Source organism: Mixophyes fleayi, chromosome 4, assembly GCF_038048845.1.
Source record: "Mixophyes fleayi isolate aMixFle1 chromosome 4, aMixFle1.hap1, whole genome shotgun sequence".
NCBI classification, from domain to species: Eukaryota; Metazoa; Chordata; class Amphibia; order Anura; family Limnodynastidae; genus Mixophyes; species Mixophyes fleayi.
Window position 1 is genome coordinate 297,175,018 of NC_134405.1, and position 116,933 is coordinate 297,291,950.

Genomic DNA, 116,933 nt, shown 5'->3' on the forward strand with positions numbered 1-116,933 from the left:
TTTAAGAAGTGTAGCAGCAACCGCTCTTCTGGTAAATAAGAGCAAGGACGTAGTATTAGGACATGATTCAACTGTCTATACACCACATGCGCTATCTGCTCTGTTGAATTCACCAAACATGTCTGTTCAGCAAGGTTCACAATGTGGGAACTAGATCAGATGGCACCTGCAAACATCATCATAAAACAGTTCAATACTTTAAATCCAGCTACATACCTACCACATGTGCCTCGAGATGCACAAAGCGTGGAAGGAGAAGAGACTCTGGTTGGGGGTCAGTTTTGCAGGTATCCTGATATACCTCACTGTATGAAATATCTGAACCAGACTTTTACTGCGAGACCGGACATACATGACACACCCATAGAAAATGAAGATTTTACGTTTTACACAGATAGGAGTTGTCATAGACAGACAGACACAGGAGAACTATGCACTGGTTATGCTGTTGTAGATGACGAGGATGTTATAGAAGCTGAACCCCTTGGCCCACCTCACTCAACCCAAGTGGCCAAACTAGTGGCACTAAGGAGAGCGTGTGAGTTAGCAGAGGGTAAATCAGCTAATATATACACTGACTCTAGGTACACCTTCGGAGAAGTACATGATCTCTGGGCCATTTAGAACTTAGGAACTTTATGACAGCATCAGGCACACCAGTAGTAGATTCACATCACATAAAAGGACTCTTGACAGCGATACAGTTACCTAAGGCAGTAGCCATCATCAAATGCAAAGCCCACAAATATGAAGAAGACCCGGTGTCAGTGGGCAATAGCAGGGCAGATGACGCTGCCAAATGGGTAGCAGGGTTACCTGTAAATGTATCAACTGACAAAATTATGCTTTTTTTGTTCCCTACAGGAAAAGGCGATCTGGAAGGTGAAGGGATGTGGTCAAGAGTCCTCTCGACTCTGGAGAGATGGACAAGGTAGGCCTGTGGCTCCCAGGACATATTACCCAGGCCTGGCTGAGGCCGCACATGGTCTGACTCATCTGGGTATAGAAGGTATGTGTAGGCTGGTTAGAGCATACTGGTGTGCACCAGGCTTTTCTTCTCAAGCCGGTAAGAAGGCAATGTCTTGTCTTACTTGTTTGAGGAAATAAGTCGGGAAGACAATACCAACTGAGCCATCCCATATCCCTCCTACAGATGGACCTTTTCAGGTAATACAAATTGACTACATCCAATTACCACCTTGCAGGAACCTCAAATATGTCTTAGTTTGTACTGATGTGTTTTTCTAATTGGGTAGAGGCATTTCCAGCTGCCACTAATACTGCTATTTTTACTGCCAAGAAAATTGTTCAGGAATTTGTATGCAGGTATCATGCAGGTATCCCTAGAATCATAGAAAGTGATAGGGGTACTCATTTTATTGGTGATATCTTTCAGAACATATGTAAACTTATGGGAATCAATAGCAGACTTCATACTCCTTACCAACCACAAGCCAGTGGTAAGGTGGAAAGGTTAAACGGTACCATTAAGAACAAACGGAGTACGATAATGGCTGAATCTGGGTTGTCATGGCCAGAAGCTTTGCCACTAGTCCTCCATAGCATCAGAACCATTCCCAGACCTCTTAATCTGTCCCCCTTTGAGATAACTTTTTGGCAGATAACCTCATTTGATAGGTCCACGGGACGATTTGAAATGCAATAATGAAGTGACTGTGCAATATCTCATAAAAATGAGCGAACAGCTAAAACAACAGCAACAGAAACAGAAAATGCTGTCACCTGGTATGCCATAAACAAACTGTCATGATGTTGAAGCGGGGGAATATGTTATGATCTGCAATTTCTTACGCTCAGGTTGTTTAACAGACCGTTGGGAAGGCCCGTACCAAGTGTTGATGACCAGTTCCACATCTCTGAAGGTAGCAGAAAGACGCACTTGGGTCCATTCTACTCACTGCAGGAAAGTCAACAACCCGGAAAAGGTACAAGACAAAGCTGAGACTGACGACACAGATTTTTCATTTGTGAACCTGTTTCGGGAGACCTAAAGACTGCAGCTAAGACACCTGAGCCAAGGACATTGCACAGACTATTTTTCCCAGCAATGGTGTGGCGGTTTTTGCATTTTTTCTGTTCCAGGATTTTTCTCATTTTTATTCTTTTTAGGACATCCTATTTTTGTAATGGAGGACAGATGACAAAGAAAAGATCTGGTAGTGATATTGATGAAGTGGAGTTGGAGGAAAGGTTGATAGGACAATCAGTACAGCCTATTGTCAAACTTGGTTCAGGGGTCATGAAAAGATCTGCTAGCTCTGGAACTCTGGAGATAGTGTGAGGGGCTATTGTCTAAGGAATATTGTATCTAAGTACTGTGACTCCCTAGTTGAAGAGAAGTGCATCCAGCGATGCCAGTCCAATAGTAATCTGGATTTGGGTGGGCATCCCCTGGAGGATTATCACTCTCTAGTGGGTATGGTCTTAAACCAAACCGAGTGCTGGGTGTGCTCTTATGTGCCTCAAGGACAGCATAATACAGGACTAGTACCATTCCCATTAAACTTCTCTGAGGTCCTCGACTTACGGGGAGGGATGTCCATAGACTATAATATCACTAGGTACCAAAGGCTATAGCTTCGGTCTTTGTTGTGTCTAAATATCTCACATGCAAAGAGACTGAAGAATTGGGACGCTGACCTACCTGATCAGACAATGGCTCGCCACACCAGGATTGAGGGGAGACTCTCAAGATCACCAATAACCAGGAATAGTGAGGGACATCATAGACTAGGACACATTAACAAAGGAGAGTATTCATTGGGAAAGTTCCTCTAGGTTTTCAAAATGTTACCCATGCCGAAACTTGTCTTGAACAGATGGAGACAATAGGCATGGGTTGTTTCATCAAAACTTTATGTAATAGTATCAATGATCGTACTGTACCTTATGTCCTCGCAGATGATGTGTATTATATATGTGGAAAAAAACCTTATTCCTGGTTAACTCCGAGTTCCAAGGGTTTGTTTTCTAGGTAAATTGGTTCCCGAACTTATGACCATTACGCATAACGAAATGATTGATATCCATAAAACTACATCACCTCCATACATACACATACAATATGAACATCGTGGCCAAAAAAATATGATCCCTGGTGAAGAACATGTAGCTAAAAAGTTAATTAGTGAAACTACTGGTTTCCAAGTTATGGTTGCATTAGATCCCACCAGGATTGCTTGGGGAACTTTAAATTTTAGGTATATTCAAGACCCGGCTAAATTGATAGACAATATCACCGAGATGTATGATGACACTTTCAGGTATACGGGTAAGGAGCTACAGGCTTATAAAAAGAAGTTCGTGCAACATAGACTAATGTTAAATTATCTTACTTCTATTACTGGTGGATATTATTTGACTTTGGCCACCCAATTTGGTGTCAAATGTTGCAGGTACATCACCAATAATACTGATGACCCCAAAGAAGTTATTGACCAGAATAAGGACAAATTTCTACAACTAAAATGGTAATTTCGAAAGAACCATAATTCTTCACTGTACAAGACAGGAGAAAAGGTAGCAGGATGGTTCTCAGGTCTAGGGGGATGGGTACAGGAAATGGTTGCTAGTATAGATAAGCTCCTTATTCTTATATTTGGTGTCATCTTAGTAATTGGCTTGTGTGTCAGATGTGTTCATCATTATCATCTATTTATTTATATTCCACCACTAATTCCACAGCACTGTACAGAGAACTCACTCACAACAGTCCCTGCCCCCATTGGAGCTTACAATCTAAATCCCGTAACATACACACACACACACACACAGACCAAGAGAGAATAAGGGCAATTTAATAGCAGCCAATTAACCTATCAGTATGTTTTTGGAGTGTGGGAGGAAACAGGAGCACCCGGAGGAAACCCACGCATACACAAGGAGAACATACAAACTCCACACAGATAAGGCCATGGTCTGGAATCGAACGCCTGACTTCAGTGCTGTGATGCAGAAGTGCTAACCACTAAGCCACTGTGCTGCCCACACGTGTCCTATTGTGTTGAAGTGTGAAAAACGTTCTACTGAGGTAAACATTGAAAATGATACTGTAACGGTGATGAGAAGTACAGGTATCAAGGAAGAACTGCATTATAATCCTGAAATAGAAAGCATAATTAGGTGATTGATAGTGTACAAAACTAAGGGTGGAGCTGTCAGTCAAATAATTGGATGTAGTCATTTCAAATTAATATCCATCAATCTGTTTGCCTTTGAAAATATGCGAACAGCACGCTACGGCGTATTTAACCACAACACGTACGAACACTTCAACACACATTTACACTTACACACTCACTTGTAAATAGTTCACCTTAAAATAGTTCCAACATAGTCATTTATAAATCACTTGTAATAGAGTTTTTATAGTTAAATATCATAATGTTATATGCAATGTTATATTGAGATCTAAGGTTCAGGATACAGGAAACATATTTAGTATCATTGTTTAGTATCATTCTAATCCCCTAATTATCCTCAGAGATCTGGTCCTATCGACTAAAAGATATGGATAATAGGGAAGTAATGATCAGAATGGCATTTTATGTGTAAGGCAAATAGACCAGTTTGAACCAGCTTTTCAGCGGGAAGATACAATGCTGCTGTTGGAGAGCTGACCCCCACCATTGGAGGGCATCGTTTGAACTGACCAATGACCTGCATTATACCAGACTGTCCGGAAGCCTGAAGCAATGGAAACATGCCAAATCATCTGTATTGTTTTCAATGTAACACCAACTGTATATAAACAGGAGCTCTGGGACCAACAGACAGTCTTCTCGACCACAGACTTCAGGATTGAATGACTGTATGCAGGATCCAGAGCACCTGCGTATGTAATCGGCTGTACTTATTTTATTGGATTGTTACTCTGTTACCTTTTGCTATTAAATTGCATTGTGAGTTGGAACCACACTATTCGAAGTGGACAATTTGCATTAAACAACAACTAGACGAACATAACAGTACCATTGGTCCCGGGAACATCAGAAGATGGCCCTCCCCACCATTGCACTTCTGGAAGGAGGGGGCGTGTCGTCATGTAGGTTGTTGGTTTTGGGTGCCACCCTATCCAAGCCTGTCTACCTCACTTTGCCACTCCCCAAGCTACTGAGGAATGACCTCTGGTGGGGGTGCCTCTGGATCTGCCTGCAAAATGAAAGGAGCGAAAATGCCTACCTTTTGTTTTGGGAGCAGCCACTGGAAGAAACACACTTCGTCCCCCAGTGGCCTGAGAGATTAATTTTTCTAAGGGTGGACCGAATAATGCTGAGCCATCATAGGGTAATGCCTCCAAAGCATTTTTGGATTTTGCCTCTGCCTCCCACAATTTCAACCAGTGTGCGTCTAGCCGCCACTGCCAGGGAGGTCTTCGATAATCCCTAACCTGCGTCAAGTACTGCATCTCCCAAATATTTGGTCGCCTCCTTAATGTGGTCAAGGATGACAGTTCAACTCTAGGAACTCCCGACTGAAGGCCATCACTCAGGGAAGAAGCCCACTTTTTCATCGCTTTAATCACACATGCTGCCGCCATCATAGGACGGAGGGAAACCCCTGAAGCCAAATATATGGATTCAGGATGCCCTCACATTTTCTATCACTGACATCTTTTAAATTAGAAGCACTGGGTAGTGGAATAATGGTGGATTTTGCTAAATGCGCAATAGAAGCATCCACACTGGGGTGATTTTCCTGTGACAACACTTCTGGTCTGGAGTCTGGAAACAGATAGTTGAGGCTAAACTTTCTGGGAATCAGATTTCATTCTGGTCTCTTACCAATTGTGGGAAGGATGGAAAATAAATTGTTTGTTCCTTTGTTTAAACATGGATACCCGAGAGGTCACCTGTTCTTCCTCAGAAATGTCTAGCACCTGTCTTACTGCTAGAATGAGGTCCTCCACTCCTTGCTGTTGGGGGAATCATCCTACCAGACAGATAACTCCTCAATGTCTGCATCTTCAACAAGTTCACCATCCTCCATGAGAGAGGGGTCAGTGTCTGAGTCTCGCAGCTCTTGGGATTGAACTTGGTGTTTGCGCTGCCTACCTGAGGAAGACGACTAATATTTTTTTCAGGGATGAAGACACTCTGACCAAGTCTTGTACAAATTTTTCCAGGTCTTGCATCTAGGAAGGTGCAATGGCCATCGCTGACATCTCCTGAGTTGCTGCGACACCTGTCCCCAGGGAAGTTCGGCCGCAGACTGAGTCCCTAGGACAAGAGAGTTCGAATTGTCAACACCCACCGTCCTAGACCGTATGGTGTCTCTCTTTAGCTCCGCAATAGAGATTGCCAGTTCCGGAAGCCTCCCCAGATGAGCGCTGGCCCAGATCCTCAGCCTCGCAAGTTGAGCATTAGGCATCCAAGTCTGAGCGCCCACAAGGAAATTTTGTTTGGCGCTTTGAACAAGAAAAATATGATACCAAAGTGGTACCAGCAGCCTTGGACTTGGAACTAGTCCCTCTTTCTAACATGATGACACCGCACCTGAGAGCACTAAAACTAAACTGAATATCCTTCCTATGGGAGGGGTATAGCATGGGTGGAATTACTCACAGATTTAACTACTTAAGTGCCTGGACTCCTGTTTCCACCTACTATACCCCTATGTATCGCAGTGTCCCCCAATTGGACATATGATAAATTGAAATAAGTGTATAGAGCTGCAGAGCAGCCCTAAAAACAGCAAAATTTGCCGGGCTCTAAACTGAAACTGGGCCAACAGGAAGTTGGTTATAAAGATGGAGGCGCTAGGTCTTGCTAACAAAGTTATTAAAGTATCCATCGTCTATTCCAAGCACTCTATACCCCAATGTCCCCCAAAGGAGAATAGAGAAACCAGGTTTGGTAAGAACTCTGTAATATTCATTTAGAGTACATAACACCTAAGATATCCAGCAATTATGGTTTGATTTTATTGATTAGAACTTCAGTTTATACATGAGTATTCTGTATGTTTGTATGATTTTACTCAAAGGGTTGGAAATCCCCCCATGCCCAAAGAGGGCATTGAACTTTCACACAGTGCAAAGACAGCCCTCTATTTATTCTTATTGCTCAATTAGGTAAACTGCATACCGTGTCTTGCCAGAAGCAGAATATGAAATATATATATATATATATATATATATATATATATATATATATATATATATATATATAAAATCTATCAAGGTATAGGAGATCCTGGGGCTATGTGGACTGGGCATGGACATTCTCCACTGTATTGGTCCCTAAATAGGATAATGCGGTTTGGTATAGACTACCACCTGTTGTACGATGTGACCATATCTGATGCCTTTCCCTTGCTCCATACTGATTTATTAGAGGAGTTGGTCGAAGCAAAGCTTTTTTTCTACTTATCTTGAGCAAAGGACACTTGCAGATATTAATGCCCAGAGACTCAAGACCAGTCATCACCCTAATCAGCCAGAGTTTTGGGATGTAGAATGCACTGGTCACCCTCCACTGCCTGGTCACTGTCCTGCTGGAAGGGTTTGAAGTCTTTGCTCAGTGTACTTGGATGACATTACCATTTTCAGTAAGACCTGGGAAGATGTTTCAGAGCAGATCTGATAAACAAGGCAGACAAATGCCAGAAGCGTAGTACCTGGGACATTGTTTGGGAGGTATATGGTTTAGGCTAGAGCTAGAACCAGGAGAAGTATTGACAATCCAAGACTGGCCCAAGCTCATACCCAGATAGGGGTATGGTTTTACCTTGACCACTGCAATTTTTGGAATGCCCAGTGGAGAGTCTTCCTAAGAACATTTGAGGCAGGATCCCTAGGTATTTTTGTGTAATGCTGTGACACTGGCTATTGATCTTAGCACAGGCAGAGGGATGGTGTTACCTTGACCACCGACATTTGATTAAGTGCATGGTGGGGAGTAAGTTTCAGACATGACTATTAGTGGATACTGTCTCTATCGTACAGGTATTAGGGAATCACAGATTACTGTAAATTGTGTTTACATCCCAATTTCCAGACACAAAAGAGGCCCCCTGGGTACAACTGTATTCAATGCAGACAGCAGAGCAGTCGTATCATAGCACAGCGAAAATAACCAACTGAAACCAATAAGAAAAATACATAAATAGCACAGGAAAACAGAAAGACATTGACATATGTTCAGTAGAAGGTGCAGTATATAAGGTTATGTACAAATCAAATAAAGTAATTTAAAAATGTGGAGAAACCGTTTAATAACTGTAACCTCAAGCAATGACAGAACAAACTTGGGAGGAAAACAGACTGGGGAATACACATGACAGAATAGGTGGGTGTCTCAATCTAGTCAGCCACTCTTTATGAACACTTGCATGCTGACCGAAAGTAGAAACTCGGGCTCAGCCTTAAGATTTATATCTGTCCCAAGCAACAGGCATATTTGCCAGTGTTCGATTTGCAGGTATATTTTAACAAGTCATACAAGGTACACTCCTGATCATGTCTAGTAGCCACGTTATGTAAGAATACCATTGTATTTACTCATCTTTAATATGGGATAAGAATAAAAACAATTACAACAGCTTTAGAAAAGTTATTCAGAAATACAATTCCATTATATATCAGCAATTACACTTTTTAAATACAAAAGTATTTGCACCCAGTGTTAGGTGTTGTATCCGGTCTTCAAAACTGTAGCTTTGGAATTCCATTACATAATTTGCTGATGTACTGTAGATCCACATGCAGTGTAGTTGATGGTATGGAGTATTAGCTATTCAATCTGCCACATGAACTTTTTTTTTATACAATCTGTCCCTTACAAATTATCCCTCTTTTAATTCTGATGTGTAGGAGTAAGAAACAATAGTAGCTTACTCCGCCAGACAGACCACAAAGCTCTGATTTGCATGATTTAGTAAGCTGTGCTGTATGACAACTTTGTGCAATAAAATCTACTGTGGAGTGTGTATGTGCAAGAACACACAAAAAGTGTGTCTTTTTAGAACAAGTTTTAAACAGAACCTGTCTAAAAAAATATATAATAAAAATGAATAATTCAAAGTAGTGACGAACAGAAACTTGTTGGGCAAAAATGAAATTCTAGTTACTGAACTAGGTGACAATAACCACTGAAAGCTCTGTATCGGCATCTTAAAGTACCTATGTAGAGCACATGGCCTACTAGGGAGATAAGAGTGCTGCCTAGCCAATAAGCTAGAAGATTTTGCTTGCTACTTATGAAAAGGGCATTTTTGTTTTTTTGACAAGTTTCAATCAGTCTCTACTTGGAAAAACACACTTCTGTCCTGGTGGAAGGTCATTTTTTAGTGTCCCTGTATGGCCATTCAATAAGTTGTGAAGTATGCCAGATTTTGAATGTGGGGGGGCAAAGATTAGTTCAAAAGTTGGAAAGGCCCCTTACAATTTCCTATGCTACAGTGAAGCACAACTGTCACAAGTACATACAACTTAGTCTTTCAGGGAGATGGTAAGGTTAATGTGCATATTGCCTTTGTGTCTGGCATTACTCAAGCCATGACTTATGTACTATATCATACAACATGTGCTTGTAAATACACACACTCAGCAATTAGCCCCAAATTCCTATACCCACAATAACCAGCAAATACAAACAATATCTGAATCATAATTTGTTAAAACTGTTGGAATATTTTATCACAGTCCATCCCCAATAAAACAATGGGATTCAGGCAGGGACCAATCTCCTATGCTGAGGGCACTTAAAAAATGCTCACAGCCTGGAGACCTGGTTACACAGAGGAGGAATGAGTGCAATTTTTGCTTGAAAATCACCCTGCTTCCTAGTGGTGAGATTTATTGCAGAGGACAGTTGCTGATGGGGTTACGGGGAAATCTTCAGAATTACCACAGAGAAAAAAACAGCCTAACTACAAATATCACAGTAAGAAAACATCTACAAATTTTTGTAAAAAAAAAAAAACCCCAGAGGAAAAAAAACATTTTAGTTCACTTTCTGAGAGAAAGTTATGTGACGTTAAATACTTTCGTGTCAAACAAGACAAAAGAATTATAGGAGCGATATCTTTAATGGCTGACCAAAAAAAAATATTACATTTGCTAGCTTTCAGAGCACAGAGGCCCCTTCATCAGGCACGTTTTCAAATGAATGAGAAAAAGGCACAACATTTAAGAGCCGTTACATCAAGAAATTTGTACAGGGGGGTGGGGGGGTTGGGGGTTCATCATCAAGATAAGCAAAAGTAATAAAAAGCAGTTTTTCGCTACGGACGAAAGAGTAAAAGTCCTAGGAGTTCAGAGGTCTGCACTTTGCTGTGTTGTGTGAAGTCCTTTTAGTCAATGAATGGAATGTTCTTATCATATGGGAATTCAAGCGAATAAGAACATTCCATTCATTGACTAAAGGACTCAATCTAACACCTGGATTTATGACCCACTACATGGACACACTTCACACCCCACAGCAAAGTTCAGACCTCTGAACTCCTAGGACTTTTACTCTTCCATCCATAACAAAAAACTCCTTTTTATTACTTTTGCTTATTTACAAATTTCTTGATGTAACAGCTCTTAAATGTTGTGCCTTTTTCTCATTCATTTGAAAACGTGCCTGTCGAAGGGGCCTCTGTGCTCTGAAAGCTAGCAAATGTAATATTTTTTTTTGGTCAGCCAATAAAGGTATCACTCCTATAATACTTTTGTCTTTTTTGACACTAAAGTATTTAACATCACATAGACTTTTCTGACTAACATGGTACTGCAATAATAATAATAAAAAAATATTTTTTGCTACACATTTCGAGAGAAAGTTAAAAACAATTTTATTTTAGACGCTGGAATTTATACAAACTTTCCTTCTGCATTATGCATTTTCTTTAAAAAAGGAAAAAAAAAAGTTTAATTTTGGATTTCACTTCTTCCCTTATTTTAGCAGATTTAATTTAAAATGGAGGCAAAATTTAAAAATAAAAAAGTGCATCATTTACAACACAAGATGAAAACGGCAATGGACCAAAAGTGGAGACATGTCAGACATTTGCCCAGTTCTAAAGCACTTTGTATCTTCCTTTATTTGTTGGTTGGTATGAATTTTGCTGAAAGAAGAAAAAAAAAAAAAAAAGTAAAAAAATTAGGTATTAAGTCAGAAAACAAATGAGTATAGTCGATAAAAGTAAGTGTGCGCTGCAATAATTTGCCTTCTTTCTGCATATCAGGAGGTCAGAGGCGTCAGAACTCTGCTTTAATGTTATGCAGAAAAATTGTGTATATAGGGTTTTATATTTACAGGTATGGGATCGATTAATTGTAATGTTTGGGACTTTATTAATCAGATAAAGTTTTTCCTAAATTTCGAGCACCACATCTAAAATATAATAAACTACATTTAAAAATAAACCCCAGCGACTCCACAAGCTGACCATAGCATTGCTTTTTCTCTGTAAATTGTTTAGCAGTGCTCCCTACAGTGACGTCTGTTTTCTGAAACATGTCAATAAATGGTTTCTAGATAAAAGATCTCGTACTTAAATTCATGTGTGTATATTTTGAAACTATAATTAAAAAAATGGTATATAAACATATTAACCACACCTATTCAAAGGCATCAACATTTTTTTTTTTCATTTTTTTTTCTTTTTATTAGTCCATCCCCAAGCAAAGCTGTATCAAATGAGCAAACTAGATGTCTTCTGCGCTCTGTTGCTAGGCAGAAACAGATTTCATGTAAAACCAGACCTGTCTTTATTGTAATAACCACAGAGATGGGTATGTATGCATTTATGGTCAGCATTGCGACAACCCCCTTGTAAAAGAGGTAAAGCTTCAAACGATCATGTTGCTGGGCATATGCTGACGTGTGATATTGATAGTATTATGAGAAGTAGTAAACGTCAGTTCCTTGTTATGTCGCAAGCTGTCTGAATTACATACAAGTAGCGATGGTTGGATAAGGAGATTGTCATGCAGTCACACAATCTATATTTAAGCCCAGTAGAAAACACATGCAGTTGGCTTTTTTGAAACCGCCCTCTAGTAGTATGTTAACAGTGTTTCCGAATTAACAAAAGCAACGCACTAGTTAAGCAATAAAAGGGAATTTAACTTTAATATGTAATTTCTAACTAAATTTAAAAAATCATTTCACAAAATATTATTGTATCCTGCATGTTAAGAACAATGAACTGAAAATGTAAGACAAAAACAACCCTTATTTTCCGGTTATTATTTCTGTCCCTCACACTTACCAGTCTGATGAGTTCTTCCTTGATAAGTCGGGTAATTTCCGCCTTCGCTTTCTGCACAGCCAACTCACTGGCACCTAGACAAAGTATATTCACTGTTATAATGGTGACATTTACCTTATTTCTGTTGTGCTATATATATATTGCAGCAGCCTGTATGTGGCATGGATAATGTAAATGTCATAACTAGTACACTATATCAAACATTATTTAGAAACACTAACCAACATGTGCAAAAATAAAAAACAGTGAAATTGTCATATCATCTGCCCAGGTTTCCTGGTAAGGGCTTTGTTGCACTTTTCATGTGTTTATAAATACAATTTCATCATATATTTGGAAGATATTTTTTACACTCTCTCAATATGTAACACACACGTCAGGTAAACTCGCCTTCTCCTCTGGCCTCTACTACCTGATATTTTACCAAAGGCAAAATGCAGGTTAGCAGGAAATCTTATGGGTGTGTAACGTATGTGATATTTCCAATGGAAGCTTGCGTGTAAACTGAAGTTTGTGCTCCAACATTCCTAGTTTCCAATTACAAAAGGCTTCTGCCATAAGATGTTCACACTCAGTTGGTTCCAAAAATACAGATGTAAAACTATATAAAATGGTTGCCAAATGTACATGATATGTGCTTATTTATGCTCTTGTGTTGGTGTCGTGTACGTAACAAGTTCACTGTGTATCATACAGCACTACTGTTCCGGCACTTGAAGTCCAACCATTAGAAAGCTTTTGTGGCAATGCAGGACACAAATTGGATATACATACTCTCTATGGCCAAATAAATCTTCCTCTCTCCTTCCTTGGGGTCTTTGCCAGGTGGGAAATAAGTACCCCTAATGGTAATAGCAGCCTCCGAATATTCACTGATCCTCTGGAGTGCTTCTTTTGAGGTTACTTTCCACCTCGCAGTCTGAAATATAGTAAATAAAATTATATATACTATAATCATGAAATATACAAATACTCGGAAGAATACATGAAATAAAAACACTGGGGAAAGGCCCATAGAAATATAATAAAATTACTTTAAATATGCATGGCTAAATCAAGCCAGATCCTTTAGACAAGAAACATTGTACCACACAGTTATATGTATTTGTATTAATTCTCCTCAGACAACTTATGTAATCACTGTAAAACTGGACTTTCATTCATCGATAAAGCTATTTTTCCAAAGCCTAGATTAAATGTGTCACTCATAGCTTTGGGAGATTGTCTAATTTCTAATTACTAGCTTATTTACATTTTATTATTTTACTGTAGTATTATTATCATTTATTTGTTAGGCGGCACAAGGTATCCGCAGCGCCGCACACAGTGCTAACAGTAGACTATACAGGGTGAAACCATACAGAACAATGAACAAAAAGTACCAATACTTCAGAAACTCCGGCTAGTCATATGCAGTAAAGACGGAGCGGAAGAACAGGTATGGAGACAGGAGGGGAGGGGGCCCTGCTCATACGAGCTTACATCCTAAGGGAGGGTAAACAGACCAGGCACAAGAGGAGCCAGTTGAGGCAAGAGGATAGAAGGGAGGACGAGCAAAGGGAGGAGATGGGGGTTAAGTAGATGGTTGGTAGGCTTTGAGGAAGAGGTGAGTTTTGAGTGCACGTTTGAAGGAGCACAGAGTAGGAGAGAGACGGATGGAACGAGGGAGGTCGTTCCAGAGAAGGGGGGCTGCACGGGAAAAGTCTTGGATTCCTGAGTGGGAAGAGGTGATAAGGGTGGAGGAGAAGCAGCAGTCATTGGCCGAGCGCAGGGAGCGAGCAGGAGTGTGAATGGAGAGGAGGTTAGAGATATAAGAGGTAGTAGAGTTGGAGAGAGCCTTGTAAGTGGCGGTGAGGAGTTTGAAAAGGATTCTGTAGGGGAAGAGGAGCCAGTGTAAGGCGAGGCAGAGAGGGGAGGCAGAGGAGGAGCGGCGTGAGAGGAAGATGAGTCTTGCGGCCGCATTGAGTATAGAGCGGAGGGGGGAGAGACGGGAGTGGGGGAGGCCAGTGAGGAGGAGGTTACAATAATCAAGGCGGGAGATGATGAGTGCGTGGATGATAGTTTTGGTGGCACCCTGAGAGAGAAAAGAACGGATGCGGACGAGCCCGCAGTAAGCCAAGTGTGCTCAGGGAGGGTATGGAATGTCTACCATGTCCAGATCATCATTTTTATTTGTTAGGTGGCACAAAACACTGCAGTGCCAGTCAGTTACAAATCATACAAAATACAACTGCACATAAAAACAGAACAAGTACAGACGAGGTTGACAAAGGAGGTGCATAAATGAGAACGGGTAGAGATGGAAGTGAAAGTTTGCATAATACAGGGCTGGATATAATTTGTTCACCATATTGGCTAAAAAATGTACTCTGTCAACTGGAGAATGTTCTTTTGTGCATCTCTACTCTCTAGGCCCCCATCACAAATGGACAGTGGATGACTGCTCTGTCCCCAGAGTATCCGACAGCAATCATTAAAACCAGTTCTCAGGATCTAACATTAGACAGCGCTATAGTCCTAAAAATAGCTGCACTTCACCAATCACTAGAAAGCTTGATGATGTCATGACTGTAAAGCTCTGTAAAGTGTTTTTATGTGCAATTTGTAACTGACCACTTTGGCTCTGCAGAGTCTTATGGTGCCTTACAGATAAACAATGATAACTACGTCGGCCACAGTAATAGCATGGCATAGGCACAAGCTTAATGTGAAGGCTCTAAATAGCAAGCACTGGTTCTAGCAATATGGCCTGAAAAGGGCTGGATACTTTTGGGGGTGGGGGGAATTCAATTCAATGGAATACCCAGTTTAAAAGGAGACCTGTTTCATTCATTTTCCTGATAAGTATGACACAGCCCAATATCTCATACCAAAGCTGGAGATGCAACTGCAGATTTGTAGACAATACAATAGTCTCTACTTTAGTTAACTAATCTTCATACAACAGATTTAAGTGTGTTCATAAATTGCACTCTAGATGGCCAATTAGATTGATTTAGACCAGATCAGTGTGTACAGGCACAAAATGACCACTGATCTACATCTGATTGGCAGCCAGCAGCTGTCACGTGATGATCACACGTAAATGCAAATATCTTTACTGTCTAACTGCACTAATGGAGCAAAAACAATGAACATCCAGATCTGGCCATGCACATACTGCTCCGCCTTCAATGGACAAGCCACTGCTAAAACAATGTGGAATACTAAAAGCTTCATGATCCCCAATGGTAAATTCCAGTAATCTCCACGGATGGTCAATTTTATGATATACATCATTGGGTTTATTGAGCATACCTGTGGGAAGTCATTAATCTCCAACTCCTCTTCATATCTCTTGAAGGATTCATTTGGACCTGCATCCTGCTTCTCCTCCTCCAGTTTCTCAACTGGGACATAGTTGAGTTTGGCATTTATCTTTTCTGCCAACTGTTCTGCAATAGTTTTTGCAGATACTGTAGGGGCCACTATTGTGCCTCCCCTGAGGACAGCATGAGTGGCCTGCTGCATTACATCCTAAAGTTACAGAAAGAACACAAATACATATGGACAAATTTACTCACATTCTTACCAGATGAAAAAACACCAAATATTTTTCTGTAGTTTGAAATACATTTAAAATGTCCAGTGCCTTCTCATGAAATCACTATGGAGTGTGCTTCAAAGTGACTTTCAGAGGAGATTCTTGATGATCATACATGCTTGTATATAGGTTATTACCTCCAAATAGCAGCAACTTAACAATTTCCCTTTAAGTTTATAACAACTTTCTGGATAAGAGGTTTAACAGAATAGATCTCATACCTAAGCTCCAAAAAATGTCACAAACAATGTGCATAAAATATTGCATTTATATTTGAAAGCCTATATTTGTATATTGTATATTTTTAGTAAGAGTTGAGGTATTCCGTATACAGACATTGGAGCACAATGTGACCTGCGGCAACCACAGGGTCATTGATGCCTGGTGCTGCATATTGCTTAACGTGAGTGGTAGCACTGAACCATGGCTTGAAATGTCACTTATGAACAGCTGAATTATGCAGGAAATCAATAATCCTGATGTCTGACCAATTATCCAAGTTGTTTGACTAAAGACTTGGTAATGCAACACTTCAGACAGATCATAATAATCAAACATTAAATACATATAGCTTATTAACTTTGGACATTTTACATTTGCTTTGCAAGTGTTTGATCCACATATAGTCAACTTAGTGCTACATTTACCATTTGTGCTAAGACATGCATAAATTAATGAAGGCAACTGAGAATCTTACTTGTATCACTTTTGAGCAAATAAGTGGCACATACCTGTGCTTCTGCACCTAGGTTTTTGTTAACACTGAGCTTCTTGGCCAAGCGTTTTGCAATCTCTAACTTCTCTGCATTTCCAGCTGTTGGGGTAGGTGCATTAGCTACAGAAGACGCTCCTCCGGTACCCCCTGCAGCTCCAGAAGCACCTGTTGCTCCCCCGGGTACACCAGGTCCAGCCATGTCCTTCACTCTCTTCTTAGAATTGAACATGCTCTCGATCTGCTCATCAATCTGAAATCGCAAAACATCAGTCAGCACTATCACCAGGCCCGGTTCATGGAAGAACTACATATTGCGCGAACGCCAACTTGTTTAATATAATTATTGCCCTCTTTAGTTGTCTGAGCTAACACTCATGTCTCACGGGGAAGCTACTTGAGTACATCCCAAACACACTGGGGGAGGACAATGTTTTTGGCAAGTGGGAAAGTGAAACTAAAGGAATAACACTACCAAGCACACATTCAGTAAAATCTCTGCTTGCCGAGTAAACACTGAAATGTGAAAAGTTTGGGATTGTATTGATGAATCTTGGTCTTTTCTTTACATACAATGCACAGGACATCTGAGCCTCTAGAATGCAACAAATTATCTACGGATTGCAATGTTCTATTGCACAAGCTTGGTATGCATGTAGATAAGGACTGCCTTATAGGGGGCACATGTATTTCTACAGAAAGGTAACCAAAATGTAAAAAGGTGTTTCTAGTAAACAAAGTTAACTTGGCTTCAAGCCATTCATTCTGTTGTCAATTCTCAAAAAAATGTATTGTGTTTCACTAGGAATGGTTAATGTTAGAGTGACAACTGTATTACCATTGTACACAATACTCACATCAAGAGCGGTGTCTTCATCATCTGAATCCTGAAGTCCAAGCGCTGCTTTTTGCAGCTTTTTCCTTTCATTGGCCAATGCTTGCTCTGTTTCATCAAACTTAAATCCTTTACCGGAGAACCCACTGGTCTTCTTAATGATTTTGCCTTCCTAATAGATATAATAAGGTAGTAAAGAATAATTATGCACAAACAACAAAAAAAACCAACAAATTATGTGATAATATATTTTAAGACCCCCTGGGAAGGATGCCACCATGCTTACTGATCTAAACTCTTAATAAATAAAACTCCTTCTTGAAAAAGAAGGGTTAACACTGCAAATATTGACTCTTTGGGGGGTATTCAATTGTTAGCGAGATCCCCGGAAAAACGAGCGCTCAAAATATATTAGCGTTAATACGGTAATATGCGCGTAAATACTGTTAATACGGTAGTTTACTCGCTGAATTTCATCTCCCAGCTCAGGGAGCTGAGAGATGAAATTCAGCGAGTAATTACTGTATTAACGCTAATATTTTTAGAGCGCTCGTTTTCCGGGGATCTCGCTAACAATTGAATACCCCCCTTTGCATAAACTTAATGTAATAGTAAATAAAAGCCTTTGACACTTATGCAATGCTTGTAATTTTATTTCAGTATACCATAGCAACATCTGACAAAAAGGTCTAAAAACACTGAAGCAGCAAACTTTGTGAAAACCAATACTTGTGTCATTTTCAAAACATTTGGCCATGACTGTACACTCAAGTAAGTTAAATTATTGAAAAAAAGTATATAGAAAACGTACAGCTTTTTGCTGGTCCTTAAACTCAGCCCACAGTTTCTCCAGCTCAGGAGGTACTGCATTAGCCGACAGCTCCAATGCCTTAATGATGTCTCCAGCATGGCGAGCTTGATCCTCTGTGATGAATGTAAAGGCATACCCCTGGAAAACAAAATATATTTCTTGATTAACAGTAGCGTAATTTGACAAACAATTTACAGATAACACCAGCCATGATGCTGGTGATTTAACATCAAGTGGGGCCATCAGCATTGCCTGACAGCTGTTCATTTTCCTTCTACACTGAACTCTTATTGCCTGTCAGAATTTAGTACAGGACAAGAACAGCACTATCTGACAAACTGTTGTTGGAAGGACCAAATTGTAGAAGTCAAATAATTGGATGAAGTTGGCTAAATTAACTAATTATGGTTTCCTGTGTGATTGCGATCAGTACGCCACGTGTAATGACGCAATTGCACGGATTAATAACACACACTTACATTTTTACTTGTAAATAGCACACATTTTTTAAAAGTTCCAATTCAGTCGATCATTTAATAAATTAAGGGTTATTTATAAAGATATTATAGTAAAGGTATTTATGGTTCAGGTCCTCTAAAAGGTAAAGACTTTAGTCTCATATTAAAGCTTATTTCCCCAGCATTAACTCTGTTTCGACAGAGCAGCAATCACATCTAGCGGTCGCAAGTTATGAGCAATATGAGATGAATACTCAAAAGCAATCTTCTTATGGGTTAGTTTAAACCGGTTCTTCAGCAGAAAGACAGGTAGGTAACAGATGGAGTGAGTTGCCCCCTCCTTTTGGAGAAGATCAAATGAACTGACCTATGACCAGCAGTCTACTGGAACATCATTAACCCTGAACCAATGAAGACCTCTCAGTGTTATCTGTGCATATTTTGTGACATCAGTATTTTTTTTTCCAAACTTAACATAAAAACAGCTTCTGATTTAGGAACAGCCTCACTCTTTGCCAACAGACATCAGGATTGACGGACTGTTTCTGTATCTAGGGCTGCGCAATATATGTATTGGCTGCACTTTGTAATATCATTGTGTTATACTTAATTTTGCTATTACAACTCTTGTGCTTTGGAACCACATTAATTGCATTGGACAATATTTATCGATAGCGACAATATGAACAATACAAAAGGGTAGCAGATTATAAATGAGCGAACCCTCTCTCCAGTGATGGCATCATACAACTGAAATCAATACCTAGCGGTTGAAATAATGTGAAGTTCAGTACATAACATTCGCAGTTAGCAAAATGTGATCTTGGAAAATTGCAAAACGGTAGTGAAGGACTAAACGAGTGGACCTGATGGAGAAGATGACAGATTGAATTCTTTCCTTTCTCCTACCAAAGTACTGATCTATTTTGCTTGCCTACTAGGTGCTTATATCAGGAGGGTGCCCAGCTGTAGCAGATGGTATGACGGATCCTAATATCACTGCAAGGCACACCAAATCGCAGGACCTGGAAGCAGATGAAGACCTGTACCTCACAAGATCCCCATCTTACTTTGTGAAGAGGTGGACATCATAACATCGCATCAAAGAGGACACCAAACTACAGACTGGCTCTAGGACTCTGGATTCAAGTGTTGCAAGAAATTTAGGATAACCTAGGAGGAATAGGCACTTGCCTCACAGAGTTTTTTCCTGTTGTCTGTCAAAAAGGCTTTTTTCATCTTGGGAAAACCCTTTTATTAGGGGCATATTTAATTAAGAAAACAGTTTGTACGGTACAGCAACATTGAGGAGTTCCCTTCGCAGCAAGTACATGTTGAGCTAACACGCTTACACAGACACACAATACTTACACACAGTCATGAGACGGAGATCTGTGATACCCCCCTTATATACTGCAGCCTCAACCCGGGTTTTTGCCGGGAGGCTGCAGTATAAATGAATCCAGGTCTAATTCCCAGACCGGCTGACCCGGGACATTTGGTGGGGTAATTCCTGGGTCCGACCCAGGTTTTTCAGCCCGGGTCTCAGACATATGTTAAAGTTTGGATAAAAAAAAAAAAACAAAAAAAAACAAAAAACAAAAAACAAAAAAACATCGCAAGAGGAGCCAATCAGAGCTCCTCTTGTGATGTTACCATGGAGACCCGGATATAGACCAGTGTTCAGTTTTAACAAGGTTTTACCTGGGAATTTGACAGGTAAGCGCCCTTGCCGCCCCGGCAATATCCCAGGTTCATATACCCGGGATATTGCCGGGTGTGGCAGTATGAAAGCGGTATAAATTACCTACAGTGTATCACGAAAGTTGAATGGTTATAGGTTCGGTGTATAAGATTATGATATTGACGATATGTTGTGACATTGCTGTACAAGTAAATAATATTTTATACTTCTATGTTTGCATTGCATGGGTTTTATGCCTTGACATAGTAAATACTGTATAAAGAGCTCTGAGGGCTGTATGTTCTATAATGTGGTGATGAGTAGGAGTGACATATGGAAAACTGAGAAAAGCATGTATGTAATGAGACAATTTAGGAACAGTTTACAGAAATAGCGGGGGTGTAACATTTAATACATCTTAACCTCCATTAACACAGATGATATGCCCAAATAGGGAAAAAGCAGGAGAGGTCAGAGCAGTGTATAAGTATATTAAACTTGGCACTAGATAGGGCTGTGCACACACATTGACCCGGTAAGCAGGCTTACCATCACATTCAGTAAGTTTGCTTTATAAAAAACATACTAGTTCATTCAGAATAGGAGTATAATCTTCTGGTATTTATGAGAAATAAACCTAGACATTCTCCCAGTAGTAGATATGAAGTAGCTATTGACATTCATAATAGTGTGAATTAATTCAGTCACTTTTCACTTTCTGACCTTATTGCCAGCTCTTCCTGTCCGTCCCGCTCTGTGCACATAATCTTCATAATGATTTGGACATGAATAGTTAATCACTAAAATTAGGTGCTTTACATCCAGTCCACGAGCTGCCACAGAGGTGGCCACCAGCAACTTGCACACACCATTTTTAAAGTCATTGATGATGCTGTCCCTGTCATATTGATCAATGCCTGAAAAACATTACAGAAAACAAAAAGCACTTCAGGAAGGAAAAAAAAAAAATAATAATAAAAAAAATAAAAAAAAAAAAAATCGCAAAAGAATAAAAATAAGAAACTAAAAAGTCAAGTTCCATGTGTGTTAAAAAGCTTCTGCTGTAAAACACAATATGCGGGGGAACATTCATGAAAACTAGTGAATGGTATAGGTTTTAAAAGATACATTGTTTAAAAATAAACAAATGTCTCTAACATATTTGCAGTTTAAACATCTCCATTAATTATTTTTGCATAGCAAAATGCACAACACTGCAATTAAGCCCAGTATAGAAAAAACAAAATCAAGATTTTTGTACTTATGTCAAATCCTTTTCTCTGAATTCCTTGTGGGACACGAACGATAAAGCATAGAGTATCCAGGCAGGAGTTTGTCTCTAAGTTTTCTTCATGTCACGTCTGAAATGGCTCCCTGTTTTATATATCCTTCCTACAGGGAACTCAATTTTTTTAATTCTATTCTAACCAAGCCAAACAGTAAAGAATAAAGGAAAGGAACGAAGGGGGAGAGAGAAACAACATTCCTCAAAAGCAAACCTTTTTACAGGAGAACAAGGGCGTAAAGGGTGGGTGCACAGCGTCCCCCAATGTATTCAGAGAAAAGGATTTAGTGCAAGCACAAGAATCTTTTTTTCTCTATGGGAGACACAGACCATGGAGGACTTCCCAAAGCTGCTTTTATGGATGGGAACGCTCAAAAACGAAAAAAATTTATGCAAAAACCTTTAACTTATAAAACTTAGTGAACATACTAATTGAAGACCTAGTAACTGTCCGACACAGCTGTAACGAAGGTGCTCACAGAAGTAGTAAAATGTGTCTTTAAACTTAAATCTTCAGAGTCCTAACAACATCAAAAGGGTGAAGGGATTCCTCTACCTCTGAATATTGATCTTGGCACAATGCTAAGAATATCTCTAGGAGGAATGTATAGAGGTTGTAAGTGCACAAACCCCTTGCAAGAAGGTCTGCACTTATTGTAAAGTGTCACCCTCTTCTGAAATTTCCCCCCAGAGATGTGGACTTCTTAAGCCACTATCTAACCCGATCAGAAAATCGGCCTTCTTTTCCACACTTGGACTGACCACAGCTGACAATACTGGAACATTTAGTTCCTTCCAACACACAATGTTGTTTTTTGCAACCGTAAGGGAGCATTTGGATCTTCCCTGATGGCTGATGTATGCCACTACTGTGGAAATGTCTGAGCAAATCTTTATGGCCTTTTCCAAAAACAGAAGCTGACCACAGTTTAGAACCGCTCTTGGTTGTATCACATCTATTGGAAAAAATATTTTTACTCACCGTAAAATCGATTTCTCTTACTCCATTGGTGGACACTGCGAGACATTGGGGTATAGTAGGTGGGACTAGGAGTCCATTATCAAAACTTGTTTGTTCCTCTCACTCCTCCCCTACTAGGCCAGTCCTCTCCAGCTCAGACCTCAGTTTTGTATAACCAAGTCAGGAAGAGAGGAGAAACAATTCAGAAAATAACACCAAGGACAGCACTACTTTCAGAGCAAAGAAAAGTGTGCAGTGTCCCCCAATGGAGAAATCGATTTTACGGCGAGTAAAAATCTTCTTTTCTCTTTCCTACCATTGGGTGACACTGCGAGACATTGGGGACATACCAAATCTGCCTCTAAGGGAGGAAATGCTCTGGAACGGCTGCACGCAGTATTTTGTGGCCAAAACTCGCATCAGCGGATGGAAAGCTATGCAACCAAGAAACTCTGCAGAAGATGTAGATGTTGCCACAACTAAACCAATGAAGCACCCTGTCGTGTCGTCCAAGAAGCTACAACCCTCCTGGAGAGTGTGCTCTAAAAGTCACCTGAACAGAATGGTGGAAGTGATGTAGCGGCAAGAGACTGTTTGGACACTGGGCCACCCCGCTATTTAGTGTTAGAAAGGACGAAGAGGACATTGGTCTCATGGACGGAGACTGTGCAGACAAGAGCACGAACCACCTCCATTTGGAGAAGTGCTACATAAAAAGAGGAAGAAGAATGCTTGACCACAAGTCCCTGCTTAAAGGGAGCTCCCATACCATGAGATAACAATTTAACCAACTCAGTGGGTTAAAGGTGGCCAAAGAAGGACTCAGATGATGAGATCTAGATTCCATGGCTTCACCCGACCAACCAAAGGTAGGCTGAGCCTGAAGAAACCCCCTGATGGGAGACAACCTCCCACTGAGCTAGATGAAGAGCACCGGGAGCTGCACTTTGAGGGAACCAAGGTGGAGACCCATATCGGAGACAGCGCACGAAAGAAAATAATTTAGAGATCCATCACAGGGACGTGTGAAAATCCTGGGATTTACACAAAATGGTGTATTGTTTCTAGCCCAGTGAGAACGGCTGAGGAAGATGCCCTATGGGCTGTATTCAAGGTACCAACAAGCTTCCTGAGAAGACCTTCTGGACGCAAGATCTGGCTGCCCTGGTGGGCGGAAGGGAGGCGTCGCCACCAGGCGCCGACCGTAAGATAACCATGCTCTGAGAGCGAAATGGGTGGCCACTAGGCTAGCTGTAAGCCGCCCCCTTTTAGAAACTCTTTAGCACCCACGAGAACACGGGACGTGGAAGTGACAGGTACACCAATCCTACATTCCAGGGAGACCTTCTGGCCTTGGAAAATTCCAGACCTTTTGTGGAAAATCTCCTTCTGGAGATGTGGGAGATTTTGGGAGTGGTGTGTGCAAATGTTACTAGCTAGAACCTTGGTACCCTAGTTTGCAGAAACCTCATGCAACTGAGAAGAGAATTTCCTTATTTTATTTTTTTGCGCTAGCAGCATCCTGGTACTGTGCTGAAGTGAGAGGACTCTGTCCTCCGGTAGGAAAACTTTGTGGGTCACAGTATAGAAGATGAGGCATAAAAAAAAAGCATCTGCTGTGGTAGAATGAGTGAGGACCTGGGTAGGTTCTGAACTTAGTTGTGCGCTTCCAGGAACTGGATGGAGATCTGCATCTGAGAGAGCCAGATGATGAAGCCTTCAGAAAGAGGTCATGTAGACAGGGTAATATCGTGACTCACCAGGCGTGCAGTAACCCTGCCATGACCGGCATTACCTAGGAAACCCCTGAGGCACAGTGCCAAGATAATGACGGGCAGGGACCGGAGCCGGAACTGAAATTTCTGTGCAGCCAAAGTGGGAGACAGCGTTGCCCTTTTCAGAATGGTACATGAAGGAAGACCTCTCCGATGTCTATTGAGGCCAGGAACTGTCTATGTTCACTGCCTGCAATGACAATCCGAAGGGACTACATCCGAACAAGATAATGCAGGCTCGCTTGTTGAGAGACTGCAAGTGTAAATGGGACGGAATAACCAGTCTAACTGTAAGCCAGGAGTAAGTTGGAATAAATTACTTCAACCTCCGGGGGATGTCCCCAGGCCTATAGTTTTTTTTACTTAACTGCAACTGTGCATGTACTATTATGTTCCTTTGGAAGGCAAGGAGTGACTACGCAAATTGGCACTCTGATCTCAGAGAAAAAAAGGGAATGAAAGTATTGAGACAGTCATTGACATGGCCTGGTGGGGCTGACAGAAAAGAGAGCTACACATACCTCCAGTGGCCCCTGGATACTAGTCTGTAATTCTGCAAAAGTGAGTTTCGTTATTGGAACGTCACCCTGGATGCCTCTAGCTAACTGCTCTGACCATAGCTGGATGGCTTTATGAAAACCAGCTATGACCCTGTTGGGTGTAAACAAACTGCCTGGTGTCCCTTAATCTGAGTAAAGGCCAGGATACACTTGTTGTCAGAGAGACCCCTAGATAAAAGTTTTCTATGGGCACCTGCCTTGCGTAGGGATAGCAGAATAAGAGAACAGAAAAGCAACAGTGTTGTCAACTCCAGGGGTTCCTTCCCATCTATTTTCTCTGCTGGGAGAAATTCTGTCAAGCTTATTAATTGTTTATTTGGCTTTTGCCAAAGGCGAGACATCATCCCCATCTATGGGGAGATGATCTCCTAAATAGGGCGAGTGTGGATGGAACCACAGACTCGCATTCCGCAAAGGCAAAAATGTGTCTAATGCTTAAGCAGAGATTATCCACCTTGTGAGTGGATGTGTGATCTACAGAGATATAAATGTTTTTGTCTGTAAATCAAGATACAACTAGTCATCCTCTGCCGAGGAATGAACCCTATCCTGGTCCTGACTGTGAACAACTGTGAAAAAACAAAATTATGTTTATTCCCGAGATAGTGAGCAAATGCGTCTGTCTGGGTAGACCAAAACGGAGATAGAGGCATGCCGCTTCCGTCTCGGAAGATGTGACTGCAACAGATCTCATCTGTGTGGACTGAGCGTGTGTAGAGGCGGGAGAAAAAAAGGGATACTCATGTACCTTTCCGGACCCCATCACCACCTTAGTGAGTTCGGCCATCAATGCTGCCAGTGATTTAGGCCAGACTGTGTGTGTAATAGATATCTCTCTATTTCTACGAAGCCCAGAATATGTCACAGGAGAATAGGAAATTACCAAGTTTGTATACTACCAGAACACTTAAAAACAGTAGCCATGACTGTGTAAATGCCCTAAACAGCCTGACAATCGTTTAAATATAATAAAAACGATGCAAAAATAGCACGTGAGGAGAGGCAGAGTAGGGAAACAGCGTGCACTCAATGCGTCTGTGTTCCAGAGTCCAAAGATGGCCACCATCCGCACCAGGAAGCTGATGGGTAGAGGAGGAAGTGTTCCCTCCAGATCCTCCCCTAATATGGCCGCCTGTGAGTAAATGTCAACTGCATTACCTCCTAATGAGTGCGATTGTTGTCTGTCTCCCCGCAGCTCGTTGTCTAGGGGTGGGGGGAACCTGCCAGCATGTCGGGCGGGCGGGGAGGAGAAGCTGGTACAGCTTCACTCCCGGCCGCCCTTTCATAATGTGGACGCGGCCGACTATATGGCCGATATGCTATAAATATCTGGTGCCCAAATAAGTGCTGCCTAATGGCAGACTTAAGAATTATGGCCCCTTTGCTCGTTTCTAGGGGAAGACTGCCAGCAGTCTGCTGCTTACCTGCGCAGGGACCCAGAGAGAACAGAGCTGCAGTGCTATTTCACTGCTCTGGGTCTTTGAATCGAGTCCCGCGCTGCAGCTAAAAGGAATTTAAATAAAAACTTGAAAAATAAACTAAACCAAGTATAGACAGGAGACTATACCCATGTGACTTAACTGTTAGGCACTGAGGTCTGAGGAGAGGAGGGGCATGGTAGGGTAGGAGTGAGGGGAACAAACAAATTTGATAAGTGCCTAGACTCATAGTCCCACCTACTATACCCCAAAGACTCGCAGTGTCCCCCAATGGTAGGATTGACAAACCTGGCTTCCTGCTGGGGACCAAAATCCCTGAAACAGACATTACAGAATTACAGTGCCCAGCCTGGCATTTGTGGTCATGATTGTCCAATTCCAAATGACAAAAGGTACTGCTGTTATTGAGGTTGTCTACTCTAAGCCAAAGGGACAGATGACATGTCTTTGGAGACTGTTTAATGAATTAGTGAATTGGCTTGGTCAAGTGAGTGTGAGGCTTGCTCCATTTCAATATAAGCTTGATCTGTAAGTCTCTTTAATAGAACCAAGCATATTGCACTGCCTCAGAAGTCTAGGTCAACTTCCCCAGGAATTTATTGCAGAAATGAACAGAGATCCATTTGCAAGCTAATAGAGTTAGTTTGTGCAGCAAGTATCTTGTTTTGAGACAAGAATACCCACTGCTGTTGGATGTCAACAGCACAACCAGAAAGACAAGTCACTGCGTTGATTGTCCACACATGGAATTCTAACGTGTGTGCTGTCTCTTAAAATTAACCTAAAGTTAGGCTCGGGAGATATCTAATGATCAAGGTTAAGCAATGATAATCATCCTTCTGGTTCTCAGAAAAACAGCCATGCCTGCCATGATCTCTGAACACCTGCAGAGCAGTCAAGCTGAAAGGCAAACCCAAGATTGGCAATGGTGAGACCAAACTGCAAATCTGAGAAAGCATTGATGACCTTCCCAGATTGAAAAACGCAAAAAACAAAACAAAAACCTATCCTTCACATGCATGAGTTCCATGATCTTCTCCTGTACCATGTTGGATAGAACAGATCTCAGACATTCTATTTTAAAACTGCCCTCTCAAACCTGGATATTCAGATACTTGAGGTTCAAATTGGGCTGTAGGATCTATCTAGCTTTTGGTCTAAGATGATTTCAAATAGAACACCATTCTATTCTGGTCTTTTGGCACCGAGATGACTACCCCTGTCATAATTAATGTTCAAATAGCTAGCTGTAGAGTCTTACATCTTACTAGCACTCCAGGAAGGCACGTGGTGAACAAACGACTGAGTGGAAATCCCAGGAGATCTATGATCTATTATGCCTCTCACCCAGAAATCTGAAGTGGAACTGAACCACTGGTCCATGTAGAGAAGCATACTGCTCCACAGGTGCTCCCAGGTAGGCGGACTGCACACCATGGTGATTGAGGGCTTGGAAACTCAAGCCTGCATTTGTCACTGTTGTCCCCAAGGGGTAGAGGAAAGTAACCTTCAGATCTGGCCCCTTGCTTTACCTGCAGTGTGAAAATACCAAAACCTGGAAACACGCACCTTAGATGTATTCACTGGCAGTAAACTACATTTTTTTCTGTCCATTGCCTCGTTCGTGATCTTATCCAGTTCGGAACTAAATTAGACATTTCCTGAAAAGGGCAGTGACTAGAGAGTATTCTTAGGTTCTGTGTCAGCCTCCCAAGCCATAAGCCAAAGGGTACGGTGAAAAGAAGTTCTAGCTCCAAAATTCTAGATATAATGAGCCCAAGCTTCACGAGCTGCATCCCCAATATTCGACTGCCTCTCGAACGTTTTCAACCAAGGTTTATAATTCAGACCTGGAGCTACCAGATTGCAATGCCTCAAAATAGCTGGAATGTAGAATCCTCTCTAAAGAGGAGGAAACAAGACTCTGGACTGACCTAGCTATGCTTTGGGTCCGAACTGGCCCATCAGGTGGAGCCCTCACTGGGCCAAAATTTCTGGCTGAGATGCCTCGGATAAAATAAGTCGCACACTGAGGTTTCAGCAGAGCAGACAGAAGGGAGGTTTCTCTTCGTGTACCTCACACAGCAACGTGCATTGAGCTGTGTGCACGTTTTGTAATAAACTCAAAGATTAGCCCAGATCCATTTGTCTCGGACAATTTTGACGGGCTTTCCTCTGTGAGGAAAGCTGCCAATGGGGATGCGTGAGGCACCTTCCTAAAGGGCCGAGCACTAAAAATGGCTACTGTAGAGAGGATGGACTACATTTGGCCAGACTGTGCCTAATGAGGAGCTGCCATATACTGCAGTCTCCACCAGACATGCTGTTTACCTAACACCAGAGGCACTGCAATTCCATACAGGCCCACAGCTGTTGGTCGCAACTGTAAATTCCCCTCTCCTAGTTCACTTACCTGAAGCTACGTCTCCAGTGCACGATATGGTCACTACTCTCGGAGGCAGTGTCCGTGACCACCCAGCGAGAGGCAGGCCCTCTTAGGGAGCAGCTCTTGGCAATAGGAGACACCAAAGTAAACCTCAGCCGACTCCTGGGGGCATCCTGCTGTCCACACCATCGTTGAAGAGGATTAAATTAATATAAAATAAAATCCTTTACTGAAATGAAAAGCACCCAAGTTCTGTAGGCACTCTGGAAAAAATGGTGTTCCCTACAGGGAAGGCTAATAGAAGTGGTGGGGGGGTGGGATTAAAGGTTATATTAATATGCTACATAGCATTAAAAGCAATGTGTTTATTACCTCCATGGAGTGATAGGCAGGGATATGACGCTCTCATTAAGTCCTTCAGTAATCCATCTGCATGCTCTTGTTTATCAACAAAAATAATGACTGACCCAGATTCCTGATAATGTCCCAAAAGCTCCAACAATTTAAGAAACTTCTTATCTTCATCTATTACAATCTAAAAAATTGAAAGAAAATAATTTACTGCATTACTTAAATAACAAATTCCTTAACAGACAGTTATTGTATATATGCTGTGCTCAGTACCGGCCTTTATTTTAGCTGTTGCCATGAATATAGTGATAATTTAGCATCATTGCATCAATAATCTTACATTGCTCCATCATAGATGGTCTAAAATTTTAATGATGTGGCCAGAAAATATCTGAAGCTTATACTGGAGTGACAGCAACAGAAAAAATTTCCGTAGCACCTGGGCCAAATATATCAAGACCATAATTAATATTTTTAAATCCAACAGTCCTTGAGATGGTTTTTGTATTTACACTTAACCTAATGATTAAAATCATATTGCCTCATGGTCTTTGTCTGTTGTAGGTTTCATTTATATATTTTTTTTTAATCTTCTTATAGATGATAATAATGCATAAAAGAGGGTAGAAAAGTTTGAACCACCACCATTAAATTATTACTAACACCTCAATGATCTCCACAGTGCAATCTCAGATTACTCACCACATGCTGTTCCACATCAGAACACACAACACTTCTGCCTCCAACTTGGACCTCTATGGGCTTGTTCAAGATTCTCCGTGCTAAAGCTTCCATTGCTCTTGGAAATGTGGCCGAGAACATAACAGTTTGTCGATCTGGTCGAACGTTATCTATAATTCTCATGACCTGTTGCAAATAGAATTTAACATTAGTTTGTATAACACATACCAATGATTAATAACTAATGGATGCATTTATATTCTGCAAAGACCTGCTCGTTTTAGTTAGGAGGCACTCATTAAAGGCAGTTTTGAATATAGAAGCTTGCCAAGAGTGGCATCACGTGGACGGTTTGAATGTTAGCATTTTTTTAGCAAAAGAGCACAGAAAATGTTTCATGCATCATCTTAAGTTGTTCCATGCTCCTATGTGACAGGGCAGGAAGAACTGTTCAGTTCAACCTGTCACCATGGGAATGAATGCTAGGCTGTTCTAGCTGGAAAAGTTGTAGCGTATAAAGTGTCCATGTGATGCCACCTTAAAGAGATGGGTGCATTGTTCTAATTTTAATAGTTATATAATAGAGCTGAAGACTGAGAAAATAATTGCTCTGATGAAACAGTTCAGTTTTAAACATAACCAGTTTAACAAAGATAAATCCATGGAACAGCCTCTTCTAAGAAATGGGGCAAATATATACTACATTTTTCATTTTATACAGTACCATATAGAAAATGTACAATTCTACTGCCATTTAGCTTTTAATTACAAGAAACACTCTTTGAATTTCTAATTTTTGCCTCTTGGCAATCAAAATCTAAAGGCAAAGCTGCAAAAACCGTGGTTACCAGCAAGTGCATTAAAATCAGCTACATCTTATATGATTTAAGTAGTCTAGTCAAAACCATAACATTAGCTCCTTGGGTTTGTTTTTAAGCATATGTTAAATATATTTATATAGAATATTATAGACAAGATATACATCTACCCACACAAGAACTATGAAGGGAAGAATATATTTCCCTGGCACAGGGGAGTAAAACAGCTGTGCGAATGAGGCATGTGTGGCAGATGGGCATTTTAGAACATGTGTGAACCAACCGGTTTTTCCTCTCAACAGCAAATAATGAGTTAGAAGAAGGAACGTGAGAAGATACATGTATTCTGGACAAACAGGTGTGGATTGCTAAGGTTGGACATTTGACAAATGACACAGACTAGTATACGATTATACATTTGTAAACTCAAAACGATGGTTTCTGCCACATAAAATCAAGGTCTGATGTGCGTGGTCATCCACTGACCAGAATGAATTGGCCCCTCGCCATGTGTGTGCCTCGCCATGTGTGTGTGGTCAAACTGGACCTAGATCTGGTCATCTGGAGCAAACCAATGGGACACCACCAGTAGTGTAGCTAATTAAAACGTAATATCAGCCTCTTTATGATGAACTGTAGTGCTTTTTGTTAACCCCTTCACTTCCTTTTTGGGTTGGTCACATTCCAACATCAATATTAGTAATTTAATTTGTGTGGTACCCACACATACCTGGTTTCTCTTTTTACCCAGAAGAAAACGGGATTTATACTTACGATAAATCTTTTTCTCTGAGTCCATCTGGAGGACACTCCTTAACCATGGGGTTGAGTCGGGGGGAGGAGTCTGGCACCCAAAGAGTTAACTTTTTTCAGCTGACAGCATATTATCCCCGCCAATTCCCACATACCTCAGTTTGATTACAAAAGCCATTAGGAAGCCAATCAACCAAGACACACCACTCAGAGGGGGAAGTGGAGACAAAACAACGAAAAGACTGGGGGGGATCGGAGTGTCCCCCAGATGGACTCAGAGAAAAAGATTTATCGTAAGTGTAAATCCCGTTTTCTCTTTCATCCATCTGGGGGACACTCCTTAACCATGGGGACTTATAAAGCAATCCCTCTGAAGGGTGGGACCGCTCTGATCTCCTTGCACACAGAACACTACGGCCAAAGGAGGCGTCCCCAGACGCAAATATATTAAATTGGTAGAATTTCGTAAAGGTATGGACCGAGGACCAGGTGGCTGCTGTACACAGCTGGTCCGCAGTGGCTCCACTACGAGCCGCCCAAGACGCCCCAACCGACCGGGTAGGATGGGCAACAAAACGTTTCGGCACAGGGAGATTAATACGGACATAAGCCTCCCTGATAGTCAGGGTAAGCCATCTGGCAATAGTTTGCTTAGATGCTGGCCATCCCCGTTTGGAAAAGTCAAACAACACAAATAGAGACCGTCTTACGTATCTTTGCAGATCTCTTAACATATATACGTAATGCCCTCACTACGTGCAAATATTTATTTGTCTTTGTTCCAGGAGTCTAAAGGTTCCTCTCTCTACGGGACCCTGTAGGGCAGGTTTTACCTGCAGCCCCAAGGCCTTGCTAGGACGTCCCTTACCAGTGGATCCCTTGTTCTTGCGCAGAACTCTGGGACTTCCCTGTCTTTTGTTCGGTTCTTGTCCAGCAACCACCAGCTGAGGACCTACCTCCTCCACTGGTACCTCGAACACGGGAATGCTCCTCTGGGGTGGGACCCTGCCCAGGGTAAGGTCGCGAAAGATGTCACCATCTTTCCCAGCAGCTTCAAAGACCTGGCTACTGACAGCCTCCTGTCTGACAGGATCCTGCCTGTCCACTCCATCTAGGACCTCAACTTGTCCTGTGAAGACAACCTTCTGCTGCGTACCAAGTCCCTCACTAGTCTCAAGAAACTCATTCTTAGACAAGGGATTCTCTGAACTTTTCAGACTCTAGAAGTTTGGTCATAGACTGAACAACTCGTCTAGCCTTAGCACAATGAATGGGTGTGACTAAAACCTTTTCCGTTACTGGAAATTCTAAGCCTGTATAGCTTCGTCTGAATGAAGCAAATAGACAGCCCTGAGCTCTTTCTGATTTGACAGAAGCTAGCGAGGTAATTTTTTTCAAAACCTGGAGGTGAGCTGGTCCCATGAATTCTATCACTATATTCTGGACCTACTCGTCTAACGAGGACCCTGTCTGCTGCCGGGCAAACCCAAGCAGCCGTCCTCCCACCCCACCCTCTGGAACCAGAGGTGGTTGGTAGTCATGCTGCTGGTCTATCCGGCAGCTTGGCGGAAGAAGCTCTCCGCGCCGCAGGGACAAAGGATGACCTTCCACCTACGGGACTGTCTCCTGGATTCCACGGCCCCTGGATTGGTAGTCTGGCCTCTGCCAGACCCGCCCCCATAAGGAGGCTGTCTGAAAGAACTAAACCTAGGCCTAGCCCTAGGTCTTGGAGTATTTACAGGCAAGGACGTCTTCTTGCCCCCTGAAGCCTGTAAAATCCAAGGGGGGTATTCAATTGTTAGCGTTAACCGGAAAAAACGAGCGCTCAAAAAATATTACCGTTATTACAGGTAATATTGCGCGAGAAAAGCTATAGCTGTAGCTGAAATAGACAAAGCTATGGAGGCCGAATTATGGGCCGCTTCATATACATAGCCTGCTGCCTCCCTTAGCTGCATGGCCAGAGGCAGTAAATCTGAATCCTGCAAGGCAGACTCTAACTGCCCTGCCCAGACTTCCATGGCCCTAGCTACCCAGGTAGAGGACAATGCTGGCCTGAGGCTAATACTGGCGGCCGAGAAGATCGACTTCAGCAGGGATTCTAATTTCTTGTCAGTCGCGTCCTGTAAGGTCGCTGACCCGGGTACAGGTAATGTAGTCTGACGAACCAATCTCGCCACAGGTGCATCCACCTTTGCCACCTGTTCCCAACGGGTCATATCCTCCTCCTGAAGGGGATACAATACGCCAAACTTCCTTGGCATAGAGAACCTTTAATCTGGATATTTCCAAGAGGCCTCTACAATATCCCTCAATTCAGCTGAGGGAGGGAACCTGACCACCTGCTTAGAAGCCTTCTTAAAGAGGGAGCGGTCCAAGGACTTTGTCTCCTCTACCCCCCCTGATCCAGCCATTCACTTGTTAATTTAACATTACATTTTGAACAGACACTATGTTTGGTACGTGTTGTTTTGCTTTTATATGCCATCACAAGATAAGATAAGAAAAACTAAATCACGTTTCAAAATTCACAAACACTTCTCCAAATTATCAGAAAATACAGATTAGGTTATATTACCATATCATAGTATTTCTTATTTAAAGAAGACAGGCTTGGAGAACTTTATAGTTTTCTCAAACAACAGTTCTCTCAACACATCATTGTCTTATAATATACATGTCTACACATGCACACACATGCACACAGAAGAAATAAAAGTGATACTCAGCGGGGACTTCTCTTCAAATGACTGCTGCAACTGTCATCCTTTTGAAGCTTGGCGCCAAAAAGGGATCTTCCACGTGCTCACTCAGCGGGGGAGGGGAAGAGGTGCTTCTCAACACATTCCCCTACCACTGGAATCTCCTTCTGTGTCTCTGCTAACAGCGATTTCCCCATTCTACTTAGGTGAAATCCTGTTGCTTTATCTTTCTCACATTTTGCTACCACACCGCAAAATACAGGTACATATTTATCTATGAACCATTTAAAAGATAGTATTTCTGTTCCTTTTCCTCTATATAGAGAGTATAAGGTATAATTAGTCAAGCTGAAAGGCTGCAGCAGGTTTTTCAGTAATGACTGCAATTAGCACAGAACACTTGGGCCCATTTAGCATTACATCTGGAACAGACAATATGTTTGGCACGCCCAAACACTTCCACAACCTTTATCAGAAAATACAGACTAGGTTATTTAACATATCATAGTAGTTCTGATTAAATAAGACAGGTTTGGAGAACTTTATAGTTTTCCTTAAACACAGTTCTCTCAACACCTCATAGTCTTATAATACACATGCATACACAGAAGAAACAAAGTGATACTTAGCGTGGAAGATATGTGTCAACAGTGCACTTCTCTCCAAATGACTGTTGGATCTGTCCTCCTTTTGAACTTTGGCGCCAAAAGGGATCTTCCACATGCTCACTCGGCGGGGGGGGGGGGGGGGGGGGGGGGGAGCGGTGTTCCTCAAACACATTCCCCTTCCACTGGCTCTCCTTCTGTGTCGTTTACTTTAACAGCGTTTTGCCCTTTCTCTTATATTAGGGGAAAACCTGTTAGAATGTGTTCCCCGCTAGCGCTATTCGAAGCGCGCCATCCTCAAAAATTCACTGCCATCCCCATGGGAGGAGGAACTTGGTATACTCCAGCTGGCTTCCGGGGAACCTCAGCAGTAAAGGCGCTCTCTGCCTAATGGCAGTGCCCGTCCTGCATCAGCGGGGAGAGTCTCTTGCCGACTGCTTCCCGATGTGAGAAGCGCTTCTTACCTCTCTATCAGCGGGGCCGCCCCCCCTCGACAGGCGCTTCTCCCACGAGTCAGCTCCGTTTACACGGAGCCTCTCGCCACTGTCAAAAGAAAAAAACTGCAAAAGAAAAGGAAAAAAACCTATAACCAGTGAACCCTGTTCACGGTCTCTCTTGGAGCTCTTCAGCTGCAACCTTCTTCCAAGGGCACCCAATTCGAACTGAGGTATGTGGGAATTGGTGGGGGTGATATGCTGTCAGCTGAAAAAAGTTAACTCTTTGGGTGCCAGACTCCTCCCCCTGACTCAACCCCATGGTTAAGGAGTGTCCCCCAGATGGATGAAAGAGAAAATATTAAATACTTATAGCTTCTGTCACCGCAACTAAAAAAAAAAAATCTACCCACAATAGCCAAAAAGTTTTTGTTTTTTTTAATAATTAAAAGAAAGTGAACTAAAAAACAAACAAAAAAACCCAACAACAAATGTGTATATTTTTTTGCTGCTGTAAACACCACCAAAAAATACTTTGTGGTTCCATCAATCAACCACCATCAAGGCATAGATGTAGGGGACATGCAAGTATAATTTTATCTTCTTTGAACCCCCTCTGTGCTAAGAATGAGTATTTTTTTTTTTTCAATGTGCAGGAGGATGAATCTATTAAATACGTGCGTGAGCAAGTTGGCTTTTAGACATTTGTTTCACTTCTTTTAATCGAAGTCGCATAACTTACCTGTGGCTCAAAGCCCATGTCAAACATTCTGTCTGCCTCATCAAGTACAACGTATGTCGCTCTTCGTAGGTTTGTTACTCGACCTGTACACAGAGATAGAATGGGAAAAATCGTTAAACTTGAATCTCAATTGCCTTGCGACAATAAAAAATTGTCTTCAAATTAATGAGTCAAATCAAATACTTAAAATGAACTTCATATTAATAATAAATCCCCATATAGCGCTATATTAGGCCCTGTTGTATCTGGTTGGGTAAGGCCTACTCTTGCGTACCATCTCATGGCTAGGAGGACCTGTAAAACTCAGCCCTCTCCAAGCACACATCTTAAAACTAAGACTGAGGTGGAGCCTGGAGCCACGTCAGGCATTATATGACAGCGGTCACCTAGGAAAGAACATATTAGAGATTACAGAGCATGTGTGGGAAGCAAAGAGCCCATATGAAGTGCTTCAGATAACAATCTTTGCCCGCTGCTTATTCAGGGGAACCAGTCATTCAGTTTTTATCTTTATCCCTGTTTGACCAATTTAGCATTCTATTTTGTTAAATAAATTGCAACTAATCACTGAGCTAAAATATATATCATAAAAATACGAAATAAAAAGAAAATGCTGTGAAAAAATTAATTTCAGGTTGATAAAGTGGTGTTACTGGTGCTCATATCCAATCTTTAAGAACTTTTAATTGAAGGATATTGCATGAAAAGCACTTGTGGCTCAATCAGTGGCTCAGACATTGAAGTCTATCTGAAGGTGAGTTATCTATAAAACCTTGAGAAGTACATATATTCACCACTCAAAGTTCTTGAAGTAAAGCTTGCACACTATGGGTCTGATTCATTAAGGAAAGGAAAACAAAAAAAGGAGTAACTTTGCATCTTGGCAAAACCATATTGCAATGCAAGGGGTGCAAATTAGTTTTTTATTTTGCACATAAGGAAAATACAGGCTGTTTTTTCATGTAGGACACAAATACTTGATAGCTTTATTTTTAAACTGACAATTAAAAGTTGATCTAGGACATGTCCTACCCCAACTATAAATCTGCCATCACATTTTAAATTTACCTCCCCTTCCAATGCAACATAGTTTTGCCAAGGTGTAAAGTTACTCCTTTTTTGCCTTACTTTCTTCCGTTATGAATCAGGCCCTATATTTCTATGTAATGATGATTTTAGTCAAAGAGTCAAGGTGCTAACAGGTCACATTTTAAGTTAGCTAAATCTCCACTCTTAACTCTTAAAACACCTCACCATACTTACAGCAGCTTAGTGCACTTTGAAACATTTCTTTGTGACAAAATGCAGAATAAACCTACCTTGAGAGAGAGCAGTCCTGGGAATCCAGTTCTATATATCTTGCAGGGATATATTTTTTCCACAGAAGTTAAACAATGTAACAGTTTAGTAAGGGTTTTATTCATGTTACAAAGTCATAAAAACAGACAAGTTCAGCATGCAAATCATAAGCTCATACACAATCCATAAAGCTGCTATTATTGGTAAAATGGGTTTTCAATTATTTAAAACAAGGTGTTGTCCACCCCAAAAAATATTTTACACTTTTGATAATGTACTGACATTTGTAACAGTACAATACATTATATTTTGCAATTTACTCTATTTTTTCAGCTGAGGTTATTCTCTCCAGATCATATGAAAATCTCTCCTATAGACTTAATCCCAGTGGCTCTAACATCATGCCTTGCCCAGGGAGCTAGAGCTTGAAAATGGGACAAAAGAAATCGTTGCCTGGAGGTCCAATTGGAACAACTACAATGCTGTCAGGATGCATTATATTTTAATTCCTTTATCTCCATGGACAAATATATTTTTATTTTTGGGTAGTTATCTGACTACAGCACATAGATTTCAAGGTATAAACTGACATGGAGAGGGATACAGGGCCCACAACTATGGACCACCACATAAAGCAGAACAGGACACTTTTTGCGGTTTGTTCTGCTTTTGAAATATATGAAATTTGGATGAAAGTTTTAAAGGAGACATGTTTATCTAAACCAGCTAAACAGGATAATATGTCAGCGTAGATCATGTTTTATTATTATTATTGCTTTATAAGTAAAACTTTTAGAAGGGAATTCAATTGGCCGCGTTACTTGAAAAAGTAACGCGGCCTGCGCACTATTACGGTACGGTAATAGTGTGCGTAAATACCGTTATTACGGTAGTTTTAACGCCGGCATTTTGCTCGGAACTCTGAGCTGCGAGCAGAAAGCCGGGCTAATATTACCGTAATAACGGTAATACGCTTAACACGGTGGTACTTCGGGGGAATTCAATTCCCCCTTAGTAAATTGTAGAATTTTTTTATCGCACATCAGTATTTAATATTCATTTGCATATCGATTTGGAAGAAAATGTAAATCTATTTTCTCCAAACAACTGTGTATTTTATGTTCTGTAAAATTATGAAGTGTTTGGGCTATTCCACATAGGCTTCAACATGAAGTGTGGCTAGTTTTTAAAATAACAGCTCTAAGGAAACCAAAACTTGCAATTATTAGAAAACACCCTTCAGCCCAATTATTAAGCAATAACACACAAAATAAACAATTCACACTCACCATTGTTTGCAGCTAACATATCAATCATGCGACCCGGTGTGCAAACTATTATCTCAGCACCTCTTTTTAGTTCAGCAATCTGCAAAAAAAGCAAAGACAGAGGTCAGGAAAGACTAGCTAACTGGACATTTAACCATCACCTCTGAAAAGTTACATAGAGCCTAAGTGAGAAGGTAGCATTACAATGAAAAAGGGATTGTTTTTGTACTTCCTCAAAGACTAAATCTGATGATACCCCATGATACACTGCCCAGGTTTATCAGTCTGTGATCCAAGAGACACTCTGTATTAGAAAGATCGATCCATAGACAGTGCACTACATCCAGAGAGTGAAACACCACCTACTTGATCTGTTTGAAGAGGAATATGGTGTGGGCGGTTTACCGAGAGATCAGCCAGTGCAAAAGCAGTGACCCTCCCAAGCTGACCTTCCTCAGAATTTATGAATAAATGGCTTCAGAACGGTCTGTGTATTGGTGATATGTGCTCCTGGGACCAAGCACTGTAAATGGATGCTTGTGTTTTGATGTCTACATAATGCCATACTCCCACCAAAAACACTGTGTGAAGGGTCTACGGGAACAGAAAAATAAAAAAAAAATAAAAAAAAAAAAATAGAGAGGATATCACCCACGTAGGAACACATGAGGGACACGCAGCGGGTGGTGGGGAGTCACTCAGTTCAAGCAAGGCTCATAAAATCAGCAATACACATGCAGATGAGTGCAAGTATACATCAAAACACATTAGCCTTTATTTTGACAGTCTGAAAATACTCCCAGCATGGTGGCAAGAGTGCCGGAGGGTGTAGTCTGTTCGTTGGGCAGGGGAAAATCTATGAGGGCCACTGGAGAGGGGAATGGTGGAAAGTCTGGGGTGTCTCTGGGTGCCCCAGGGCCATCAGACATATTCATGCCACCTAAACCATCTCATAATGGGAGCTTATGCAGAAGTGGAATAGTGTATGTCTTGCTACCATCTCAAAGCTGTACTGAATCATGGATATGATTCAGGTATTAGTAGTGGAGGCGGGGGACTTCCAGTTTTAGGCTATTGTCGCTCTAGGAGCTATCTATATGTGCCCCAAAAGATATCTGTCTTGTTTGGAACAGAGGTGGTTTTTAAAACAGTGGAGATCAGGGCAAATACCTTGCCCCAGAGTGGCTGAAGCACTGCACATGTTCAGAAGACGTGAAAGACATCAGCTACACAAGCACAGTGGTGCCAGAAAAATTTGTTTGATTGGTTTGGCCAGATCTTGTGTAGCCACTCTGGGGTAAGGTATAGCCGATTGAGTCTGACCTGCATCTCTGTGTGACTGATGCATTTTGACATGCGATGGGAACTTAGATTTTCTCCCATTGTTGAAGGGTGAAGCTTAAGCGCACATCTGTTTCCCACCGAAGTTGGGCTGAGGCTTTAGTGGAAGGGATCAAAGAGAGGAGGTATTGATACCAGAACGTTATTCCGCCTACATTGGCACCCTTTGTCAGCCTATCTAAAACAGGCGGTGGGGGCGAGGAGAGTAAGGGGTCTTAGAAACAGTTATCACCCAGTGTCTAACTTGCAAGTACTTATATGTTTCTGATGAGGGTAAGCTATAATGATCTTGGAGCAGAAAGAAGGGAAGAAAGAGCCTCTGGGCAAACAAATCTGATAGGAAGGCAATTGCCCTGTCTTTGAAGGCGGTGAGATTTAAATCTGGAATGAGTTTGCATACTGCTTGAAGGGAGAGATTGCAGGATGGAAGTCCCCAATGTCTCACAGTGTCCCCCAAAAGGTAGGAAAGAGAAAAGATTTTACTCACCGTAAAATCTATTTCTCTTACTCCATTGGGGGACACTGCGCACCCTCCCTTGCTCTGTAAATAGTTCTGTTGTGTAAAGAATTTTTCTCTCGAACGCTTGGTTAGACAAAACTGAGGCTACAGGAGAGGAGGGGCATTGTAGGGGATGAACAAACAAGTTGATAAGTGCCTAAACTCCTAGTCCTACCTACTATACCTTATGTCTCGCAGTGTCCCCCAATGGAGTAAGAGAAATCAGTTTCACGTTGTGTAAAAATCTTCTTTTCTCTTTCCTACCATTGGTGGACACTGCAAGACATTGGGGACATACCAAAGCTGCCTCTAAGGGAGGGAATGCTCTGGAACTGCTGTACGCAGTACTCTGCATCCCAAACGCACATCTGCTGATGCAAAGCCCTGCAGTCTGTAAAATTTTGCAAAAGTGAGGACAGATGACCATGTTGCGGCTCTGCATAGCAGCTCCGCGGAAGCCCCATGGCATGCCGCCCATGATACGCCAAAAGCTCTTGAAGAGTGGAAGGCTTGGTGCGAAGGACCGCTCTATCCTTGTGGAAAATTAAGAAAGGAGAATTGCAGCAGAGTGCAGCTAATTCCAAAGCTCTACGAGATAGCCAAAAGGAACACAGTCTTCCAAGTGAGATGGTGTAAATCAACTTACTCTAGAGGTTCAAATGGAGCATGGGTAATTGCATTGAGCACCAGCTTGAGATCTCAAGGCTCCACTTGGTGAACGAAGGGGGGCTGCACATGAAGAACCCCCTGTAAGAAGGTCTGAACATCCCTGAATGTCGCTAATTTGTGTTGAAAATAAATGGAAAGCGCAGAGACCTGCACCTTGAGGGACCCCAGCCGGAGCCCCTTATCGAAGCCGGCCTTCAGGAAAGACAGTAACAGAGGGAGGCTAAACCTGGATGTGTGAAGGCTGTGGGACTCACATAAAGAATGTATGCCTTCCAGACACGATGGTATATGGTCAAGGACGACACCTTCCTGATCCTAATCAGGGTAACCATGACCTCTTATGAAAAACCCCTGGCCTTGAGAATTTGGGTTTCAACAGCCACGCTGTCAAAGCTAGACAATCTAAAGAGTGGCAAAGAAGAGGACCCTGAGCGAGAACATCTGGTTGCATTGGCAGGTGGAAGGGGGGCGCAGTCGCCATTTTCAGAATGTCTGAAAAGCATGCCCTGCACGGCCAATGAGGGGCTACCAGAATGGAGGACAGCCCTTCTCTTTTTAACTTTTTTAGCACCCACGAGAGCATGGGTATCGACGGGAACAGGTACACTACCTGAAAGTGCCACAGGACTGTCTTGGCATCTACGAACTCTTGCTTGCGGATCCAGAGACTTTGTGATAAGTGCCTAAACTCCTAGTGCCACCTACTATACCCCAGTGTACCCCAATGGTAGGAAAGAGAAATCTCTAAGTAACCCAATTACCTTGTCCCACACCTGCATGGCATCTGAGATTGACAGTAGTCTATAGACAGCTATGGGGCGGGCGGGCTTGGGAATCCAGAGAAGATCTGATAGAGGATAGCTAGGGCACAGGGCCCTTTCAATGCCTACCCATGGGTTAGACGCTTGGGGGAGTTCCCAATCCCGCAGGTGGCTCAATATACAGGCTTCTTGGTATTGAGTTAAGTTGGGAAGCATCAGACCTCCACGCTACTTAGATAAAGCCATACGTTTGTGGGTGAGAAGGGGGCGTTTCTCTCTCCACACGTATGTCATCATTAGTGTATGGAAGCAGGTACAATATATGGTACAAGATGGAGAAATATCAGGGAGAAATTAATTTTAAATATAGTAGATAGGGTAGGGGGAATGTGTATACCCAGATGAGACAGAGTCCCTTACCCAAACAAAAGGAAATTGTTTTTACAGGGTCAATTGTAAGGATTGCGGTCTGTTGATAGGGAGGGTCTCAGATTTCAGATGTTCAATTTGCAAAAGGAGGCCGCACTATAACCGTCCAAGATGTGTTTCAAGACTGACAACGAGGTCTCCGGGCTGGTAACAAATAGGAATACATCGTCTGCGAACAGACACAGTTTGTGTGTATAGGAGTGAAGAGTAATAACCGGGAAGTTTGAGGCCTGTCTAATTGTATGTGCTAGAGGTTCTATGGCCAGAACAAACATTTCTCTTTGAAGAGGCGCATCTGGTTTTATAATTCTATAGTGGCTAGAGTGAACTCAAGAGTTCGTTGATGGAAAAGGTATTGCTTTTTTAAGAAAGCGCCTATTTGGATGGCTGAGCCTCGCAGAACTGCTTTCAGTGCACACCAATGAGTGAAAAGAGATGTATATACCTACCCAGGAGTGGTAGGTATAGTCTTGTACATTTGGAGACTGAAATATAGGTATTGCTCCGCTAATAGTTTACGAAAAGGGGTAGAAGGTACAAGGGTTGGGCCAGGTTCTGCCGATCTTAGTGGTCTGGACTTGTCTAATCTGGGGTCTAAGGTCAGGTTAAAGTCTCCAAGGAGGACTAAATGGCCTCTACGTACTTTCTGTACCTCCTTGCATATTGACTTGAGGAAAGGAATTTGACGGGAGTTAGGGGCATATAGAGAGACTAAAGTCATCGGTTTGTCTACTAAAAATCCAACCAGAATTATAAATCGTCCAGATTTGTCCTCTATTTTTAATTGCAGGCTGAAACAGACAAGGGCACTAGACACCGCTACGCCATTTCTTTTGAATGGGCCATTAGCGAAATATCCCAACGGATATCTTGGGTGCACGAGACGAAAAAGGTGTTCCTTGAATGGTTATAACATCTGCTCTGCGTCTGTGGAATGTAGTACTCGCCAAACGGCGTTTATTTGGCGAGTTACGTCCCTTAATATTCAGAGAGTAAAACCGTACCACGAGTTATGGAACGTGAATGGGGAGAGTTATTGCCAAGGAGCCTGTTCAGTTCTTGAGACATGTTGTTTGAGTGATCCAGGGCGGGGGTACTAGAGTGGAGAGGGGGTGGAATTAAATAAATCCCACCCATGTAGCACCCGGAAAAGGAAAAGGGGGACAGTAAACAATGTAGCAACAATAGAACATCAAATGATACATCTGATATATTGCAAGTAACCCCACCATGACACCCCAGGCCCCGCAATGCTATAAAACTACCCTTAAGCAAACCTATTATCACACATCATGACTTGTGTATCAAAAACACAGAACATAACATTTCAAACAGACATTAAACATTAGACAATAAAATTGCTAATAGTTATACTTATCGAGTCAGAGGTAGAAGCTGTAAGACTTCAGCAAAAACAGTAAAGTAGTCTTTAGAAACATGGTAAATTCTGGTTGAAGTGGAGGCTTGCTAGCAGCGGTTCTAGATGGAAGAGGCATGTGCCATTCCTCCAGAAGTTTAGTGCCAGCTTCAAGGGACGAGATGACATACGTGAAATCTTCATGTCGGACCAACAGCTTGACCGGGAAGCCCCATCGGTAAGAGATATTATTTGCTCGCATGATTGGATGAGGAGCTCTTCTTTAATTGATGGAAGCGAGTGAGAGCTTTGGAAAAGCTGCAGATCACTAAGCACCACTGCATTGCTCAGATCACGTGCCGCTCGGAGTATGGCCTTCTTGATATGGAAGAAATGGACCCGAATGAGAGAGTCCCTCGGGACATTCCCCAGCACAGATCGTGGACGTGGGAGGCAGTGTATACAGTCAATAAGAAGGTCCTTACCGTCCACAGAAGGTAGTAGTTTCTTGAACAGTGAAACGGCATAGTCCTGTAGATCTGTATTGGAGACAGATTCTGTAATACCTCTGATTTTGATGTTGTTTCTGCGGGATCGATCCTCTAGGTCCACAACTTTATCTTTCAGAAAGGCAACTTCCCTCTGAAAAGAGTGGTGTGAAGAAGTTATGGGATTCAACCAATAACTCCAGATGGTCTGTGCGATCTGCAATCTCAGAAATGTCAGTTTTCAGGTCTCCGATCACCGCCCTCATCTCAGAAGTCAGATCGGCCCGAAGGACAGTTAACATCTGATGTAAAGTAGAGTGCAAAATGTGCGCTGTTAATGGGGCGTCCAGTGCTCCGTCAGATCCCAAATTGGGGATGAGAGGGCGCGGAGTGGGGACCTCTGGTTACTGGGTCCGAATCGGTGGAAGAGAGCCTCTTGACGTAGAAAGTGAGCTTGATGCAGACTTGGGCTTTGGCTGTAATTTAATTGGAAGAGCCAGTACATTAGGCTTGATCTTTTCAGGAGACATGACCGACTTACCTTCAAAACCTGCAGGTCCTACATATTAGGTAGACGCCGACTAGCAATCTGTTGCTTAGGGTGCTACACTGGGTGGGTATTCTACATGTTAATTCAAAAGACTTAAATTAATATGCCTGTCACCACTGGAAATGTGCAGTGTTATGGCCCGCAGTGTGGTAGTGGGTGGGCCAATACGCTATTGTGCTGGATGTTTAGCTGTGGCTGTTGCAGTTACTGGGCAACTTCAATGCGGAACGGTGAGTAGTTGAGGGTTGCCAGGGGGTGTATGCGAACCAGTGGCAGAACAGTCCTGTGAGTGTCTCGTGGGTCCCCTGTTCGTATTTAGTTGGTAAACTGGGTCCCGGGAGGCACTTAACAAATGCTCGAAAGTGGGGGATTCACGAGTGGCAGGGAGCCAATAAAGTCAAAGGATGCGGTGTTATGAGACTGACAGATAATTTTTCACAGTGTGTCTTCCACATCAGACAGACAAATACAGAATGTATGAACAGATTCAACCACTAGATGGCAGTGGAATTGAACTCTGTGTTGCAATTAGGACAAAAGGCCACAAGATGACATCAGTGACTTCCAAATTTACAGTTTTGAAACAATGCTGTAAAAAAAAGTGTGCTGAAGACATCCAGCAAGTGAAAATGAAAATGTGCAGTGACAGGGGGTTGCCCAGTTATCACAATTTGTCTATGGGAATCCCAATGCTGGGTAACTGATGTGCTTTGACAGGTAAGCAGTACCGATCAGTAGATTGCAGCCCTGATGTTAAATTGAGTGCTGAGAGTGTAGCCTGTGTTAATTCCAATGGTGGTTAAATGTCTCATCTGTCAGGCAGCTCTAAAATAGTTTTCACGGTCTGTAAAGCAGGTCTGAGACAGCTTGTGTCGGCAGCCTCAGCAGCTGTGGCGTTAATAGGAGATAGCCTCACCCCCAGTCCAGCCGTCGGGTGAGCAGCCTTTGTCACCTGATTTTCAGCCAGACAGCTCAGCAGCACGGTAGGCAAGGTAAGAAATATGACGGATTGTCTGCTGACATAGGGCACATCAATCAGAACGGAGAGGGGAGAAGATGGTCTCTCCAGAGAGGGACAGAATCCACAGAACATTTTCACGCCAAAATGGTGCTCGAGTGAAGAGTGACAAAACACAGTATAAAAGTGCTTGTCTGACAGGCAATATGCTCCTGGATTAGGAGCTCTCCTGTTCCTGAATCACAGGCCAGTAGTTTAAGGAGATCTATTCTGTGATTTGTGCAGATGGATTCAGCTGAATATTCAGGCTGCACCGAGCTCTTAGATTTTGAGTGTGCTTGTCTATAAGTATGTTATGCAATGTTCCTTTCCTGACCGTGATCTATAGCAACTTCGCCAAGTCTCCTTAGTCTACATTTATTAACAAATTATGCACTTCTCACTCAGACAGCAATATATAGATTGTGTTTTATTAAATAACTAATACCATTTCTTCAGAGTTGTCACATTAAGCCTGTCTTTTCTTTAAAAGACATTTTTGTGCAACTGTTGGACAGTGATTTAAGATACCGCCAGCAAGAAAGATTTTCAACTCCAACTACTACTACACTAACAATCCTATAACTCCCAGGCTGTTTCCATCTGCATATTAAGACAAACAATTCATCTAAAAGAGAAGAGTCAAAACATATGCTATAAAAAAAAACCTGGACCAGACATGTCCCTTGTTACCTGTTCACTGATGCCAGTTCCTCCATAAACGCAGACGACTCTCAGTCCAAGCGTCTTTGAGAATTTCTTGCATTCTTTTGTTATTTGCAGAGCCAGCTCTCTAGTTGGAGTCATTATGACAGCTAAAAAGCAAAAATGGAAAACGGATTAAAGTTGGCTATAATAAAAAAGATTTCACCATAAAAATCGATTTCTCTTACTCCATTGGGGGACACTGCGAGACATTCGGGTATAGTAGGTGGGACTAGGAGTCTAAGCCCTTATCAAAACTTGTTTGTTCCCCTAACTCCTCCCCTACTAGGCCCTCCTTTCCAGCTCAGACCTCAGGTTTGTATAACCAAGTCAGGAAGAGAGGAGAAACTATTCAGAAAACAACACCAAGGACAGCGCTACTTTCAGAGCAAAGGAGGGTGCGCAGTGTCCCCCAATGAAATAAAACGATTTTTATGGCGAGTAAAAATCTTCTTTTCTCTTTCCTACCATTGGGTGACACTGCGCGACATTGGGGACATACCAAAGCTGTCTCTAAGGGAAGGAATGCTCTGGAACAGCTGCACGTAATATCTTGCTACCAAAGCTCGTGGATGCAAATCCAAGCAGCCAAGGAACTCTGCAGAAGATGTAGATGTTGCCACCCTGCACAAATGAAGCACCCTGATGTGCCGTCAAAGATAAATAATAAGCCAGCCTGATACGGCATCAATGAACGAGTGTCTTCATATTATAACTACACATATCACTTAATTAGCAGTCAGTGTTGGACACTTGAAATCTATTTAATGTCCTGAACATTTGGTATGAAACCTATACAGAATTGAAATCCATTATAGCACTAAGACTTATCTGAACTGTAGATACAATTGTAGCTTCATTTTTACTTTGAATATAGCGTCTGCAATTGTATCAGTTTGCATCTCCGTATTGAAGATTATTGTAGTGGGTTATGTATCAATATTCATTTATTTCTATGGCGTGAATAATTGTCTGTTTCCTATTTGCAGAGGGCTGCATATCCTTGTTCTTTTTTTATCAGTGTATTACTAGCTGCCTCCTAATTGCTCTGTTCTACTTCTGGACTTTTATGGAGCTGTGTGGAACCTTTCGCTATCTTTCTATCTCTGTTACCCCAGTATCTTTATATGCCTCTATATAGGACAACAAATTAAAATTAGTGTGGTCACACTATAGGGAGACAGCAGCTGATCCCTGTCGGGTCAAATGAGTAAAAAGTGTCCTTATGCTCTTTAGTGAATATCAAAATTTTTCTGATATATTATTCTCAGTTTTGGAACAGTAGAGTATGTACAGTTTCCAGAATGGAAATTATATGATAAATTTCATTTGAAACTGATATCCATTACAATTTTTATTTGGTCACAGTGAATTAAATACGTGTGATCGCTATAAGCTTTAGAAACAGCAAGATTTATTGCTGCGATAATGACGACATTACAAATCTTCGCTGAATCTACAACAGTTTGCCAAATAAGTACCACACTGTTATTCAGCGTGATATGTGGTCAAGTGAATATTGTGCCGCCATTCTCTAATCGACTAAACTGCTCTTAGACCAGATGAAGAGCACAGATCTGAAGGTAAATCATGTATGGTGTGTACACATGAATCGCCATGCTGATTGGGCCTTTTATTTTTTGCCTGTCGTTGGTAAATCGCTAGCATTGTCCAGCAGGGTGTACCTAGCATTATGCAGAGCTCTTGATATGGTTAATGGTGGTATGTTTACTCCAGTCACAGCTACTGGACTTAGTAGATTCTACGGAGTTGTGGTTGGCCTCTCTCTGGCTTTTTGCTTATGCAGAGAGTTTTGATGAAGGACGTTTTCTAGACAGTGTTTGTTTGGTTTATGTAGCTTTCACTTCATCATAATTGAACAAACAGTGCCCAGATAGACAGGCAAATACTGGGATATGTTTTTTTTTTACTATTTTCCTAATTCATGCATTTGTATTGGCTTCAACATTTTTATGACAACCTTTTTACAGTTTACTTCAGCTTAAAAACCTCAGTAGTGATCCCTAATAATGTGATGTTTTTATCAAGAAAACATGGCAGTTATTTTAAAAGATTCACTGGTGGATGCCAATTGTAAAGCAATTGTGCCCTTGTATTATGGAAGCTCTGAAGAAAAACAAGGATTCAAAATTTAAGCAAACCACATACTTACACATTTTTTTCTTCCGAAGAAGAATTTTTGCTACATAAATCAAATTGGACACATTTTGAATTTCCGTGCTTTAAATAAAAGATATCACACAAAATTTCATTGAGGGATTTGCTACTCGGTAAAGTAATTTGAGAATTGGTCTAGGGTATGACTACTTTTGGAAAACACTGATTACTCAACTATTAGAGGAAAATGAATACATACTTATTGGTCCTTCTCCTTCTTCCAGAGGTCTCTGGTCCATAATATGGCGAAACATGGGCAGGAGAAAGGCAATAGTCTTTCCACTTCCGGTTTTGGCAATGCCAATCAAGTCACGGCCAGACATGATTGCAGGAATGGCTTGAGTCTGGATTGGTGTTGGTTTTTCATATGAATGTCTGATGACAAAAAACAAGAACAATTTGTTGTTTATAAATATTTTTAACATCTACACAATTACACACAATTTTTAATGAGTGGATATTTGGGCCAATAGTTGCATAAGACCAATCTCCTGTGCAGGGCACTGGAAAAATAAAAAACTTGAGAGGAGCCTTCAGGAGGTGGAACATAACCTGTTGTTCTTTGCTTACTTTAGGGCAGAAATGTTTTTGCTTTTTAAATCATATCCCTTATGTGCCCGGTTTCTAATTTTTTCCCTTCTTGATGTGTATGATGAAGCAAGGTATTAATGTGAAATATTTCTCTATGTGTTTAGTTCTTTGCGTCTGTCGTGGACACAGTATTTTTTGTTTTAGATAATATTTGAGTGGAGTGGCACTCTCGTTGTCTACACTGTGGCTGCATTGTATAGGAAGCACTCATTAAAGGGAGAAATTTTTCTTTTCTAAAATATCACCTCAACCAGTCTGCACCTCGTTTCTCACAAAGTGTGGATTATAAAAATATATACTTTTTCTAGCCATCTGGTTCCCCATATTTGTCAAGCACATTTAAACTTGTATATATATTGTATTTTTAAGTGGCAATATGTCAGGCAGCATGGCTTTCTTATTTTGTGTGTACATTAAGACTAGTCCATTGATTCAGGCTAGGCCAGAGATTCCCAAACTGTGCGCAGCGGCTCCATGGGTGCCGTGGCGATCTCACAAGGGTACCAATGCCCTTGGTAAGCCGACTAAACCAAGGCACGAGACTACTCAGTAAAAAATTTTGCTTAGGGGTGCCTTGAAAGAATAATGGAGAACCTTAGGATGCCTTGAACGGAGAAGGTTTGGGATCCACTGGCCTAGATTATTGTCCACCATTCGTGTATGAATGTACATCACACCAGGGGTCTCGTGTTATGATAGGGGGAAAAGTCCACAGATAAAGCTCTTTGTTTAATTACAGAGGACTGCATTGTGTATTTAATTGTAATGTCTCTGTATTATGATCTCTCACATTTAAACAAACTCTGCTGTATAGCCATAGAACAATACCTGTCCCTAATTGTATCAAGAGAAAATTATCTACATCTGTGAAAAGGTAAAACACAGCGAAAAGGACCAATCAGGCCGGTCCCAAAACTCATAAGGTGGTCATTTCTGCCTTTAAAAAACAACTTCCCAATACAGAAATTTGGCATTCACTACCCAGTGATAGTAAACGTCAGGCTAGCGATGAGATCTATGTCTCTGCTAGGAGGCAGGGAAGGGACAAAGGGTCCCTGGAGTACTGCCTCCGTCCCGATTTACCTCTCCAGGGGGAAGATTTATTAAACTGTGTGCTTGAAAAAGGGAAGATATATAGCAACCAGATAACTGACATTTTGTAGAATGTACTAAATAAATGATAACTAGGGGCATATTCAATTGTCGCGGTTTTCCGCTGCGTTAAAACTACCACCAATATTACGGTAATAGTTAGCTGTATTTCAGCTCGCGGCTAAGGGAGCTGCGAGCTGAAATGCAGAGAGCAAACTACCGTAATAACGGTTTTTAAGCGCACTATCACTGTAATAACGGTAATAGTGCGTGCGACGCGAGATTTTCTGTGTTTCCGACGACAATTAAATATGTCCCCTAGAATCTAATTGGTTGCTATAGGCAACATCTCCACTTTGTCAAACCCAGTTTAGTAACTATATCCCCAGGTCTTGGAGAGCTGTGTGTCTGCCAAAGCAGAGTGACAGTAACCCAGGACCGCTGCCTTGCAGGTAGCCTCAAAGGAGAGATGGTCTCCATCCCAGGAGAAGTCTGAATAGACAGCATCCCCTGAGAGCGGCTAAGGATACTGGTGAGGTGTTTTCATTATACCCTGTATGTTGTCTGTACCAGACTGTAGTGCTGTTTGTTGCGGGTTATTATTTAAATATTATTCTTGCTATCTGGTGCTACCATTTTGTTAAATAAACTTATTTTGGATATTTGCCTGGGAGATATTGAACCTTGGATGGGTACCAGGGATGCCAGCTGTGCAATACAGAGCGATATACTAAGTCCAGTATTATCAAAGCATGGTTCTGCAAAAATGAAAAAAAATGTCTTTGTAGAGTTGAAAGATTGAACTAGAACTACCATGGATATGTAAGAACCTCCCCAAGTATACCCCCACTTATGAAGGAGTGTGGTTCCATCAATCCATTTTCTAGACACTGCTTGGAGGAGAGATTTTAACTTAACACTTTCTTCCTATTTAAAGATGACCATAACTAAACTTCCTTTGTGAAGTTATCTAGTAAGGTTGTATACAGGGCATTCACAATAAATGCTAGATTGACCATGAACAATACCGGCCTTATTTTCTAGTATTCATTAGAAACACTGTCTATTTCTCCATAGACCTCAATGATCTGTATTCCAAATGGTGTATACTAAAGTAGCTATTAAAATATATTGGCATTTTTCACAATTTTCTAAAATCATTAATGAAAATTGATTCTGGAATTTCTACCACCAATCAACACAAAATCCTGTCTGAGAAACAATTTAAAACCTAAAATTAAAAAACAGACACTTAATTACATGAGTATTCACTTCCTTTGCTTCAATACTTCTTTGAAATACTGTTTGAGGTCAATCAGGTTTGGTAAACAGCATTGTCCAAATCATCTTGCAGATTCTAATTTAGTGTAAGGTCTGGGCTTTGAGACAATCTAGGGAATTGTCTTATATTTTAGCCACTCCAAAAAAGAGGATTTATATACTTACATTAAATCCGTTTCTCTGATTCCGTCTGAGGGACACTGCTTACCATGGGTTGTGGAGGGGAGCACAGGAGTTGGCACCTAACTAGCTAATCTTTAGCACTGCTGACAGACCCCTCCCCTCTACAATCCCCCTGCCTCTTCCTCCTCAGTTAAGTCAAAAAGCCCCAAGGAGATGGGTCAATCAACCAAGAGCATACAGAGGAAAGGCAGAAGGGAGGGATCGCAGTGTCCCCCAGACAGAATCAGAGAAATGGATTTAACGTAAGTATATAAATTCTTTTTTCTCTTTCATCCAGTCTGGGGGACACTGCTTACCATGGGGACGTTATAAAGCAGCCCCCTAAGGGTGGGACCACTCTGAAAGCCCAGCTCGTAGAACACTACGAGCGAAATTTGCATCTGCGGATGCGAATACATTAAATTGATAGAATTTGGTAAACGTGTGGACAGAAGACCAGGTGGCTGCCCTGCAAAGCTGGTCAGCAGAAGCCCCATTTCTTGCTGCCCATGACGCCCCTACCGATCTGGTGGAATGGGCCATAAGTCTCTCTGGCACAGGCAGGTTAGCTCTTATGTAAGCCTGCTTAATCGTTGCCATAAATCCATCTTGCAATGGACTGTTTAGAGGCTGGCCAGCCTCTTTTGTTAGAATCATATAGGACAAACAGGGAATCAGTTCGTCTAATTTGAGATGTTCTTTTGACATAAATACGGAGAGCCCTAACCACATCTAACGTTTCCATAGACTGCAGATCAGACTGAGAAGTAGATGAAAAAAACGTAACTACAATTTCCTGGTTCAAATGAAAAGAGGACACCACTTTTGGAACAAAAGATGGGAGTGTTCTCAGAACCGCTCTGTCCTCGTGAAAAACCAGATATGGTTCCCGGCAAGACAGAGCTCCCAATTCAGACACCCTACGTGCCGATGCAATTGCCAAAAGAAAAACAACCTTCCAGGTCAAACACCTAAAATCTGCCTCGAGTAAGGGCTCAAAGGGGGGCCCTTTAAGCATGTCTAGTACCAGGTTAAGATCCCATGGTACTGTAGGCGGAACATAGGGAGGTTGAATATGTAAGACTCCCTGAAGAAAAGTGTTGATATCTGGCAAATCCGCTAATTTCAGATGAAAAAAGACTGAAAGTGCCGATACCTGAACTTTTAGGGAACCTAAACGAAGCCCTGCTTCCAGCCCATCTTGAAGAAAAGCCAATAAGCGAGGGAGACGAAAGGAAGACGTGTGACATGTCCTATTTTCGCACCATCTGATATAGGCTCGCCAAATCCTGTGATAGATTGCGAGCTGAAACTGGCATGCAAGCTCGCATCATAGTGTTCACTACACTGGAGGAAAAACCTCTAGCCCTCCAGAGGCTGGCTTCTACAGCCATGTCGTTAAACTGAGCTGCGGTAAATTCTGGTGACGAAAGGGACCTTGAAGAAGAAGGTTGTCTCGTGCTGGAAGACGAAATTATTGTCCTTCCGCCACAGAGATTATGTCTGCGTACCACACTCGGCACGGCCATGAGGGAGCTATTAGAATCACCGGCAGACCGCCTTGCCTTACTCGTCTGAGAACGCGAGGAAGCATGGGAATCGGAGGAAACAGGTATCCCAACCTGAATTCCCATGACCGTCATTACGTCCACCGCTAAGGGGTCTCTTGCCCTTGCGCAAAACCTGGGAACTTTTCTGTTGTGTCTGGAGGCCATGAGATCTATATCCGGAAGACCCCATTCTCTGAACTAGAACCTGAAAAACTTCCGGATGGAGTGACCACTCCCCCGGCATCATTTGGTTTCGACTTAGGTAGTCGGCCTCCCAATTTTTTATTCCCGGAATAAACACTGCCGAGAATGCTGAAACGTACTGTTCTGCCCAAACAAAAATCTGAGCTGCAATTTTCATTGCGGCTGCACTCCTGGTTCCTCCCTGCCTGTTGACATATGCTAGAGCCGTGGCATTGTCGGACTGAACTCTGACAGGGTGGCCCTGAAGGAGGGACTGTGCCCCCCAAAGGGCTAAAAGAATTGCCTTCAACTCCAACACGTTTATTGATAAGGCCGATTCCTGAACAGACCAAAGTCCCTGGAGCCGAAGGTGCAGGATTACCGCCCCCAACCTCTCAGGCTGGCGTCTGTTGTGGCTATGATCCATGACCATGGAGCAAAGGACCTGCCCACTGCCATGTGATCTTGATTCAGCCACCACTGGAGCGATTCTCTCGCCCTCGGAGACAGCGAGATCCTCTGGAGATCCAAGCGTATGTGGGATCCTGACCATTTCTGTAACAGATCCCACTGGAAGCATCAGGAATGAGCCCGACCGAAGGGGATCGTTTCGAAGGAGGCCACCATCTTCCCAAGCAGCTGCATGCACAAATGAATTGAGGGCTTGGTCGAGGACAACACCTGAGTTGTTGTAGCCCGGATTGAACGGATCTTCTCCGTAGGCAGGAACACCTTCTGCCGACTGGTATCCATGATAAGCCCCAGGAAGACCATGCGTTGACACAGGATCATCTGGGATTTTTTTAAGTTTATCAGCCACCCATGGCTCTCGAGGATTGCTATGGTGAGTGATAAGTGTTGACGTAAGCAAATCTCTGAGGAGGATTTGATGAGTAGATCGTCTAAATAAGGGACGACCTGAACTCCCTGTAGATGAAGACACGCTGCCATCACCGAAATGATCTTCGTGAAGACCCTTGGAGCTATGGAGAGGCTGAAAGGAAGAGCCCGGAACCGATAGTGGGAGTTCCCTACTGTGAATCTCAGGAGGGACTGATGATTGCTCCAAATAGGAATGTGGAGGTATGCATCTTTTATGTCTATGGATGCCATAAACTGATCCTTCTCTAGGCCGTTTATCACCGACCTTAGGGACTCCATTCGAAATTTGTCCACTCGTAAGTGCACATTGAGGCTCTTTAGGTTCAGAATGGGTCGAAATGACCCGTCCGGCTTCTTGACCAGAAAAAGATTTGAATAAAAACCCTTTTCTCTTCTAGTTGTCTGGGACCCTGCAGATGACTTTTTGCAAAAGAAGAGAGGCGACACAGGCCTGCATTGCCTGTCTTCTTTGTAACCTCGCTACCCCGAGATCCCCAAAGAAACGCTGCCGTATTGGTCCCATTAGATCTATCATGTACCCTCTTAAAAAAATGCCCCGAATCCAAGGGTCTTGGGATGACGCTGCCCACTGTTCCTGAAAAAGAGACCGACGTCCCCCCACCAGCGCCACCTCTTGGGGAATAGAGTGGCAGTCAGGACGCAGGCTTCTCCTGAGTCTTGGAGGCCTGGCCCCTAGCTGCAAACGAGGACCTGCCTCTGACAGACGAGCCTCTGGAATTCGGTTGTCTACCCTTAAACGACTGCCCTCTGGGCAAGGATGTACCCCGAAAGGACTGGCGAAAGGAACTAAACCGTGGTGTCCGGCTTCTTGCCTGGGAAATCATGTTATCTAATTCCGGGCCAAACAGACCTGCTGCCGAAAAATGGATTCCATAGATTTCTTTGACTCAGAATCCCCTTCCCAGGATTTCAGCCATAATGTTCTTCTTGCTGAAACAGACGCAGCCTGAATAGAGGACACAGAAGCTGAGCTCTGAGCCGCCTCATAAATATACCCCGACGCCGCCTTTAAATGTAACGCTAGGGTAATCAATTCTGGGTCCTGCAAGGTCTGTGCCAGTTGCTCTGCCCATGCTTCCATGGCTTTGGCAACCCAAGCTGAAGCAAACGTGGGCCTAAAGGAAGAAGCCGCTGCTACAAATATAGATTTTAACTGGGATTTAACTCTGCGGTCAGTGGTATCTTGCAGAGTTGCTGAGCCCGGGGCCGGAAGGAGAGTGTGACGGGCCAAACGGGCTACAGGAGTATCTACTTTCGGAATTTCCTCCCAGCGAGCCACGTCCACTTCCTGTAACGGATACAGGGAAGAGAACCTCTTTGGAACAGAAAACTTTTTATCAGGCTGTTTCCAGGCTCCCTCAGCAATATCTCTGAGTTCTGTAGAAGGGGGAAAACGAATAACCTTCCTTTTGGCCTTTTTAAAGAGACTTCTGTCCCTAGGACTAGGATCCTCCATTTCTGGGAGGTCCAACGCTTGCCTCATCTCTAAAACCAAATCATCAATAAATTGATATTTAGTGACTTCTTCCTGTTCCGAGGATGGAACCTGGTCAGAATCCAAATTTGATTCCGTTTCCTCTTCTGAAAGTCCCTCTGAATCAGAAAGGACCATGAGAGGATTAGTGGATCTGAGCCGCTTTCTTTTCGCTGGGGGCAGGTTTGGGGATTCGAGTAACTGGTTAAGTTTATCCAAACCCTTAATAAATGCTGAGGACCATGCCGGTTCTGTGGGTACAGGCGGATGGTCCGTAAGCAAAGAGGAAGGTCCTGCTATAGCCGTTTCAGTAGAAACTATGGCAGCAGGGAGCCCCACAGGAGTAATAGCATTATTAGCCACAGACGCTCATCATCATCATTTATTTATTTGAGACGCTGCCACACTAGTCCATAATTGATTAGATTGGGAGACCATCTGTGCCAAAGAGGAAACAGACTGTCAGGGAAGCTACCCAGGCCGGTTCCTCCGTCAGTGGGACTGGAAGGAGCTGGGTATGCGCAGAGGGGACCTCTCCTTCACAGGCTGAGGAGAGCTCCAACGGGTCTTTCTGCCCATTAGGTAATTTAACTTTACATCTGGAACACCTAAAATATTTTGCCATAGGGCCTTTTCCCTTTTCTGTCATTTTAAAAGAAAAAGCACACTAAAACACACTTAGATAAGAGATATTTTGAGAGACACAGAGTAGACAACAAGTAACAGACTATTGTGCAATAAAAGCTGTACTTGTATGTGTGTAACAATGAAAAGATATATGTGCAAGTAAGACGATTTTTACAATCCTACTAATCTCCCTCCTGTAACCACATAAACAGTCAGTAAATGGTTAAAGAAAGGGTTTTGGTTCTTAGCCAAAAGGGCCACTCAGGGGAGAAGTCCAACAGCAGTGTCCTGGTGTCTGCTCCCTTGGAAATAAGTTCCTTCCCAGGCTTCTGTTTGGCGCCAGAGTCCGGACTGTACCATCTGTGCTGAGAGCAGGGGAGCTCTTGTGATAGTTCCTCCTCTGCAGCTTTCTCTCTCTCCTCTTTTTTTTTTTTTTTAAAAAGAAACTTATTGATGTATTTGGCAGAGTTATGGAGGCCTGTTAGAGGTTTCCTGCAGCGTTAGTACCCCGATGCCCCCTTCTATTCAACTGAGGGGGGATCTTGGTATGGCCCCGTTTTCTCTCCTCCTTCTTTCTGTATCTGCGCGGTCCGTTGAAAAAATTAATGGCCGCCGAGGTCATGCGATAGGCGGCGCTCTATGCCTAATGGCAGCGCCGGTTATCATGGAGCCTCCAAGAGTGACAGCGGTCCGGCGAGACCGCTTGTCCCTCTATCCTGTGACAGTTAATGCTCTGCCATGGAGAGCAGTCTGCTCTCTCTGACAGAGTCCTGTCACCGCTGCCCAGCTTCTGTGAGTGTGTTCTCTGTATGTAGAACACACTCCCAGCTCTGCCCTAAACTAACTGAACTGTAAAAAGAAAGAAAAAAATTAAAGTTATTTATAAAAATAAATTAAATAAATGACTTGCTATTTCTAATAAGCCCAACTCCTTTGGGCACCTAGAAAAAACTGAGGAGGAAGAGGCGGGGGGGATTGTAGAGGGGAGGGGTCTGTCAGCAGTGCTAAAGATTAACTAGCTAGGTGCCAACTCCCGTGCTCCCCTCCACAACCTATGGTAAGCAGTGTCCCTCAGACTGGATGAAAGAGAAAAGGATTTTAATACTTATGATAAATTAATTTCTCTGATTCCATCAGGGTCCGAGGCAGAGCCCTACATCAAGAACGTTTTGAAGAAAACCTAGCAGCCAGGGCAAATGAAATTTGCTTGTATTGCGTGCCCGGCATTAACACCATTTAATGTAGATGCGCCAGATTCTATAATAAATGCGGGCTGACACTGGTTTTCTAGCCCGTAACAGGGTATTCACCACCCTGGAGGAAAACCCTTTTGACCGCCAGAGGCTGGCTTCAACAGCCATGCCGTCAAAGCCAGCCGAGACAGGGCCTGATGCTGAAAAGGACCCTGTAGTAGGAGGTAATTGCGAAGAGGCAGACAAAGTCCTTGACCCACTGCCATGAAAAGGATGTTTGCACACCATACCCTGCGAGGCCAATGGGGAGCTACCAGTATAACTGTGAGTCCTCCCTGCTTTACCCGCCGGAGTACTCGGGGAAGCATTTGAATGGGAGGGAAAAGATACGCCAGCCGAATATTCCAGTGCACTGTCATTATATCCACCACCAGCGCTTTCCCTTGCTCTTGCACAGAATCTGTGAACCTGCCGATTGTGTCTGGATGTCATAAGATCCAGAAGGCCCCACTTTCGGACTAATATCTGAAACAGCTCTGGATGGAGCGACCATTCCCCTGGCATTGCTGTGTGACGACTTAGGAAGTCGGCTTCCCAATTTAAAATGGCTGTAATAAATAAGGCTGACAGAGATAGGACGAACTGTTCGGACCAGGAAAATATCTGGGCTGATATGCCCATTGCCCTTGGGCTCCTTGTCCCCTCCTTTGTTGACATATGCCACAGCCGTGGCATCGTCTGATTGTAATCATACTGGGAATCCCTAAATTAGGGACTGAGCCCCTTTGAGAGCCATTAACACGGCCTTCAACTTCAGGATATTTATTGGAAAGGAACTTTCTTGTTCTGACCAAAGACCCTGAAGGTGCAAAAGTAGCGTGACTGCACCCCAGCCCTTTAGACTGGCATCCATTGTTTAGATGATCAAGGAGCACGGGACAAAGGCTCTGCCCACGCTTAGGTGTTCTTGACTCTTCCACCATCTAAGACATAGACGAGCCTCTGGGGACAACAGTATCCTCTGGTGCTCCAAGTGGAGAGATGAATATGACCACTTCCTTAGGAGATCCCCCTGGAAGCATCTCGAGTGAAACCTTCCATAGGAGATCGTCTCGAAGGTCGAAACCATCTTGCCCAGTAACCTCATGCAAAGAAGCATGGAAGGTTTGTGACCGTCTAAGACCTTGGTCACTAGGTCTTGTAGCGAGCAAACCTTGCCCTGTCGAAGAAAAATTTGCTGTCTTCTGAGGGGGCTTTGATCAGCAAGTCGTCAAGATAGGGTATTATGCTCAATCCCATAGACCAGAGGCGGGCAACCATTACTGCCATGATTTTTGTAAGTACTCTGGGCGCTGTGGCCAGGTCAAAAGGAAGCACCCTGAATTGGTAATGGGCCGCTCCTACCGTGAAGCGGAGCAATGGCTGGTGCCTTTCCCATATAGGTACATGAAGATACGCGTCCTGAATATCTATGGACGCCAGGAATTCTCCCCCCTCCAACCCATTTATCACTGAATGAAGAAAATCCATTCAAAACCTGTCTATTCTCAGGTGTAGATTTAGAGACCAAGTTCAAAATGGGACGGTAGGAACCATCCCCGTTTGGAGACCCAAAAAAAATTTGAATAGAATCCCTGGCGTCTCTGATTCTCTGATCGTGCAGATTACTCCCACTGAAAGAAGAGAATCTAAACAGTGCAACACCGCTTGCCTTCTGTTGTGGTCGAGGGGTAAGGAAGTTGAAAAGAACCGATGAGGGGCCTGACCTAAAAGATCTATGATATATCCCCTTTCCATGATTCCCTGAATCCAGGCATCTGGAGAGGATTTTATCCACTGTTTCTGTGAACAGCCGCAGAAACCCACTGAATTATTCCCCCCTGGGATGAATGCACCTAGATCTCTGGGACATAACGTCACACAGAGCAATCTTAGCTGCCTCCTTCATTGCCGAACGACTTCTCATTCCTCCTGGTCACTGCAGGCTGGCATCCGTCAAGTGCAAATGGGTCAGGAGAAGAGGGCCAGAGGCGGCCTTTATCAAAAGGTCTAGTTACAGTACTACAGTCACCCATTTGGCCCAGAAGAGAGCTACTGTGACTTTTGCAAATACCTTTGGTGCTGTAACCAGACCAAAGGGTCGTGGCTCTGAACTGCTAATGTGATTTTTCCACCGGAAACCTGAGAAGGCAGCAATGTCCCACCCAGATTTGGTTGTGGATACACGCAACTTTTATGTACATGGAGATAAATTGTTCTTGCTCCATGGCATTGATCAATGACCGTACAAACGCCATCCTGAATTTGTTCACCCTCATGTGTAAGTTTATGGAATTTAGGTTTGTGATGGCCGTAAAGTCCAGTTTCTGTACAAGAAATAGATTGGAGTAACAACCCGAACACTCCTGCTCTTTCAGGACTGGTACAGTCACTTTTGATGACAATAGGGACCAGACTGAAGGGCCAGTTTCCTGGCTCTTGGAAGGAAACTGGAGAATAACTGCTTGGAGGGCGGCCCCAGGATGTAGACTTACTATGATATCCGAAGAAGATCCAATCCCTGATCCTGATGGCGCAAGAGACTGGCCTCAAACACAGATCTTTTTGGGAGAAAGCCAGTCACACAGTTTGTTTTTCAGCTGGCTTGGGAAGAGGATGTCTGCTTGCCCAAGTCTGCTTAGCCCTTTGGCGAGCCCAACGTGCAACAAAGAACTGGCCCCTAATAGAAGTTTCTCTCATTTTCCCACACACTAAAAGGAGCAATAACAAAGAAAATAGCTCTTTCCTCTTGTGGTCTGAGAGATGACCCTGTCCAGTTATGGACAAAAGAGGACAGTGCCCTCAAAGGGTAAGGACTCCAGAGCCTTTTCAGACTCTGCATCTGCCTCCCATGACCAAAGCCAGAGTCTACATTTAGATGCTAACACTAAGGCTGAGGTTCCATATAGACCTAGACCTGCATCAAGGACAGTGTCACCCAAATACTTAGAATTCCTTTACTTTACCCGCCAATGGCATTGCTAAAGAATTCGCAAGCGGTTGTAAGAATGGTTCTGAACTATACTTGGTGTGCCAAAGAAGAATTTTAAAATTCTCATGCATTCAGAATAGAAATGGTAGTGGATTTAGCAAGACAGTCTCAAGGTCTCCTGTTGCAATCTCCCATTTCTCTGTGTCTACTTCCAAGAAGTGGTAGTTAAGTAGGAACCTCCACGGAACGTAAAACCTATCAGGTTTCTGCCAAGCATACCCGAAAGAGTTCAGACAACTGTGGGGATGAAGGAGAGTAAGCAGTCTTTTTTTTTCTTCTTTTTAAACAGGAATATGACAGGATGCACCAGTTTCTCCACATCTTGAATATCAAGGGTCTGTGACTGCTGAAATCAAATCTTCAACCCTGTGACTGTTGAAAGAGACATCCTCCCATCCAGTCAGGTCCTCATTGTCAGAGTCCCACTGGATCTCACCTTCATCCTGAGAGGAATGTTCAGACTCAGAATCTTATAAATATTGGACCTGGTGTTAGGCCTGAGGCTCGGTGGATAACAAAGTCTTCAATAACCTCTCCAAGCAGGAAAACTCTCAAACCAGTCCCTGTACAAACTTTTCAAGGTTACGGATGCAAGAAGGCTCCTGGACTGCTATAGGGTCTAGGGTCTGGGGCCTGCTGAGATAAGGCTTCTATGAGAAGGGGGAACCACTGATGGGGGCCCCTTAGCTTGAGCATCAGGCATCTGTATCCGAACATCCATTAGGTAACTTTGGCTGGCATTTGGAACAGATGAAGTACAGCACAGATTTTCACCTAACAGGTAAAATAGTCCCCTTGTCTGACAAGAAAAAAATAATAAGAAACCTGTAGACAACAATCTAGGACAAGAGAGTGATCTAGCAGACTATGAAGCACCCTGAATGGTCTCCATGGAGGGGTCCATAGAGTGGAAGGAGCAGGCCAGATAAGTTTTAGATAAGTAGTAGTGCCTTACTCCTGGCACAGCACCCTCTACAACATATGGTGAGCAATGTCCCAGAATAGGATGCCAGAGAAATAATAGTGAAGTAGGCATTGACATATTAATGGCCACCAGTGGTTTTACATGGTCTTCACAAGGTTTTCATAATTTAGATGGCTAAACAATTAAACGTACTGTCTAATTACAAAAGCTGTAATGTAAAAAGCAATTTCTTGCTACAAACATTGGCATAGACAAGTTACATATTCAATGTGAAATTTAAGCATCATTCCTTACTTTTTGAGACAAGTCAAAATCTTCATAGATATGCCACACTGCACCCAGGATTTGATAGGTTTAGGGCAATTTTTTCCCTTCACTATAATGCCCTCCAATTCCAGTCTGTATGAACTAACCTCTAGAGAAAAGCAAAATGAAATGGACATCATTAATTGGTTGTAAGATTTCTCCATGGAAACAATACAAGAAACAAAAAACAAGACTTGAGGGTCTGTGCATTTTTCTTTCTTAAAGATAAATGTATGATAAGCGACTGTCTACAAAACTAAAATTTATGCAAGTAGGAATTAGTCAACATCACACAGACCTGTTGAGCTGTATCACCATGCCCAAAATGATCTTACTGCCAAAGTTGAATAAGCTGCAAAATCAGCTTGAGCCGACTCGCCAAATACACCTTTTAATCAGACAATCCAGATACAGACTGAGCAGGGCAGCTGGATTCATTTGCATTCTCATAAGATGGCCTTGTCAAAGTGGAAAATAAGAAACAGTGACTAAAGCTAGGTACACACAACACGGTTTTCGTCCAATAATCGGCTCAATCAGCCGACATACGACCCGCTCGTTCAAAAGTCGGGTCAGTGTGTGTAGTGACACGATGGTCGAAAGTCTGCCCAAATGGACGATTGTCGCCTCATTTGGTTGGTCGTACCGTTAAATATTTTCGACCCAATCTTGTTTCCGTTGTGTAGTGTGTATAAATTTCCGACCGATCCACAACAGTGAGTACGAAATTAGTGATTGCTCACGACAACATAGCTGTAAAAAGTCGCTAACGGGACAGCTGCTCTTCCCTTTATCGTCTAAAACAAGGCTAGTGTGTATGCAGTCCAAGGACCGAGCGATCGGACCATCGATCGCATGTAAAATCGATCGGCATAAAAAGTTGGTGGAAAATTCTGTAGTGTGTACCCAGCTTTATGGAACAGAGCACAGAGCTCAGACACTAAGTGCAAAGAGATCAGCAAGGAGCAGCATCATTTTAAACATTAGGAACCGTAACGGAAAGACCAACAGATCAAAAGGAGGGAATTGGAAGGCCCAAATCACCATTTTCTTGGAGGAAGAGCAAACGTTACTACACCGCACCCTGAAGTAGATTTATCTCTGAGATTGGGCCTTGGTAAAACATCAAAAGCAACTACATCTCCGCACCAAAACTGAGCTCAGGAAACGCCCTTTGCCCAACCCATTCTGTAAGGTGACATAAGACACTTTGATAGATCCGAGACAAGGATTACTTACATACCCTAATCATTGTAGCAAACATAGGCTCTGCAAAACCCACCAGTTTTAAATATTACCATAGCCACCAGTTATTTTATCTCATAAGCTCAGTTTTAGAAGAAACTAGAAAAAAAAAATACTAGTTGGTCTGCTAGAAATCATTAAACTTATTATGGCTAGAAAACTAAAAAGGTTACCTTCTAGAGTCATTTTAGCTAACTCTGGAACTTCCACATAAAAGTTTTTTCTGTATGGCTCATACTCAATTTTTCCATGATCCACTGGCTCCAGCAGCTTGCGCTGCTTAGTCTGAAAGCCAGTCAGAGCAGTCTGAAGATCTACCTCCTCCTCTTCTGAAGAATACTGCAGGTATAAAAAAAAAGGGATATGTTTAATATCAACATTTTTTCTAATGTTTATACAAAAGCTCCTAAAAATAGGGAAACAAAGTAACAAAACTAAATAAGTCACACGCTGATGGCAGTCCTCACTATACAAAATATTATTGATGCCAAAACAATCACTGCATGCAGAACTTTGAAGAGCATTAAGAATTGTGTTGAAGGGATTGAAGCACCTGATTTGACAGCCATCCAACGCCAGCATCTGCCCTGCATGTACCTGCTCACTAAGTTCTCTAGGCCAGTGTTTCTTAAACCTGGTCCTCAGGATCCCCAAACAGTGCATGTTTTCCATATCTCCTTGCTTTAGCACAGACGTATTCATTACTGACTGACACATTGTAACAGATCCACAGGTGGTATCATTATTTCCCTTGTCACCTGGAAAACTTGCACTGTTAGAGGGTCCTGTGGACAGGGTTTGAGAACAGCTGCTCTTGGTAGTGGTCTCACAAACATATAACTAATACTATATATAGGATGATTTTATTTTGTAAAACAAAAATACACAAGAGGACAATAGGTATGAGAAATTAATACATTTGCCTATATTTACAAATTTTAAATTACACTACATTGATTAAATTACTGATAAAAGGTGTTCTGTAAATAAACAGCTTACACCATTTTTGTACATGTATGGCACAATCAATTTGTTTTCTGTGAGGTTTAGGAAGAGAGGACTGCATTGCTGCAAGTGCTCCCAACATAACCACTGCATGTGTTTGACCATCTGTTCTAATCATGACACCAAGTATACAATATAATTTTACATCTACTATAAACACAACACTGGGTGGTGCTTTAAAGGAAAATAGTTCACCTCCATAGCATCTTGATCGTTTTCCATGAGTTCTCCTTTTTTCTTTGTTGTTTCTCCAGCCATCTTTTTGGTGGTCATCACGGTTACTACCTTTGTAAATGATGGTCCAGATTTCTGTAGGGGAAAATACAGTTCTCAAAATAATTCTGAAACCCATGAAGAAAACAAATAAACAAATGCTAGGAATGTAAATTTAACAATATAGTGAAAGCTACATTAAACATTACCCACTTTCTTCACCTGAGTTTTGTTACACGAAGATTTGAAATACATTTTGGTTAGTCAACGTCCAAAATTGCAAATAATGAAATCTGAAGTTATTTTTAATCAATCTAACCTGCAATGTTTTTGATCCATGTCAAACCTCTCCATTGTATTGAACACATATGTGATCCAAGCAAAAAAAAAAAAATATCATTAAACACCCTCCAGAGTATGTTGTGTTGGTGGCGAGTAGACGTGCTATTTTTCAGTTTACAGACAGCATTTTATTATGGCAGCCTTGTGCAGCAGGGCCATGCCAAAAGCAGAGTAAAAGAAATATTGTAACATCACCAACGATGTCACTATGCGTGAAAATACCATGGCAGCTATTTTAGAGAGATTTCTCAGATACATCCTGCCAGTCATAACTAATATGATACATCAGTCTGCATGTCAGCTGCTGTTATAAATAACTAAGAATTCTATTAATGCTGATAATATGGGAAAGATAAATAATATATATATACAAAAACACACAGCTGGTGAAATAGTTATTGAACAAATCAACATTTTTCTCAGTAAATATATATTTAATGTGGCTGTTATAATGAAATTTACACCAAATGTCCGCAAAATCCTTGTAATCCACACATGCATAGAAATCAAACCATAGATTTCCATAATTTAAGTTTTGTGTAATAATGTAAAATGACACAGGGAAAAGAGGATTTCTGTACTTACGCTAAATCCGTTTCTCCGATTCCGTCTGGGGGACACTGCTTACCATGGGTTGTGGAGGGGAGCACGGGAGTTGGCACCTAGCTAGTTAATCTTTAGCACTGCTGACAGACCCCTCCCCTCTACAATCCCCCTGCCCCTTCCTGTTCAGTTAATTAAAAAGCCCACGGAGAAAAGGCCAATCAAACAAGAACACACAGAAGAAAAGCAGAAGGGAGGGATCGCAGTGTCCCCCAGATGGAATCAGAGAAACGGATTTAACGTAAGTACATAAATTCTTTTTTCTCTTTCATCCAGTCTGGGGGACACTGCTTACCATGGGGACGTTCTAAAGCAGCCCCCTAAGGGTGGGACCACTCTGAAAGCCCCGCTCGTAGAGCACTACAAGCAAAATTTGCATCCGCAGATGCAAATACATTAAACTGATAACATTTTGTAAAGGTGTGGACAGAGGACCAGGTGGCTGCCCTGCAAAGCTGGTCTGCAGAAGCCCCATTTCTCGCTGCCCATGACGCCCCTACTGATCTGGTGGAGTGGGCCGTAAGTCTCTCTGGCACAGGACGGTTAGCCTTTATGTAAGCTTGCTTAATGGTTGCCGTAATCCACCTTGCAATGGACTGTTTTGAGGCTGGCCAGCCTCTCTTATTAGCATCATAAAGAACAAACAGAGAATCAGTACGTCTAATCTGAGAAGTTCTTTTGACATAAATGCGGAGAGCCCTAACCACATCTAACTTTTCCATAGACTGTTGATCCGAATGGGAAGTAGATGAAAAGACCAGAACTACAATTTCCTGGTTCAGATGGAAAGCCGAAACTACTTTAGGAACGAAGGAAGGGAGGGTTCTCAACACCGCTCTGTCCTCGTGGAAAACCAGATATGGTTCCCGGCAAGACAGAGCTCCTAATTCTGAAACCCTACGTGCAGATGCAATAGCTAAAATAAAGACGACCTTCCAGGTAAGACACCTAAAATCTGCCGTAGGTAATGGCTCAAAAGGAGGCCCTTTAAGCATATCCAGTACCAGGTTAAGATCCCATGGTGCTGTAGGCGGAACGTAAGGAGGCTGAATATGTAAGACTCCCTGAAGAAAACTCCTGACGTCTGGCAAGTCCGCTAACTTCAGGTGAAAGAAAACTGAAAGCGCTGAAACCTAAACTCTTAATGAACCTCAACGGAGCCCTGCTTCCAGCACATCCTGAAGAAAGGCCAATAAGCGAGGGGGACGAAAGGAAGACGTGACATGTCCTATTTTCGCACCATCTAATATATGCTCGCCAAATACGATGATAAATGCGAGCCAAAACCGGTTTTTGAGCTTGCGGCATAGTGTTCACTACACTGGGGGAAAAACCCCTAGCTCTCCAGAGGCTGGCTTCAACAGCCATGCCGTTACACTGAGCTGAGGTAAATTCTGGTGACGAAAGGGGCTTTGTAGAAGAAGGTCGTCTCCTGACGGAAGACGATATTCTTGTCCTACCGCCATGGAGATTATGTCTGCGTACCACACTCGGCGCGGCCATGAGGGAGCTGCTATAATCACCGGCTGACCGCCTTGTCTCACTCGTCTGAGTACTCGAGGAAGCATGAGAATCGGGGGAAACATATCCCAACCTGAATTCCCATGACATGGACATTACGTCCACGGCTTCCGCTAAGGGGTCCCTTGCCCTTGCGCAATACCTGTGAACCTTTTTGTTGTGTCTGGAGGCCATGAGATCTATATCCGGAAGACCCCACCTCTGAACTAGAGACCGAAATACTTTCGGGTGGAGGGACCACTCCCCAGGCATCATCGCCTAGGGGTCTGAGGTAATCGGCCTCCCAATTTTTTATTCCTGGAATGAACACCGCCGATATTGCTGGAACGTACTGTTCTGCCCAAAGGAATATCTGAGCTGCCACTCGCATTGCAGCTGCACTCCTGGTTCCTCCCTGTCAGTTGACATATGCCACAGCCGTAGCATTGTCGGACTGAACTCTGACTGGGTGGCCCTGAAGAAGAGTCTGGGCCCCCCTGAGAGCTAAAAGGATTGCCTTCAATTCTAACGTGTTGATTGATAAGGCTGATTCCTGAACTGACCAGAGGCCCTGGAGCCTGAGGTGCAGGAGTACCGCCCCCCAACCCCTCAGGCTAGCGTCTGTTGTGGCTATGATCCATGACCATGGAGCAAAGGACCTGCCCACCGCCATGTGATCCTGATTCAGCCAACACTGAAGCGATTCTCTCGCCCTCGGAGACAGCGAGATCCTCTGGAGATCCAAGCGTAGGTGGGATCCTGACCATTTTGTCAACAGATCCCACTGGAAGCACCGAGAATGAGCCCGACCGAAGGGGATGGTCTCGAAGGAGGCCACCATCTTTCCCAGCAGCCGCATGCACAAGTGAATTGAGGGGCTGGGAGAAGACAAGACCTGAGATGTTATACTCCGAATTGAACTGATCTTCTCGGCAGGCAGGAACACCTTTTGCTGACTGGTGTCCATAATGAGCCCTAAGAACGCAACTACCTGGGATTTCTTTAAGTTTATCAGCCACCCATGGCTCTCGAGAACCGCCAAGGAGAGGGATAAGTGCTGACGTAAGCAAATCTCTGAGGAGGATTTGATTAGCAGATCGTCCAAATAAGGCACGACTTGAACTCCCCTTAAGTGAAGACACGCTGCCATTACTGACATGAACTTCGTGAGGACCTTCGGAGCTGTGGAGAGGCCGAAGGGAAGGGCCCGAAACGGATAGTGGGAAGACCCACTGTGAATCTTAGGAGGAACTGATGGTCGCTCCAAATGGGAACGTGGAGGTATGCGTCTTTAAGGTCTATGGAAGCCATAAACTGATCCTTCTCTAAACCGTTTATTACCGACCTCAGGGATTCCATCCGAAATCTGTCCACTCGTAAGTGCACATTGAGGCTCTTTAGGTTTAATATGGGCCGAAAGGACCCGTCCGGCTTCCTGACCAGAAAATGATTTGAATAAAATCCCTGTCCCTTCTGGTCATCTGGGACCCTGCAGATGACTCTTTGCGAAAGAAGAGAGGCGACATAGGCCTGTATTGCCTGTCTTCTTGTTGGATCTCGGGGTAGCGGGGTTATGAAGAAACAATGTGGTACGGGACCCAGCAGGTCTATCATGTATATATAATGCCCCGAATCCAAGGGTCTTGGGAGGACGCTGCCCACTGTTCCTGAAACAAAGACAGACGTCCCCCCAATGGCATCACCTTCGGCTAAATAGAGTGGTCGACAGGACGCAGGCTTCTCCTGGGTCTTGGAGGCCTGGCGCATAGCTGCAAACGAGAATCTACCCCTGGAAGAGGAGCCTCGCGCATTTGGATGTCTACCTCTAAATGACTGTCCCCTAGGTAAGGAGTTCCCCCTAAAGGGCTGACGAAAGGAGCTGACCCTAGGGGTCCGGCCCCTATTAGAGAATACCGGCAAGGAAGTGCTTTTGCCCCCTGTTGCCTGGGAGATCACAGTATCCAATTCCGGGCCGAACAAACCTGCTGCTGAAAAGGGAATGGTTTCAACTGACTTTTTTGATTCCGAATCTCCTTCCCAGGATTTCAGCCATAACGTTCTTCTTGCTGAAATAGATGCAGCCTGAATAGAGGAGGACACAGACGCTGAGTTCTGGGCCGCCTGATAAAGGTACCCCGATGCCTCTTTCAAATGTAAAGCCAGGGGAAGTAAATCAGAGTCCTGTAAGGCCTCTGCCAGTTGGTCTGCCCATGCTTCCATGGCTTTAGCAACCCAAGCTGAAGCAAATGTGGGCCTTAAGGAAGAACCCGCTGCCACAAATATAGATTTTAGCTGGGATTCCACTCTGCGATCAGAGGCATCCAGCAGAATTGCTGAACCTGAGACTGGTAGTAAAGTGTGTCTGGCCAAACAGGCTACTGGAATATCTACCTTAGGAATGCTCTCCCAGCGAGCCACGTCTTCCTCCTGCAATGGATACAGGGAAGAGAATCTCATGGGAACAGAGAACCTTCTATCAAGCTCCCTCTGCAATCTCTTTGAGCTCTACAGAAGGGGGAAAACGTATAGCCTTCCTCTTGGCCTTCTTAAACAGACTTCTGTCTCTAGGAGTAGGATCCTCTGGTTCTGGGAGGTCCAACGCCTCTCTAACCGCTAAAACCAAATCATCTATAAATTGGCTTTTAGTGTTTTCTTCCTGTTCCAAAGGTTGAACCTGGTCAGGATCAGAATTTATTTCCCCCTCCTCTTCTGAAAACCCCTCTGAGTCTGAAAGGACCAAAAGGGGATTAGCAGAACTAGGCCGCTTTCTTTTAGCAGGCGGGATTTTTGGGGATTCAAGTAACTGGTTTAGCTTGTCCAAACCCTTTATAAATGCTGCAGACCATGCCGGTTCTGTAGGAACAGGGGCCTGGTCCGTAAGCAATGAAGAAGGTCCTAGTAAAGATGTTCCAATAGAACCTGTGGAAGCAGGGAGGTCTAATGAACTAGCATTATTAGCCACCGAGGCTGCCACACTAGATAGCAACTGATTGGATTGTGAAACCATCTGTGCTAAAGAGGAAACCCACCGTGTCAGGGAGGCCACCCAGGCTGGCTCCTCCGTCAGTGGGGCTGGAATATGCTGGGTTTGCGCAGGGGGAACCCCTGCTTCGCAGACAGAGCAGAGCGCCAACGGGTCCTTCTGCCCACATGGTAATTTTACATTACATCTTGAACATGTAAAATACTTTGCTATTGGGCCCTATCCTTTATCTGTTATTTTTATACAAAGGAAGGCACACCAAACACACAGCCTTAAATAGTTAATTTAGCTGAGAGAGACAGAGAGCAGCTGAGAGAAAACAGTGGAAAAAAACAAGTAATCAACTAATCTGACATAAAAGTTGTACTTCTAATTAAACAACAAAATATTATTATATTGGCAAGTAGGAGAACTATAATATAACCCCTACTAGCCCACTTTGCAGTCAGCAAATACAGTAATATGTGTTTAAATAAATCAGATACTTAGCCCACAGGGCAAACAGGGGAGAAGTCCAACAGCAGTGTCCTGGTGCCTGCTCCCTCTGATCTGTGTCCTTTTCCCGGGTTTCTCCTTGGCGCCAGAAGACCGGGCTAGTCCACTTTTCTCTGTAGGGCAGGGGAGCTCTATGTCTTAGCTCCCCCCCCCTTAATGCTGTCTCTCTGTAGGTCTTTAGAGACCACCTTATAAAAATAAAAAGGTGGTATATGGCAGAGTAGTGGAGACCTCAATTGAGGTCTCCGCATCGGATTTTCACCCCGATGCCCCCTCCTATGCATGAGGGGGGATCTTGGTATGGCCCCTTTTGATTTCTGTCCTCCACGGAAATTCAAGATGGCCGCCGGCATTTTGTTATTCCGATAACCGGCACTCCATGCCCGCAGTGGCAGCGCCGGTTATCGGGGAGGCCCCAAGAGTGACAGCGGTCCGGAGTCACTCTGTACTCAGGCACCCTATTTACTCTGCCAGTGAGAGCCTCTGGCTCTCATCTGACAGAGCCGTGCCTGCGCTGCTGTGCTGTGGAGTGTGTTCTCTATAATAGAACACACTGCCAGGTCTGCCAACAAAAAAAAGTTCCTATCAAAAGTAATAAATAGAATAAAAGAAAAGAAAAGAAAAAACACTAACAGTACTAAAACACTGCCCAACTCCATGGGCACCTAAAAAAAACTGAACAGGAAGGGGCAGGGGTCTGTCAGCAGTGCTAAACTTAACTAGCTAGGTGCCAACTCCCATGCTCCCCTCCACAACCCATGGTAAGCAGTGTCCCCCAGACTGGATAAGAGAGAAAAAGTATTGAATAAGCTTCCTGAAATATATTTAATACTTTGTGCAAAAGCCTTTGTTGGTAATGACAGCTTCAAGACACCTCCTGCATGGAGAAACTAGTCGCATGCATTGCTCAGGTGTGATTGTGCCCCATTCTTCAGCACAAATAGTCTTCAAATCTTGAAGGTTCCATGGGCTTCTATGGACTTTGATCTTTAGTTCTCTCCATAGATTTTCAATTGGATTCAATTCAGGTGATTGGCTGGCCCATTCTAGCAACTTTATTTTCTTTCTCTGAAACTAATTGGGAGTATCCTTGGCTGTGTGTTTGGGATCATAGTCTTGCTGGAATGTCCACCCTTGTTTTCATATTCAGCATCCTGGTAGATGCAGCAGATTTTTATCAAGAATGTCTCAGTACATTTTTCCAGTCATCCTTCCTTCAATCATATGCAGTATCCCAGTACCGTGTGCAGAAAAACAGCCCCACACCATGATGTTCCCACCTCCAAACTTCACTGTTGGTATGGTGTTTTTGGGGTGATGTGCAGTGCCATTTCTCCTCCAAGCATGGTTTGTATTATGGCATCTGACCACACTATATTCTCCCAGTATTTCACATCCTGGTCCAAATGTTGTGCAGCAAACAAGCTTCAATATGTTTTTTCTTCAGCAAAGGAGTCTTGCGTGATGAGCGTACATACAGGCCATGGCGGTTGAGTGCATTACTTAATGTTTTCTTTGAAACAATTGTACCTGCTAATTCCAGGTCTTTCTGAAGCTCTCCACAAGTGGTCCTTGGTTCTTGGACAACTCTTCTGATAATTTTTTTCATTTCTGTCAGAAATCTTGCGAGGTGCACCTGGTCATGGTGAAATGATGTGCTTTCCACTTCTGTATTATGGCCCCAACAGTGTTCACTGGAACATTCAGCAATTTAGAGATCCTTCTATAACCAATGTCATCAGTAGTTTTTGCAATGTTAAGGTATTATTATTATTATTATCATCATTTATTTGTTAGGCGCCACAAGGTGTCCGCAGCGCCGTACATAGTACAAACAGTAAACCATACAGGGTTAAACAGTACAGAACAGTAAACACAAAGTACCAGTGCTTCAGAAACTCCGGGACAGACAAATGGAGTAAGGACGGAGCAGAAGAACAGGTGGGGAGACACGAGGGAAGAAGTGCCCTGCTCAAATGAGCTTACATCCTAAGGGAGGGTGGACGAAACAGACAAGCGGGAGCGGTGATACCAGAGGAGAGAGGGAAGAGCGAGCAGAGTAGGTGAGGGGTTAGGTGGATGATTGGTAGGCTTTAAGGAACAGGTGAGTTTTAAGTGCTCGTTTGAAGGAGCACAGCTTGGGAGTGAGACGGATGGAGCGAGGGAGGTCATTCCAGTGTAGGGGGGCAGCTCGGGAGAAGTCTTGGATTCTGGAGTGGGAAGTGGTAATGAGAGTGGAAGAGAGGCGACGGTCAGTGGCAGAGCGCAGGGATCGGGCAGGAGTGTGAATGGTGAGGAGGTCGGAGATGTAGGGGACAGTAGACTGGGAGAGAGCTTTGTAAGTGGTGGTAAGGAGTTTGAAGAGGTAGTGCAGGTCTTGAGAGCTCTTTGCTTTTACCCATCATGAGATATTTCTTGTGTGACACCTTCGTAATGAGACACCTTTTTATAGGCCATCAGTTGTGGCTGAACTAGCTGGCAGGATTGTTTTCTAATTACTGATAGATTTCAGCTGGTGTCTTGGCTTTCCATGCCTTTTTGCACCTCCCTTTCTTCCAGTGTTCAATACTTTTTTCCTGTGTCATTTCACACGATTACACTAAACTTAAATTATGGACATTTATGGTTGGATTTCTTTGCATGTGTGGATTGCAAGGATTGTTGCTGACATTTTGAGTAAATTTCATTACAATAGTCACATGAAATATATATTTACTGAGAAAAATGTTGGTGTTCAATACCTATTTCACCCGCTGTATGTATGTATGTATAAAATCAAACTTTATTTTACGACCTGTAAATCAGTCACACCTTATTTAATGTACACTTATAGTAAGGAAAAATAGAAATTTATTTCACTATCCTAAAAATCAAAAGCCGTATATGTCCCAGGAAAAAAACCCAGTAGCTTTACTGTTGAAAACCTCCCTGTTATGTAGGGGTTCATGCTCAAGCTATTCATTCAGTATCATGTAAATCAAGTATATGCAAAACAGTCTATATGATAATGTGAACAAGTCCCTACTCCAGCTTGTGAAAGTCACCAGCACTCACCTTTTCACTTCCACCTTTGACACTGCCCATGTTAAACTTCTTGACTTCTTCCTTGACTTCTTCCATGTAGGCATCCAGGGGATCCAGCTCCTCATTCTCCTCTTCCTCCTGCCCTTCAATATCTTCCTCAGCTGCTGCTTCTTCTTCATCATCTGGGACATTAAAACAAGCAACAATATGCTGTAACCAAATAGAACCATTACACATTGCTCACAAAATGTGACAGAATGATATAAACAAAGGAACCCTACCATCATCATCTTCTAAACTCCATTTTTTCCCTTGTCTCATTTCTTCAATTTCCTTTTTCAACTCTCCAATGCTTTCCACAACCCTTTTACGCTGTTCTTCTCGCCATTTTTCAACTCTTTCTTTGCGCTTGCGCATTTCTTCCTCAAGTTTGTTCTGGTCAAAATTCTGAAACAGGGAGGAATGGTGTATTTTGAAAGTTGAACTTAGAAAGTAATCATTTTAAGGTTTAGACAGGACCATTCTGTATGGAACAGTGTTCCAGTACAAATTGAAAACAAACAAGCAAGCAGTACCATTATAAAAAGAGGTCACATATTAAGGTGTGGTGTGTGTGTGTTGGGTCTATCAGTCAATTCTCCTAACAGAAAAAGCAAAATATTTACTTCTCTTAAAAATAATAAGGTTCATCAAAGACCCAGGGGTACATTTACTAAACTGCGGGTTTGAAAAAGTGGAGCTTTGAGTATAGCAATCAGATTCTAGCTGTTATTTTGTAGAATGTACTAAATAAATGATAGCTAGAATCTGATTGGTCGCTACAGGCAACATTTCCACTTTTTCAAACCGGCAGTTTAGTAAATATACCTTAACACAAAATTAGCTGATAGTTGTACGCAGTTCAGAATGCCTGTAGTTGATCTAAAGTGAATGGATCAATATGTATCTCTTGCAAAGATACAGTGGATCCAAACCACAGTAATTTAAAAAAAACCAACAAAAAAAAAGATGAAAGCATTAATTTGATATTTTTCCTAAAAGATTAACTCACTGCCTTTTATTTAAGAACATAGAACCATAATTGTTTTAGGTCTGTATAATTAGCTTCACATTGAAAGGAAAAACAAAGTAAAACAATGAATGGTCGTTACTTACACTGACATCCTTTTCTTTATCTTTCTCTTCCTCTTTGTCATCCTTTTTCTTTTCCTTAGTTGCTTCTGAAACATCAGTTTTCTCTTTAGATTTTGATCTAGAAAACATAATGGGTGACATTTGTTTTAGTGGAAGAGAGGCACTGGAGTACAGTGGAGTTATGAGAATAGTATAACTGACAAACTCTCAAATAATTTTCAATCAAAGAAATTAATACAGGAAGAAAACATGCACTGATTACAAAAAGAGGATTTATGTACTTACGTTAAATCCGTTTCTCTGATTCCGTCTGGGGGACACTGCTTACCATGGGTTGTGGAGGGGCGCTTGGGAGTTGGCACCTAACTAGTTAAACTTTAGTGCTGCTGGCAGACCCCTCCCCTCTACAATCCCCCTGCCTCTTCCTGTCCAGCTAGTTTTAAGAAGCCCAAGGATAAAAAAAGGGCAGTCAAACAAGAGCACACAGAAGAAAAACAGAAGGGAGGGATCACAGTGTCCCCCAGATGGAATCAGAGAAACGGATTTAACGTAAGTACATAAATCCTCTTTTCTCTTTCATCCGGTCTGGGGGACACTGCTTACTATGGGGACGTTCTGAAGCAGCCCCCTAAGGGTGGGATTACTCTGAAAATCCCGCTCGTAAAGCACTACGAGCGAAATCTGCATCAGCTGATGCAAAGACATTAAACTGATAAAATTTTGTAAAGGTGTGGACAGAGGACCAGGTGGCTGCCCTGCAAAGCTGGTCTGCAGAAGCTCCATTCCTTGCTGCTCACGAAACCCCTACCGATCTGGTGGAATGGGCTGTAAGTTTCTCCGGCACAGGACGGTTAGCCTTTATATATGCTTGTCTGATGGTAGACGTAATCCATCTTGCGATGGATTGTTTTGAGGCTGGCCAGCCTCTCTTATTAGCGTCATAAAGGACAAACAGAGAATCAGTACGTCTAATCTGGGAAGTTCTTTTGACATATATGCGGAGAGCCCTAACCACATCTAACTTATCCATAGATTGTTTATCTGAATGAGAAGCAGATGAAAAAACCGGAACTACAATTTCCTGGTTAAGATGGAAAGCTGACACTACTTTAGGGACAAAAGAAGGAAGGGTCCTTAACACCGCTCTGTCCTTGTGGAAAACCAAATAAGGTTCTCGACAGGACAAGGCTCCTAATTCAGAAACCCTACGAGCTGATGCGATTGCCAAAAGAAAGAGGACCTTCCAGGTTAACCACTTTAAATCTGCCTCTCTCAAGGGCTCAAATGGAGGCCCCTTGAGCATATCTAGTACCATGTTGAGATCCCATGGAGCTGTAGGAGGTACATAAGGAGGCTGTATGTGCAAGACTCCTTGAAAAAAAGTTTTAATATCTGGCAAATCAGCTAATTTCATATGAAAAAATACTGAAAGTGTCGATACCTGAACCTTTAAGGAACCTAATCTGAGACCTGCTTCCAGGCCCTCTTGAAGAAAAGCTAACAAGCGAGGAATACGAAAAGCGGACGAATTGCATGTCCTGTTTTCGCACCACCTAATGTAGGCCTTCCAAATCCTGTGATAGATGCGAGATAAAACAGGTTTCCTAGCTAACATCAAAATGTTAACTACACTGGAAGGAAAACCTTTTAGACCTCCAGAGGCTGGCTTCAACAGCCATGCCGTTAAACTGAGCTGAGGTAAACTCTGGTGCTGGAATGGACCCTGCAGAAGAAGGTCGTTTTGATGCGGAAGGTGGACCCCTGGTCATAGACAATATGTCTGCGTACCACACTCTGCACGGCCAAGAGGGAGCTACTAGTATTACTGGCAGACCGCCCTGCCTTACTGGTTTGAGGACGCGAGGAAGCATGGGAATTGGAGGAAACATCTTGAACTCCCATGACATAGTCATGACATCCACTGCCACCGCTAGGGGATCTCTTGCCCTTGTGCAAAACCTTGGAACTTTCCTGTTGTGCCTGGAGGCCATGAGATCTATGTCCGGAAGACCCCACTTCCGAACCAGAGACTGGAAGACTTCCGGGTGGAGTGACCACTCCCCCGGCATCATCTGGATTCGGCTTAGATAGTCCGCCTCCCAGTTTTCTATTCCTGGAATGAAAACTGCAGATATTGCCGGAACGTATAGCTCTGCCCAAACCAATATTTGAGCTGCAATATCCATGGCAGCTGCACTCCTGGTTCCTCCCTGCCTGTTGACATATGCCACGGCCGTGGAATTGTCGGACTGAATTCCGACCGGGTGGCCCCGAAGAAGGGACTGTGCTCCCCTGATGGCCAAGAGAATGGCCTTCAATTCCAATACATTTATTGATAGAGCTGATTCCTGAACCGACCAGTGTCCCTGGAGTCGGAGGTGCAAGATTACCACCCCGCAACCTTTCAGGCTGGCGTCTGTCGTGGCTATGATCCACGACCATGGAGCGAAGGATCTGCCCACTTTCAGGTGATCCTGAACCAGCCACCACTGAAGAGATTTTCTCGCCCTCGGAGATAGGGAGATCTTCTGAAGTTCCAGGTGTAGGTGTGATCCTGACCACTTCGACAATAGATCCCACTGGAAACATCGAGAATGGGCTCGACCGAAGGGAATGGTCTCGAAGGAGGAGGCCACCATCTTTCCGAGTAGCCTCATGCATAAATGCATTGAGGGGCTTGGGGAAGACAAAACCTGAGTAGTTACAGTCTGAATAGAGCTGATCTTCTCTGCTGGGAGAAACACTCTTTGTTTGCTGTTGTCCATGATGAGTCCCAGGAAAACCATGCGCTGACACGGAACCATCTGGGAATTCTTTGAATTTATCAGCCAACCGTGGCCCTCGAGAACCGCTCGGGTGAGGGATAAATGATGAAGTAGGCAATTCTCTGAGGAAGCCTTGATGAGTAGGTCGTCCAAATAAGGAACGACCTGAACTCATTGCAGGTGAAGACATGCTGCCATTATTGACATAATTTTCGTGAAGACCCTTGGCGCAGTTGAGAGGCCTAAGGGGAGGGCCCGAAACTGGTAGTGGAATGATCCCACCGAGAATCTGAGAAGAGACTGATGGTGGATCCAAATGGGAACGTGGAGGTATGCGTCCTTTATATCTATGGACGCCATATACTGGTCCTTTTCTAGGCCGTTTATTACTGACCTCAGAGATTCCATCCGAAATCTGTCCACCCTTAAGTGAACATTGAGGCCCTTTAAGTTTAGGATGGGACGAAAGGAGCCGTCCGGCTTCCTGACTAAGAACAGGTTGGAATAGAAACCCCGACCTTTCTGGCAATCTGGAACTCTGCAGATGACCTTCTGAAGCAGAAGAGAAGCGACACAATCCTGTATAGCCTGTCTTCTTAATGGATCCCGGGGTAGCGGGGTCTGGAAGTAACGCTGCGGGGCCAGGCCCAACAGGTCTATCCTGTACCCTTCTGAAATAATTCCCCGGATCCAAGGATCTTGGGAAGACGCTGCCCACTGTTCCCAAAACAGAGACAGACGTCCCCCCACTGGTGCCCCCTGTGGTACAGGGTGGTCGTCCAGACGCAGGCTTCTCCTGGGTCTTGGAGGCCTGGCGCTTAGATGCAAGCGAGGATCTCCCCCTAGTGGAGGAGCCTCGAGAATTAGATTGTCTGCCTCTAAAAGGACTGTCCCCTATGAGAGGAGGTCCCCCGAAAAGGCTGACGGAAAGAGCTGCCCCGTGGGTTGCGGCTCCTGTAAGAATATACTGGCAAGGAAGTGCTTTTGCCTCCCGTTGCCTGTGAAATAAGGGTGTCTAATTCCGGGCCAATCAAACCTGCTACAGAAAACGGAATTGTTTCAACGGACCTTTTTGATTCCGCATCACCTTCCCAGGATTTCAGCCATAGCGTTCTTCTTGCAGAAATAGAAGCCGCCTGAATGGAAGAGGAAACCGCCGCTGAGTTCTGGGCTGCCTCATAAAGGTACCCCGAAGCCTCCTTTAAATGCAGGGCCAGGGGAAGAAGTTCGGAGTCCTGTAGGGCCTCTGCCAGCTGGTCTGCCCATGCTTCCATGGCTCTAGCCACCCAAGCTGAGGCAAATGTAGGTCTGAAAGAACCCGCAAAAATGGATTTTAGCTGGGATTCAACCTTGCGGTCATTGGCATCCGGAAGGGACGCTGAACCAGGAGCTGGGAGTAAGGTATGCTTTGCCAAGCGGGCAATAGGGATATCTACCTTGGGAATAGTCTCCCAGCGAACCACCTCTTCCTCCTGTAATGGATACAGGGAGGAGAATCTCCTAGGAATAGAAAACCTTCTTTCAGGCTGCTTCCATGCCCCTTCAGCAATAACCCTAAGCTCAGCAGAAGGGGGAAAATGGCTGGCCTTTCTCTTATCCTTCTTAAAGAGACTTCTGTCTCTGGGGGTAAGATCCTCCAGCTTTGGGAGGTCCAACGCCTGTCTAACCGCTAAAACCAAATCATTAACAAATTGGTTTTTGGGATTGTCTTCCTGTTCCAATTGGAGTAATTGGTCAGGATCCGAATAAATTTCCCCCTCTTCCTCAGAGCCTTCTTCAGAGTCTGATAGGACCCTAAGGGGATTTACTGATCTAGGTCTCTTTCTTTTAGCAGGCGGGGTATTAGAGGAATCAAGCAACTGGTTAAGCTTGTTCAAACCCCTTAAAAAAAGCTGTAGACCATGCCGGATGTGTAAGAACAGGGGCTGGGTCAGGCTGTAATGAGGAAGGTCCCGGCAAACCCGATCCACTCGAACCTGAGAAAGCTGGGAGGTCTGATTGTGGGTTAGCATTATTAGCCACCAAAGTTGCTACAGTAGATAACAACTGATTTGACTGAAAAACCATCTGAGCTAAGGAGGAAACCGACTGTGTCAAGGAGGCCACCCAGGCCGGTTCCTCCGTCGGTGGGGCTGAAACCTGCTGGGTATGCGCAGTGGGAACCCCTGCTTCGCATGCAGAGCAGAGCGCCAAAGGGTCCTTCTGGCCACAAGGTAATTTTACATGACACTTTGAGCATGTGAAGTATTTTGCCATGGGGCCCTTTCCCTTATCTGTCATTCTTATAAAGGAAGGCACACCAAACACACAGTGTAAAATATAACTCTAGCTGAGCAACAGAGAGAGAGAAAAAATTGGAGAGAGAGAGAGCGAGAATATATATATATATATATATATATATATATATATATATATATATATATGGAAGAACAGAGATAAAAAACAAGTAATCAACTGATCTTTATATAAAAGTTGTACTTGTAATAATAAAACACCACCAATATATATAAACCAGTAGGAGACTATAATGTAAATCCTACTAGCCCAGTTATGAAAACATTAGATAAGAGTTCAAATAAAGGTGATACTTAGCCCATAGGCCACAAAAGGGGAGAAGTCCAACAGCAGCTTGTCCTGTGCCTGCTCCCTCAGTTCTGTTCACTCTTCCCAGGCTTCTCTTGGCGCCAGAAGGCTGGGAAAGACCATCTCTCTCTGAAAGGAGGGGGGAACTCTATGCTGTAGCTCCCCCCCTTCAGTAACTGCTGTCGTTGCAGCTAGACCAAAAAAATAAATGGAACATGTCCTGCCTTTTAAAGGCTCAAAGCGTGGCAGACTAGTGGAGACCTCTAGGACAGAGGTCTCCGCAGCGAAAGATACCCGGTACCCCCCTCCTATGTATGAGGGGGGGAATCGTGGTATAGCCCCCTTTTCCTCCTTCTCCGTAGCGCCGACAGTAAAAAAATAAAATGGCCGCCGGCGTCTGTCAGTTGCCGATAACCGGCACTCTCTGCCTGTAATGGCAGCGCCGGTTATCGGGGAGGCTGGAGGAGTGACAGCGGTCCGTGAGACCGCTTATCACTCTTCAATCAGGCACACATCTTCCATCTGTTCTGTCTCTGCGAGTAAGCGCCGCTGGCTCTCATCTGGCAGGGGAATGCCTGCGCTGTCCTGCTGCGAGTGTGTTCTCTATAGTAGAACACACTCCAGCGCTGCCACTGCTGAAAAGAAAAAATTGAAAACACAAACAAAATAAAGTAAATTCATTAAAATTTACACTAAGTACTAAAACACTGCCCCAACTCCAGGGCACCTACAAAAACTGGACAGGAAGAGGCAGGGGGATTGTAGAGGGGAGGGGTCTGCCAGCAGTACTAAAGTTTAACTAGTTAGGTGCCAACTCCCAAGCTCCCCTCCACAACCCATGGTAAGCAGTGTCCCCCAGACCGGATGAAAGAGAAACAACAGTTTCAAATCCAGACTATGTGCAAACACACATTTTTGTCTCCCCTAATAAACTGCTGCAGTACAATGAACACTTGCAGGAAGTACATAAACTAGAAGGGGAAGGGGGGCTAAAAGACATAACAGCATTAGGAGACCCACACAGAGATAACATTTGCATTTCCTAAATGCTACTTTGCTATTAGATATCTTAAGTTCCATCACGCAGCTGGTGCACAGTAGGATCCTAGAGAGGCCTTGTGATTGCTGCTTCCAGTTTAGAGTGAATATTGACAAAAAGTCTTAAATTATCTGCATGAGTAAGATATTGGACATATATACAAAAAGGCTTTGGGGGAGGCCCTGAGACAGACTAGCAGAGCATCCATCCAGGTTACAAACACTTGTCAGACTTAATTACAGCACATGAGTATCCAGTACAAATGTTCAAAAGAAGCATTTGTACTTCCCTGAGCTGTTTTCATATACCTAATTTCTGGTCAGAAGTAACTGATTACTCAGACTTAACCATACCTATACATATCACACTGTACCATCCCACATGTGTCCTTAGTGTTTTTCAAACAGAAATGTTATATTCACAGGCCCCCCATTTCTCTACACAAGATGCCCCTGAGATGTGGCATGTTAATGCAGACCTGCCAATAATACATTCTATTATCTATTATCTACACTTCTGAGGACAAAATGTATGAAACAACTGCACCTTCAATACCCTGATTAAATGCTCCTCCTCATTCTCTCAATACCCTAAGTAACCTACAACTCTCACATCCCACCGCTATGCATCTGTCAAATATACCTTCTCTATTTCTCCTCACTTCCCACATATCATTAATTCCTCCCTCACTTATCTGCTCACTCACAGAACTACACCAGAAACAAACCTCTCACCCACAAATTATCCTCCCGTGTCCTCTTTCTCTCATCCTGCCAATAACACCCAGTCCGTCACTGTGTAACCCCCACTATCAACTCAGGTTTCTCTTCCCCATCCTACAACTTCCCGCCCATCACAGATTTCCAATCACTTCAACTTAACTCGCACCCTTCTCCTGTGTTTGAAACCAAAGATCTGTTTGCAACAAACTCACATCCATCCATGATATATGGATATATTTTAAAATCCCTCAAACACCTGTCATTATAAAAGCTGGCTTACCTCCTTTGACACTGCATCCCCTGCAGCTCGCTCCAACGAGTGACACTCCCAGAACCAAAAAAAGGGAATCCTAATTTCTCCACACTGCACCTTCTGAGTCATACCCCCAGAACCCGCTCTCCTTCTCTCACGTTGAAGTTCATATTATCTGTCTCTTCTCTCTGCTCCAACAAGATGTTGCTATCCAGGTCCAGTCTACCACTTCACTGCCTGGCTCACAGATTTCCGATCCATTGACCAACCTACTCTCACAATCAGTACTCCCAATGACAAACCCACTTTCCAGCTGATGTATGGGAAAGATGGAACTACTTTACGGCGAGAATTTACCTTTGGCTTTATCACCCATGTATTTTTACCCCATATGCACAGCAACAACCAAATGTGTATTGCTCTCAAAATTTTAAAAAACAAAATATATTCAGAAATTTAACTTAAATTTCATACACCAAGGGTGAGTTCCAGCTTATAATTACCTTATTTCTCCCTTTTTGGCTTTGCTAGGGCTACCGGAGCGCGAACGTCTACTGCGGCTTTTACTTCTCGATCGTCTTCGTTCGCGACTGCGTGATCTTCTCCTCTCCCTGCTGCGCTCCCTCTCTCTGCTTGGTCGGCGGCTATCATAAAAATAAATAATTCAGTGCCATAACAAAAAAAAGAAAAAACAAAATATTTTTTTTTCTCATCTTGGAAAAAACAAAAATAAATTGCTAGAGCAATAATTTGATCTTCCTAAATGGCAATCTATAATAGGAGTTTCCTGAACACAAATATAATCTTAAAAAAAACAAAAAAAAACAATGAACAAATCCTACCCTGGGCGCTTTCTATCTCTGGACCGTGATCTTCTGCGTTCCCTACTGCGTGATCTCTCCCTTCTACGTTCTCTCTCTCGCTCACGGCTCCTGGACCGGCGCTCTTCTCCTCTCTTAGCTCTCTTGTCAGGTGGAGAACGACTTTTTGACCTACTGCCGGAGCGGCCACGTGATGATGAACGTTTACGGTAATGCCTAGGAGAAAGAGAGCTTAAAACTTTTAAAAACTGCTAAAAAACCCAAAAAGCCCATGCCGTGGATGCAAATGTCCTTGAATAAGACTTGTCTCTGAAAGCAGGCACACACCAATAAAGATCAATATAAACAACAAAGAAAATAAACCCAGCGCTGGTTAGGATAATTATATTATACCATATATAATATGTATGGCAGGATATAAAACATATATAATCATATGATAAATACACCTGCAGCCAGCCACTGATGACGAGTACTGATCTCGTCACAAATTAATAGATACAAAGAAACAATACATGTAGTGGCAGCGCTGATGTATGAAATACCACAAATTTATTAAAACATATATATATATAAAATTATTATGATACACATAAAATTGTATATAGTATATCCATGGACCGAGCTGGATATTATACCACCTTAATGCCTAACAGAGCTCTGTAGGTATATATACAATAGTTTAGACACAGGTTTAGAGATTCTATATGTAGCGATATATATAAATATTCCCTAAAAGGGAAGAAATTGTGGTAAAACGATGATGTTTGAAAAGCAGTTCCTCCTATAGGTAAAAAGGAGTTAAGGGCTATGGATAGAAAGCATACGACCGGGGAAGCTCACATGCTCCTGGCACGTATAGGGTCTCGTATATCCACAATATGCTGATAAGGTACCTTGCCGCAACTTTGGTAACGCTCACTTGTATAGAAATCTCCTGTGTCGCAGTAGAGAGATCAGGGGGTAAATGTAGCATACCCCGGTTTTTCCATCTCACGGGAGATTGGCGTCTTTGCAGCTAATATTTAAAGGGACGATGGCTTGTACAAGCCTTTACAAGCCATCGCCCCTTTAAATTTTAGCTGCGAAGACGCCGATCTCCCGCGAGATGGAAAAACCGGGGTATGATACATTTACCCCCGATGTCTCCTTTAGATGCAATGGCTCTATTATTCCATAGAGGCTGGGACTGAAAAAACATGTGTATACACGGAAGTCCAAAACAATAGGTGTGTCCAAGCTCGTCTACGTTACACCAATAAAGCATTAGTCTTGATGCAAACACAGACAGAAATCAGGGCTGCCAGTGCAGACACCTTCTCCACATCCCTAAACACCAATCCTTGCTGGATTTCAGATTTCTCTCTACTGCCACAATCAGAGCCACATTGCCTTCTTAAATATTAAAATAAAATCATTGAAGTAAAATTATTCTGGCTCGGCTTACAATTTCATTTATAAGTGTAAAGTTAGCACAAAGCACAATCCTTCCTGTGATCCTCAACTTCAACTAAAACCACAAATGGCAACAAACCCCCAACCGAACCCCTAGGTATTAACCACAGACATGTATTAGAACATAATTTTATCTGAAAATATAAAACATAACATCTGGTGGGAACACTACCATATTGTATGGGATATGCATCAGGCCATATTGTTTGCAATACGTGGCATATTAAGGCTTATAAGGCTCAGCAAATTATTCTTGGCAACAGATATGTCTCAACTTTATATTCTTTGTATCAGCTACGTTTTTTCCCCCCACAAAACAAAAACATATCTGGCAACTAATGTATACTAGTCTACTAGATTTTTGCACTGTCCTTTTTCTTATGACAACCATGATGGGTCCTGCTTCTACAATGGTCAAGTGAGGCTGCATAATTAACTACCGGACATATGAAAGATGGACTATTTACAATCACAGCCATTCTCCACCTGGACACACACATATACAAAATGTGATTCTAATATATGTTTAAAATATAATATAAGAGACAGTGTGTCATGATGTCAACACTTAGGGCCTGATTCATCAAGGTACATATCTGCCGATTTTAAGCGTATCATCCACAAGATCACTCCACGCATGCCCAGAACCGGGAGATACATCCCTGAGCACAGCTCTGCCCGCTGGGTGTTCGAACGCAAAGACACTTACTACAGCCTACGAATTCTGGGAGTGAAATGGGCAGGGAAGGGGCGTTTTGCCGTAGTCAATGTACAGTAGGGAAGTGCCAAACTCAAGTGCACGCTGCCACATCCGAATTCAGCTCTTAGCGTCTTACTTGTTGTTGTGCCGTATCTCTTGCTCCACCTAAGAGGCTAGTCTTGATTAGTAATGTTGAGTTTCGTATGCATGCTATAACATGTGTTTGCAAACACGTGCAACTGTAAAAGTTAATTTTATGTTCAGTAGACATTACCAACATTGTAATAAATGTATTTCATGGAGAGAAAAAAATTAAACTTTAACTGTTTCATCATTAATGCCTTTAATATTAACAAGTGAATGAATGCAACATTTTTTTTTCTATTTTCCTCTCGGCTCTCTTGTGAATTTATAATCCACAGAGGTATGGGACGTATCCTGCAGCGTCTTCTGTAGTAGAGCACAGCAGACCTGCCCCCGATTTCAAAAGCACACATATCTAGAGATCCGTGCCTTGATTTCGGGAGCATGCAAAGCATAAATGTGTGCGTATAATACTTAACGCAGGTTGAGCTCAGAAAATGTTCCTTGATGAATCTGGCCGTTAGTGGACATTAGGGAAACTTTAACAATAAGAGGAATAATACACCTGTATTTACATATATACACACATACATTGTCAACACTTGCTAGTTAAACAGTATTCCGGTGGAAACAAATCCATTATTATTAAAATTTATTTATATAGTGATAATTTGTTACATTGCAATTTAAAGAGATTAATCACCGTCATACTGATTCACATCAGTCCCTGGCCGAGTGCAGTACGGTCTAAATTCTCAACCACAGAAACTTCACACAATAATGTTTTGGACTCTGAAACCAAAGCACACGGAGGAAACCCCTTCTAAAGCTGGGTACACACTACAGAATTTTCCACCAACTTTTTATGCCGAGCGATTTTACATGCAATCGATGGTCCCATCTCTCGGTCCATGGACTGCATACACACTAGCCTTGTTTAGGACGATAAAGGGAAGAACGGACGTCCCTTTAGCGACTTTTTACAGCTATGTTGTCGTGAGCAATGACTGTAATTTCGTACTCACTGTTGTGGATCGGTCGGAAGTTTATACACACTACACAACAGAAACGAGATTGGAACGAAAATATTAAACAGTACGACCAACCAAATGAGGCGATAATCGTCCATTTGGGCAGACTTTCGACCATCGTGTCACTGCACACAATGACCCGACTTTTGAACGAGCGGTCGTATGTCGGCTGATTTAGCCGATTATTGGATGAAAACTGTGTAGTGTGTACCCAGCTTGACGCAGGGATAACATACAAACAAGAACAATGGGTACAGATAAGCAGAATACATGCATGAACACAATTACCCATGCATGTATTCTGAGTGGGCAGACATGAGAGAGTAGAGGTGAAACATAGGGGGACAGGAACACTTCTAACCCACCCCCAATTCAAATACAATGCCACAATAAACCTGGGTGTAGGGAGCAAGTGGCAATTTAGGTGCATATGGAAAAGTATGTGCGTGTACTGAGGACACTGTGCAGTGGGAAAGGGTGAGGTGGGCAGTGTTTGGCCCTGCCCCAGACATCACCTAGTGAGAGGAAGTCTGAGCAGCTGATCACTGCACTGCCAAACACCAGGCTACTTGGGAGGAGAACACCTCCCAACAGTTTAAAAATGCAAAAACTGGACACAATCCCCTCATGTGATCTGCTCAGACCACACCCACTCGATATCCAAATATACCCCTTTTATGATTCAGGAACAGTCCGACAAAAATAGGGACTCTTTGGACATATGTTGTCCTCCAGAATGTCACCCATTATTTGGCTCACACAACACTGGGTTGTCTTTTTCAGGTAAACTAAAATTGCCATCAGTAGAGTATTTTTTACATTGTAAATCATCAACTTCTTTAAAGCTCAGAGAATTGGAATAGACATTGGGAATGGTATCTAATAGGTCCAGTAAAGTGAAATGTACTTTGCAGCTGGAAAATATTGTCAAAAAATACCCCAGACACTTCAGAGGACAACATAACACATGGACAAGCTTTAACATCTGGGGCCACCCTCCTTGCTGACCACGCTGGACATGCAGCCTGAGTAACACCGACAATAGTCAGCATCACACAGAGACACCTGTCCTGTACTGAGCAAGAGTGACACAGGTCAGCTCTAATCTTAGTCCTAACTGCGGCGACGCAAACAACCAGCTCTGCCACGCACTATATGTAAACACGGGGTACCACTCACCGTGACTCCCTGCCCATGGTTCAGTAGGCCTCAACCCCGCGTAGTATACGTGATATCAGCTCCCGCTTCTCCCTCTCTGTGCTCCGTACACGCTCCTGAACACCAACCAGGCCGAGAGGTAAAGCGGCGCCAGAGTCTAGTGTCGCACGTTAATTGTGTAGCGACATCTAGTGGTGGGAGGTTATAGAGCTGCAGGAGAGAAAACAGAATTGTATGCAACCTAGTAAGGCTCATTTACGAAAGTACAATTTTATTTTATTTTTGTGACCTAATGCGACTATATTTTCACAAATGTACCTGGTATTACAAGTAAGTGCATGGATTCGTGGGTCATGACACTTGTGGGGTACATGAGTGTGCAACATACAGGGGCAAACGCAGGATTTGCAGAGGGAGGTTTCCACATCACACCGCCAGTGGGCGTGACCAGCATGCATGGGGGAGTGGCTATAATATTAGACAGTGCTTGACTGCTCTCCATCTCTTCCTATCCCCGTAATATACATGGGCAATGCTGCATGCACTACTGTTAGGTGCACGCAGCTCTCTCTTTTTGAGCAGAGCTGTTTTGAATCTGGGGCTGTGTCCAGCCACCTCAATTATACCGTGCCCCAGGCTTGGAGGGGGGTTTCCAGGCACTAGGAAACCTCCTCTCGGTTTGCCTATGACATACGAGGTGGAAGAGATGGACAGGTCGGGGGGGGGGGGGGGGGGGGGGCGGGGGTTTCCTTTTTGCGAACCGGCCAATATGAAAAAAACAACAACAAAAAACTAATTTTTATAGTGACAGGGGCAGAAACAAATTACAGCAGCCCACCTGCTGACATTTGTGCAATTTTGTCGCTCTACAAGCTCCTTGGTAATGGAAATAATATATGTGTCAATGTTTCTTTATAATTGTATTTAATAGAAAGATAAACACCCTGGTGGTCCAGTGTGTATCCAGCAGTGACTGACCCAGTGGTTCCCAAACTTTTGCAGTTTGTACCACCCTTAGGGGGGTATTTAATTGTTAGCGAGACCGCTGAAATACTCGCGCTCCAAAAATATTACTGTTAATACGGTAATATGTCGCTGAAATCCAGCGAGTAAATTACTGTATCAATGGTATTTACGCGCAATATTACCGTATTAACGGTAATATTTTTGGAGCGCAAATATTTCAGCGGTCTCGCTAACAATTAAATACCCCCCTTAGAGTCTCCATAATTTTTTCAAGGCACCCTTCCAGAATAATTACAGAGCAATCTCGTTTTATAAGTAGTTGGGTCAAAAAAAATTAATAAGTATTTAGGTCTAGACAGAAATATTTATTTAGTTGTATGCAAAAATAATACACATAAATCCAAGGGAAAAGAATATATTTTTTTCAATTATATTTCTGCCAAAGAATAATTTACAGCTAACTCACACTGTGCCCTCCTTCATCTCCACACACTCTGTGCCTTCCTTCATCTCCACACACTCTGTGCCCCCCTTCATACACACACTCTGTGCCCCCCTTCATACACACACTCTGTGCCCTCCTTTATCTCCACACACTCTGTGCCCTCCTTCATCTCAACACACTCTGTGCCCCCCTTCATCCACGCAATCTGTGCCCACTGCATCAACGCACTTTGTGCCCACTGCATTCACGCACTCTGTGCCCCCTTCATCCACGCACTCTGTGCCCCTTTCATCCACGCACTCTGTGCCCCCTTCATCTCCATACTCTGTGCCCCCTTCATCCACGCACTCTGTGCCCCCTTCATCCACGCACTCTGCCTCCCCTGCATCCCCTCACTCTGCCTCCTCTGCATCCCCTCACTCTGCCTCCTCTGCATCCCCTTACTCTGCCTCCTCTGCCTCTGCATCCCCTCACTCAGCCTCCTCTGCATCCCCTCACTCTGCCTCCTCTGCATCCACACACTCTGCCTCCTCTGCATCCCCTCACTCTGCCTCCTCTGCATCCACACACTCTGCCTCCTCTGCATCCCCTCACTCTGCCTCCTCCTTCATTCTTTTGTGTCTCCATTGCTGTTTCCTATCACCATTCCCCTCCGTTTCTTTACTTACCATACTTAACCTTCTTTCTTCTATTTCTTCTGTCTTTTCTGCTGTCTTACCAATCCAGCAGCGCCCGGGACCCAGCATCCTCTCTGCTGCCGTTTGTCACTGAATGTCAGGCCTGATGACGTCACGCCCGACTTTCAGTGAGAAGCGAGGAGGGAGGATGCTGGGTCCCGGGCGCCGCTGGATTGGTAAGTTTTGGTTTTTTTCTCCTCCTGCCATGGCACCCTTGTGAAAGCGCTGTGGCACCCCTGGGAGCCGCGGCGCACACTTTGGGAACTGCTGGACTGACCCCTCTCTCTAGTCTCTTTAAATATATTTGGTTTAAATATTTTAAAAGTGGCTTTAACCTTCTTGCTCATTCTAAATTTATAGAGACAAGCTGGTGCTCAATTAAAATACTAAACAAATATTCTGATTAAATGTACAAAATTGTCTTTGATTCTCAAATATTCTCATAACGAAATATTGTTGTACTAGGCTGAAGTTTATGATAAACTGCAAACGTGTGTAATACATATTTAAAAATATGTTCTAAATCAGCTGTTTGTTGATACTCTGGAAACCAATCTGAAAAGACATAATAAGGAAGAATTATCAAACTTTCTAAAACGTAAAAGTGGAGGCGTTGCCCATAGCAACCAATCAGATTCTAGAATGTAATAGAAATGATAGTTAATATCTGATTGGTTGCTATGGGCAACACCTCTGCTCTTCCTTTTAGAAGGGTTCAGAAATAAACCCCAACGACTGTGTTTGATGACTCCAAAATAAATATTTAATTTGTTTATATTTTATATTATGCTTGTTTATAATAAAAGGATTATTTTGATCGCTAACAAAATTGACTACTGGTGTTTTTTCACGATAGTGTGTATACACTCACCGGTCACTTTATTAGGTACACCTGCTCCTTAATGAAAATATATAATCAGCCAAGCATGTAGTAGCAACTAAGTGCATAAAAGCTTACAGACATGGTCAAGGGATTCAGTTGTTGTTCAGGCCAAACACCCAAGTGGGGAAGGAATATGACCGATGTGACTGTGACTGTGGAATTATTGGTACCAGATAGGGTGGTTTGAATATTTCAGAAACTGCTGATTCCCTGGGCTTTTCACACACATCATTCTTGCGTTTACAGAGAATGGTGTGCAAAACAAAAAAAACATTCAGTGACAGCAAGGTGAAAACAGAAAAGCAACAGTGACTCAAATCATCATCATCATCTATTTATATAGCGCCAGTAATTCTGCAGCACTGTACAGAGAACTCACTCACAACAGTCCCTACCCCATTCTACATTCTAAATTCGCTAACACACACACAGACCAAGAGAGACTAAGGTCAATTTTAATAGCAGCCAATTAACCTACTAGTATGGTTTTGGAGTGTGGGGGGAAACTGGAGCACACGGAGGAAACCCACACAAACACAGAGAGGTCATGGTCAGGAATCAAGCTCATGATCCCGGTGCTGTGAGGCAGAGGTGCTAACCACTAAGCCACCGTGTTGCCCTATAATAACCATGTGTTACCACAGTATTATACAGATGAGCATCTCTGAATCTACAACACGTCAAACTTTTAAGTGGATAGGCTACAGCAACAGAAGAAATCACCAGGTTCCACTCCTGTCAGGAAGCTGAGGATTCACTTGCACAAATTTCCTTAATTTAAAGGAGCGCACCTTTGTTTCACTGACACATTAGGCCCCTTGATCCCAATTGAGTATTGTTTAAATGTCACACCCTACCTAAGTATTGTATAAACATTTGTCCAGATATATAACCAGACTCCTCCTTTCCTCAAGTGTCATTTTCCAGTCTCTCCAGCTGAACAAGACAGATGTTAGTGTAGAGAGGCAGGGCCGTAACTAGGGCTGTGCGACAGGGGCGACCGCCCAGGGCGCAACGCTGAAGGGGGGTGCAATTTAGGAATATTTTAGGTTAGTTTGGTTAAAATTGAGGGCTAGGGGGTGGCATTTGTCTTTCTCGCCCAGGGCGCTAGAATTCTAAGTTACGGCTCTGTGAGAGGTTTTGTTATTTACCTTATTTTTCCTGGGATGGATCCCAAAAGTCTTGGTGTCACACCAATGTTGATATGCTGACCAAGATTGGCGGTGGCTCCCCGGGCTGCTGTGTGCTCGCTCAGAGGCAACAAATGCAGGGGCATGATAACTCTCTCCAAAGAGAGCAGGAGATACCAGCCAGCACGTCCTCAGTAGGAGCTAGTCAGCCATGCACATCCAGGTTACCCGAGATACAAACTGTAGCGTGTAGCTGCACAGCCCGTTACTTCTGTTAGTATTTGAAACACTTTCTGCAACAAATATTTAGACATTTTGGGCCTAGAGCCCGCCTCAAAGAAGCTGAAAAGCACCAGCTCAAAGTAAGAGCCTTGTTTCTATTAGAGCAGTTAGTATTTTTTTCTTTCTCCAGTACCGTTTCAGAGTAAGCAGGAGGGAAGAAAATTAGGAAACCCACAATAGTATGTGGTGGGTGATAAGAGCCAGCGATTTATGAAGCCAGTCTGTGCAGGTATTGTACACCACAGGACAGTGAAGATGATGAGGATAAACCTCCTGAGCAATTTAAAGAACTTAGAAATTGGATGATGAAACCCTTAGCAACTAACAAAGATCTCTGCTTATAAAGGTCACCAATGTCTGGTTGTCTCAAAATATTATCAGATGTTTGTGCCACAGAAGATGCTAGAATGAAAGTAAAAGGAATAGTCATCCTAAGGAGACCTTGGGTCTTCAATCTGGGGTATGTGTTCCCTCCGTTACCCCTCATTCACCAAGTACTGAGGTAAATCATAAGGGAGGAAATAGAAGTAATAGCAGTTTACCCTTTCTGGCCTTGGTTCTCGGTTGCCTGGGGGATCCTAATAGAAACAGTGGCTGCTCCCTCTTTAACCAGACCTTCTAAGTCAGGGCCCAATTTATCACCCAACTCCAGGCATAGTTGTGGTGATGAGATGGAGATTGAACAGTCACTGCTCAAACAGAATGGAATTATAGTAAGCTGATTTAAGTGCTTTTACATGCCAAGAAGAATTAATTCACAATTTATTACAGAATCTGGAAAAAGTTTATCTTCTGTAGCATGGTGGCCAAGTGGTTAGCACTTCTGCCTTACAGCACTGGGGTCATGAGTTCATTTCCCAACCATGACCTTATCTGTGAGGAGTTTGTATGTTCTTCCCGTGTTTGCGTGGGATTCCTCCGGGTGCTCCGGTTTCCTCCCACACTCCAAAAACATACTGGTAGGTTAGTTTGCTGCTAACAAATTGACCCTAGTCTGTGTGTGTGCGTGTGTGTGTGTGTGTGTTAGGGGAATTTAGACTGCAAGCCCCAATGGGGCAGGGACTGATGTGAGGGTTCTCTGTACAGTGTTGCAGAATTAGTGGCGCTATATAAATAAATGTTGATGATGATGGTGATCTTCTGGAGTTACCTAACACGATTTTACCAATGACTGAAGCTCCGATCAACATGCCGATTCATTTGTACACGCTACACATGTTTTAAATGATTTTTTACAGGCCGTGATTTTGTCTGCCGTAACATCGTCTCAAAAGATTGTGACTCCATACACACTGTGCAGATATATGACCTCCCAGCAGCAATATGCTAAATATATGCTAAATAAATTTAAATAAAACGCTGAACTTCACCGCACACAGTACCCACAAACAAAGATTTCGGAAAAGGAAATACATCATCACCCTTCATTGTATTGAAAATGGAAGAAGATACTGTGGTGACTATAAAAAAATAAATCAGTGACATAGAAATTTTGGAAATAAAAGAGGAACCGAAAGAAGTTAAGCATCGTTAAAAAGGCTAAAAACTTAAGCTTTGATCTATACCATTTTATTACAAAAATGGCTTCTATACTTCAGCTAGTGTGCACCAGCACAGCAGCATGACTGGTCAGACCCAGGAGGCACATCAAGTGATTTCAAGCAGTGTCAAAGGTGAGCAAATGGTAGTAGTGCCATTGTTAAAAATGATGTTGTGTTTTCATTGTTTCATTGTCACACATAATTAAATAATTTTCCTTTCTTCTTTTCGATACCATCGTCATTTATGACAAAAGTTTGGAAGTAGGACACAAGCGCAAATATTGCTATAACTTCCGGTGATGGAAAAGCAGTGGGCGAAAAGATGGAAAAGTTGTTCAAATTTTTGAAAGAATCGGGGGCTTTATGATTTGAAGAAAAAGTTCCACAACTTTTTCTCACCTTGTTTCACATGTATGAGAAAGTAATGTTAGAAACCTGTAGCCACTGTAAACATTAAAATAATCATAAGTACTGCAGAAGTTTACAATATTTTATTTAGTAGATTAAGATGTTCTGCAATGTCTGCAATTTTGTTTGTTTAATTACATCCAGTTTAAATAAATGTGAATACTGTTTACCAATAGAAGATATTGTAAAGAACTTTCGGGTTTATTGGATACACTTACTAGATAAGGAGGCCTGAAATAAAGGCAAAACCAGTGAACATTTTCTTTGGTACAGACACAGGATGGACGTAGGTGTCCATAATGAGTGCAATTAGAGAAGTAGACGTATTAATACACATATATAAATGTATTCCTTCTCTGCCATTATATTAAGAAAATCACATAGATGTATTAATGGGCATAATAGGTAGAATTATAAAAATAGACATATCAATACACATATATGTATAAATATATTCCTACTACTGCTATTACATTTAAAAATTGTAAATATACAGAGGTATAGAACAAAACGTAATAATGTTAATATAATAATACAGAATTTAAGAGATGGACACATGTCACATCAGTAAATTAATGGTAGTTTAATGACAATATGTATTTTCACATTTGTTTTACCAATGCATGTTGTGTACACTTGCATACAGGAACACATAAATGACATAAAGGGCATGTTAAAAAGGTTTATTATAGATTCGTCATTAAAAAGATTGCTGTTCCCATTTACATGGCTTTTTGACACTGCACCACGTGGGAGACGTAGAGACAACATTATATATTTATATATACACGCCCAGAAAGGTGTCGCTGTTGGAGGAGCTATTGGCAGTTTGTCGGGCAATTGGGTGTGAGTACATACACACTGCAGGATTGGAACAACGACGTTCCATCGATGAACGAGATTTTAAGTCTGGTTTAGAAATCGAAGAAAATGATAATATGTGCTTTGAAGCGATTCTCGTTCATCATTGGAGCGTACACACTAATACGATATTGGGCCAAACACTCGACTATCAGGTGATTGGCCAGATAATTGGCTGAAAACACTGTATATTCATGCTTATAATTCTACTATTATACCTGTTTTCAGTAAATGTACTAATCATTTTATAATTCAAACTGAGCTAAAGAGAGGCAGTTACCTCTACAAACCAGTATTCACTATTCAAGATTTCAATCTCAATTATCAAAGGAATCAATTACTTTTTCTTTCCCTCTCGATAGTGAAAGATTGATATAAGATAGCACTGTGCTGAGTAAAATAAAGAAGGCAATTTACAAGACTGGTCATAAAATCTTTTAAAAAGGAAATATAATAGGGATGTTCACTGATCCCCGTGTTTTTGCTTTGGATCTGTATTAACTTCATGTTTTGGTTTTGGCAAAACTGCCTTCACATGTTTTGGTTTTGGTTTTGGATCTGTATATTTAAAAAAAAATGCTAAAATATGCTAATATCACTTAATTTGGCTCTTCTTTTGTTCCTATATTATTATTAGCCCCAATGACACTAATTTCCAGTAATTTCCAGTCAATTATGACCACCTCACAGGTCACAATAATATTTTCATCCAGTTTTGGCCAAAGACTGCAGTGAGCTGGCTGGATACTAAGTGCAACGGCACAAACTTACAGCTGTTTATTTATTACACATCTAGGAAACATTGCCACATAGCAGTGGCAGAAAAGAAAAGTGGTGCAAGATAGAATTGTCCTTGGGCCCTCCCACCCAACCGTATGCTGGATATTAAAAAAGACATACAATTTAATAAACCAAGCACATCAGCAACAAGGAGTGTCACTTTTGTGGCTAAAGTGCTTGGTTTGATTGGGCCAACACAAAACAAGCTACCAATGGGCATAAGGCAGCTAAGCTAACAGTGCTGTCAATGAACACTACAGTGCCAAGATGTTGTTGTCAACACTCTCATCCTCATCAGTGTGTACATCATCTTCACTCAATATTAATGTATCACCGCTGGGATCCACCATTATAGAAGTCTCTCTACTTTGATTTAATTGTCGGTAAAAGCATTCCTAGTGGAATTTGTAGTTCATTTTGATGAAAATAATATTTTCCACATTTTTAGTAAGTATCCTTCTAAACCGATCGCTGACAAGGTTCCCAGTTGTGCTGAAAACTGTATCTGAGTACACACCGGAGAGTGGGCAGCTTAGGTATTGCAAAGCGAGTTTGTACATGGGTCTCCAAATTGCCCTGTTTTCCTCCCAGTATGTAAAGGGACTGTCTGACTTGTCTATTTGTACACTGTCATTAAAATAATCCTTCACCATTCTTTGGATATGGATAATAAGATAATAAGATCAGCTGGATTTATGTCAGAGGTGTCACAAAATTTGCACAATTCTTTTAGACCAGACCAGATGTCAAAATGTTGTGCTGACTCATGAGCATCACCACTGGGTCTCTTGGAAAAGCTAAATTTTGCAAAGCACATGGCAATTTGTAGCACATCTAGGAAACATTGCCACACAGCAGTGGCAGAAAAAAAATGGTGCAAGATGGAATTATCCTTGGGCCCCCCCACCCACCATTATGTTGAATATTAAAAAGGACACGTACAGTTTAACAAACCAAGCACTTCAGCGACAAGGAGTGCCACTTTTGTGGCTGAAGTGCTTGGTTTGTTTGGGTCCCCACTAAACAAGCTAACAATGGGCTTAAGGCAGCTAAACTAACAGTGCTGTCAATAAACTAAGATTGCAGCGAGCTGGCTGATTATTAATCGACAGAGCAACAGCACAAACACACGTCAGTTCATAGCACATCTAGGAAACATTGCCAAACAGCAGTGGCAAAAAAGAAAAGTGGTGCAAGATGGAATGGTCATTCGGCCCTTCTACCCACCCTTATGTTGGATTGACATAATATGATTGATAGGCAGCAGACTAGACAAGGTTATAAAGTCGACAATATAATGACGTCAATAGTAATTTTAGGACAACAGTTGAAATGTAGACAGTATTTATTAAGCTGACAATTCAAATATAGACAGATTTATCCCTGATGCTAACCCTGTCCCTATTTCTAGCCCTGTCCTTAACCCTGTCCCAATCCCTAGACCTGTACCTATCCCTGTCCCTATCCCTAGCTATGTCCCTATCCTTAGACCTTTTCTTAACTATTTCCCTAGCCCTATAATAATACTGTCCACATTTGAATAGTCTACCTAATCATACTGTCCACCATGTGAATTGGCGACCTAATAATACTGTTGGCACCTGAATTGGCAACTGTTACACAAGCTGATAGACCAAGGCCAAAATGTCAAACAGTGCAAGATGGAATTGTCCTCGGTCTGACGCACCCACCCATAAGTTAAAAAGGTGTAACAAACTTACACAGAAAAAGGAGGGGTAGCAGGTACAGTTTAACAAACCAAACACTTCAGCAACTAGGAGTGCCACATTTGTGGCTGAAGTGTTTTGTTGTTTGGGCCGCCACAAAACAAGCTATCACTGGGCCTAAGGCAGCTAAGCTAACAGCGCTGTCCATGAACTACAGTGCCAAGTCATGCAGCAGTCGAGGCAGGTCTTGTCAGTGATAAGAAGACGACCAAAAAATCCACCTTTTATGTGTAAAATAATTTTGACCCAAATCCTGACAACAGTTGTGTAGCTATTTGTAAAGTCACAGTCAGTAGAGGTAGGGACCTTAAACATCTAGGAACCTCCTACATGTTACGCCATTTGAAGCAATTTCATGGCAAGCTGTTGGGAAAATCATAAACGTATACTAAAAAATAATGACATGCAGTCCAGCATCAACTAGCTCCCTTCTCTCAGCTGGATCCTAACACCTGCAATCTACACCTCCAATCCCTGCATCATCAATATCCTTACTAGCGATCGGCGTTAGTACTGCATCCAAGTTGCTAAGGCTAGATGACTCCTCCACTATCCAGAATCCCTCAGAAGAATCCTCGAGTGTTAGGCCCGCTGCTGCTGCTGGGGGTGGATCTTCATCCCCGAAGCAGACCAAGAAAAAGACTACTAGTAGTTTAAAACAACAATTGACCATTAAACAATCTTTTGCAAGAGGAAGCAAGTATGACAGCTCTCACCCAGTCGCACAGCGGATCACAGGCGACATGGCGACTATGCTAGTATTAGATCTGCATCCAATATCCACCATTAATGCAGCAGGTTTTAGACAGTTAACTGAGGTCAAGGCAGTTCAGAATTGTTAGAGTTGGGTGAGACTACTTCGTCTAGCAACTAGGGGAACGGTCTTTCCAGCATAGAGTGGTCCAAAGTTTCTCAGGGACCCAGGCAGATTGTGGTGGTGGAGGATTCAATTATTAGGAAGGTAGATAGGGCAATCTGTTACTGGGACCATGCGTGCCGCACAGTGTGTTGTCTCCCGGGTGCTCAGGCTCGGCATATTGCGGATTGGGTGGACAGGTTGTTGGGAGGGGCTTGGAATGACCCGGCGGTTTTTGTGCATGTTGGCACCAATGACTGAGTTAGAGGAAGATGGGGTGTCCTAAAGAATGAATTCAGGGACATAGGTTGCAAACTTAAGGCAAGGACATCCAAGGTAGTATTTTTGGAAATACTACCTGTGCATGCGCTAGTCCAGGGAGGCAGCAGGAGATTAGGGAGGATAATGCATTGCTAAATGCTTGGTGTAGGAAGGAGGGTTTTGGATTCTTAGAGCACTGGACTGATGTCAGTTGATGATTTTTATTGTTGAGATGGATTGCACCTGAATGAGGAGGGGGCTGCTGTGCTAGGAGAGAGGATGGTTAGGAGGTTGGAGGAGATTTTAAACTAGACTTCGGTGGGGAGGAGGGGTAAGCAAGTATTTATCGGATAGACAATGAGAGAAGTAAGGAGGAATTTAACAAAAGTCAAGGTGGGTGAAGAGGGGGGAAAGGGAATAATAGCCGATAAAGAGAGACCCCTTTTAAAGCAAAAAGAAATACCTAAGGGAGGCAATAGACTTAAGTGTATGCTTGCAAATGCAAGAAACCTGACAGGTAAAATGGTGGAGTTAGAACTTGTAGCAGAGAATGAGCCATATGATAGTACAGGTATTAAGGAGACCTGGTGCGATGATACACATGACTGGGCAATCAGTTTGGAAGGCTATAGTCTCTTCAGGAGGGATAGGGTAAATAAAAAGGGAGGAGGAGTATGCAGGCCCGGCGCTCCCATTAGGCAAGGTTAGGCACTTGCCTAGGGCGCCGGGCTCTGGAGGGCGCCTGGAGAACTGGAAATTAATTTTAAAACTGTGCGGCGACCGCTGACCATACCTGTCACGGCCGCCGCACAGCATGCAGATGCACGGGGGAGGGGGGAGAGGCTATTGCTCACCACCGCCGCCTCTCTGCTCCGTCTCCTCCCCTCCACTCACTAGTGTCAGTGAGTGGAGGGGAGGAGACGGAGCAGAGAGGCGGCGGTGGTGAGACAAGGTAAGAAAAGACGGGGTGAGGGGGGAGGAGTGTGCCGATTTTTGCAGGGGGGGGGAGAGGGCGCCGATTTTGCCTAGGGCGCCATGGACCCTAGCACCGGCCCTGGGAGTATGTCTTTATATTAAGCCAGAGTTAAAACCAAGTATTCAGGAAGTTATTTACAAGAATATTGGTGATAATATAAAGGCATTGTGGGTGGAGGAAAAAGTTCAAAGAAGTTGCTGATAGGGATATGCTATAAACCGCCAGATATTAGTATGACTGAGGAAACCCAACTTCTACAGCAAATTGAAAAGGTTACACAACTAGGTCAAGTTTTAATTATGGGGGATTTTAATTGTCTGGACATTGATTGACCCCTAAGAAGTGAGATGGGTGAATTGATAAATGATACTAAGGAAAAAGCAGAGGTATTAATCGCTTTCTTTTCTTCAGGTTCTTCAGTATTTACTAGAGAGTGTTAAATATAAGTTTCTGCTTGTCCTAGCATAGCTCACGGTCAGGCCCGGCGCTCCCATTAGGCAAGGTTAGGCAGTTGCCTAGGGCGCCGGGCTCTGGAGGGCGGCACTGAAGAGAGGGACCCAGTAATAATTTAGAAATAAATGCTGGCGGTGCGATCGCCTAGGGCAGATCGGCCGCCCGCCCTCAATTATGCGGTGCTGCTACAGCGCAGCACCGCATTTTAAAATGCACCCGGCGCCTGGTTTCTGGCAGCGTCGTGACGTCACGACGCTGCCAGTGTAGAGGAGCCGATAGGAGACAGAAGAAAGAAGAAATGAAAGGCGCGCAAGAAGAGAAAGGAAGAAAAGTGAGGAAGCTAAGGTGAGTACAGGAAAGAGGAGTCTGCAGACAGAGGGGAGAGAGCGGAGGCTACAGACAGAGGGGAGAGAGCGGAGGCTGCAGACAGAGGGGAGAGAACGGAGGCTGCAGACAAACAGAGGGGAGATAGCGGAGGCTGCAGACAGAGGGGAGAGAGCGGAGTCTACAGACAGAGGGGAGAGAGCGGAGGCTACAGACAGACAGAGGGGAGAGAGCGGAGGCTGCAGACAGAGGGGAGAGAGCGGAGGCTGCAGACAGAGGGGAGAGAACGGAGGCTGCAGACAGAGGGGAGAGAATGGAGGCTGCAGACAGAGGGGAGAGAACGGAGGCTGCAGACAGAGGGGAGAGAACGGAGGCTGCAGATAGAGGGGAGAGAACGGAGGCTGCAGACAGAGGGGAATCAGGTACTGTATGTTTTGAATAGACAGCCACGAGTACTCTCCTTTCTAACGTGATTCAGCACAGTAAGTGATTTCTTCAGAGGACCGATCATAAAAGGACGTAGATTCTACCTATTCTGGGTCACCTCATGTCTGTCTGAGGCACCCGACATGCAAATTTGTGAATCTCAAGTATTATCTGATTAATATAATACGGTACTAACCCAATTTGTTTACTTTAATTGTATTGTTAATTAGATTTTTGAAAGATGAGTGAATTTTAAGTGCATGTGTTTGTGCCTATTGTATGATTTATAAAGGATAAAAAGTCAAATACACCCGCAACAGAGGCTTGTCCTCGTCCTTCGCGAAGTGTGATCACTGGGTTACGTCTTAAGACTTCCTAGCTTATACAAGGCTGAATTAAGTGACGGCTAATAAAACACGTTTGAAGTGTTGAGAAAATCGCCCATTGTGTCTGATCAGGGTTCTGCGCGTTTTCTCGTTGTTACTTGTGAAATGGGCGCCAGAGGCTGGAAGTTTGTCTTTGTCCGAACAATAACTTGTTGACAGTTTGTTCCCAGATATCTGAATACTGACAAAGCAGATGAACATAGAATCCATATTTTTTGTAATAGTGGTAATTTTGGGTATAATATACATCTTTTGGAAAGAACGCACGGGTATTGAAGGCATAAGGGACTTACCCTTTTGAGAAACCCAGATGTCCCTCGTGTAAATGGTGTAAATGCCTGCTGATTTTACAGAAAGAGAGTACCTTCTTGAGTCCTGTATTGATAGCAGGACTCAAGAAAGTAAGGGAGGCAATAGACTAAAGTGTATGCTTGCAAATAAGGGGGCATATATTCTGAATATCACGTTTTACATGCACTCCCAGAACACAACTACAGAGAATTCACAGCCATATTAGGTTGTCACATTTAAAGAAAATATATTGACACACGTGTAGGAGAACATTGGGTGAACACTTTAGAAACAATCCCCAGAAAAATTTCAAAGGCAGATTCTGTAATCTGCTCAAAGTTTAGAAGAGTTTCACAAACCTTCGTCCCAGATACTGTCAAAAAAGCTATTTTGCAAGGACATCCACTACAAAAAGTCCACAGAAAACAGGACGTCCAATACAAGGACATCCCACAGAAACTAGATAAGAGTCCGTATTTGGACTCAACAGAATACTGTCAATTTGGGATATATAGATAGTAAACAGATAAATGACAGCAGTTCCTCAATAGATATAATGTGCAAAGATTTTAGGAAATGTAGGTCTGCCGGAATCATTCAAGAAAGTGGGGATAGGCAAAGAAGGAATTGATATGTGTAAATGAAGAAACAAGGGTGTTGCAAGTGGTAATGTGACAAGAAAGAAAGGGGTATTGAGACCAAACCCCCAGAGATTGTTTGAGGTTTGTTATGCACGTCTAGTTGCTATCCAATAACGATTGTCGATTGCCGTAATGTGGTTCCAAAGTACAATGTGATTTAATAGCCAAAAGTAGCAAAATAACAATCAGAATAAAATAAGTACAGCCGTTACTTATCGCAGGCGCCCTGGATCCAGTGTACAGTCATTCAGTTCTGAAGGCTGTGGTCAAGTAGTCTGTCCATTGGGTCCAGAGCCCCTACTTATATACAGTCAGTGAATACAGTAAAACAATGCAGATGATGTGGCTTGCTTCTATAGGTCCAGGCTTCATGAGGGTCCAGTGTAATGCAGGTCATAGGCCAGTTCAAATGAAAATATCCAAAGGTGGGGGTCAGCTAACCAGGAGATGCACTCCGATTTTCCCGCCAAGAATCCAGTTTAAACTAGTCTATTTACATTACACAGACAATATCATTTTAAACATTTATTCCCTATCATCGCTAACTAAAGTATGCAATGTGCGATCCTACGGCTAATGAACCGGACAGCTGAGTATAAATAGGGGATAAAATTGATACTAAACATGACATGTTTTCTGTAACCTGAACATTTGATTTCACTAACATGTATATAACTTATAATATTAACCGTAAACATTGCTACATTTTAACATAAATGACTATGTGTTGCAACTACAATTATTGTGTACTAATTACAAATGTGTATGTTCGTGTAAATGTGTGTAAATGTGTAAAACCTGTTATTGCCACATGTTGCAGCTGGATACGCTTCTCCACGCCGTAGCGTGCTGTACGCATAATTTTCAGACAAAGACGAGCAAGTTGTTAGATATTAATTGATATTACTTTATCCAATTAGCTGACTTCGACAGGTGGCACAGGAAAGTTAAGAGATCTGGAAAGTTGCAATATATGTGGAGATGCTAAATGCATCAGAAGCTGAAAGCATGGAATGTCTTTTCCCCCCTTATTCCGTATTAAAGACTTTAATGTGAAAGAAATCTTGGAGACAGACTCTGTTTTTGTTATTTGACGATATATGTAAAATTGCTAAAAGGGGACTTGTAGTTCCACAGCAGTAAGCTGGAAGATATCAGTTAATTTTTCTTCCCCTATAAGTGACTTTTTTCTGTTTTTGTTTTAAGGGCGAAAAATTTGGACATTTGTAAATGTAATGCCTGCAATGGTTAATTGTAAGCTTTTGAAGATATGCAAAACAAGTTTTAAAATCTTTGGTCTGTCACTGTACAAAACAGTGAGCAGACCAGACTGTAAATAATGTACAGATAGTGTCAGGAGAAAACACTGACCTCCAGCTGGATGGGGTCCAACTAGCTGTTTCTGTATTTGAGCAAAATAATTTTGTCTGTGAATTTGAGAAAAATAACTTTTACTGTAAGTTAAAAGAGAAAGGTGGGAGAGAGCTTTTACATGCAGATATTACAGGCAGTTTTAATCTGTGTGAAAATGGCGCTGATGAATGTTTTCAAAAATCAGGGGGGTTTGCCCATATAGAAATGTTATGAGATAAAATGCTGTCTGTGAGCGAGACTAGTCTAAGTGAATATATTTGTACTTTCGGTACGGAAATCAAAGAATCTGAAAATATGTGTGAATATTTGGTGATGGGAGATTCTGTTGAAAAAATGCTGAGTGATTTGCAGACTCAATGAGAGGTGTCTAAAGAGAGTACTCTGATTTATGAGAGGAGCAGTGTTGCTTTCAAAATGGCTGAATGCCTGGAACTTTTTGAGAGGACTGTTTGTGATGGAATGATTAAAATCCAGGAAGACACATCAGAGTCATACAAAGGGGCTGTACTTGGTGATGATGAGAAAGGAGTGGTTTTGAACGCTCGCCCAGGACACGTCTCTTTGACATTCCCTGTTTGTGAGATTAAGGACTGCCCCTTCACAGAAGGTCTCCAGCTACAGAGAAAGACCCTTTAGGTAATCCAGATTGAATTTATCCAACTCCCAATGAAGAGAAGTTTGCAATATGTTTTGGTTCACAGTCACAAGAAACATAAGCAGACACTAATTAAGGATTTAAATAAAGTAAACTATGCTGAGTAATGTCTACTGTGTTTTGGAAAGAGATATTAGACTTTATGGGCTATTCGCATAGCAAATGCATGAACTAGGTGGTTTTTCTGTATGTTGTAGAAGGTTAGAAGGTATGTTTTTGAAGAGAGAAGGAAAAATGGATTAACATTGTTGAATATGAAATGGTGTTTTGTTTTGTTTTTAAACGCATTTTATATTAGATGGTTTGAAAGAAAGTAATGCAATATAATGTCAAATTATGGTAGATAGGAAAAAGGTTTTTATTTTTATCCTCATAATAGTCAATCAGTGATGTAAAGACATTCACTGCCCTTATTTACTGTACTGTTATCATCATATACCGTAAATACTTTGTTGTATCTTGGGTATGGGAATGCATTGTTGGGAATTCAATGTTTGTACATAAATGAAAAAAAGCCTTAAGACTTTATGAGCTATTATCCATGCTCCTGCATTACCAAGCCATTTGCACTCTCCTCTGAGCAGAACCAAATTTTTAACTAATTTAAAGCTGAAGTAACTTCAGCGCCAGCTCTGGCTTTGCCAGATTATGACAAGTCCTTCACATTATTTATCCAAGCCACCCGCGTATTACTCTACACAGTTCAACCACGTTATACGAGTAGCACCCACCTGCATAAAAGCAGTAGCTGCAGCTGCCCTAGTGCTCTAAAAGAGTACAGATTGTCACGGGCACTAGGAGTCTTTGCCCAGGATATCACCAGATGATGTTCTTACCAGAGTTATATAGCTGGTACTATGGTCCTCTGGTAGCAGGGTGACAACGGAACAGGAGAATCAGCAGATGGTGAGAGAATGCTCAAGGAAAGTCTATGACTAGCAGCAACTGGTAATGACTTAGATGGATGTACACGAGGAACCAGATGGACAAGGAAACGTGAGGAGAGTCAGTGGTCTGCGTACAGCAAGTTGTACCACTGCTATAGTGAGGAGGAATGTCCAGGAGTAGAGAGGAGGTAGTGAGAGTCAGTGGTCTGCGTATAGCAAGTTGTACCACTGTCTATAGTGAAGGAATGGATTCCAGGTGCAAGTAGGTAACGGGGAAGTCAGTGGTCTGCGTACAGCAAGTTGTACCACTGCTTATGTGAGAGGATACTTGAAACTGGTGCCAAAGGGAAACAGGAGTCAGTGGTCTGCGTCAGCAAGTTGTACCACTGCTATATATATGTGAGGAGGGGCACAAGGAGATAAATGTAATGCAGAGGATACACGGGGCACACGGAACTTGATCCCACGATGATAGCCACAATATAATAATAACTGACAAGAGCTGCTTGAAGTATACAAAGTCACTATAGCGATCCAGGTAATAGGAAACAAAGTCAATAGTAACAATAGCTTCAGTAGATAGAAGACTCCGGAGATGAACACAACACAGTCCAGACGGATATGCAATATAATAGCAAAGTCAATGGAAAGTATGCATACCGCGGTTCAGGAGAGCAGGCTGTCAAGAAGACGTGCAGGGATACCTGAACGGCTGAACGCCGGCAGGAGGAGAGACCACTGGAGGATGGAAGCGGTAATCAGGTTGGTGCAGCGCACGGAAGGTAACCGGTAATCAACGGAGCAATACTCAGGAAGCAGTAGTAAGTAAAACTGGAAACATGATGAACACGGGAGAGTTGAGGCTGTCTGGAATCCGGCAGAGTAGCGGAGGCAGCGGAGGGAAGGTACGCTGAACACAGGAGAGTAGAGGCAGTCTGGAATCCGGCAGTAGTAGTGAAGGCAGCGGAGGGAAGACACGCTGAACACAGGAGAGTAGAGACGGTCTGGAATCCGGCAGCAGTAGCAGATAGGAATCAGTGGAGAGCTGACACGATGAACACAGGAGAATTGAGATGGTCTGGAACCCGACAGTAGTAACGGAGGCAGCGGAGAGCAGACACGCTGAACACAGGAGAGTTGAGGCTGACTGGAATCCGGCAGCAGTAGCAGATAGGAATCAGCTGAGTGCAGACACGATGAACACAGGAGAGTTGAAGTGGTCTGGAAACCACAATCGTAGTAGACAGGAATCAGCTGGAGCTAAATACACGAGGAAACACAGGAACACCTTCAGAGGCTCATGGGGAATGAGACTCCAAGATCAGGCAACCAGGTAATGATCACAGGTGGTTTAAATAGGGAGGGTTGCCTGATCATCCAATCAATTAAAAGCAACAGGTACTGAAGGTTTCATAAGGGTTGCACATGCGCAGACCCTCAGGATGGCGAACGGCCACGGTTTCTGAACACAGGAGAAATGGCACTTACAGTCCGGTGAGTGACACAGATATTGTACTAGGACACCCAGTTACATTAATGGTGCCACATGCTGTGACAGAAATTTTAAACCAAGCACAAACAAAACATCTGTCAGCGGCCAGACTTACAAAATATGAAGTAGCACTACTAACTCCCAGTAATGTTACACTTAAATGGTGCACAATGTTGAATCCGGCTACATGATTTTTGCATGTTTCAAAAGATGGGAGGACGCATCAGGGTTCTCCTAGGGATCTGGGGGAATCCCAGTTGGAATAATAAGAAAAAATATACACACAGAAATGTTTCTGAACATGATTGTGTAGAACTAATGAGGCAAGAATCTCTGGTTTTATCTGACATTATCTGACATTAAAAATACACCATTACCAGATGCAGACATCAACCTTTTTGTAGATGGTTCACATAGATGCATATAGATGTACATAGATGCGTTTGGAATTGCGCATGGCTATGGCCCCATATGGAAAAGTAGGCACTTTATGGGTTCAGCAGGCAAACCAGTCAAACATGCTGAACATATCAGGGCACTGTTCACCGCATTACAGCTGCCCTCCAAACTGTCAGTGATGAAGGTGATGGCACACACCAGGGTCACTACCCAAAAAGCTGTGGGAAATAAATTGGTAGACCAGGCCGCATGAGAAGCCGCTATAGCCCCAGTACCCCAAGAGGAGTCTATTTACATGGTGACCCCTGACCCCAAGGTTTGACCGTACCACACTCCAAATTATGCAGAAACAAGAAACAGAGAATGAGAAAAAGGCTTGGGCAAAACATGGAGCACAGTGGCCTAGTGGTTAGCACTTCTGCCTCACAGCACTGGGGTCATGAGTTCGATTCCCAACCATGGCCTTATCTGTGTGGAGTTTGTATGTTCTCCCTGTGTTTGCGTGGGTTTCCTCCGGGTGCTCCGGTTTCCTCCCACACTCCAAAAACATACTAAGAGGTTAATTGGCTGCTATCAAAATTGACCCTAGTCTCTCCCTCACTGTCTGTCTCCCTCTCTGTCTGTGTGTGAGTGTGTGTCTATATTAGGGAATTTAGACTGTAAGCTCCAATGGGGCAGGGACTGATGTGAATGAGTTCTCTGTACAGCGCTGCGGAATTAGTGGCGCTATATAAATAAATGATGATGATGATGATGATGATGATAGTGCAAGGAGAGTGGTGTAAAGGTCAGCGTTTGTGTCTGCTAAAAGCACTTTATCCCATTATGGTCAATATAACACACAGGAAAGTGCATCTGGTGAAAGGTGCTATGGTTGCTAACTCACTAACAGGTTATGGTTAGCACCAGGGTTCGCCCAAGCAGCACAGACGTTAGTGGCAGGATGCTTAATCTGTGCACAGAATAACCTGGGTAAGTCTGTCCCAACTCCACAGAAAAGCACACCCCAGGTGCAGTATCCCTTTCAGAGGATACAGATAGACTTTATACAACTTTCCAAATGCTCGGGCTATGAGAATGTGCTCATCTGTGTCGACCTCTTTAGTCACTGGCTAGAGGCATGGGCGTGTAAGAAAGCAAGTGCTAAAACAGTAGCCAAGAAAATTATGAGTGAGGTAATCTGCAGATATGGGGTACCAGAGGTCATTGAAAGTGACAGAGGGACACACTTTACTGGGCAAGGGTTCCAGGAACTGTTAAAAGACATGGGAATCATATCTGCTCTTCACACCCCCTACAGACCCCAAAGTTTGGGACGTGTGGAGCGCCTTAATGGTACTCTGAAATTGAAGATACAAAAAATAATGTCTGAAACAGGCCTGCCATGTATTTCATATTTACCTATGGCCCTGCACTCAGTAAGAAACACTCCTAGGAAAGACACAGGTTAAACACCATATGGGATTCTGTTTGGCACAGCACACAGAACAGGCTGTTATTTTCCACAGCAACTACAGCATTCACATTGTGATTTGTTGAACTATGTTGCCTTATTACAGAAACAGCTAACTGAAGTACATGGTCAAGTGTTCTCTTCCATTCCAGACCCTAATTTTGATATAGGTACGCATTCCCTGAGATCTGGAGACTGGGTAGTCACAAGGAAACATAAAAAGTCTTGAACCATGATACGAGGCTCCTTATCAAGTTTTACTGACAACTGCCACATCAGTGAAACTAGAGGAAAAAGAAATCTGGATTCACGCATCACACTGCAAAGTCTTCAAATCAGGGGAGTCTTGTTCTGACAAATAGAAATGTAATGTCTTATGGTATTGATATGTCTTACCAGAATAGTTGTGACTGAAGTAGGGGTCAAGGCCTCTCTAACCCAGTGTGAAACAGACAATGAAGTGACAAATTGTCTATTTCACTGTGAGAACAGAAGGGGAAGGAGTGCTCAATAATTTGCACTCATAGGGGAGTAAACTCTGAAAATGAAGTTGTCAGTAATGATTCCTGTCAGATATTGGGAATATTGGCCTTAGTAGCAAAGGGTTTGGCACTCCTGTTGATCGTATATATGTGATAATAAAACTAATTATATGGCTGATTAAGAAGTTACTGATACTTGACTGTTGTCTCCTCAAAAGGGAACCACTGAAAACCCCGAACCTTTGATGATCACAGAAATTACCGCTAAATCCAGATGAGCGCCATGAATCATTCCCACTAGCAAAGCCAAAGAACTGCACAGTTTGCGACAAGAAACTACTGAAGACTGAACGAAGAACATGCAAAGCTTGCAGAACTACCATAAATTCATTGACTACTTATTAAGAGACTTTTTTCTAGATAAATGTTCACTGCAACTGCAGCTCCTCACAAATCAGGACAGGAAATAGGGAATCACAGGCTTGTCACTGGTAGGGGATGGGTTGATAGTCCTTAAGGGGAACAACCTTACATATGTGGCCTGCAGCAGGATACATATGTATAAGTACCTTCAGACCGACAATAAGAATGTGATTCTGGGAATAGGCAGGATAGATAGGAGAAGATGCAGCAGTAAAATGAATAAAAGATGGGAAATGTTAAATGTAAGTTTCTGCTTGTCCTAGCATGGCTCACATTCAGCCATTTTGTCTTGCATTAATATAGATGCTTAGCTGTCTTTTGTGATGTTATTCATTTTTCTGTTGAAATGCAGTTCTAATATGATATGCATCCACGGCCTTGAGGTCAACCTGATATAGATAAGAATAGTTGACATATGGGGGGGCGGAAGCTAGAAACTTCAAGAATAAGTGAGACAGTTAATCTGCAGCGCATCCCACAGACTATTGTATGCTTATGACATAGGATTCACATATATTCAGAGTGCTATAAAAGCTTGTACCTTTGAGAAAATAGACAATATTTCTTGCATACAGAACTTTTGGTTTGTGTCTATTCTCTCCAGCTGATTGAAGCGCTTCCAGATGTACTTGACATCACAGGGGTGTCACGGGCACTAGGAGTCTTGCCCAGGATTTCACCAGTTGACTATGCTTACCAGAGAGGCAGAGTTTGCACAGCAGTCCTCTGGCAGCAGGGTGAATAGTGGAACGTATATAACAGCAGATGGAGAGAGGATGCCAATGGAAATGATGATAGTCAGTGACTTGCAGCTATACTGGTAAATGAGTCAGCGACTTGCAGCTATATTGGTAGATGAGTCAGCGACTTGCATCTATAGTGGAAAGGCAGGTTTGAACCATGGAGACCAGGTTGGACGTGAGCAGGTGAAGGAAGGTAACAGGAAAGTCAGTGGTCTGCGTACAGCAAGTTGTACCACTGCTATGGTGAGAAGACTTGTACAGGTGCAGGTAGGTAGTGGGGAAGTCAGTGGTCTGCGTACAGCAAGTTGTACCACTGCTAGTAAGTGAGGAGTAGATCAGGTGGGGATGAGTGGAGGCATGCAAAGAGTCAATAACGGTATGAAGACACTGAGAGCACAGAGGAACTTGTTCCAAACAGATATGCAGCGTTTACAGCTAATAGTCTATAACGGTATGTATACCGCTGCTGAGTAGAGAGGCTTGCACAGAGTGGATATGCGGAATAATAACTGATAGTCAATCACAAGTGTGGATATCACTGCTGAGTAAAGAAGCTTGTTCCAAACAGATATGCAGCGTAACAACAAATAGTCTATAGCGGGTATGGATACCGCTGCAGGGTAGAGAGGCTTGTTCTAAGCGGATATGCACGGTAACAGTCGATAGTCAATAAAAAGTAAGCATACCGCTGATGAGTAGAGAAACTTGTCCACGAGAATATGCAGGCACAGCAGGGACGCTGAACGGTTGTAGCGGGTATGGGAACCACAGGTGAGCAGAGCAGGTAATCCAGAAGCCAGCTGAGGCCATGAGTAGGATACAGGAATCAGTAGCGGGTATGGAAACTTCCGATGAGTAGCACAGGCAATCAGCAGGAAGCTGAAGACACTAGCAGGACACAGGAGATACCTTCAGAGACTCACAGGGAATGAGACTCAAGATCAGGCAAGGAGGTAATGAGCACAGGTGCCTTAAATAGGGAGAGGTGCCTGATCCACCAATGAGATTAAAAGCTAAGGTCATAAGTTCTTGGATGCTGCGCATGCGCAGTGCATCAAGATGGCGGGCGGCCGCGGCTCAGGACAAAAAACATGTTACAATGCAAGGGGTGTAAATTAGTTTTCAATTTTGCACTTAAGTTAAATACTGTCTGTTTTTTCATGCAGCACACAAATACTTGACAGCTTATTTGTACGCTGAAAGTTAAAGTTGATATTTGTGTGCTACATGAAAAAAAACAGACAGTATTTAACTTATGTGCAAAATAGAAAACTAATTTGCACCCCTTGCATTGTACATGGTTTTGTCCAGGAGACTACTTACTCAAGTTTTTACTTAACTTTCCTTAATAAATCAGGCCCTATATGATTGAGACAGTCTACTGGGTTGGTGAAAAACTGTTAGAAAAACTAATTGATGCCATTGCAACATGGCTTATCCCGCTTGGACTCTCCACAGGATATGAGTTTTCTAATAATGCCACCAATATTGTGAGAGCATTACAGCAGGGTGAATTCCATCACATTCCCTGTTTTGCTCACACTATCAACTTGGTGGTACAGAGCTTTTGAAAAAATAACAGGGACATGCAGGAGATGCTGTCTGTGTCCCAAAACATTTTGGGACATTTTCTGCATTCTGCAACAGCATGTAGGAGATTGCAGCAGCTGCAAAAAGAATACAATTTTTCCTGCCACGAACTGAAGCAAGAGGTGGTAACAAGGTCAGAATCCTCCCTTTATATGCTTCAGAGGATGGAGGAGCACCGAAAAGCCATCCACTTACTCCACAAGCCATGACATTGGGAAAGGACAGGGAATGTACTTTAGTCCAGAGCAGTGGAGAATACTTTCCGTGTTGTGCAGGGTGCTGAAACCATTCAAGTAGTCCCCTGTGAAGTGAGTTCAGACACTGCTAGCTTGAGTCAAGTGATTCCCCTAATTAGACTTTTGGAAAAAAAGCTCAAGAAATTGAAGGAGGAGATGAAACAAAGCAATTCTGCTAACTATGTAGGACTTGTAGATCAAGTACTTTATTCGCTTCGCCAGGATGCAAGAGTTATCAACATCTTGAAATCAGATCAGTACATTTTGGTGACTGTACCTGATCCTAGGTTTAAGAGCTATGTCTTCTCTTTCTTTCCAACTGACCCAGATCTCAATAGATGCAATGAGATACTAGTCAGCAAGTTGACACACAACATCGTCTTCTCCTTCAGTTTCTTACACAACTGCTGCTAAGAAAAAGCTTTCCCAAGAGACCCAGTGGTGATGCAGATGACTCAGCACAACATTTTGACATCTGATCTGGTCTAAAAGAATTGCCCAAACTTTTGTGACAGCTCTGCTGTAAAATGAACTACAAATTCCACGAGGAAGGCATTTACCGAAAATTACATTACACTACAGAGACTTCTGTAATGGTGGATTCCAGCGGGTATGACTTAAAATTGTGTGAAGATGATGTACACACTGATGAGGGTGAGGATCAGGCTGAGGATGATAACAGTGTAGATCACAGGTACAGGGATCTAGCTGAGAGAAGGAAGCAAGCTGATGCTGGACTGCTTGTTTTTTTATTGGATTTCAGTTTCCCTGACTTAAACCCAATCTGGTTTTGAGCATAGACTTTAGTAGATAATGTAGAAGGAGTAGTATCATCACGACTGGTACCAGCAGCTGGTTGATGCTCCTGCTCTTCTGTCAACTGATCATGATCCATATCGATGACACTGACCAATGACACTGGAGAGTAACAAGAACACTGCTCCCCCTTCTGTTTCTCTGGGAGCAATGGCACTGTACAATGGCACTGGAGACTGGAGAGTGACAAGAACACTGCAACCCCTTATGTTTCTGTGGGAACAATGGCACTGGAGAGTGAGAACACTGCTACCTCTGTTTCTGTGTGAGCAGTGGTACAGAGCAATGGCACTGGAGACTGGAGAGTGACAAGAACACTGCTAGCTCTTCTGTTTCTCTGTGAGCAATGGCACCGAGTAATGGCACTGTAGACTGGAGAGTGACAACACTGCTATCCCTCTTTCTGTGTGAGCAATGGCACTGAGCAATGTCACTGGAGAGTGATAAGAACACTGATAGCCCTGTTTCTGTGTGAGCAATGGCAATAAGCAATGTCACTGGAGACTGGGGAGTGACAAGAACACTGCTACTCCTTCTGTTTCTGTGTGAGCAATGGCACTATAGACTGGCAAGAACGCTGCTACTCCTCCTGTGTCTCTGTTAGCAATGGCACGGGATCTCCAGTGAAAGGATGTACTTATGGAAGTCAAAGCCTGCAAAATTTGACAATGCAACAATTCTGTTTTGCCTCAATTTCAGTTCTGAGGAAGCGGGAAAGTACCAAGCCAGCTCGGCTCAGTACTCTGATTTGGGATTTTCGAGAGGGAGGGGCTCAGTTTTTAGAAAATCAAGCCTGAGCATTCCTACTTTTTTCAGTTATAGATGGATCTCACCTATTCGCAGATGTACCAGCGTCAGAATCTCTCTCTTCAAAATTGTAGCTACTGGCTAGCAGGGGTTGACTCTTGAAATCCTTGCCTTGCTCAAAAGAAATGACTTGTGATGATACACACCACGTAAAAAGGACAAGCCACTTGGCAGTTGGCGTTTACAAAAAAAGCCTGGATACTGGAAGGCCAGTAAATCAATAGATAGCAATACAAAAAGATGGATTTTTTGTATTGTAAATTGAAAGTGGCGAACAGGGTATTGCTGGCTAATAATGCCTGGCTGGGTTCAAGTCCCTTGGCTTTGCCTTGGACCGTCAAATCCTCCAGTCCAGACTTATTTTGGGGATGCAACATTTGCAGCTGGAACAAAACATTTTATACTGAAGGTGCAGAATGTAAAATGTACAATCTGATTTAGAGTTCAGAGGGGACATGTTCTACCCCAACAATAAAATGCAGTGCTAAAATTGACTTGGCCAGTATGTGTGTGCATTCAGTATTTGTCCAGCGTGCAAAAAAGTTTCCAATTTCATGCAATATGGTTTGCTTGGCTGCAAATTCCACATCTGAGCAAAAATTGTAACCAAGTCTAAATTGGGTCCCTAATGCTTACATACATATTCTAAAGCTTTCGTCCATTACTTTGTACCCAGGTACATCCTACATATGTCATCACAATTAAAATGCAAACTGAGAATTCCCCGCACTATGTATCGATAAAGTAATTGTTAGGAACTCCCAAGTCAGTACAGTGAAACTCGGGAACTACTCAGAAGGCCAGGTGTTCGCTGGAGCCCCTAGTGATGGGGACAGACTGGGCTGCGGGCTGACCGAGGGTCGAGTAACGTATACTGACTTAAAGGAGTTCCCAGGAGTGGAGTGATTGGTGGACAGTAGTATGAGAAGAATCCTAGGTCAAAAGGTCACAGGCACAGATGCAATATCCAAGGGCAAGCGAAGGGTCAAACTCACAGGCAGAGAAGCAAAATCCAAATTCCAGGCAAAAGGTCAAGGTCAGAAGAGAAGGGTCACAGGTCCAATAACAAGCAGGGGTCAAAACACGGGTAGTCAAATCCAAGGTAGCAGGAACCAAAATGGATAACACAAGCAGGCAGCAGAACTGAGGACAGAACGCTATAACCGGCAGTGAGGCTGCAGACCTCACTGCCCTAAATACCACAAGCCACCAATCAGAGCCTCTAGTACCGCCGGGACGCAGCGCTATATTATCAGCGTCGGACCGTTGCCTTGGCAACGGCCGACCAAGAAGCGGAAGTGACGTCCCGATCGTCAAGGTGACGGCCGGGACGCAAGCAGGACCAGGAGACGAGCCGCCGCGGCTCGTAACAGTAATTCATTTTAATGTCAATAAATTCTTGAGACTTTAATAATTAAAAGATTTTACATCCAATGTTTTTCTAATAATATCAGGGGGTATATGTATCAAGCTGAGAGTTTTCTGGCGGGTTTGAAAAACCAATCAGATTCTAGCTATCATTTATTTAGTACATTCTACAAAATGAAAGATAGAATCTGATTGGTTGACTATATGAAGTTCCACTATCTGTGACAAAATTTTCCAGGCATTTATTTCATGCAACTTTTGTAGGATTTCAAAATAAGTGATATTTGGGATTGTCATTTGTAGCAAGTCAATGTTTATTCAATTTAGAATTGCTGTGTATAAACATTTCAATTGAAAACCTTGAATTAGACTATCTACATTCATCGGATAGATATTTATTTGTGTGGTGATAACAAAAGTCGGTGCAGTTGGTGCACTGCTTACATTTCAAGAGATGTTTGAGGTTAAAAAGTGAGAAAAAAACACTCCTTTCAATTTGTACAGTAGCAGCCATCTTGTTTATTTGGTTAGGTTGATCTGTGAACAATAGGAAAAAAGTGGCACCGATAGTGTAGAATATATAAAAAATCCAAATGTATATAAGCGTATGCATTTAAATTTGTACCAAATAGTGATCAATCAATAGGCTTATCTGAACTCCGTTCTTGACGACATTAGCAACACCTTATAATAAAACAGAAAAAGTACCATATAGTGTACTATTCTACATCAACCTTTAATATGTGCTACAGAAGTTAAATGTACATGACATAAAATAATATAGAGCTTATCTGGTCCAAACATCCAATGTGGCGGTTCTCTTCCAGTGGTCCCATATGAGTGTGATTTACTTCCTGCAGTCGCTGGTGCTTCCCTGCAGTAGGATGTAACAAGTGCCCCAATGGTGTCCATAGAGAGTTTAGCATGCATGTACAATAATGATAAAGATAAACAAACTTCAGAGCCTACATTCAAATAGAACCCATGCATTTCATCCATCTAAGACTACATCAGGGGTAATATCTGTACATATATTCACATAGTCCATCCATCTTTATTTCACACCAAAATCCATATAAATATTAATCTGTTCTTCTTCTTCTAATCTTCTTTCTTTAAATTATTCCTTGGGGAAAATTTTGTAAAAAATCCTGATAAGCGACAGATGACTTACTCCAAGAGGGCACACAACGATAATGACATGGGACATGTCCTTAAGTAACTACTCAGAGCATCATTGCTTTGAATGGCTAAAACATGAGAAAGCCACTCTGAACGTCTAGAGTGTGAAAAAGCCGTTATTATTGGCATCTTGCGCATAGACTCCACCTTGGGTATGAATGATATACGTTGTGTCAATGAAGTTCATTCATAATTTTGAACATATGTTCCACTCTAAATTAGGTCCTGTATTTACATTTCCTATGTGTAAGTTATTGTTCTTTGGTATCAGTCTGTAAACATATCCTAAGGCTGGTCACCCACTTATATAAGGAAACACACAGTGGTAACTGTGATTGGTACAAGGGTCTTTTGAGGACACGTCATTGACCTACTTGGGTTCACCTTTCGTGAATACAAGTAGACAGCAGACAGCGTCCAAAAGAAGCTTCTGCTGCTCCTGATTGTGGGAGCAAGCGCAAGTAGGTATGGAGTCACTGGAACCAACAGGTTTCATCACAATACCCATTAACATGTTGTTACTACCATTAAAAAATGCTAGTTAAAATATGATTTTTGGTTGCAAAGAGTATAACACAACTTGTAATTAACAGGATAATTGGGGATATAATCCTATAGTTATTATTTTACATTTGGCACTCGAAAGGATGCAAAGACTGAGAAAAAGGCATGCGTTATCGAAGGATTGCTTTTTAGGTTGTAATACCTAATTATTTTTCTAAAAAAATGAAAAGATTAAGTTGTCTGTGAGAAATCTTGTCATCTATTATATCATCAAGGATATAAAGGATGCATAGATTCTTCTTTAGATGTGACAGAAGGTTTATGTAAACCAATTATTCAATGTAGTACATTCATGTATAAAGACATTGTGGAATGTATTCTGAGCTTATTTTGTAAAAATGTTTTTCTGCTGCTGCATATTGAATCAATTTACTTGAAAATGTTCTGCCAGGATTTATTTTCTTGGAATGGATGACGTTACTGTTGGATTTACAGTATTGGTATTTGGCTTATCTACATAGTATTGTAACATCACCTAAAATGTCATTTGTTACAATGTTATATTTGAACAAAATGAACACAAATAGAACCCTGTACAGCAGTGTCAGACTGGGGCATGAAGGGCCCATCCAGGGAATGCAGTGGTAGGGGCCCATGAAAAAGGGCTTTTTGTCTGCACAGCACTGAAGGGAATGTGGACAGCCACAAGAGGTACCATAGTCAGCCCTCTGAGGACATGGCATGAAATGATGTGGTCTCAGATCCGTACTGTGTAAGATGCACTTTGTATAATGAAGCCCCACGCACCATGCAACACAACATACATAAGTCAAAAAACACACAGTCCAAACAGTAGGTGAACTTATGTTTGATTAGTCGAGCTGTTGAAAAGATATTACCATTGTGAGACTAGTAAAAGACTATGAGGTTTGGGTTCAATATGTGTGAAGTTTGCATGTTCTTCACGTGTTTGTGTGTTTCCTCCAGGTGTTCCGATTTCCTCCCACAGTCCAAAAACATACTAGTAGCTTAATTGGCTTCTAATGAAATTAACCCTCATGAGTGTGTGTGTTCATGTGGTGGGGAATAGATTACTCTACGGGGCAGGGACAAATGTGAATGATTAAATATATTCTGAAAGAGACCTCATATTATATAGGCTATTTATAAACAAAGGATAATAAATATAAATAAAGTATTATATAGAGATCTTTTAAGCTTGCAAGCAGGGCCTTCTTACCTATCTATCTGTCTGTCTGTCTGTCTTACCCAGTATTGTTTTATTACTGTGTTTGATCCCAATTGTAAAACTCTATATGCTGGCGGTATATTGAGCAGATTACAGTTAAACATTTACAAGTATATGGTACACTGACAAGGACGTAAAATATGAA

At 42.8% G+C, this 116,933-nt stretch overlaps 1 protein-coding gene across 1 annotated transcript; it reads right to left on the reverse strand.

The window, feature by feature from the left end:
- Nucleotides 1-8,511: 8,511 nt before the first annotated feature.
- Nucleotides 8,512-86,975, reverse strand: DDX46 (DEAD-box helicase 46). The gene is made up of 23 exons (XM_075209860.1): nucleotides 86,836-86,975; nucleotides 82,408-82,602; nucleotides 82,069-82,209; nucleotides 74,225-74,321; nucleotides 73,351-73,516; nucleotides 73,100-73,251; nucleotides 64,105-64,218; nucleotides 63,078-63,243; nucleotides 61,648-61,768; nucleotides 48,541-48,716; nucleotides 46,152-46,273; nucleotides 38,389-38,467; nucleotides 35,801-35,883; nucleotides 29,768-29,932; nucleotides 29,087-29,249; nucleotides 21,032-21,225; nucleotides 18,167-18,304; nucleotides 17,378-17,527; nucleotides 16,540-16,773; nucleotides 15,523-15,741; nucleotides 13,000-13,144; nucleotides 12,226-12,299; nucleotides 8,512-11,076 (listed from the first exon to the last, which is right to left on the reverse strand). The coding sequence occupies exons 1-23, from the start codon at nucleotides 86,850-86,852 to the stop codon at nucleotides 11,029-11,031; spliced, it is 3,159 nt and encodes a 1,052-aa protein (XP_075065961.1). The 5' UTR covers nucleotides 86,853-86,975; the 3' UTR covers nucleotides 8,512-11,028.
- Between the last annotated feature and the right edge of the window lie 29,958 nt (nucleotides 86,976-116,933).

What these genes read in the sequence shown, in the direction of transcription:
- DDX46 (XM_075209860.1), bottom strand. An exon ending in CTGCCTATCACTCCATGGAG is followed by an intron (nt 21,226 to 29,086) that starts GTAATAAACACA and finishes AATGTTTTTCAG; the next exon opens with GCATTGATCAATATGACAGG. An exon ending in ATGAAGACACCGCTCTTGAT is followed by an intron (nt 16,774 to 17,377) that starts GTGAGTATTGTG and finishes TTGCGATTTCAG; the next exon opens with ATTGATGAGCAGATCGAGAG.